Source organism: Zeus faber (assembly GCF_960531495.2).
Source record: "Zeus faber genome assembly, chromosome: 6".
Classification (NCBI taxonomy): Eukaryota; Metazoa; Chordata; class Actinopteri; order Zeiformes; family Zeidae; genus Zeus; species Zeus faber.
The window spans coordinates 33,352,749-33,496,927 of NC_137201.1; the positions used below are offsets into that span (position 1 = coordinate 33,352,749).

A 144,179-nucleotide genomic window follows, 5' to 3' on the forward strand; every position below is an offset into this window, starting at 1 on the left:
ACCTGGCGCTGGTCGGACATCTTGGAGTTGCCCTTCTTCATCATGCGTGTCAGGTGGTTGCAAAGGGAGACGATTCTGAACGAAAGCTGTTGGAGGAAGTAAAACATAAAATTTCAACAAATACGATTTTAAATATTTTTTCAGAACCCTCCTGTGTGGAGGCACTTGTATCGTCCTATGGAAGACGTGTTTCACCGGGTGGTGGAGGAGGGTTCTTCACTGAGACGGAGCAGAATTTAACAGTGGAGCCGTAAATGCAACGATTACAGGAGACAAAATGCATGTGATATACTCACACATGCACAGGTTGGGAAGTAATGAAATACATAAGGCTACACAGGCCTAATTGAATTTATTTAAATGGTAACCATCATCCATGACAGTCACAGAGAAACCTATGATCAGATTATTGTGTATCAAAATTCCTCCCAGATCACAGTTAACTGTGACCCTGACTGAGCTCAGCGCTGCGTTCAATTGAAATCAGAACTATGGAAAATCCGACCTCCTTCTTGGAAAAATGCAAAGAACGGCTGGAATTTCGGCGTCAAGTTTTCCAAGATAACAGACCTGACGACCACACTGTTAACATGAACAAAGTTCCATTTTTGCATTGTTTTTTATGAGCAAAACACTTGTATCTAAGGAACTGTAGTTTTAGCTCCAGATGCTGTAGAATTCTTACTCTCGGCTATTTGTGTATATTTGGCAAATTATTTTTTAAATTTGACAATTTATTTTAAATTTTTTCCGACTGTTCAGCTTTTTTTTACCCTTACCTTACCCCAAAATTAAAGTAAACTTAACATAAAATAATGGCCACCGGTGGTCCTCAAAGTAGCCCCCTGGTCCCCACCTGCCCCCATCTCCTCCCTGCGTCCTCACCTTCCAGCGGCGTCGGGCGTACTGCCGCCTGAAGTTCTCCAGGTTGACGACGGAAAGACGCTTCACCATCGCCTGCCGAGGATTCAGAGGCTGCGGAGAAACAACCCGTTCATTTGAACAATGTTGTTAGATCTGTCGTAATATTCTGCGAATTTAGGGATAATTGAATTGCTGTGTGTTTTGGTGAATGTATGGATCTATTTCGAGCTTTGAAACATAAACAGTCAGATGTCAGACAAAACAACCAAATGCAAAAATGGACATAATTCTGATTGAATGGGGATGGAATAAAGAAATACAAATTTATTTTGGTGCATAAAAAAGACAATATTCAAAGGTTTGTGTCTTATTGTGTGAGTTGTGCATTTGCAATAAAATATTTGAAATGACCAAACTACATATTAAATCAGGGCCTAAATATTCATGAAAAGAAATACCGAAGAGTAAAATAAGATCTGACTTTAAATTCAGACTTTCAAGATTACAACCTCTGATTCTGAGAGTCTGATTGACCAGCTCATTCAGTCGAGAAATAAACAAACTGTCCTTCTTCAATCAAAACACATTTAAAAGTTAAAGTGCTCTTTCAACATCAGGTGCATCACAAAAATAATCACAAAGAAAACATTCATCATGAGCAAGCTCACAAATAAATTCAACGGTAAACAGGAAAAACATACAGAGAACATAAATAGAATGGAATGACAAAAATAAATAAATTAAAATAAAAAAATAATGAACTTCTGGGAAATTCCAAGAAAGAAAATTGCAGTAAAACAGAATGTCAATCATCCCGGTTTAAATGTAAGATCTGCTGAATTCTGCTCCTGTGGCTCTGAGCTTCAACACATTTGAATTTTTTTCGCCAAACAACTGTTCCTCTGTTATTCTGAAGCAAACGTGGAAAATCCAGGTTCAGAAAGTGAAACTCCACTCCAGGATTTGGAGTCAACCGCGTGGATTTGCTAATTAGCGTCAACCCAGAGCTCCAGCTGATCAGTGCACAGCTGCAGCAAAAACATGGAAAGGACTTTTACTTTCTGGACCTGGACTTATTCACCTCTGCTCTGAAAAACGATCCAAAAAAGGCAAGAGTAAAATCTCAACAACAAGCAATAAAATATTCCAGAGTTTCTAAATGTCAAATTAATAAAACACATTTTTGAAGATACCAGTCATTGTGTCCTCAGGGTAAAGTTGGAGATCTCGCCTGCTCCACCTCCTCCTTCACACCGTTGCTGTGGCGGGTGCAGCGCGCCCCTTCAGGCAGCACGGAGCTCACCACCTCCTGCAGCCAGCGCAGCTCAGCGCTCAGCTCCTTCCTGAGCGCGCTCAGCTGCCTCTGTCTCTGCCGCTGCTTCGCGCTGACGCCGTCCAGGCCGGCGTCCACGGCGCGCAGGTCCTCCAGCAGCAGCCGGCTGGTGGCCTCCACCTTGCGGACCTCGTAGCGGACCTGGGACAGACGCTTCCTGGCGCCATCGCTCTCCTCCTGGTACCAGGCCTCCTTCTGGTTGTAGACGGAGACCAGCGCCTCCACGTCTTCCCGGAGGGCGAGGTGGGACCCTGCCACGCCTGACAGCTCCACCTCCATCAGGCCAATGTCCTCCACCACGCGGGTGAAGCGCTCGAAGTTGAGGTAGGTGTTGTTGGGGAGCGTGCTGCACTGGGACTGGACCGTGTACTCCTTCAGACGCTTGGTCTTCAGCGGCCGGGGCTCCACCTGCTGCTCCGCTTCGGGGGGAGGGACGACCTCCTGGTGGTGGTCATGGGACTTCGTGGGACAAAGGGGGTGGAGGAACATGGTGTGAGAGCCTGGTTCATCCGTCCATCTTTGTCACGGGGGGAGGTTAGTGTGTGGAGGGGAACGGAGGCAGTCCAGCGCTGGGTTAGATGCTGCTTGTCTTCATGCCGGAACTTCTCCAAGCAGCGAGGACTCAGCACAGCAAAACACTCGTGTGCAGGTGAGAATCCAGAAGAACACTTCACTTCACACTTCTCCGTCCCAAACGGCCGTTAGATGTCAAACCTCATGCAGTTACCTGTCATCGGTGATCCCCAAAACTATCTATAGCCATATCCATGAGCCGGATTGAAAATGTGACGATAACCAGGGGGCATACCTGTCAACATTCTCCCGTATTTTACTCCCTCTCTCCCGTATTTTGAACGTTTCTAGTGTAAAATAAAAGACGCTTGTCTGTAAGGTTGACAGTAGGCTGTGCGATCAGAGCGATCTCAGCCCCCTGTTTCTCCAAACAAAACCAATAAAAACAGTGTTTTTATTGTAGATGAATAAACTAAAAAGCCCTGTGCGTGATGGGGGCTCTTTATCAGTCAACCCCCCCCCCCCCCCCCCACCCATTTCCCTTATTTTCAAATCCCAATGTTGACAGGAATGCCATTGGGCTACTGTCCCAGATGCCATGCAAAGTGTTTTGACCATTCCAGTCTCATGAGTTCATGGTCAAACTGGACGCTTATCTTAAAGAAGTTTTTCCTCGTCAAATCAATGGAGCTCATCGCTCCCATATTTCAAAGCTCAAAAAGTACGTCTGTGTTTATTCAAACCTTGAAGTAGCGCACAAAACAAAACCCCACACCCAGATCCAGACACCAAACTCAGACAATGTATAATAAATTAAGACAATTTGTCTCATGGTTTGTCAGAATGGTGATTACCACGTGAACTAATAAGGGAATCAACGATTTTCATCAATATCTTGATGAAAATATATGATTTAACTGGATTGGAAAGACGTAATATGATACGAAATGTCATCCATTATTTGACGTTTTATGGTTACAATGTCACGACTGTGGAACATTAAAGATGCCAAAATGATGTGTAGTTTGGTGTACGTTCAGGGAAGTCTCCAGCCGTAAGTTATTAAAAAAAAATATTAAAATTGCATTTTGTTTACACGTTGGCTCGCATCAATCCCAATGTGTGTTTGGTGAATGCTGTGGCGTGATGACAAACACTGCATCCAGAGGCTGAAACCACGTTGTACCTTGATCCATGGGTGTGCCAGGGCGTCCTTTATCGTCAACCGCTTCCTAAGGAAGAGTAGAGATGAAGGTTCAAAACAGTATTTTCATTTGCTTTTTCATCTGGGCTCAAGGTAAATGTAAGGGCTCCACACAGAGACAGGCTGTTTTTACAAAACACACTGCGCAAATAACTAATTTGTACATTCCTTGGCTGTGGCATACTGTCCTCTTTGTGCTCAGCACCAAACAACAGAGGGAAGAGACTTGGCCGACCTTCTGTTCTCCGGCTGACCCTGGGATTACAGTTTGGATCAGTAAAATTCTATAATACGCTCGTGGATTTACCGCGGCGGGAGAAATAATGCTGCTTTGGAGCTCCTTCGGAAACTCGGAACTGACGACTTTCAGACTAGGAGAGACGCACTGGAACTCAGAGATACAAGTTGGAATCTCAGGCATCGTTTGGGGAGACTGAGCTCTCCTGTTTTCTTCTACATATTTCTGCGCCATGAACTGGACACAAGCACTAGGGGGTGGGGGGGGGGACAGTTTAAATGAACAGTTTGAGGCCGAAATCTTCCACACTTGGTTCCTGGAACCAAGCAGGCAGGTGGAATGGTAATGAATAAAGAAATTTTCACTTCCAGATTTTCACTGACGAGACTTGTATGGAAGGCCCTCGGTCCTAGCCTGCCTCTGCTTAGACCCGGGCCCAGAACCAAGGCCCTGGACCCCAGGACACCAGGAGCCTCCTACCTGGTGTCCTTCTCCAGGAGCTGTCGGATGAAGTTCTTGGCCAGTTCACTGGTGCTGCTGAAAAACTCCTCGTCAAACTCATAGTTCATCCCCGAGATGTTTCCCAGAGTCTCCTGCTTCGTGTCGCCCAGGAAGGGCGAAGCACCGCTCAGACTGAAACACACACACACACACACACACACACACACACACACACACACACACACACACACACACACACACACACACACACACACACACACACACACACACACACACACACACACACACACACACACACACATCAGACACCTCCCTGGATGGTATTTCTTTCTTGGTTCCAGTTGAAGTTTCACCGTCTCTACTCACAGTATGTATGTGATGACACCGATGCTCCTGTGGAAGTGAACACACATTAATCCAGAAGAAATGCCTCCATCTTGTTGAGCAGCTGCTGTAATTGAGGTTCTTACCACATGTCCGCTTCCAATCCCAGCTGCTCGTAGTTGACAATCTCCGGAGCTGAAAATAGAAACCGCACACACTCAGCGCATCAAGCAACAAGTCCCCAACAGCACAAACACATGGAGCTGGACCTGGACCTGGACCTGGAGCGGCTACATTCTTTCCCCTTTCGGACACTCACCTACAAATTCCGGCGTCCCAAATATATTTTTGAAGTCGGCCCCAGCTTCTATTTTATGCGCCAGACCAAAGTCTATGAGTTTGATGCGCGGCAGATGAACGTTCTTATCCAGAAGCATTATGTTCTCAGGCTGCAAAAAAAACAAAACAAAGAAAGCAGAAACTGATGAAATGAGCCTGAGGGTTTCCATTCAACCAAATGTGACGACTTGAAAGGCAACGTGGGTCGATATGTTACCTGGATAAAATCGTCTTTTAGTGCAGGCAGTGAAGGAAAAAAAATGTAGTTGTTATGCAGGATATGCCACATCATAACATCATAACACAATATAAACGTATTACTTGTCATATCCAGTGCCTTGATATAACAGAGCCTACAATACCATGCAGGATAAACTTCTGATGTATCTAAATCCAAAAATGTTTTTTACATAGTAAAAAGGTAAAAACATTTGCTTTGAAATGTAATGGAGTAAAAGTCAAACATCGCAGAGACTGAATATACTAAGCACAGTACTATGTCCTTAAGTTTACACTACTGTGTTAAACACCATTTAAACACTATTAAGCGTCTTGGACCGACTCCTACCACGTTATCTCAGTAAAACCTGAACAAATAAGTCATTAAATTTCACAATTTCACCAAGAAGCAGAATAAACAAAGTTGTCTGACATGTCACAACAGTGTGAGTAGGAGACGCCGTACTGGAAAAACAGGATGGAGATTATCAGACGTCCCTCCAGAGGCGAAACGATAACCCCGTGGTGTGTCTAAGTGTCTGGAGCCGCAGAGCAGGAAGGATGTGCATGTGCACGGATGTGCACGTACAAGGATGTGCACGTATAAGGCAAGACTCGAGAAGTGCTGCTCTATTCATAGTCCACAGTGAGTCCTGGTGCATGTGCTGCTATCTGGACCAAGCAGGGTTTTAAAAGTCAAATGCGATTTTACAAATCAAACGGGGTTTCATAGGAAAGACACACGTACAAATCACACCGGAAATATTTCACACTCCAAAAGTCAACTAAAAGGTTTCCAACATCACGTGTGTCTGCCTGCGGCCTTCGTCAGGGGAGGGATGTGCAGTGGGGATTTGTAACGTATTAAGCCACATAAAATAAAGTATTTTAAATTCCCTTTTTTAGTGGCTCCTATTTTTCAAATTGAAAATGCTCATGGAACCTTCAACCAAAGAGAAAGAACTGAAATATTCCGGACACTGCAAAAGGCAGCTAAAAAGTCTTTCCATTTTTAGGCTAAAAAGCCTTTATTTCCGATGGCGTCACATGCGCGGTGCCCGGCGCCTCCGTCGGGGGAGGGATGCGCGTCGGGCATTTGTACCGTATGGTGAGGCCCCCTGCGGGGTCCCGGTGTTTCCTACCTTCAGGTCGAAGTGAGCGATCTGTTTGGAGTGGAGGTACTGGACGCCGTCTAGGATCTGCTTGATGAACTGTGTCGCCTCCTCCTCGCACAGAGACTCCTTCTGGGCCAGGAAGTCAAACAGCTCCCCCCCGGACACCCTGCCATCGCAAGAAACAGCTCAGATGCCTGGCGGTGGATTATCTCGGTACAGCCTTGTATCATGAAAGGCTTGGTTGTCTTTATTTGCAGGACGGAGGCACTTTTGTTTTCGATTAATTGGCCCTTGTAAAAAGCTTTAAGCACCCGGAGTAAAGAACAATGAAAAGATCTTAAACAACGTGAAACACTTTTTATGGATCTGGCTGCCTGCGACCTTGCAGTTTGAAGTTCATTTATGATGGGGGATGGTATCTCAGGAGGTAGAGCTGGTGGTCTAGTCATCTAAAGGTTGCTGGTTGGATCCCAGGCTCCTCCTGCTAGCATGCTGTAGTGTCCTTGAGCAAGACACTTAACCCCTAATTGCTCCTGATGGCTGCGTCCATCGCTGTTTATATAATTGTAAGTCGCTTTGGATAAAATCGTCTGATCAATGACTAAATGTAAATGTGTGATGTAAGTTGGACCCTTCCTCTATATTGGCTGAGAAAACAGACGTTTTAGGACGTGAAACAAAGCGTGCTTCCAGACTCTTTGTGAGATGCGGTGCGTGACTTGTGACCGCCTGGTTTAACGTACACACAATGGTTTCAGCTGCTCTGTTATTCTAGCGCCCGCTCTGGATTTAGATTCTCATTAACTCTAATTGGGGCGAACTTGAACTTGAGGCCGGTGTGTCCAGGCCCAGGATGAGCCCCGGACACATTTGGTGCCGGTCGGAAAGAAGCTTTTGTCAAACACAAAATGGACTAACAGCCTATGAACTAGTGAGCAAACGTCGCTCCACACTGGTCCTGTCAACACACACGTCACTCAGTGGTTACATGTAACCACGGTAACATGTAACCATGGTAACATGTCTGCCGCTATACTGAGAATGGTTTTCACGGTTCTAAATGGAGCTGCACGTCTAATAATTTTTTATTTTTTTGTTGTTTTTTTTACAGTATGATACTGTAATCCAGTATGTAATAGCACGATAGATTTAATTCTATTGGTCTGATAATGGTCAGATATATTATTATGATAATATTAAGATGATATCATAAATATTAAAGTTTCATCAAGTTACAACAACACTGATTTTGACAATCAAACTGCACTGCTGCGCCCTAAAGGGATATTCCCTTTGGGAAATGCTTGTCCAGTCCAGTAATGAGATAGCAACGTGCTGCATGCAACTGTGCTAGCGCGTTGCACCCTTCAAGGGAATCAACTACTTACAAGTTATTAAGCGGTTGTGGTGCGTGGGCGGTGTGATCTAAGCAGCCACACCTGTCTCGGGTGTTGTAAATTGGGCCCGGGATCAGGGGTGTCTGTACACATATTTCTCATCAGAGCAATCAACGAGCAATCAATCACCCATCCCCCCCCCCCCCCCACACCCCACACACACACGCACACACGAGAGGGGAGCCTTTGTCATGACAACGTTGCATCTGTTCCCGGCTTCTTACACCTTGCCACACTCTTGAATAAAAGGGTTTGGCTTCAACTTCAACGCACGTGTAGCTGTATTCAAAATAACTCGCCATAAAGATGCTATATATATATATATATATATATAGCATCTTTATGGCGAGTTATTTTGAATACAGCTACATTATCAGCTATTTTAGACGCACAACCATTCATCAAGTTTACTCCGGTGAGTTAGTGGTTTCCTGGTACGACTGAACCGGCAACCCTGGAGCAGCGAGGCGGCTGAGTGGACTCACAGCTCCAGGATGAGCACCACGTCGGTGCGGCTCTCGTACACGTCGTGCAGCGTCACCACGTTGGCGTGCTGGATCTGCTGCAGGATCTCCACTTCGCGCTCGATCTCCTCCCGCCTCACGCCGCGCCGACTCGCTCGGCTCTGCCGCTTCTTGATGAACTTGGCTGCGTACTCCACGCCGCTGCTCTTCTCCTTGCAGCGCTTCACGATGGCAAACTGCCCGCTGAAAGTAAATGCACATGATTGGAAATACTACATTACTGTCTTCACAAAAAGATTTTTAGACAAAATATAGACATGTAATAATTAAAAAATATAATAACAGTATTATTATCATTGTTGTTGTTGTTTTTGTTGTTAATATTATTATTATTATTATTATTATTATTATTATTATTATAATAGGAACAACATTATTTTTTGTTGTAATTTTGAAATAATCTGAAATAATGAAAAAAGAGTCATCATCATACTCTGAAAAATAATTGTCTAAAGATCATGAGATGTCCCTAAAATATACAGGTACTAGTTTATTAAGGTCTTGACATTTAAGACAGTCACTGTTCCTTCACAAGAATAATTATAAATGATTTTAGGTATGTGATCTCTGTCTTTCAGTGAATTTACTGAAAATACAGTTTATTTTTTATTTATTATTTTTTTGGAATGAATAATATTTCAGTTTTGAGCTGAGATTTTTCCCATGCAGTTGCGGGAGGCAGCGGAGGTCTTCGGTGGAGCAGAATGGCCACGACTTCCCGTTTCCCAGCCGAACGAACAAAGGCACAAGTCTCAAACTGTCCTCCCACCCACTGATGCTGCTGCCAACAATCTGATCCATCCTCAGGAGCTCAGCCCCCTGAAGAATCCCAAACATTTCACAAAGGAAGTGTAGGCCCACTTACTGTATTGTATATTCCTATTCCTCGTCCTTTACTGTATTGCTTTTTTTTTTTTAGTTGTATTCGATGTTTTCTCATATCACAGTCGCTGGAACTATGGGGCTTTATGTCTCATCATTTGCAGAGTGAAAATAGAGCACTACGGCATGTTTACCAAAACAGGATGCATCTGCATTTTAACTTACCAACCAATGTACTTCCTTGAAGTCCACAACACGTGATTTTTACCCTGTCCTTCTAAATGTAGGATAGAACAATATTAGAGCTTCACTGTTCACGTTTGGTTTGTTAAATCCACACAACTAGACTAGACACAGTTAATGGGTCATGTGCAGCTGAGTGGCGTGGTACACCAGAGATAAGACCTGAATGTTGTCCGAGCATCAAAAGAGCTTCTGGAGACGTTCTCACTGGCTCTAAGGGCTTTAAAGCGCATAATGTGTATCCTGATCTAGAAAGAGTGCTATATCAGGTTTAGCCTATTTACCATTCATATGAGAGTCAGGTGAAATGCAAAAACATTCTTAAGTTCCTCCCCACGCCACTTTCCTTCATGCATCACACAGAAAGCGCCAAAGATCACAGACCTCAAGTCTATCACTGCTGACCTCTGATTTGCCCTACCTCTCACACCCCACATGTTGCTTTGTGCCGTGGGCCTGGGGTGCGTTTCACTCAGCAGGCTACAGAAAAACAATCCTCAGACCCCAAAGTTTAAGTGTGTGGGTGTATTGTCACGATGAGGAAAGGATCACTGAGTGGAAAATATGGAAGCACAGGAAGACTCCATGGAGGCTCTGATGTGCCGGCCGTGCACGCGATATCAGGGTTACGCCAGGCCAAAAATAGTCCCTGAGGCTCATCCTCCACCTGCCCTCTCTGTGCTGCCGGGTGGGGGGTGACTGGGATGGAGGAGTGAGGAGGGGGTAGGATTAAGCCTTCATGTCTTCTGATGGCAGAACCACAGACAGATACCAGAGTGTTACGCTGCTCCCACTGGGTTCAATTCACGCCACACAGCCATGCACACAGTTCACACTTTCAAATTGGTTTCAAAGTGCCAGATGCTCCAGTATGCGGCTCTAACGTGAAGCTCTTGCATGCCACTTGTAACATGCAGCTCTATCGTGTAGTTCCATTACGCAGCTCTAACGTGCACCTCTATTATGCAGCTTTAATACACAGCTCTAGTACAAAGCTCCATCACCGACTCTAAAGTGCAGCTTTTATTATGCAGCCCTGTTATGCAGCTTTAGTACACAGCTCTAACGTGTAGCTTTAATACACAGCTCTAATGTGCAGCTTTAATACACAGCTCTAATGTGCAGCTTTAATACACAGCTCTAATGTGCAGCTTTAATACACAGCTCTAACGTGCAGCTTTAATACACAGCTCTAATGTGCAGCTTTAATACACAGCTCTAATGTGCAGCTTTAATACACAGCTCTAATGTGCAGCTTTAATACACAGCTCTAATGTGCAGCTTTAATACACAGCTCTAATGTGCAGCTTTAATACACAGCTCTAATGTGCAGCTTTAATACACAGCTCTAATGTGCAGCTTTAATACACAGCTCTAACGTGCAGCTCTCACATGCAGCTTTAATACACAGCTCTAATGTGTAGCTTTAGTACACAGCTCTAATGTGCAGCTTTAATACACAGCTCTAATGTGCAGCTTTAATACACAGCTCTAACATGCAGCTCTCACATGCAGCTTTAATACACAGCTCTAACGTGTAGCTTTATTTCACAGCTCTAACGTGCAGCTCCCACATCCAGCTTTAATACACAGCTCTAACGTGCAGCTCTCACATGCAGCTTTAATACACAGCTCTAATGTGTAGCTTTAGTACACAGCTCTAATGTGCAGCTTTAATACACAGCTCTAACATGCAGCTCTCACATGCAGCTTTAATACACAGCTCTAATGTGTAGCTTTAGTACACAGCTCTAATGTGCAGCTTTAATACACAGCTCTAACGTGTAGCTTTATTTCACAGCTCTAACGTGCAGCTCTCACATGCAGCTTTAGTACACAGCTCTAATGTGTAGCTTTAGTACACAGCTCTAATGTGCAGCTTTAATACACAGCTCTAATGTGCATCTTTAGTACACAGCTCTAATGTGCAGCTCTCACATGCAGCTTTAATACACAGCTCTAATGTGCAGCTTTAGTACACAGCTCTAATGTGCAACTCTATAAAGAAAGCTCAAATATCCAGCACTAATACCTCTGCGATGAACATATTGTAATAACTTCACTTCACCCTGCAGGTACAACATTTGGGAGGTGTGTCCTGCTCTATTTACCCTGAGAACATTGTTCACTGTGACTTTGCTGTTTTATGTAAAAAAACAACAAAAACCACAACGGTGAACGGCCGGAGCTGCCTCATTGTCTGGGGCAAGTGACTGATAAAGGCACCCGACCCATCGAGGTGCGATGCCCACACCCTACTCTTCCTCGCCTTTCTAAACATGGGTTAGTCAACGTCTCCTTCTTATTTAAATGTGAGCAAAAATAAGTGCATTAACCTTTATACTGTATATATATTTTTTTTAAATATATATACTCCACTAGTATTACCTACTGAATCTGTGACAGGCACCTGGTGAGAGTACACACTGAAAGCACCATAACCCAAAGTTGCATCATGATCATTTACTTTAGAAAGACAAATAAACCACAATGTACTTTCCCCTTTAAAACTGATCTTATCACAACAGAGAGAGAGAGAGAGAGAGAGATGGGGGGGCAAGAGCAATGAGCGATAGTGATGGAAAGAGAAAGACAGGCAGAGGCTCTGTATAAACTAAGGGAGAAAAAATAACCAAGACCGTGACACACACACACACACACACACACACACACACACACACACACACACACACACACACACACACACACACACACACACACACACACACACACACACACACACACACACACACACACACACACACACACGGCGACATCAATGCTCTGAGTAAACTCCCCAGTGACAGACTGTGTGTTTGAAGAAAGGGACAACAAACTAGTTCAGCTTTCAAAAGGCTTCCAGGGGCCTCCTGGGAGTTAGAGCCACACGAACGGTCACAGTCCTGGAGACTCTGTGGCTGAAGATCTGACCTTCAAATCCCCTCTGTGATGGAATCACCTCCACGTTGCTGGTCAGAACCTGAACGCGAGAAACTCCTCCAATGTCACCCGTCACAAAAAAAGGTTCAAAGAGAAATAACCGTAAAAAAAATAACTCCCCCACGTCGGTGATGGTTCTCCGTGGAACCTGTGACACTGAATGAAATGAATTGCAATGTAATCGTCACAATCAGGAGCGATGTAAAGGCGTTGAGTTTTGTGCAGAGTCGGACCTCGGTCCACACGTTTGTTTTTACGCGCACGCTGGAGTCCGCTGGACGAGGGGAGGGTCGTGGTCGGTGTTCGGCGTGATGGAGCGCCGCGCTGCAGAGAGTGATGCTCCGGGGGGGGGGGGGGGGACTGGAATCCCGCGGCGGGCCTGACATGCCTGAGCGCTGAGCCGCCGCGGGGCTGACGTCTCTCTGCAGAGATTCCTGGTCTGACAGCTGTGGGTCATTATGCGGAGCCGGAGGGAACTCTGGGACCGGTGGCGCCGGCCCAGTTTCTGAAGACATTTTTCACCCGAACGACCGACGGGACCCTGCGACCAGGCAACAGGACGGACCAAACCCTGTGAAGCAGCTCCTAATGCAGTGATACACATCTGCAAACACTTAACACACACACCAAGGACAGTGAAGACATAGCTCGGCCTCTAGTATCTGAGTCAGTTCATGTAATTCCTGGCGTCATGCTATCCACCAACAGTACTTCTGAAATATGAATTCTCCAAAACACTGGATATACTGTACTGGGTAACACTACATATAATAGGTTTTCTGTAAGTAATCACTTGGTGTGAGGGTGTGGGAGTTTTCTGTCAGTACCAGGGTGACCCCGTCAGGAGGAGAACTTGTGGAATGTTCCCGGGGAGTTCCCTCTGAACAAACATATTTCTCATCCACTCGACAGCAGCGATGGGATCGCCACACGTATTACATCCCAGTTCGGCGCAAACTCGCCTCGTACCGTCTGAAGCTCATTAAAACTTTCAGAGATGTTCCAACACCTGTGGCCATGCGTCCTGCAACTTTTAGGTCACTTTTGGTGACTTTTGCTGACTTTTGTTGCCAACACAGTAAAGTTAGATTCACATCTCTGTGCAATCTGCATTCTGTTTCAGGAAATCTAACTTTGGCAAACTAACAACATTTCACTTCCTTTTTGTTTCTTGATTCTGGCATGTGGCATAACACCTGTGGTTGCATTGCTTTGCTTGAAAACTGTACAATACATCTGTTATAGAGACTCTCACCTTTAAACTTTGTTAATCTATACAACGCCGCAGGATTTCCTTTCATGCCATAAAACATCTATGGTACAGCGCCTACAAACCGTTTCTGTAAGATAATGGCACCTACTGACCAAAAGAACACCTCTTCTCTCAATACTTCACTTTGAGTAAGTTTGTTTTTTTTGATAGGTGGTGTGGAACAGCCTCCACAGTTCAGGCCACAGACTTCTGTCACGGAGTTCAGATCCAACGTGGCGGCAAACATGATCATTTTCTGGTCTTAGACGATCTGCTTTAAGACGGTTGTTGAGATGGCGGCTCAGCTCAGCCTCGACACCGAGTGAGTTTACAAGGAATATTGCATTGTTATCAATACTTAATACTTGGGATGCACCGATTGTGAAATTCTAGGGCTCATACCGATGTTTAAAATAACAATTTGGCAGTCAGCCAATGCTGATACTGATTTTTTTTTTCCGAGTTGCCTTGAACGCCGCATCACTTCCTGCTTGGAGCGTCGCAGAGAGCTGTGTCCCTGTCTTCTACAATCGGTGGCGGATGGGGTCGTTCTCTCGGACGGATGAAAATAATTCAAATAAAATATGCTGAAATGGGTTACAAAGTATACTTTGACGGCTGTTAATATACCTGGTGTCCCGCCCAAGTTAAGTCTATGTGTGGGAAACACTGGATAGACATCGGCCACTGCCATCGGTGAATGACATCATAGTTGCCGATTGGCCGACGGCAGTCAACGAAGCGAGTATCGGCCGATACCGATGTACGGCCGATAAATCGGTGCATCCCTACTTATTACACCATACAACTCACAGAGCGACAGAGATTCCACCGAGAACATCTCACACGTCTGTGTACAACCTCACCAAACAAGTTTCTGAACTTGAGTGACCTTCGTTGATCTGGGCACGATGGCAGCTTTCCTTCACTGGTATTTTGATCATGACGTACGTCAAGCCGGGGCCTGAAACCCGTCTGTTCCAACCCACGCAGAACACAGGCAATTGGCGGAACCTCCACCCCCAGCAGAGAGGCTGCAGCTGATAAAGCGTCGATGAAAATTCACAGACGTTTGTGTGCGACCGCAGAGCGTTCTTCTCCTTTTCGGTGACACGTCTGTGGCTTTGCACCACACGCACTTGTTCACTCGTGTTACTCATCACGGCAGCGTTTCAAACCATCAAACATTTACTTCAGCTGAAGCCCGGTCCACTTTCAGGCTTTCTCATCCGCCACAGAAAAGTGATATCAGCTGTGTGAGCTTTCAAGTTGTTGTTTTGTTCATTTATAGACCAAAATTAATATTTATAAGGAATAAGAATATAATTGACATTTAAATTACGGGGAGAAAACGCCCATTAGTGTAATGACACAGAGGTCTGGATGCGAGAGAGACATGATCCTTTCCCTGTTAATACACATGTAAACAGAGGTGGAGCGACGAGCTAAGTGTTTCACAGGGAAACACTCCGTCACACCCGTCATCACCGGGGTGGAGTGGACAGTAAGTAGGGTGGAGCACACTGCACTGGGACGTGGTGCAGGTCTGGACTCGTATTTTTACACCTTGCTGCTCTGTCAGCGAGCGCCTTGCGAAAACTATGACTTCCCCATTCGAGCTCTGGACTTCCTCCATCTCATTTCCTATTGAGGGCGGATTTCCTTCTGGTCTGGTCTGCAAGGGCTCTACACGGCACCGTCCACCCAGATGCCTTTTTATTATTATTATTACCAAGGTTCAGGGTACAACACGCTGAACTAATCTGTCAACGGGTACTTGTACTTTGGCGTCTCTGTCCATCTGGGCTCAGCATCCTGAGCACTTGGTCTCTGCCTCGACTGGTCTGCCCGCTAAAAAAGCCTCTGACCTCATGTGTGCTGTGCTGAAGAAGTTAATCAATTTTGTTTCCTGCGTTTGGAAGCAGCCCAGTGCATCTTTCAGGACTCGGTGAAGAAGGTGTAAGTCAGTCAGACAGTATCTCTGCATGGTCGGCAGATACGCCTGACGACCTTCACTCCTACTGTGGGAAACACCTTCTAACTCGATGTTTCCCGTCCCTGAAGTTTATCTGCTGCGTCAAACTTGAACCCACTTTACACAGAGACACTCCCAAAGTCAAACTTTAACTTGACAGGCCAGCAGCTGGCCACGTTTTACTCCCACAGAGGACTCATGATAATGGTCGATGAAGGTCTTTAGAGAACTTTAAACGACAAACCAAACTCAAACACCTCGAAAACACTCACCTTCCCAGGGCTTCACCGACTTCATAGAAATCCTCCACTTTCTGCTGCTTGAACACGGCCATGCCCGGTGTCCTCATTGGTGTGGGTGGTCTCCAAAACCCGAGACGCTCAAATCAGTCCGTCCTCCTGCAGAGACGCCTCAGTCGCTCTGATCTTCAAGCCCGGTCCTGTGAGGACAGATGAAGAATATCGCTGGTAAAGTTTGACGCAGGAGCGATGAACACCCTCCTTACATGTCGAGGCGTGCAGTGAATTCCATGTTGGAGCCCAAGCCAGATCCACTGTGTTCTGAAACCAACCCCCAGGATATGATCTAACTGGCACAAAGAAATGGGCCAGAGCCGCTCAGAAGAACACAAGTAGGGCACTTTGTCTGCCTTTCACAAGTTTAAATGCTGATTAGGGTCAAATTAAGCCAAAATACCCATGACACTGCTATTACACTGGGCTTCATTATTCACTAAGTACAAGTGAGAGAACTCAGCCAAACTGGGCGGTTTGGGAGTGCTTCGTTCTTGTGATTATAACTGGATTACTAACAAAAAAAAGAGAGAATTTGGGTCAATACAAGCTATCTGTACTGACAAATTAGATTAGTCCCTCTTTGAATGTTTCCTATCTGACAAAGAACAAAAGTCACAAACATTGTGAAACATTGATTTCTATATTATACAAAAGTAAATTCTATGTAATAAATATAGACATGTTATATATATATATATATATATATATATATATATATATATATATATATATATATATATATATATATATATATATATATATAAGTAAATAACATATTTTTCCCAAATAATTCATCACAATCATTACTTTTCTGACTCAGATGATTTGAATAATACACAGTACATACATATCCTCAAAGTTATACATCATACATATAGTTAAAAGTAAAAGTTCCTAAGTTCTTGTCTGTGTTTGAACTCATATCAAACAAAGTAAAAAAGTAAAGTGGATCCAGTAGTAAAAGTCTGTGTCTCACCTTGAGTCAGCCGCAGGTTTGACAGTGAACCAGCATGCTGTTTCCACACAGTCCAGTCTGGTCTGAACTGCAGCCTCCTCCTCCTCCTCCTCCTCCTCCTCCTCCTCTCTGCTGATTTCCTTATTTTGCAGCAGCTCATCACTCTGGGAGTGACGCCCCCTGGTGGCTGCATCTGGAAGCAGCACCATGATACAATATCAAGACAGATGAAGAGCTTCTATGGAAGTTCAAGCTCACTTCTGTTTGTTCTTCAACACCCACTATTTCACTGTATATGTATGAAGGTATATGCTTATATTGTATATATAGTATATACTGTATATGTGTATACAGATGTTTATATGTATGTGGTGTGGGGATGGTGTGGTTTGAGCAGCCACACCTAACCTGGATCTAGGTGATTGGGGACCCAGGATCAGAGTGGCTGTACACCTGGTGCTCGTTGGTTGGTCTAACAAGCAACAGGTAAAGCCCCCATCACCACACTCACTCAAGAGAGGATCCCTGTCATGACACGTGTCCATCTGCTCCGGGGCTTATTCTATCAAGCCCCCTCTCCACAACAAACTTGTATTTTCTACAACCCCATCTTTTGTGTCTCTGTGCCTGATGTCCCCGACACAGCACTTGGGTGGTGCGTGGTAAGCGAAATAGCCACACTGTCTCCTGAACAGGGACTCTCCGGCACGGGGAAGGGACACAGGAGGGCTGTCCGAAGACGCCCTGGAGCCACCATCAGGTCAACGGGCGGCCCCAGCACCAACCCTCTCCTGACTGGCAGCAGCAGCACACAGGAGGTCCGCCGGAGGACCAGGGAAGAAGCGGCCGCAGCAACCACCACAGGTAACCGCTGGCAGCTAACTTCTCCGCCCAGCAGCCACCGCCGGGAACATCCAGCAGCCCAGCAGCCAGGCCACCTCTCCAAGCAGCCCCCGCAACAGCCAAGCCCGGCCACGCCTCCATCAGCCAACACAGCAGCTCGAGGCCCCATGCTCCGTAAGAGAGGACGGGAGTCTGCATCGTCGCCCTGGGGGAAGGAAGTCGGTGGGCCGTGCTGTTCTAGGGAACCAGGTCCCCTGGAAGGGGATCAGTTAGTTTCTTTTTTTTTTTTTTTAACATTTGTTGGTTAAAGGTATAGTAACCCTGGGTCAAAGTCTGTATTTCTAGGTATACTAACCTAATATGATAAAACATCTAAGGGCTGGCTCCACATTATTCCGCTTGGTACACGGCCTCTTAGAAAATAAAATTATATATTGAGATGAAATATGGGTTTCAAATGATGAACTCGTATAAGTAGTAGTTTAAACAGTTTTTCGACTGCGACACTTCTCAGTTTAAACGCTTCGGCTGAGAGAATGTCCACAACAAGGTGGCAAACTATTTGGCCTATAACATAAAATGAGCCCTACACATCGCCAACATATTTATTGTTAATAATGTGAAATTGGATGTGTCGGCATTCATCTCAAGTTTTCCGCTGTAGTTTCTATGTCCCGCCAGAAGATGTTGCCGCGAGCTAGTGTAAGGCAGAGAAGCGGTTGCCCGCGGCAACGTCATTATCAGAAATAACTGACCGCTGATTACGTAATAACAGCTTGTAAACGAGTCACAAGTTTGCTTGGACATAAAAGGGTTTATTGAATTATTTCATGCAACTGATATGAAAATGAAATAATATGCATCATACTGGCAACATGTAATGAACTCCACAGCATGTCATTTGTGTCATTTCTAACAATGGAAAACAACAATACAAGATTTAGAATGATATAAAAAGTGCCCAATAGCTTTTGTAAGGTCGTCATTGTACTACGTAATGTGCAAGACAGCGCTGTGAAGAGAAAAAGGATGGTTTTCTTTTTTTAACTAGCTTATTTAAAACAAATAGCAAATCAGTAAGCAAGAAAAAAACAAATACGACAATTTCAGCACACGCTTGAAAATACATGTACACATCAGAACAGGAAGAAAACTTCTGAAATGCAATATGAGCGTTTGTGAGGAAAGGCACCCATACAGAGTAAAGTAAGAATAACAGCACTATTACAGCATGTCAGGGGAAGAAGTGTAGATCTGTGAAGAGAGACCTGCTCTCAAATGGAGAAAAATAAAAAATACAAGGTTGTTACGTCAACCACACATCATTGTTATGTCACATTTCGGCCAATTTAAAAAAATTATATGACCAACACCAGAGAAACAGAAACTACGTTTGACTATTGTAACAGATACCAAAGCCTGTAAACAGCCACTTTGCAGAGAACATTGTCACCACAGGGAAGGACGAGCAGCGGATTACTGTTTAGTTTACAGTTAGAATCTGAAGAGCTCGTGTGAAACTCCGTCTGTGTTCTTTGGCAGAGATCACACCATGTTCTAGTGTAAACTGTTACAAGTATAAGTACCCAGAATGCATCTGTGGAAGGAGTTCATTCCCTCGTTCTTCACTAAAAAATTACTAAATATATTGTCTATGCTTAGAGAGACATTTCTTTTATGGGGAAAATATTTCAAATGAGATGTTTTGGTATTTTATCTAAAGCCTAATCACAGTATAATCCACATTCAAACCAGTTTTGGATGTGAGCAATCATTTGACACTTGGTCCTAGCGCCACCTTGTGGAGGGAAACTGGAAACAGCAAACACATATTCAAGCAAAACTTTTTGCTCGGCATGGCTTCAACGTCTGAAACAACACAGGAAAAAAAAAAAAGTAACGTTTTTGTTCGGTGAGATTGAATCCTTCAAACGATGCTTAATACCTTCAACTTGCAGTGCAGACCTTATTATTTTTATTTTTTATTTTTAACAGCTATTGTAAGAGCTGCAGTTGGAAGGTTTCATGATTCAAGGCACAGGAGACACGTTCAGACGGAGAGACGCCTTTCTCCGACACTAAGTCCACTTCATTTTAAAAACATCCTCTTGGAAATATGGCACGGAACTACTACGAACGTCATTAAGTACCGTTCCATTCAAACAGGAATCTTAACACGTGTAACGTCAACCAAATAGGTAATGTGACCCCGAGTCCTGAGATTAAGAAACACATGCAGAGAGTTATGTGTGAAGATGTATTATTATTACGTATTATTCCAATATGTTAGATTTGCTGTCAATACAATATTAATAATCACAACTTCTTCTTCTACTCGCCCTTCCCAACACTCCCAAGAGCCTGAAAATACTTATTTATTGTGGAATGTGGCAGGGATTAGGAACTCTTCCAAAGACGAACATGTCTGCGGAAAGTGATTCAAGTGCATCAGACGGAGGCGGCGTGGGAAGGCAGACAGGGAACTCCCAAAATGATTTATAGACAAAAGCAGAACAAACGAAAACATATCCCAGACTGTCTTTAAATCACTTGGCATTATAAGAAAAAGAGACATAAAACAAGCAATGTGCCCCAAAAAAAAAAAAAAAGAATACTGATTTGGATTTTTAAAAAAGGCTTAAGACTGTCATGGAGCATTCTGGTGCTTCCTGTTTCCCCTTTAAACTCACCTGATTACAGCGATCAAATCTTTGACAAAAGATGGCAGGAATACTGATATGCAGCCTGTTCGGCTTCTGTTTTGGTCTCTAGAATTTACACAGGAACTGACGAAGCCGCGTCTGGTCCAGCAAACACACCGAGCGCAGGTCAGTTATCCTCCTCATCGTCATCGCTGACGAAGGCCCTGCTGTCCTGGCTGCTCTCGCGCTCGCGGAGGAAGGTCTGCCGGATGGCCTCCAGCTCCGTCAGCTCCAGCCGAACCTTCTCCAGGTGGAAGGAGCGCCGGCTCTGGATCTGCCGCAGCGGGAAGGGGTTCATGCCCACGAAGGCGATGCTCATCAGCTTCCTGCAGGAGAGAGACGGAGACGAGCTGAACCTCCGCCCTGAAGGACACCAGCACGTCCACAGCCTCCTCTGGTTGTCACAGCATGAATGAGGTGGTTCAAGATGACGCCTCATCACAACATGACCGGCTGAGTCGTCACATTTTAAGACAGTTGCGAGGGGAGTTGATTAGAGCGGCAACGATTAGTCGATTGATCGATTAGTTGCCAACTACAAAATGAATCGCAAACTATTTTGACGATCGATTCATCGTTTTAAGTCGTTTTGAGGGAATATCTTTGGGTTGTGGACAAAACAAGACATTTGAGGACGTTGCCTTGGGCTTTGGGAAACAGTGATCTACATTTTCAGCAATTTCCGCCATTTTATGGGCAGAACAACTAATTGACTAATCGAGAAAACAAGTTGAATTAAGAGAGGTGAGGAAGACCTCAAATGATTAAAAAAACAACAACAACATGGTTTCACCTTGAGTCCAGAATCGTGCGTGTGAAATATCTCAGGTACTTGAAGATGGCGGTGGAATCCTGCAACTTCAGAAACTCCTCCTCTTTGTACTTGAAGAGGGCGAGGGCGAAGCGGAAGATGATCTGCAGGGGAACGTGGTGAAAAGCCTGTTAACCTCTACAGTCACATCACAATAAAAGCACACGCTACGAAATTAAAAACCTCCCCACTGAAATACGCCACCTCAGCGGAACAATCGCATAATCCTCCACCCGTGACAGCAGCTTTCAACCAGTTTAGCACCACAAGCACCGCCTGCTGCCTGCCTTGAGTCCAGGCGCTAAACTGTTGGCTGTCAAAGCCATCCTTCACTCTGGTGCTTCTAGTTGTGTCCCTATTTTTGATATTTAACACAAATAGTTACGATCATTTGAATAGTTTGAATTGAAATGTAAAAATACAAAAGCCATTTGGGATTGGGATTTACTGGGCGATACAGTTAGGAAATAAATAAATGAATGAAAAAGCCCCAGTGCAGGACTCCACCTTGGGTCCCTCGTACAGGAAGGCGTCCCAGATCTTGAAGAGGATCTCGCTGACCACGCTGTCCACGAACACCACCAGGAACCAGTTGAAGGTGATGAGAGAGAAGTCCACCTTGTGCTGCTCAAAGTGGGCGTGGAGCCGCGGCAGCTTCTCGCTCATCAGGTCCCTGAAGACCCGCTGGTCCACCTGGGGAGGCAGAGGAATGGAGAACACACTGAGGCACATTGTGACCGGGGCAGGTCCTGACCAGCAGACTACATCATTTAACATATCTAACATTTACATGCAATGTGAAGTAGTCACCAACGTGCTGCCATTCAATATTATCAACGAGCCAAGTTAACTCAAGTCAGTAAACACATGAGGAGGGCTGGCCCACGCGCTATGAGCTCCATGACTTTCAAACTGTAAACTCATTGACCAGGGTGGGGCCGATAGCACAGAGAGTCACTTTTACAAACTCTTTAACACCTGATAATCATACAATTTACACAATGGTTTGAGAGCGTTTTAAATGTCTCGGCAGGCTTTGATCTCCTGGTTGTGGTTTACATTTGGCAACGTTTGTTTCTTCTCTTTTCGGAAATACTCTGTAAGGCCAGTTGAAAAGGTGCTGTATAATTCAACATTCACCTAAAATGATGCACACCGGTAAACCCCGTGGGACAGACTCCCAGTGCACTTCCTGTTTACCTGGGATCCCAGCAGAGTCTTGGTGTAATATTCTCTCGGCATGAGGACCTCCACGATGGTGACCAGGCACCAGAAGGCGTCTTCTTGGTCCAGGTAAAGCAGAGCGATGGCGGCCAGCCTGGAGCAAACAGGAGCGAGAGCCTCGCGTCACCCTTGGTCAGCCAAAACCAAGTTGTTTGGGGTTTTATTTTATTCTTATTAGATATTTTGGCTGTCAAGTCAACACCTCTAAAGTGATCATAATTGTGACATAATAACCTTATTGCAATTATTTTAGCAGATTGCAAAAAATATTTTGAAAAATCGTTAAGATTCCACAGCCACAAATCCAAATTTAAGGGAAATTTGGAAGCCAATGTTAGAATTGCGGCAATAAATAAAAATTTGAATTAGGGGCCTTTCCATAGATATCTGTTCTGCAATAAGTAGACAAAAATAATATAAGAATAAGAATATACAAGCATAGTCGCATAAAATGAACAAAAGAGACAATCAAATTGAGTTATATAATTTTGGACTTTTTGACCTTAATCACTGAAATGAATCGTTACTAAAATGTACTAAACTCACTTCAATGCGCCTCACCGCTGAAACTCCAGCACATCAACAGTGGCTTTGTTTGACCGGTAATCTCTCTGACTCCGCTGCCACCCCCACCCTCCCCTAGTACGGTGCGGTGCGGTACCTGTTGAGTCCCTGGCAGTATCCGATGTCGGGGTTCCTCCAGGAGAAGGCCACCAGCACGTTCCTGAGCTTCTGCACGCCCTCAGCGCTGGGTGAGGCGTAGTGCTTGTTGTTGGGCAGCGTACGGAGCAGGTCCAGCTCGATCTGCTTGGAGGCGGGGTTGGGCTTCTCATGGGCCACGCCCAGCAGGGTCTCGTAGTAGTCAGGCGGCAGGCGCTCACGGAACTTCCTGACGTGGAAGTGGACGCACCAGTGCCACACCTTGGGCCGGTGCACGTGCGGCACGCCACAGCGCATCAGCATCTTCAGCTCCGGAGAGCGCACAAGGTCGCGGTTCATGGTGCCGGCCAGGAAGTTCTCCCACTTCACGCCCACAGAGACCTGGTGGTCCGTCATGGAGAGCGTCCTCAGCTCCAGAGCTCTCACTTTGGCGTCCAGCTTCTCCTCCTCCTCCTCTTCCTCGGGAACGGTCTTGAAGCCGTACACGTCGAACTCGCTGACAACAGAGCAGCAGAGAGAAAACATAAAATCATAAAATGTACGACATTAAAGATCGACTGTTCTGGAGGATAAACATGTCAGTGGAGCTGTGTGCATCCCTCACCTGACAGTGTGGGGTTTGAAGATGGGATGCTCCGGCTGGTCGCTGCTCTCCACCTGCAGAGCATCCTCCAGTAACCTGGAAATGACCTCGTGGCCCAGACTTTGGTCCGAGGAGGAGCACACTGGGGTCTTCACCTCCTGCAGCAGGACCAAATACTTGCTTTCCACCTGGCACAGCTTGGCCTCCAGGGCCGTACACTGAAAGAAAGAAAAGTCAAAGAGAAAGAGAAAACTCAGAGTCGTTGTATAAGCAATTCAAAGTGCTTTACCTAATACATGCATTTAAAGAATATGTATATTATACTCAATTTTAGTGTAGGTCACCAATTCAGGAGATATAGTACTGGCTTAGAATATTAGTTTTGCTTGACTGCAAATAATTCTAAGAATAATCCTTAACATATCAACAGATTCTCTATTTAACACAATGCAAAATAATAGGATGGTTGGTAATTCAATTAATGTTTTTACGTACAGTAAAAATAATATAAAGGGCACCAGGGTTCAACAAAGATGGACTTCCCCTAAAAGTTGCCTTCCCTTTTCTATTCACAGCGCTCTGTGCAACTGAGTTCAGTACCTTCGCCTCCATAGTTCTCTCTCTGCTTTCTGCATGTCTGCGCAACACCGTCAACTCGAGGATCTCCTTGTTCAGGAACTTGTTCTGAGATTTGTAGCCCTCGAGGCTGTCCTGAAAAAAGAGAAAAAAGAGAAGGAAAAATATGTTAAGATATACTGAAACAAAGATGGCCACTCAAGGATAGTCTTCTTCCTTTTGGAGTAAACTTGTTATTTTCCAGTTCAGGGATTTAATGTCAGTCTGCGGCATAATCGGATCCAACGATCAGTTGATATGATCAGTTGATAATGTGAAAAAAATCAATTAATCAACTTTCTTCGCAAAAGCCAGGCCCGGCGGTCTCATCAGACTGGACAGCTGGAGTGAAGTTTGTGATGAATGATGCAAATCAACCAATGGTCGCCATATTTGTGACCGTTTGCAATTTTGTTGAATTGACTCCCTGAGAAGACATAGGCCTGTGACGATAAACCGTGTTATGTCACCACGGTGACTATTGAGCTCATCACCGCAAATAATGTATATTTTTTTGTGTACAAACATTGTGTAAACATGTTTTGTGTGTGTAACTCTCTTCCACGCTATGTTCAAGGACTTCTGGAGAAACTTTTCAGTTGCTCCGCTTCCACTCATCACTTGAGCTTTGCGTGCAGAGCGCGAGGGGGAGCGAAAGTCCATTAAACATATGGAGGATTTATTTTGTGTGTGTCTGTTGAGCATTAATTATTTCTAGGGCTGTACCCAACTCAGAGTTTAGTCAGTCTGATCGGATTTGGCTGTTAAATGCAAATATGAACAGGGCATAGCTCTCTGCGATCGGGGCAAAGGAGAGCTGTGTTCGCGTCCCCTGTCCCGACGCGGATGACTCATACATAAAGAAATATATTTATGATTCCCCATTCTTCATTGAAATGTTATTCCTGTGAATTTTTGTAAGCTTCTATCTGTTTTATCCTGTTATTGTTATGCACACTGACAGACGTTGCTTTTCACCACGGTAAGAAAAGTAATTCATACCGTCACAGCCCTATATAGGACAGATTTTATTTCAAGATTCAAGAGGTTTATTCGTCACATGCATATACATACTTTCATAAATATATGCAGTGAATGTAATGGAACTTATGTTGAACGGGAAGTTTATCTTATAGATTCATAAATATATTTACATTATAAGAAGTGGTTCCATGTGACTCTTCATTGGTAGTAGTTAAAATGTGTTTTTTTTTATTTGCAATTTTGCTAAAAAAAAACAAACATCAAAGTTTGCAGATCTCATTGCAAAGCCATGCATTTTTGGTTGCAACAATGACAAAAAACGTGTTATTCAACTTGCATTGTGTCCTACTGCACCTTAACGTTGTCCAGCTCCTGGTCCCTGTTGGAGGGTGGAGAGCCACAGTCTCCGGACTGAAAGCCCTCAGAGCTCTGCTGCGACAGCTTGATGATCACCTCGTCCTTGGCCTGAATCGTCTCCATCAGCATCCCCAGCTGCTCGTTTATCTCGCCCACCTTCACCTTCAGCACCTTCAGTTCCTGCTGCAGGCTCTCCTTCTCCAGGGCCAGGCGCTCCATGTGGCCACAGAGGTCCTGGACCTGCTTCTCCCTCTCCTGGAACAGAGTCTCCGTCTGGGGAAGTTCCTCCCTGGCTACTTCCGGGGCTCGGCTCTGGCCCGGAGCCGGGACAGAGTCTGGAGCCGAGCCGTTCCCTGGGCGTCTCTCGCACTGAGACGTCCTGAGAGTCTGCTGCAGGAGTCGAACCAGCTCCTGAAAGAGCCCAAAGCTGGGTTGTTGTTTTGTTTTCCAACATCTATCACAACGCAAGCTGAAACCTCATATTCTGTTTACTTGTGACTTTTTTGTTATTCGTTTTGTTTATTTCTTATGGGTCAGAATAGAACTAACATAATCAGAACTCTTAATTGCACTTTATGTCAAGACACACAGGACCTTGGGTCAAGGTCTCAAACCAGCCACATCCCATCCTAGCGGGATGATCACCATATAAACAGGCCTGGGAATACTGGGACAGAACATTGGGATACCTCCACAAACAAGCAAGAAATTAGAGCCGACGTTAACAGAAAATCCACACACACAGTTTCATGTTAAAGGTGCTGTGTGTAGAATGTAGTGGCATCTAGTGGTGAGGTTGCAGATCGCAACCAACTGAACACCCCTCCCCATGGTGGTGCAACATGGCGGCCTCCGTGGACGAGACGGTGGCTGCGAAACTCACGAAAACCCGAAAGGACCTCTCTTGAGCTAGAGTAAGCCCCTTCTGGGCTACTGTAGAAGAACCATGGTGGCGCAATATGGCGGGCTCCATGAAGCCTACACCCTCCCTATGTAGATAAAAATGCCTCATTCTAAGGTCACGAAAAACAATGATTCTTATTTTCACCAGATTACACAGTAATTGAAACATAATGATGAATATTATATTCCATTTCTGCCAAGTCCGTTCCGTGAATTCTACACACTGCACCTTTCATTTATAACGCATCTGATAGAAACCGTTTAGAAAAATGAGGGTTCATGATTTTAAAGCATTAAGTTGTTGTTACACTTCATGAAAAGGTGCATTCAGTCAGAAGCCGCGTTGCACTGAATCGAATCAACAAATACAACAAACCGGAAAGTAAGAGTATACTGTATGTGTGTGTTGTACCTTCTGAGTGGCGAGCTCCTCTCGCAGCACCTCATGCTCCTGCTGCAGGCGTTGCAGCGCCTCCTGCTGGCTCTGCAGGAGGTACTGCGTCTCCAGCGGTTTGCCATCGCCGCTCTCCACCGGGGAGCTTTCAGCGCTGCGGTTGTCAGCGCCACGCCCAAACCTCCCAGAAGCCATCATGTCGCGAAGGAACGGCCTCTTGGTGCGCAAAGAGCTCCGCCCAAAGTCGAAGGTAATCGCTGAACCGGTGGAATCTGAGATGGAATGGAACCACAGGACATTACAGAATTTGGGTTTCTAGGATTCTGGAGATCTATTACACATATTGCATATAATCATATATTTTGGTCAAGATACTGGTGAAAACAATGGATTCACTCATCAGTTCCCTACAGAGCAGAGAAGTAGAGTTATAGGGAGAAGCAGGGAGATAGAGAAGAGGTAGAGAACAGATAGAGAAGAGGTAGAAAACAGATAGAGAAGAGGTAGAGTAGACTCCCTTGTCCCTTCTCTTCTTCCTTTTGGAGTAAAATTGTTATTTTCCAGTTTAGAGATTTGATGTCAGTCTGTGACGTTATCGGATTCAACGATCAGTTCCCTTCGTGATGTCATCATATCAACGTGAAAATAATCAACTTTCATCGCAGAAGCGGCCGATGGTCTCATCAGACTGGACAGCTGGAGTGAAGCTTGCAGCGTTGACCTACGTCTGTGTGTGGCTGGGTGGGGTTTCTGGTCCACGGCGTCCTTGGGTGGATGCTCCAGCAGCTCCCAGTCCTCTGCTGCGCTGCTGGAGCTGCTGTTGGTGTAAAACATGCTGCGTCGGTTCTCTCCGCCCCTTCCAGGACGCAGATGAGACATCGAGTTCCTGTCGCAACAAATTGATTTAGGTACTTTTTTATATATATATATATATATATATATATATATATATATATATATATATATATATATATATATATATATATATATAAACAATCCAGTAAGTTAGTTATGATTTCATGCAACATTTTTTTTATCCATTAAATTTTTTTTGGCAACCGCAGAAAATCCCAGGCCTCGTCTGATCTTTGGCACCCCTGACTTTATTCCTAAAATATTTTTGTAATGCATGTCAGATGGTTGGATCAGATGGTCACCCTGTGGATCCACAGCATGCAGGGATAGGATTGGGGTCGGGTGCAATGTCAGCCGGGCGGAAGGAAAAGGCGGGGGCCTGGGCCTGCTGATCCTCGGCATCGTAGACTAGTTCTAGGGACGTGGAATGTCACCTCTCTGGCAGGGAAGGAGCGGTGCTGGTGTGGGAGATGGAGCGGTACCAACTAGATATAGTTGGGCTCACCTCTAGGCACAGCACTGGCTCTGGAACCAAACTCCTAGAGAGGGGCTGGACTCTCTCCTTTTCCGGAGTTGCCCAGGGTGAGAGGCCCAGGGTGAGAGGCCCCGGGCGGGTGTGGGGATACTCACGAGCCCCCAGCTGAGTGCCACTGAGTTGGAGTTCTCCCCAGTGAACGAGAGGGTCGCCTCTATGCGACTACAAGTTGCTAAGGGGAAAGCTCTGACTGTTGTGTGTGCTTATGCACCGAACACCAGTTCAGAGTATTCGGCCTTCTTGTAGACTCTGGCTGGCATTCTGGAAGGGGCTCCATCTAGGAACTCTATAGTTCTACTGGGAGACTTCAACGCTCATGTGGGCAACAATGGAGAAACCTGGAAGGGGGTGATTGGGAGGAATGGCCTGCCTGATCTGAATCCGAGTGGTGCTTTGTTATTGGACTTCTGTGCTATTCATGGATTGGCCATAACAAACACCATGTTTGAGCATAGGGTGGCTCATAAGTGTACGTGATACCAGACCACCTTAGGTCAAAGATCGACGATCGACTTTGTGGTCGTGTAATCAGATCTGCGGCTGTATGTCTTGGACACTCGGGTGAAGAGAGGAGCAGAGCTGTCAACTGATCACCATCTGGTGGTGAGTTGGATCAGATGGCGGGGGAGGCTGCCAGACAGACCTGGTAAACCCAAACGTGTAGTGAGGGTGAACTGGGAACACCTGGTGGATGCCCCTGTTCGCGAGGTCTTCAACTCCCACCTCTGGAAGAATTTTTGGCGTATCCCCAGGGAGGTTGGGGACATGGAATCTGAGTGGGTCATGTTCAAAACCTCCATTGCAGAGGCAGCTGCTAGGAGCTGTGGTCGGAAGGTAGTTGGTGCCTGTTGTGGCGGTAACCCAAGAACCCGTTGGTGAACAACAGCGGTGAAGGAAGCCGTCAAGCTGAAGAAGGAGGCCTTTCTGGCTTGGCTGGCCCAGGGGGTCTCCCGAGGCAGCAGACAGGTACCGGCAGGCTAGAAGGGCTGCGGCTTCGGTGGTCACTGAAGCAAAAACCCGGGTGTGGGAGGAGTTCGGGGAGGCTATGGAGAAGGACTTTCAGTTGGCCTCAAGGAAGTTCTGGCAAACTGTTCAGCGACTCAGAAAGGGAAAGCAGGGCTTGGCTCAGGCTGTGTTCAGCCGGGAAGGAGAACTGCTGACCCGGACTGGGGATATTGTCGGGTGGTGGAAAGAGCACTTTGAGGAACTCTTGAACCCCGTCAATAGGTCCTCAGGGGAAGAGGCAGAGTCTGAAGACTCGGGGGAAGTCTCGTCCATATGCCTGGCAGAGGTCGCTGAGGTAGTCAAAAAGCTCCTCCGTGGCAAGGCGCCAGGGGTGGATGAGATTTGCCCTGAGATGCTGAAGGCTCTGGACATTGTTGGGCTGTCTTGGCTGACACGCCTCTTCAGTGTCGCGTGGATGTCAGGTACAGTACCTCCAGAGTGGCAGACCCCGTTGGGGGTACTGAGGGAGTATGGGGTACTGGGGCCGTTGGTACAAGCCACCCGGGCCTTGTACAACCAAAGTGAAAGCTGTGTTCGCATTCTCGGCACAAAGTCAAACACGTTCTCAGTGGGTGTTGGACTCCGCCAAGGTTGCCCCTTGTCCCCGATTCTGTTTGTGATATTTATTGACAGGATCTCAAGGCGCAGCTGAGGTGAGCAGAGTGTCCGGTTTGGGAGCCTCAGAATTGCATCTCTGCTTTTTGCAGATGATGTTGTTTTGTTGGCTTCATCAGACTGTGACCTCCAGCACGCACCTGGGCGGTTTGCAGCCGAGTGTGAAGCGGTTGGGATGAGAGTCAGCACCTCCAAGTCTGAGGCCATGGTTCTCTGCCGGAAAACGGTGGATTGCTCCCTCCTGGTCGGGAGCGGGTTGATGCCCCAAGTGAAGGAGTTCAAGTATCTCGAGATCTTGTTCACGAGTGAGGGGAAAATAGAGCGTGCAATGGACAGGCGGATTGGTGCGGCGTCAGCAGTGATGCAAGCGTTGTACTGGACCATTGTAGTGAAGAGGGAGCTGAGCCGGAAGGCAAAGCTCTCAATTTACCAGTCCATCTACGTCCCAACCGTCACCTATGGTCCTGAGCTTTGGGTAGTGACCGTAAGAAAGAGATCGCGAGTAAGAGCAGCTGAAATTAGTTTCCTCCATAGGGTGGCTGGGCTCAGCCTTAGAGATAGGGTGAGGAGCTCAGACATCTGGAGGGAGCTCGGAGTACAGCCACTGCTCCTTCGCGTTGAAAGGAGCCAGTTGAGGTGGTTCGGGCATCTCATCAGGATGCCTCCTGGGCGCCTTCCCTTGGAGGTTTTCCAGGCACGTACTGGAGGGATTACATATCTCAGCTGGCCTGGGAACGCCTGGGGTCCGCCAGGAGCAACTGGAAGACATTGCCGGGGAGAAGGGGTCCTGGAGCTCCTTGCTCAGCCTGCTGCCACCGCGACCCAGCCCCGGATAAGCGGAGCAAAATGGATGGATGGATGTCAGACGGTACACTGAAAAGTTGGTAGCAATTCTCAATATAATATGTATAATATATAGATAGAATCGTATCAGGAGCCATCTCATCAATATTGGATTGAATCAATATCAAAGGAAATTTTTATCTCCCAATATCCAGCCTCAGCATGTCATTTAGATATTTGTTGGGCTATGCAGCTACTTCAAAACTGTGTCAGGTGGGAATTTATTAATAATGGTAAAAACAAAACAAGACGAACACAAAAAAAATGTTTTTGGTCAGTGTCAGTGAATTCAGGGCATTGAGTCTCTACAAGGCTTCAATGTCCATCAGATTAAATTTACAAGCCAAGACGCTCTCTGTGCAATTATATGAAAATAAAAAAGAAAACGAATGAACTAAAAAGTGAAAACTCAGGTGGTTACGGTAACGAAAACCAGTAAGCTTCTATGGTTTGGTTCCCAAAAGCACAGAAAATACCCTTATCTTCAGGTTGCATACCAGACATATCCTTTCCACCATGATCCAATCAGTAAAAAGGTCGTACGACCGAGATCTCTCTTGATTGACAACTTTTCCATTGTGTCACAGGCACAGACGCTAAACTGCACATATTTCTGTTCCTCCATAGGAACCAGAGAAGGAAGTCATTGTTGAGACAGCGAAGAGAGTTAAGTAACACACTAGACTGCAGCTGTTCACCTCAGGAGGGACAGGAAAGGTGATTTATTTTCCTCAATGTAAGTGCATGAATTAAATGATTTTGTTTTGCTGTTTTGTTCCACTGTTCAATGCCAATTATTGGCTATTCTGCAATAAGCAGACATGTATTAATACAAGTTACATTTTATGCCAATATTATAGTGGCATAAAAGAGGCTTCTTTCACTTGTTTACCTGAGTTCTGTGCCCCAGTTTTTGAGGGAGAAGTTCTGGGGGAAGTTGTTGGCCGGTCCCGAGGGTCCAGGCGGCCCCCTGGCTGGCAGCGGCCCCCCGGCACCCCCGATGTCGGATTCAGCCTCCATGGCGAAGTCGCTGCGGACTTGCTCCATGTTCTCATTCATCTTGTCAAAAGGGAAGGCGTCTGTAATGCAACACAGATTCTGGTGAAACATGACAAACTGAGACACAGTGCGTGACGAAACACCTCTCGACTCTGTGGTCATAAAACACCCCAAACTTCACCAGGAAATGGGGGTTCCGACCATAATGTGAACTCGAGAAATGCAGAAATATCTGATCCAGAATGTTCTGCCCAGAGGAGTCTATGTTGGAAGCTCCAGCCATCAGAGGGAACATGATGTCTATATGAATAAACATTCTGTTAGTATGAAGTGAGCGAGAACTAACATCAAGAGAATCGCATACGTAGATCTACACAGGAGGGCTTTGGACTACCAAATATGACAATATTTGTTGTCAAATACCTTGATATTGATAATTTGAAGATGTCTGGTGTTTTCATGTAATACTTACGCTCATTAAATATTTGCGAACCAAACATAAGTAAAGTGGATATTATGACCAATGATTAGAAATACTAACTTAGAATAGCTATGTCTATGAAGTTCAGAAAATGTAATTACTTTACTGTTATGCTCCTTCAAGACAACATTTAACTACATCACCATAATAAGACCAACATCCCAGACATTATCTCAGAGTCTCACATCATATCGACATTATATCAACATATCGCCCAGCCTGAGCACACACTGAATTCAAAAGGCATCAATAGGTCAGACTCACTACGAGATACGCCTTTAATCCAACATACATGTGAAAAGTTATCAGACAGACAGACTTCGGCTGAGAGACTCGAGCTAGTTACCTTGAAACAAGTTCAGGAATATAATGTAAATTACTCCTAGTTGGACGCAAACACACCAAAACTTAAAGCAGACTTGCAACAAATGACAATTTATTCGACCAACCAAACAAAAAAAGCTCACAGTTCATATCACTGCCCTAAATGTCACTCTGAGAAAATCAGTGTCCCGTCACTGTCCTTGTACAATAATCAAATTAAACAAAAATAAATAAAGGCCAGGCAACCGAATCAACCTTTAAAATGCAAAAATACAACAAAAAAGGCAATTCATTGCAGTTGCAAAATAAAAATAATAATAAAAAAAAAAAAAAAGATGTAAACTCCAAATAGCAAAACAAAAAAGGATCGGTATCACCGGCCTCCTGGACATTTAACCAGGCCTTCGTCTGGTATGACAAGGCTGCTCCGGCACTGTGGTCTCCAGTGGATGCCAATGATGCAGCTATTGGCAGCTGAACGTCCCCAGCAGAACCACAATAATATCATTATTATTGGGGTTCTAAGCGCAACACAGCAAAGGCCAAACTCTTCCACCTAAGTCCATCTGTCTCTCCCTCTATCATTTCCCCCCGGACACGAACCAAACACACTCCCTCTATCCACCCTGCTGCCTTTCCCTCAACCCTTTAAGGGGACAGTACAAAGTCAACAAGGAAGTGATGCGTTATGACCGTGATGTTAACCGGTTGTTATTTCACATGGTAAACCGGGATACTTAAGCACAATTGAAAAACATAGATAAAGATTAGCCCTTGCATGGGACTACTGTTCTAACCATATCATATCAGCATTAACCCACTCACGTTTGGGGCGGAGTCACAGACTCTTGTCAGTGTAAAACCACAAAAACTTTCCATTTTTTACAATGACAAAAAAAACAAAAAAACGCTGCACTGTCAGATCCGGAAAGGAATTAAATCTAAAACACATGTGTGTGTGTGTGTGTGTGTGTGTGGAACTGATAGAGGAGAAACAATTTGAAATAACCTTCACATTCAGACTGCGAGAACAAAGAAACTTTCCATTAGAATGATTCTCAATTAATTCACACAAACTTAAATGAATTTGGGAAAGAAGCTGATTAACCGAGGAAAATCAATTTATTAGAAGTGGCACAAAGCTGCCGCAGACATACGTCACACCTTTAAAGCTTTGCACGGTTGGTTTCGACTAAATAAATTCACAGTTAAGCTCTGCATATAAATAAGACTGGGGCAGATCTTGTGGAAAGAAATGGTAAAGAAATTAAATGACGCTCCTCTGGTGCATCAGTTTCAAGTGAGGTGATTCAAAAATCAGAGAAGAAATGATCCCCCCCATCACAAATAAATAAATAAACAATAAAATCACGAAAATAAATCACAAAAATAATTTCCCTTTCTGTGATCTTTATTCAAAAAAATATTTTATATATTTCAAAGAGAAAAGACACAGCTTAGAAAATTCATAAATATACATATAAATAGTCAAGTATATAAATATGCATAAATATTACAGACCCTTTCTCAAGACAAAGATCAAAGATGAAACCGCAATCAAGCAGACGTTGAATTCCTACTCACACATCATGACTCCTCTCTGTCAAGGGTCAACGGTAGATTACGTGTAAAATGCCACAATGACATAGAACTAAACCTGCGAGGCAAACGCACCATGTCCTAATCAGGAAGTTGAGTTAATCAAACAGAACCTGTCCTGATCGACCGAGCCCGAGTCTTGGGTGCACTTTTATTTGCAACACTTGTGTCAATAGAGGAGATAACTTTCAGCTGTGTGTAGATGTTTTAAATACACCAGAGAGACACTGGTGTGTGTGTGTGTGTGTGTGTGTGTGTGTGTGTGTGTGTGTGTGTGTGTGTGTGTGTGTGTGTGTGTGTGTACCATTATCCCTGGCCACCAGGCCGCTGTGGCCGTAGGGAGGTGTGGGGGAGTTCCAGCTGTCTCTGTGAGCCGATCCCCTCGTGTTGCTGAACTCCCAGCGTTTCTGTTGCAGCTGCTGCAGCCAGAACAGCATCGCCTGGCGGCTGGGAGCCTGAGGAAACACACACGCACACAAATATTTTAAATTCCAATGGTGTACTTTTAATATTAACTTTTAATTTTTATATACATTTAATATTAATATTTTAATATCAAGAGTTGTTACTTATTAGGACTGCTGATTCAGCCTGACCTTACACACCAGAACCAATTGGGCAAGCCCTGTACACTCACCGGTAGACACACAGTTGCATTCCTCTCCCTTTTCTCCCTCATTTACTGGCATAACTATGAGAGGAAGAGGCCACGTGACCAATTGTTGTTCCAGTTTTCCTGGACATAAATAACTCTGTTTTTTCGATACATGCTGAAGTACGATGTTTGTTTTTCCATGTACATGTTGTCGTTTGTTTCTATGTTTATGTTTTTCCATGTACATGTTGTTTGTTTCTATGTTTATTTGTCTCACCCATGGTGATTCTACCTTTTGGTAGAAAAAACTCATTTTCCATGGTGGAAGTTGCTTAACATACCACGTTTGTTTTTTGTTTTTTAAACATTAACAATGGTTGACAACCCAAGTCTGGTTGTCTGGGGCAATGGTGGATTGGTTATTGTCAGGCCCTGGTCAGAATCATGCTTTAGACTAAACTAACACTTGTTCATTCAGGTTACAACGATATACCAACAAGACAATGGGCTATATATTGTGATGCGAGACTAGATATCGTGTGGGATTTGGGTTATGGTAATATCGCAGTACAGTTAAATGTTCTGTAAAATGTTCGTTCAGTTTTCTCAACTTAGTAGACTGTTCCAATCAATGGTCATAATAGCCACATTACTAGTTCTCAAATATTTATTGCGTCAATACCTTGTGAAGCACCAATTGATATCCCAGATATTGTCAAATAATCAATATTGAGGTATCTGTCAAAAGAGGTGAGAAAATTGTGACATGTGAATTTGTCAATATCGCCCAGGCCTATAATATTGATTTCCATTTCCACCCATTACGTCTTAAGAGACATTGACATAATCCCGGAAATATCTAACCTATCAAAACGATACAGGAAGATATCAATTAAACCTAAATATCCAATTCTCTATAGATTCAACCGTGTTGCGGATGCTGCCGTTTGAATGTGTCATGTGATGCTAGTTTCAGTCTCTTTCAGTTCTACAAAAGCGGTCAGGTGCAAACCACTCACACTTGCCGATCAGATTGTAAAATAGTTGAAGGGTGAAAGTGGAAGTTCTGGTTCCTGAAGTGGCCCTGTGGTGGAGCCACCTGGCCCTCTATGAGAGGCACCAGGGTCACATAAAGGAGCAGAATTACTGATGGAGCAGAACAATGTGATCAAGCAGAACAATGTGATGGAGAATAACACTGCAATGAAGCAGAAGATGGAGCAGAAGAATGTGACGGAGCAGAACACTGTCACTGGGATGGAGCAGAACGCTGTGATGGAGCAGAACACTGTCACCGGGATGGAGCAGGATGCTGTGACGGAAAAGAATGCTGTGATGGAGCAAGGCTCTCAGAGGCGTCACATGAGGAGATAAATCTTCAGTTGTGTCATCATTTTTTAAAGAGGCCTCACACTCACTCACAGCTGTGTTACGCTTCATTTTGACTCAGAACAAAAACACAACAAGTGATCAGCTGTTGGACAGGAAGCAGATCCATCTCCAAAGCAATAATAGGAAACAAATCAGTTTGGAATAAGGTCAATTTGGAAAGTAAACGTAGTTACAAACTATAACCTATTAGATTATACATTAAATCATGTTCCTATAAGCAGTAGGGGGAAAGTACTTTGTTATTGTCCTTAAGTACATTTTACACGTTACATAAATATATTCTGTTTCAGAGACTCCCAAAGTCTCTAGCATAGCAATGCTTTTTACTCCACCTTTTTAAAAACAGTCACATTACTTTAGTTAGAAAAAGAAAAATCAATCCAGTACATTTAAGTATAAATACTTTTCCAGGGGTGTATAACAACGTACCTTGAGTATAAGTACTTTTACAGCTGGGTGTAAACCAGTACCTTGAGTATAAATGCTTGTCCAGCTGTGTATCATTAAGTACCTAGAGTATAAATACTTTTTCAGCCGTGTATAACCAGTACCTTGAGTATAAATACTTTTTCAGCCGTGTATAACCAGTACCTTGAGTATAAATACTTTTCCAGCTGTGTATTATTAAGTACCTAGAGTATAAATACTTTTTCAGCCGTGTATAACCAGTACCTTGAGTAGAAATACTTTTCCAGGGGTGTTTAACCTCGTACCTTGAGCAGGGTGACTTTCCCCGCGGTGTGGACCTGGAACTCGCCCTCCTCCGCCTCCACGTCGTAGCTGAAGCAGGCGTCCTCCAGCTCGATGTGGCCGAGGGGCAGCGCGTCCTGGGCGGACTTGAAGTAGTACATCAAGCCCTTCCTGGGCTCGTACACGAACCACCGCGGCTTGAAGCCCCGCAGCGGGCCTTTCCCCGCGAGTTTGTTCAGGTACCCGCACAGCTTGGCGGGCTGCTCCTTGGCGCCCTCCACCTCGGCCACGTCCACCGAGCGGGAGGCCGCACAGCGGGGAGCCGCGGACGACGCAGCGCCGCCGCCATCCTCTCGGTTCATCTTCCTGGAACCTTCTTCTCCGGCGGATCAACACCGCTCTGCAGCCGCATGACTGCCCCGCGGTCCACCGCTGCATCATGGGAGTTGGAGTTTTGACTCTTAGTTTTTTTTTTTTTTTTTTTTTTTTTTTTTTTTGACGTTTAGTCCCGTGGGGCCGAGGTGTTTTGGTTTTAAAGTTAGTTTATGACAGTTTTAATTCCATAATTCCCTCCAGGGATTAATAAAGTATTATCTTATTTGATTCTATTTCATCTTATCTCAAATCCCGCATGATTGCCCAGCGCGAACCACAGGTGCATCATGGGAGTTGAAGTTTTTCCAACTATGGGGCAAAAGTGATTTAAAAAACTTTAAATGTATTTTTGAAAAATCCTCTGAATATATGTATTATAGATATATGCTTTGTATTTATTTCCTTTATATTATTATTATTATTATTATTATTATTATTATTGTTGTTGTTGTTGTTGTTGTTGTTATTATTATTTTATAATATTATTATTATTATTGTTATTTTTTTTATTATTATATTATTATTATTATTGTTTTTATTATTATTATTATTATTATTATTATTATTATTTCGAAGCTCTGAAGCCAGCTTTGAAAGGAAAGCAAAAAATGCCGGTCCAAATTAAAAGTACATTTATTTATTAAAGTATATTTCAACTTGGTTTTAAACCAGTAAAAAAAAACATTTACAAACTACAAACCAACTATTAACATTGTAATAGTAGGGTTTGGTTTTCACAACCCTTTATTTATTGTTGAAGCTGATTTTCTACTCTGACAATCAATTATATGATAATTATGTGAAATAATATCATTCTGATTAATAAAAAAGTGGGAACAGGAGTTCTTCCTGTAGATGGCAATCTGTCACAACCCCTTTATAATATTCTGTAATATGTGTGTATTATATTATATTTATTATATTTAAAAGCTGCTCTTGCAGTCACATCTAGCCTCCACATTTAGTCATCCATAGAAAAAAAAAACTGTTAGAAATGTAATAATGTAATATTGATTAAATACAGATACTCATGTCTGATATGTATGATGGAGGCAAAAAGCATACGTAGGAAGGTATATATTTCATGTCTCCATTATGTGGTTTTCATTTGGTGGTCTCTAAATTGTCTGATGGATTTTGGAATAAACGTTTCATTTGAAGCCTCCAAATACATCATTGTTTTGATGAATTAGTTCATCATTATTGCATAAAATATATATCTATTTACAATATGCCATGGTTTGGGAATCACATATATACTGTATTAAGTCTAAGGTATTGTAATTGTTTTTTACAATATCCTACTTCTGACACAAGGCTTTAGTGGCACGGTGGTGCAGTGCATTACACTGCTGCCTCACAGCAAGAAGGTCCTGGGTGCGATTCCCGCCTGGGGCGCTGTTGGCACCGTGCTCCGGTGGGTTATCTCCCAAACAGGAGCCTTTCTGTGTGGAGTTTGCATGTTCTCCCCGTGCTCACATGGGGTTTCCTCCACCTCACGTCAGTAAGGACCCCCACCAAAAACATGCACCCATCATGGTCTGACCAGCGATGGACACTTATCACCTGGTCCCCGGGCGCGTCCACGTATGCTGCCCACTGCTCCTGGCTGTGCCCCCGGAGGAAGGACAAGCCAGGATGGGTCAAAAGCAGAGAATCCATTTCACCGGCAAGCATGTGTAAGTGTTGCGTGATGAATAAAGACTTTCTCTCTTTTCATTCTGTTATTTTATTGATGTTGCAATTATTACAATTATTATAATATAATTAAATTACAACGGTAACAAGTCCAGGAATGCTGAATGTTGCTCATCATTTTTCTCAACGTCCTGTTTCCTGTTGGCTCATATCTGCTGTGTAACAGTGTAGGGGCCGTTAGGAAACTGACGAGACGCAGCGTTTCTGGCCTTTGATTCGCGTGGAAAGGACGACAACATCTGACTCACAGAGAAAATTACAACAGAAACGCTCCAGGGAGCAGGGTGACACACTTTTTAAAGAAGTAAGATTTACTCAGACATTCTATGTAAAAAAAAAAAAAAAGCCTCTTCCACGTTGGAGGGCATCAATGCACCCCGAAGGCTGCGATGTGCTTTTTATACCTACAGGTTTCACACACACACACACACACACACACATGGTCTGCTCCAGCCAGAGCTTCACAACCTTTTTTGGCCCACGACACATTTTGAATTTATTTTTATTTTATTTTATGCCTTAAAATCTTCATATCGATTGAGGCTATATAACAGCCAAAGTGACATTACTCCTCAAAGTGTGAATATTCATACAAGATACCTGAATTACATACAGTATGACATGTGAGCCCTGAGGGGTCGCGACCCCAAGGTTGAGAATATCAATATCAATATCATCTTCCATAAAACACGTGACTTCCCACGACACATCTACTGAATCTTCAGCCTAAATATTTGATACACATGGTTGACGATGGCTCACACATTTCCACGCTGTTTTACTTTCCAACCTGGTACGAATACACCCCACATGCAGGGATCCATCGTGGGAGGAATGAGTTCATCACATGCTACTACGTCACGCCACCTGGCAGACCACTGACAGGAACATAGGAAGCATTCCAACACACTTTACCACTTTGTCAGAAAATACTTCAGTAAATTGACATCGGTCCAGCCACACTGTTTGTTTTAGTTATTTTTTAATTGATAATTATATCGACAATAATAATAATAATAATAATAATAATAATGCTTTTCTCAGAACTCAAAGTGCTGTACAATCAGGTAGAATTTAGGGTATATTAAATGTTCAATCAAGTTTTCAGGGTACAAAGCGATGAAGGTCCTGATGAGTTGGAGAGGTCAGAGGTCAAGGGGTCAGGGGGTCATTTCAGCTTCATCCTCATCACACAGGTCTCTTTATCAAAGAATATGTCATTCAAATTAACCGCTAATTTAAATTCGAATTTTATTATGAAAAAAACCTTTTGTTTTGTATCTATCTGTCTGTCTGTCTGTCTGCCTGTCTGTCTCTCTCTCTCTCTGTCTGTCCGTCTTCCTGTCTATCTGGTGTTTTCTAATACTGATAGATGACACAGTTTTAGTCTCATTTCTGATCAATGATTCTGATCAACGTTCAGAGAACAGCTGTTGCTGCAGAGTTGCTGAAGTTCAGTTTCCATCACGGAGGAGATCAGACGATATGTGATGAACCCTGTGCTGAGCAGCCAATGAGCATGTGCAGAGAAAACCACACAAGCTTTTTATTTTCCATCTTCTGCTCAGGAAACTGATCTCTCTCTCTCTCTCTCTCTCTCTCTCCCCTCTCTCTCTCTGTCTCTCTCTCTCTCTCTCTCTCTCTCTCTCTCTCTGTCTCTCTCTCTGTCTCTCTCTCTCTCTTGCTCTCTCACTCTCCCTCCCTCTCTCTCTCTCTCAGCTGTATATGATGAATGTACTTTTCCGTTACACACACTTATCACTTTCGAAGCCGGTGGAAAAAGGTGTGTGTTTCTAAATGTCATTGCACTGTTACATTCCGTCTCAAAGTATTTCCTCAGAAGTTTCAGGTCGGAGAACAGGTTTGATCTTCACGACAATGAGACGAGACTTGAGTCACACTTTGTTCGTCTCTCTGGCGGGTACGTACTGACCTGACCCGGCTCCGGGTCCTTATTACAACTTTAAAATGCAGTGAGTGCTTTATGTTTGGCGTCCGGTCTGTCTGCAGGGGTTTCCAGGGCCTGCAGAGCGCCGCTCCGGCCCTTAAAAGACAGATCTGAACGAGGGATGGACGGGACATATCCCAACATGTGCTGCTTCCACAGCTGTCTGTGTCTGATGGCTCGCCACAAGGTAAAGTGCACAACGGAAGGAAGAACTTTCATCTTCTCACATTTTGACAAATTGACAAAATAACACTTACCACAAAGTACCAGTATCCATTGATTCAGCGGGTTTTCAAGGTGAAGTTAAGATATTAATGTAGAGTTGAGATTAAATGCACTCAATCATCGAAAGTAAAAATAATAATGTTTTGGTTTTATATTTCAGTGTAAAGTCATAAACTCTGGTGGTAAAAATAAAGTTTGGGTTGGTTTTACGTTTCACTCTTATTGTCAACGGGCTTGAACATAAAGTTAAATGTTTTTTTAACAGTTTTCTTTTATGAAAAAAAAAACATATTTTTGCATAAAGAAACAGCAGCTGTGTCAGATACAGTACATTCGATATCGAAGTTTTCTCAAGTAAAGTGGAAATACCTCAAAATTGCTCTTAATTGCAGTACTTTAATAAGAGTTACTTTCCAACAAATCATCTCTTTGTATAGTAAAATAAAATCAGTATACAGTAGATATTTGGATATCATCCATAGTCTTCATGTTCCAGTCGATGGTTCTGTTGGGTGAATATAGTTCTATTGTGCAGTCAAATTGGGTTGACTGGGTCTTGGGTTTGGGTTTAAACTGAGAGCTTCAAGTTTTTTCTTGGGACTCCAGATTGAGACACTGAATTAAATATTCAAGCACCAAACTATTCAACCAACCACCTGCAGTTAGTTTCGGCAGTATCACTAGTAAACTGGAACAAAGGCCACATTGAGCAGACGTAGGCAGATGAAAGCCCAGACCATCCTCCTGCAGGGAAGTGAGCGCTGCTTCTCCCGATCCGCTCTGAGTTAGTCTGTCTCTGGGTCCCAACAGGAGTGGTTGGAGCGGATGGAGTGGGCGGAGCGGGTGGAGCGGATGGAGCGGATGGAGCGGGTGGAGCGGGTGGAGCGGCAGAACCAGTCGTCTGAGTCCCAGGTTGAGGGGGCGAGGAGGAGTCTGACCCTCAGGTGGTTCCTGGAGACTCAGGCTCCTCTCGTCCAGCACCACGGCCTCTTCCCCGGCTGGTTCCTGGGCCCCATCACCAGAAAGTAGGAGCCGCTGCATGTTCATAAACTGTCGAGTTAAGGGAAAAATGGCAAAAATACTTTGTGTTGGACGGAAGCATAAGAAGCATTTATCCCTTGGGATTAATTATAAGGTTAAATTAATTACAGTGTGTATTTAAATTGTATTTTAAACTGACATCATATGTTGTTAAACCAATACACTGGTGCTAATGAATGGACAAAACACAGAAGATGTGAGAACGGTCCTGATGACAACAGACAATCCAAAAACAGGACAACCATTATCAAAGAACAAAGAACAGAAAATAAACAGGAAATAGAAACTATTAATCCTAAACTTTAGTTCTGCGTTCGGATTTTGAGGAGACTAAATGTGTACGTACTAATATATTAATACATAAAGTACTGTTTGTTGTATACTTTGTGATTGTTTGAAACTGAAAATTGTGCCGTGCTTAAATTTTGGGAGTAATTTGTCTATAACCATCCAGTACACTGCTCTCTCTCTCTCTCTCTCTCTCTCTCTCTCCATCTCTCTCTCTCTCTATTTTGGTGTTTTTTTTGGTTCCTTTGTGACCAGGTTTCTGCTGCTGTGACATGTCTTACTGAAAATAAAGGAACTGTGTCTCTCTCTCTCTCTCTCTCTCTCTCTCTCTCTCTCTCTCTCTCTCTCTCGCTCTCTCTCTCTCTCTCTCTCTCTCTCTCTCTCTCTCTCCCTCCCCTCTCTCTCTCTCTCTCTCTCTCTCTCTCTTTCTCTCTCTCTCTCTCTCTCTCTCTCGCTCTCTCTCATCCATCCTGCTTTCCATGGAGGCTCTCACCCAGAATAGAAGCAGCAGACTAACACCTGATCCTGCCTATTGAAAAATGACAGCGTGACAGAAAGGGGCTTTTATCCAATTAGATTTTCTTTCTCCAGCAAAGTCATTCACTCAGATCACTCACCTGCCTTGACATTTCGCTGAGATGCGATGACACTTACCAATTCATTGTCCGAGGGGAGATTTGCGGCACCTGCGCTCTTTGTAACACACACGGTTTGCTTTTCAAAACAGATGATGTGTGATATTGAAGCTTTAAGGATCCTGCATGTGTGTCCACAGGAGAGCTGAGAGGATCCTCCAGGACAAGGAGCTGGGCTGCTTCCTGCTCCGTCTCAGTGATAAAGCCACTGGATTCATCCTCTCCTACAAGTGAGTACTGATGGACTTCTCACGAGCCGTTAAAAAACCATAAAGCCCGGTCAGGGAAACGCAGCTTCAACGTGCCGCACCACGTTCCCACAGAGGCATCCATCGATGTCGGCACTTCAAGATAAACCAAAGTGAGCCGGGACGCTTCGTCATCTCCGGAGCCGTCCAGCTGCACGACACGCTCTGCGACCTGCTGGAGTTCTACAAGTGCAACCCCATCCAGCCGTTTGGAGAGTACCTCACGTCTCCGTGTTTCCAGGTGAGAACAGCTGCGGAGTCGCTCACGTTCTGCGTCGCTGTCCTCGTTGTGCTGGTGTGACAGGAGCTTTGGTTCCCCAGGATTCTACCGAGGAGCTGTACGACAACATCCAGGTCAACCCCAACGAAAAGCCCCCGGTCGGGGTCAAAGCAGCGCAGAGCAGCCGAACTTCACCACAGGCTCCTCTGCCTCCAAAGAGCGGCAGCAAACCAGAGGCAAGAGCAGTTTTAACAGATATTTCATCTCAATCACCTTCTAAAATGCATCAAACGCCCACAACTGATTTGTATTGACCTGATGAAACAGGACGCTCCGCCGCTGCCTCTTCGTGACTCTGCGGGCGTCCAGAGCTCTGCCCACGCTGAGGAAACCTACGGCAAGCTGGAGAAGTGCAGAACCAAAGCGACAACGGGAGCCCAACACAGACATCATCAGGGGTCAGCTGAAGGTCAGCCAGCGAGAACGGACACGCAGAATCTGAACTTTTTAGCGGAGAATCACGGCGGGTGTGGCGACGCCCCCGGATCCTCCATCGTTTGCTCTGAGCTCAAGCAGCTTGAAGGCAGGAGTCGGTCGCTGCCTCTGTTGGACAACGGCCCGGATCAGGAGTCGTCATACAGGCTGAGCGCCAGTTACCCGCCCCCGCCAAGACGGTTCCCCGGGTCCCCCCGACATGCCCCCGGCAACGCTCCGCCCCCGGAGAGGGCGATGGCTCGGCCCGGCAGCCACAGCCTGGACTACCTGCGTCCCAGCCCGGTGTACTACCTGGCAGGGAGGTCCAGCTGCGGCCTCTGCGCTGACGACTCCACGTTATTCGGTGACTCCACGTGTGCTGACGTCGCGGGCGACTCCCCGGACGACCACACGTATGAGCATATCCCGGTGCACGGGCTCAAGGGAGAACCCAAACCCGACTGTCACACATACGAGGCCGTGGAGGAGCTCCGCCCCGGACCCACTCTCTCCTCTTTTGGTATAAAGGTGAGAAACATAAAAAAAAAAGGTGTTGTCAAAAAGCTTTTTTCTAGCTCTATTTTTCTCATTGTTGTAAATGACTGACTTGTTCACCTCTTTCAGAATGACAGGTGGAAATGGTTCCCTGAGTTCAAGAGGAAATGATGTTGACATTTAACCGACTGCCGCACTAAAATAAAAGATGGCACCACTGTTATTTAATATACAGTATACAGTACGAAGTTCTGGAGAGCTTTTATTTCATAGGAACTGACATGGAGGCATGCAGGAAAACTGAGAACAGTTGAGTTCTTTCAGGACACTGTACTGTAAATAAGCTGTATTTATGATCCAGAATTTTAATAATAAAATCACCCTTTTTTGGTCTCCTCTTCATAATAAAGCATTTACCAAGTGACTGGAGGAACCCAGCTCCTGACCTCATCACACCGACTGTGTAAATGTTTATTTAAGGTAATAGTCACAGTGAACACTCAACTAAATACTCAGCTCTGCCAGATGCCTGGCGGTTGTTCCTGGTGGCACTTTGCTTAATTTAGTGAAGATTTCTTTTTAAAAACCACAAGCCTCGGGGAAGCCACGGGAGGGGAAATGCTGCTGCTAGATTCATGAAAGTGCTTCTTTCATTTCTGTATTTTATTGCTCTTTCGCTGCACGATGTGTGTTTCACTATGAACGACCAAGCTCAAAACCCATATTATAATCAACACACCGACACAACACATTTCAAATTCGACAGTTGGAAACATGTCATGACAGGGCTCCTCTCCTGAGTGAGTGTGGGGATGTGGGTTTTACCTGTTGCCCGTTAGATCAACCAATGAGCAACAGGTGTACAGCCACTCTGATCCTGGGCCACAATTAGATCTCACAACCTAGATCCAGGATAGGTGTGGCTGCTCAAACCACACCATCCCCACACCACACTGTGTAAAGTCACTTTATGTATGAAATTAGTTCTCCAGTAGCGAGTCCCAAGTAGGGGATGGAAAAATGTCAAAATAAATACAATAAACCGAACAATTAACGGTAAATGTGGCAATAAACAATACATCTAATCATAAATAATAACTAAACTTACAAAGTAACAAGAAAACAAGAAGAAATGACCTAGGAAATAAGTGAGAAGAATTTGACAATTTTGGCAATATACATAAACCTAAAGTAAACTAGAAATGAATAAATATGCCATGTATACTAAACCTCGGGAGTTGATAACAAACTAATCATGCAGTGACTGCGTGACCATGCGTTACAACATGATGCATGTTAAATGAATGTGTTTTGGCATTCAGGGCGTCACCCTTTCACCCATAAGAGACTGGGAACTCTGGGAAATGATGGAAGGATAAGTTCCACCACAGCAGACCTGTGGTGTCTATTTCTTTTCTTTTCTTCTTTTACACTTTGTTTGTATTTAATTTTGGTATTGTTTAACTTAATACCATTTTTTAAATTGATCTGTTATCTTCTTATTCTCATGATATGATATGCTAAATTATTGTATTTCCAGATCCAATGTTAAAATAAAGAAATTTGAATATTGTGATAAATAGAAATACATATAGGCCTACGTAACAAAATGAACCAGAAAACACGTCAAATTGACCAGTGTAGTCCTGTGTAGTCCTGTGTCGGGGCGTGGCAGTGCTTCTCGCAGTATAAACCAGTAAAGGCGTCATTGACCTGTTCCTAAATTCTCCTCCGCAGACCTGTTATTCCGTCCCCGGCGGCTCCATCCTGGACCCCATCAGATTAAGGGGGTTTGGAGGATCTGCCTCCCAGGAGCTGGAGCGAAGTCATATCACATTCCTGCCGAAGCTTCCGACTGGAATCTGAAGCTCAGCGGATGTTCAGTGATTTATTTCACGCCGGCGTCATAAGCGCAGCTCGAATTAACATGACGAGGAACTATCTGCACATTAACGAAACCTAAAGGCCTCCGCCTCTGCACCTCCATGCACTAAATCACAGCTCAATGTGATTTTCATACCTTTCAATAGCATGTGATTCTCGTTGGTGTATGCCACTTTGTCTACGAAATAATTGTGCAAAGTGATTTGGATGCTGGGTTAAACCTGCACTAAAGCACCAGGACATCACATCATATCCACTTTACCTTCAACCGTTCTCCTGCCGGGTCGGTGATGGCTTGGTGTGTGTGCAGGGTGTGATTATTCCTGTTAATGCTGAGGCGGCTCACGCTTAACGACCTCCTGGTCATTACGTTATAGGACTGGCATGAAGAACACGTGATGTATTTCCCATTTTACGGTGCACGGATGAACGGCAGAAATATGCTTTGGGTCAGTTCATTTAATAGAACTGATGTGTACAGTATAACCAGAACCCTTCCATGGGATTTACTCTCCCAAAAAACACAAATAAATGAGATGTTACTTTACTGTATGCGTCAACACAGATGTCGCCTTTTATGTGAAGATTAGGAAGATCGGGGAATCATTTTACACAGAATTTCTCACTTGAGGTTTTTCGATGTGTCTGGTGGTCATTTGATACGGTGCTTGGCAAGGCCTGTATCGTCAAATCTGCAGTAAAACTAATGAGTTTATTCAAAGTTCAGACAAAGACAGCAGTTCACATGAAACACTGAAAAACCTGTATTTGAGGGGCATTCCGACAAAACCCCTTTTTAGATAACGTCGTGTGAAGAGGAATATTTACACGGCAGTGACTATTGGAGACGAGACGACAGAGCCCTTCCTTCGACTGGAGATCAATAAGAAGTGAATGTCACCGTGTTCCGGTTCCACCACACCCAAACCCGGTATGACAGCATCAACACACGGCAACAACACCACCACCACCGCATGCTTTGACAAAATGTTTCCATCGCTCATTTACAAAATACAAAATGATCTGTACGCCCTCAACGCGATGCTGTGCTTTCACTTGCTTTGCCCTTTCGCGGTGGAATATTGAGGTTTCATGGTTTGTTGGATATTCTTATGTTCTGTGAGAATATGAAAATAAAGTCACAGTCTGTTCTGTGAACCACAAATATATATAAAAAACACGTCCCTTTCCCACAAGTGACCCATCGAGGTCGAGCCCTAATACAGATGATGTGGTGATTCAAACATGGAGCCACAACAAAACAAAGTCATTCATAGAAATCCAGCATTCTGGGATGTCCGGTTCCATCCAGATCAGCAGTTTCCATCCGACCCGTGCCGAGGTCGGTCCAGGACCTTCTGCGCTTTGAGTCGTTTTCAACTGAAACGCTCTCAGATTCGTATGTGGAAGGTGCTGGAAGGAAAGAAAATAAAAGAATAAACACACGGTGAGAGAGAGGCGCTGAAACAACGACATTCAAGGTTTTGTTAGAAGGACACTGAAGCAGCGTCGTTGGTTTGACTGGGACACAGAGACGCAGTTTCTCAACAGTAAAGCCTTCAGTGAGGTGGTGCAATGAACATTTTAATAAGGAAAAATATCAAACTTATCCTTTAAGCTACTACTGGCATAAAGGTATTAAGGGTAAAGGCATTAGACCTTAAAGACATAATACCTTAAAAAGTCAGGAGCCCTCGTGATCATGTTCTCGAAGTCGGCGTAGGAGAGCTTGTTGTCCCCGTCCAGGTCGGCCTCCTCGATGGCCTTCTCGCAGACCAGCTCCACCTCCTCGGGGGTCAGCTCCTCCTTCGTCAGCTTGTTCAGCGTCTTCTCCAGGTCCTCCTTGCACAGGAAGTTATCCACGTTGAAATCTGCCCGCGGCACAGAAGCAGAGCCAGTCAGGGGGGATGTCGTGACGGAAGGACACGGTGTAAAGCGCTTTGCACGTGGTCTGGCGTGGGGGGAGGGGGCTGTTATACCGTATATTTTGAAGGCGTAAATGGCCTTCAGTTCTCTCGGGGCCATTTCACTGAGAACAGAAAACATATCCACAAAGTCATTGAAGCTGAGATTCCCCAGTCCGTCCTCTGAGAAGGACTCTACTATCCTGTTCCGAAAGGGGTTTTCCTGCACAGGGGGGAACGTTCAGAGGTTGGAACACGGTCTCAAAATGCTGATCAACACAGGAAGACACACAGAGAGGACACATCAAGGTGCATTAACAGCTTTAAAAGAGCACTGCGGGAGTCCCCCTGGGGCCGTGTTTAGCTGAATGAATGGTGTGTTACAGTTATTTTCCATTTTAACCAAGAGACTGAAATGCAAGAGGTGAAATGATAACTGACAAAACAAAATGATCATTTAAATGAATCGTTAGAAATAATAAGTTCTACGTTTCTCCTGAGCTGTTTGATAGAGGTTAGAATCACCCACTGCAGGGGTGGCACATTGATATCTCAATTGTAATTTCTTGTAAGTTCTTTACTCAGCGTGTTAACACTAGAGAATGAGATTCATTATTCCTGGGGGAGATTCAGGAAATTTTACACAGAGGAAAAAAAAATAATAATAATAAAATAAATCTTCCACAGTGCTCCTTTAAATCAAACGTGATGAATAGTGAAAAACAAGGTCACCAATACAGACATATTTTTGTACTAGAAACATTTTGATTGAAAAGATTTTTCCGCAATAATGACACTAATATTATTCAAATGTATTTGATAATTAATAGAATTACAATAATATTATAAGTATAATAATTAATTACATTTATATTATAATAATTTAACATTATAATTTATATTAAATAAATAATAAAATGCCTTAATTTTCTCTCATTTGTGAAACCAATATATTTTTATATTTCCACTATTTAGAGCTTACACCATATTTTCGTCACACACATGGTTAAGGTAACACTCAACCATGGTGACCTCTTCCTTGAACCTTGCATAACTGCTTCAACAGATTTTAGATTTATCTTATTTAAGAGACGGATGAAAAACCCTGTGAATGAATCGCAGTCTCTTCATATAAACCGCACGTTCTGCTGAGCTCAGTGTTTCTAGAAACCGGCTGGATGGTCGATAACCCTGCGTCTTTAATATCCTGCGATCAGCTGACCCAGCACATCCCATAATGAGCACAGAACACACATAAAACCAAGGAATGGCTTTCAAAGTAAATGAGAAAAACATTTTTTTACTAAATATTAATTTTTAATTTTTACTAGAATTGAGTAAAAGTAATTTTCAACACATTATGAATCATTTCCTGGAAACAGTAATTATTATTATTATTATTATTATTATTATTATTATTATTATTATTATTATTTTAACACCTCAGAGAGAGATTGGGATGCTAAAATGAAACATTCAGTGTTCAGTCCCGTCAAAAATAAAACACTTAAAATAATATATCTTGGAATAACTTTGAACTAAAACTAAAATAACTTGGAAATAAACAAGAGGCTTTTTGCTTTTTTGTTTTTTGAATTGTGGGTATAAGGTTACTCTGTTAAATTGAACAAAAAATGTCTTCAACTACAGTATCTCACTAACAAAATCCACAGCTTATTTTTTAGGGTTTCTTTTCCGTGAGATCTGTGTTTTTTAAAAGGGAACAGCAGACTTCTGATGCTGAAGATGCGTCAAGACACGTGGGCTCGGTGCTGATCCACACTGTAAGGACACGCAGGTTCTGCTGGTACCTTCAGCTCCGGCATGTTGACGATCAGCGCTAAGGGCACTTTGCACTCGGGCTCCTTGGTGTAATCCATGGGAACGAGGTGAGGAGCCAGCTCATGGTACCTGCCATGCAGCCTGGGAAACACACGCTGGGTTATATACTGTATGAATACAGTGGATATATACAGTGTATATACTGTATATACAGTATACACAGTATACTGTATATATACAGTGCATATACTGTATGCATTATATATACAGTATATGGTGTACATATACAATGTATATACTGTATATATAGTACTGTATACATACAGTATATAAACTGTATATACACATCAATCTATCTATCTATCTATGTAAATTTGGTGAAGATGCATTTAAGATGCATTTTAACGATGATCTCTGAATCACCATCAAACGTGGTCCTGATGCAGAACCATGGTCCTCCTCGTCACATGACCCTGGAACCTGATCTCCCAGCACCGCACCAAATCCTCCGCTATCTGCCTTTTCATTTCTCAAAGTAGTTGCCATTCAATCTTCCAACCTCAGGGGGCGTTGACGCTTCCACCGCGAAACCCGACGCCGAGGCGTCCATCCAATTAAAGAGGAAAGTGAGAAATGTGTTTTATTGATGTGGATTTGAGGAGGACGCGGCGGGAGGAGGTGATGCCTCCAGACGTCAAACCCAAATGTCAGCGTTTGTCAGAGGAAACACGAGACGGATGAGCTGCACCCGGTGAAAACAACACCAAGTCCGATGGTCAGAACGGGTTCAGGTGAATTAACCCCTGTAGAACCTTCAAGAAGCTTCAAGAAGCTTCAAGAAGCTTCAAGAACCTTCAAGAACCTTCAAGAACCTCCAAGAATCTTCAAGAACATTCAAGAACATTCAAAAATCTTAAGAACATTCCAGAACCTCCAAAAACTTTCTAGAACGTTCAAGAACCTTCAAGAACTTCCTAGAATCTCCAAGAACCTTCAACAAACTTCTAGAACACAACAGTACCTTCGAGCTCATTCAAGAACAGTATAAAAGCTTCAAGAACCTTCAAGCTCATTCAAGAACATTCAAGAACAATATAAAATCTTTAAGAACCTTCAAGAAACTTCAAGAACCTTCAAGAATCTTCAAGAACCTTCAACAACTTTCTAGAACATTCAACAACATTCAAGAACCACAGAGTGATGGAGTCGCTCCTTCATGTGGCTTCAATGACTGCATAGTAGTAGTAATGACAGTGATGACTGCATAGTAGTAGTAATGACAGTGATGACTGCATAGTAGTAGTAATGACTGTGATGACTGCTTAGTAGTATTAATGACAGTGATGACTGCATAGTAGTAGTAATGACTGTGATGACTGCATAGTTCAACCTGCTGTTCTGCTTCTACTCCGTTTGGGTGGGAATGAAGAAAAATCCACTCACCGAAGAATTTCTTTGCGTGTGAAAAACGTGCAGTCCTGTGACGAGAGGAAAGAAAACAAGCAAAGAATAAACTTGATATTACAACTTCTTACAAGGACACAGTCGTTAGTGCTTTGTAACTGTATGAAAATCATTTCCACTGACAGCACACAACACTAACACCAACTTTACAGTCGAGCATGAAACGGATTTATCTGAAATTCTAGATGAAAAGCAAAGATACAAGAGTCAGTGTTTTGCGAGAAAGAGGTTAAATAATATCCAGTACTTGCACACTTAACTATGTCGGACCGGTCCATGATGGAGGCTGCGTGGTGCTGTGGCATTACTACGCAATCCTAAATCCAGACTCTTGTCTTGGAATACTCTTTCTGATCAAAGTGTGACATTGATCTGCTCCAACCACCGTGTCTGGCTTTAAATGCACAGGTACGTTTCTAATAATCACTCAATTAACTTGACTTCCTTCCTTCCACCCCACATGCTCCTGCCATCACTCAGGTGTCTTCTCTAGTGTTGAATCCCATCAAACTTCAAATATCTGTTTTTTTAGGAATAAAGATAAGCATGCAGGTGTTTAATTCACCCCTGAGGGGTAAATGAAGTCCAAATTAAAGCTCGTTACACGGAGCTGCGTCTTAAGAGCCCCGTTGAACGAAGCAGTAACCAGAGAAGCTCCTGAGGCTGAACTGTCTCCTCGGGCTCCAGTTTCAAGGCTTCCTGTCGCTGGTTTGGCATCAATTATTAAGTCACGCCTGAGCGCACGCAAAAGCTGCTGATGAAGGAGAAGACGATGTTTTATGGTCAAGACTCGTAGGAGGTAACGACACGGGGGCCGGTTCATACAGAGACGGAGGCCATGGATCAGCCGGAGCAGGGGCCCTCAACGTGCGGTCCTGGGACCCGCCAGGGGGTCCTTCCAAAGGTTCCAGCGGGTCCCCGGCAAAATGATTAACAGTTTAAACGAACACAGTTATTTCATTTCCAAGACGTTCACACGTTTCACTGTTATCTCCCTAACTAGAGTAGCGACACTAAATCCGATCTAACAATAAAAATACTGATCTCAGATTGGATCGCACAGATTAATTCTGATCGAATGGGTTCGGTGGACTATTATGGATGATGTGAAAAAGTTTGAGAAAAACTGGTGAAATCAAAAGCGTCTGCAAAAAAATCTAATTGATCAGAAAGATTATGACCCAAATCTCAAAATGAGTATAATTCTTACCTATTTTTATTAAATGCGTGTAGCTTGTTTGCCTTTTTATTTCTTTTTAACTATTTGACGTCCTTCTATTAATGTAAAGCACTTTCAGTTGCCTGTTGTGTATGAAGGGTGCTGTACAAATAAAGGTTATTTTTTATTATGAATCGATAGTGACTGCGTGTAATAGTGCAACAACAGTCAAAGACGTTCAACCATCAATTTGTTTACTCCACAACACATCCAACTACAGCATTTGAAAAAGATAAATAATAGAAAACTAACCATGGCAACCTCAATAACATCATAGCATTGGTAAAGCAGCGCTGAGAAATTAAACCATAGTTTAAAAAAAAGATGAATTGTTACCTGGTATGCATCAAGCTGTTCGTCTGTAAAAATCGTCTGTTTATTCCCCATCCTAATCGAGTGATGCTGCTCTCGTACAAAACCATCGGATGGAAAGTCTGAAGCCTGTTCTCCGGTGCAGGCATTTAGTGCAGGGAAGTGGAGGAGCCTGGGAAGAGAAAGTCCAGGCAGATGCTCAGGTCATGGGTGTCCTGGGGAGGAAGCTCCACCATGAGCTCAGCTTCACACATGGAGGAACTGGAGAAGTGGCAGCATCAGAGAGGTGGAGGTGGAGTCTGGTGGAGGCAAGGGATGCTGCACTGCTCTTGAGAGACTCCCGCAAGCTGCTTTATACCACATTATCATTTATGATTATTATCATCGGTATTATTCTTATCATTGTAATTATTCTTATTATTAGTATTATATTTACTATTATTATTATATATGTATTTATTATTATTATTATTATTATTATTATTATTATTATGTATTCAGGGGTTATTCTTCAGTTACAGAGTACAGGATGTGCAGAATGTTCTAAATTGAAACATCTTGAAAAACCTCTTTTCTCTTTTAGCTTCATTATTTTCCACTATTTGTCTAGATATAATATGTATAATATATATTATGGCTGCATCGTTTTACTGTACAGGATTTAAATGTGTAATTTCCCTCATTAGGAAATCATAGTAAAATATCTTAAAAAACTTAAAACACGTCATTAAACGTCATTGAAAAACGTGTTGGGAATGAATAATGATCTTATAACATGTCTTGAGTTTTAATATAATAACATGTTATTAATAAGGACTTGGTCAGGTTGCCATTAATCAAGGCATTCAGGATAATTTATGGTTATTTGGGGCAGAATTCTGGTCTGAGATGTATTTAATCACATTTTAGTTTAAATATTAAAATAATAATACTAATAATAATAATAATACAATTAAATAATAATAAAATAATAGTAATAATAGTAATTAAATAACAATAATAATAAATAACAATAATAATAAATAAATAATAATAATAATAAAAATAATACAAATAATAAAATAATAATGATAATAATAAAATAATAATAATAAAATAATAATAATTATTATAATAATATAATAATAATAATAATAATAATTAAATAATAATAATAATTATAATAATATAATAATAATAATAATAATAATAATAAAAATAATAATAATATAATAATAATATTATAATAATATAATAATAATAATAATATAATAATATAATAATAATAATAATAATAATAAAAATAATAATAATATAATAATAATATTATAATAATATAATAATAATAATAATATAATAATAATAGTAATAACAATAATAATATAATAATAATAATATAATAATAATAATATAATAATAATAATAATAATATAATAATATAATAATATAATAATAATAATATAATAATAATAATAATAATAATATAATAATAATAATATAATAATATAATAATAATAATATAATAATAATAATAATAATAATAATAATAATAATATAATATAATAATAATAATAATATAATAATAATATAATAATAATAATAATAATAATAATAATAATAATAATGTAATATAATAATAATAATAATAATATAATAATAATATAATAATATAATAATATAACAATAATATAATAATAATATAATAATAATAATGTAATATAATAATAATAATAATAATATAATAATAATATAATAATATAATAATATAACAATAATATAATAATAATATAATAATAATAATGTAATATAATAATAATAATATAATAATATAATAATAATAATAATAATAATAATAATAATAATAATATAATAATAATAATATAATATAATAATAAAATAATAATTCATGTTGAACTGTTTTTCCACCGCGCGCTGCGTCTGCGCTGTTGCACGCGCTGCGGTCAGCGCTCCGTGCACGCGCCCAACTGACATTTAGCTTCTTTTCACCAAAAATCAAACACGCAACATAAAAACAGTGAAAAGTACCGAATGTGACTTGAATTATAGAAGCTTCGTGTTAAAAAGATGGATTCTAAACGAGACAGAGACCACGGTGAGTCGGGGCGGAGCGCTTGTTGCTCAGCTAGGCTAACAGCTAGCCGGCAACACACGGCTCCGGCTAGCATTAGCATTAGCATGAGCTCATGGAGCTCCGCAGCAAAGGAGCCAAGACAAACAACCTTCCGCATTTTATTCAGTGATCTGTCCGTCGCTGTTGGTCTTGTTTGACGGCAGCTAGCCGTTAGCACCAGCTAGCGCCAGCCGCTCCCCGCAGAGCGAGACCCGTTACGGTGCGTTCTAGTCTTATCGGAGAGCTGGGAAAATACGAGCGGCCCTGGTAGCCTCGCCTCACAAGCGCTGCGTTCTACTATGAAACGGGAGTTCGGTCTGTAGCTGTAAGAGCAACTATTTGGGATTGAGGAGGGTGTTAAGGTGCTTTAAAATCAAATCATAACATTGTATAAAGTGGACGGACTGCAACAGAAATGAGACGCTGATATGGGCGTTCAACACTATCATTTCCACAGGACTTGAACGCATGTTTTGTGTGGTGTTTCCTCCACCCATCAGCAGGATTTTAAGTTAGTAACAGTCCTGCTTGGTGAAGATGCCCAAATCGCCAGGGTGACGACAGAACCCTCGACTTGAGATCCCGGCGCAAGGTGCGAGACGCGTTGGCCGTGTCACACTGACGGCATTTTCAAACCCGCCCCCTCCCGTGAGGTCGACGCGTCCTGGCGCTGCGGTGTTTAGTTGTTGCTTTTTCAGGCGGAGCTGCGCGGGGAGGCGGGGAGCTCTGGAGCCGGAGGCGGCGGCGTCGTCCCCTCGGCTCGGCGCGCTCCGCCCCTTCCCGACCCCCGTTCGCGGCAGGGAACAGCCCTTCCCTCCGCCCGCCAGCGCCAACGAGTGGCTTGTGTGAATTTGTGCGTCGCTATTTATAGTGTGTGTGCGTGTGTTTCTGTGTGTGCGTGTGTTTCTGTGTGTGTGTGTGTGTGTGTGTGTGTGTGTCTGTGTGCGTGTGTGTCTGTGTGTGTGTGTGTGTGTGCGTGCGTGCGTGCGTGCGTGCGTGTGTGTGTGTGTAACGAGGCGGGGCGCCGCGTGGGACAGGAGGAACGGACGGGCTCTCGTTCCCCTTCCCTCAAGGCGTCTCCCCCAAAACCCTCCCGCTCCTCCTCCCCCTCCTCCTCCTCCTCCTCCTCCTCCTCCTCCTCCTCCTCCTTCCAGACGCCGACTGTGAGAGAGTCACCGCCGCGCTGCTCAAGTCCCGAACGGGGGAGTTCGATTTGGAGTCGATTTTGTTTCTCAAGCTGCGAGGTCTGGGTGAGCGCAGGTCGCTCTTCGGATTTCCAAAACAGCAAAACATAAACAAAACAAAACCAAAACAAAATAAAGGCGTTCCGCGGCGGCCGCGTCGTTAACGTGCGCGTCTGGTTCCCAGGGATACACGACCTGGGCTGCATCGGGGAGTGCAGCAGCCTGGAGCGGCTCGACCTCTCTGGAAATAAAATCCTCAGCCTGGCTCCTCTGTCGTCCCTGCGGCTCCTCGTCGCCCTCAACGTGTCCGCCAACAGGATTTCCAGTTTAGGTGAGAATCGCCGTTGAAATTAGTTTTTAACTGTGTTTGATTTGACTGTCTGTGAGGCGCTTTGAGCTGCGTCTTCTGTATCATCATATCATCTTGTCATTCCACCGTGATGGATTTTCCTCCTGTATAATTTCACTCTTTCTCTCTTCTCTCTCTAAATGTTGTTATTTTTGTCTTTGACTGGTTCCAGAACCGCTCTCCGGCTGTGACAGTTTACAGAGTTTAAACGTGGCTGGGAACATCATATCCAGGTATGAGTGAATATTTAATCAAAGAGATTTTACTCTATAAAATGTGTTTTTAATGCCGTCTTCCTGTTCTGTCTTTCAAAGTCTTGAGAACCTCCACTGCCTTCAGTCTTTAAGGAAGCTGGAGAACATCCGACTAAAAGATAACACTTATAATTACACCAATCCAGGTCAGATTTAAAGAAATAAATGTCTGGTGAAGCAGAAAATGTGTGTTTTTTTCAGTTCCCCATCGTGACACTTTCCTTTCTGTTGGTTCAGTTTGCAGGAACGGCTTGTATAGAAATATTCTTCTGGAGATGTTTCCTCACATCAAGATCCTGGACGGTAAGACGCTCCAGAGTGTGTTTAAGAGATCTGGACGGGAGACGCTTTTGTTCTGTTTTGTTTTAAACGGTTTTGTTTCAATTTTAGGGGAACGAGTGGTCGGGCGTGGAAGTGACCTGTACCAGTTATGCAAAGACATTGACGACACCATCAAAGGTTTGCGGTTCAGCTGCTCCTCAAGTCATTCTCTATTCGCACACCAGCCCGAAGGAGAGAAATTTAACTGAAATAAATAAAACTGAAAAATTCCTATTTATGTATTTGCATTCATTTGATAAATTATTGAACAAATTGAGCAATTTCATTTTTCATGTCGAGAAAAACAAAACAAAGATTTTTATCCTTCCAAATGATTATTCATCCAGTTGTTTTTTTCCATAATTACAAGCTCATTTTGACCGAAAAATTCAGCCCCTTCACGCAGAATCTCCCAATTCCTCACGGACATTAACTGCAATGTTGCCGTTGCTTTTTTTTTTTTTTTCTTTGTTTTTGTTTTTTTCTTCTGTTCATGGAACATTGTTTTGCTGTCGTCTGATTTTATTTTCTTCCTGCTCCTGTTCAGCCGGTTTATACAAGAACGGACAACTGTCCGAACATCCCGACTGCAAACCGTGGGTGGAGGACAATTATTGGGACATCAAGAGGTCAAACAACGCGATTATAGATGAAGCCTACAAGCAGTTCAATGGTACAAGGCCCTGTTTTTCTTTTTTCCACTATGATAATTATAATTATTGTTGTCGTTTGATCATTTTCCTCGTAATCTTTCGGGCTAAAACTATCTGGAACAGAACAACAGCCGAAGCTGTGAACACGGGTCACGTCTCGTTAGAACCGGGACGTGGCAAACATCTCGTGGTTCAACTTTCATCCAAATCGATCCACATACGGAGCAGAAAATAGTGAAAAACTGACGAAATTTGACCAAAGTAGCCGGACGGTCGCGCGTCACCGACTCGCCAACGTTCGAAAACAAATAGAACCAGATGAGAATTAGCGTAAGATGCTTTATGACCTCATCAGACCATTTACTATGAATGTGCAGATTATGGCTCAGAACGGCCATTTGAGTGGTGTCCGGGGTCACTCTGTCGTGGTTGAGATAGTGTGTGTTGATGTACTTTCTTACCTGGTAGATGTCTGCGGATCTGTTGTATTGATATTTTTTCTCCATGGTCCCCGTTACTCTGCCGAATTCATGAAAAATACAAAATAAGGTCATCCACAAAAACTCATCACCAAGTGAGTGATGCGTTCATGTTCCAGCGAGGCGTCGGAAAATTAGAAGCCGCGATATGGTAAATACTCAGAAATACCACAACGTTATTTGTATTTCATGGAAATGTGACTTATTGAAATGTAATTCAGGGGGGAAAAAAGTCACCACTTAAATTGGGAACGATCATAAGTCTTAAAACACCGTTCTTTGGGAATATTTCAACTAAATGGCAGAAGAGAAACATGCAGACAGAAGTCCATGTTGTAACTTGTGATGCATTTCACGAAAACCAAAAAGCTGTAATATGTACCTAAAAAGAATAAACTGGACCTCATGTATTGCTGGCTGCAGCTATATTTATTATAATTATTATTTTAGACACGGCTCTAAAATCAGAGAACATCCCCAGTACTGAAATCTGGTACAATGGAAGCATGAGAGAAGGTCTTAATTAATGCAAATGAATTGTCGTCCATTTTGTCCAAACTAACTGTTTAATTAGACTAACTCAATTAGAGTAGTTAGTGAAACTAGCTAACAACTGATAACTCAAGTTTGGGATCCTGGATCAATGACGGTAGAAACAAAGTGCTGTCGGTTGATCCCTGATTTCAATTTCTGAAAGCCTCAACACATGTTTCCTCCACCTTGCAAAATCCTAAAAATTCTTTCATTTCTCTCTGGCATCTTCTCCCTCCTCACAGATGTTCTTCACGAGTGCAGACTGCTGAACAACAGAGCGACGCACATGATTTCCCAAACAGAGCGCTCCATGAGCCTGAAGAAGCAGCCGAAGCAGTACGCCGTCTGAGAGGACGGGGAGATGTGTGACGCTCCATGTACTGTAGTTTGTTTTTTGTTTTTTTTACTACGACGCTACGTCCAAATGCTTGATCACCGTCATTGCCAGAACCCCAATACTTGACACTGCATCGTGAGGCGTTTGACCGGATCTCTCCTCCGTCCTATGCATCCGGTTTGAGAGGTGATGAGATGTTTTTAACCAGGCTCATAACCCTCAGGCTTCAGTAAAACGCTGTTTACTTCCTGGCAGAGCGTACGTGCTGAGCTGCTCGAACGCGTCGCAGGTTTCTCGTCATTTGAAAACGTTCCATTTTGCTCCGCTGCTTTGAAACGTGCGCTCGCTGTGGAAACCAGACTTTTGTGTGACGTTTGGCCGACGTTTCGTTGAAACCGTTTCTACTTGTTTTATACCATGAATCGTATTGTACGGACCTGCATCATCAGACCTGGCTTATAAAGATGTCATGTATTTTAAGTTGTACATCATGTGCGAAGTACAGATTAACTTACAAATGTATTCACCTCAAGTGAAGGGAAACAAATGTTTTTTCCAAGTTTTTCCATCATAGTGCAAACCATGTAACTCGTACTTTGCCTTTGCTGCTTTCTTCCTGAGTTTGATGTGTTTTCTATGAAGCTATGCATTTTATCACCCGACCGCTGTAATGTAACGCTCCCAGGAGTGACTGGGTGACTGGTTTTTAGCCTGTCGTGCAATTTAATTCAGTAGCTCCGCCTGATGTTTCTCTAAGTTAGTACAATGTGGAGTTTTCAACCTCTTTAATATTGAATGAACCTGCGGACAAACTCCACAAAGTAGTGAAACAGAAGCTTTCGGCTGCTTGAACACAGTTGCTTGTATTGTGTGGCCCCCAGTTACTGCACTGTAGAGTACAGTACGATGGAGGAAGATTTTAACCAATGTATTAATATCCTGACTTACAGAACAGTTGCTCTGTATTGAGGCTTAAATAAAAAATGTGTTTATGGAGCAAAATCTTTCAACCGGCTTTATTCGTTTAATTCATAAAGAAATCAATGTTATGGTTGTATTTTTATTTTCTTTGACGGCCCTACGCATGGTGCCCTACAACTGCGTAAAATGTCTGATATAACGTTTTTATCCGCATTAAATGCGCTTTTAATTCGTTCAACTAGTCAGTAAAGTTCACCCTTTCACAACCTGCCTGCGACGCGGCTGCGCGGCGCCCCCTGCTGGTCAGCCCCAGTGCCGCAGCTGAAGCGGTGCTCTGCGGTGCTGTGCGGTGCAGGCGCCGGAGCTGCCCGGGTGCGGAGCGCTCTCTGCGGGCTACGATGGCAGGACACGCGTGGAGGAACGCAGTGAGTGGTGCTTCATGGTTCCGTGGGGCGACGGGAGGCTGGACGGGGTCAGGGATGGAGTTCTTCAGGAACGCGGTGAAGGTCACGGCAGGGCCTCCGGTGTCCACCACGCGGGCCGCGGGCCGAGTGTTTGCTGTTGCCATAGCAATCTGGGCGGAAGTAGGAACCTGAACGTAAAACTCTAAAATAAACAGAAATAAATGCGTATTAACCGCCAGTTAACGTCTAACACTGTGATTTTATTTCATCTTGTGTCAATTTCATTGTATTTCATTGTATTTCATTGTATTTCATCGTAGCCTTCGATATAACGCTTGCGGTGGTTTATGCTGCGTTTCCCCTCCCGCACAAACTCGGAATTCCGAGGGTTCACCAGGAAGGCGCCGCAGTCTGATGTGGTCGTGGCTGTTTAGCTTGTGATGAAGTATAAACTGTGTAGAGGTGTCTGTAGTCGTGGATTAATTCATTTATTTACATATGCAATTCAATATTGATCTAATTAAAAAATATAATATTGAGATGAACCCACCGACTGGATGCAATCCTGCTTGAAATGCATTTTGGCAGCAGGGCAGACAGGCAGCAGCTCTGATCTAGTGTTATCAGTGTTGACGTATATTAAGGCATTTCCTCCGATGGAAAGACAATGAATTGTCAGTGGTGCTGGCTGATGTGGGCACCCATTCAAAAGGGTTTCACTTGATTTTACATTCATGCAGCCAACGCACCAAAGCCTATTAAAGGGATGTTCTGAAAAGCAGTACACATTCCGAGGCTCAGACGGTGGACGGAGAAGGTCTAAAACCTTAAAACAAGGCTGATGACCTCCATACAGTGTCTATAAGTAGCTCTGAAACGGTTGGTGCTCAGAAAGGACAAGACCTGGCTTCCACGTTGCTCCTGGTCGCTAGGCAACTAGTGGACCGCTCCATGTAAACAGTTCATTAAAGCAGCATTAGTCAACACTGGATCCAGACTTTGCACTATTCGTAATCCATAGATTTCTTTGCATGATTATTCATTTAATATCTGCAGATTCATAACCTGCTGAGAAGGTGGAGTTTATCCATCAGTGACAAGAAACATATCAACCCAGATGAAGTAAGCATTTTAATCAGTTCGCTGTTCTAGCTTTACTCCCATGGTAGTTATTTAAAAAGCCACATTTGGAATGGGTACATTCATTCGCTTTGCCGCTCGGCGCCTGCTATGACGGCCACGCAGCCGGATCGGCCGAGTCTGGTAACTACTTGGTTGACAAACGTAGTGTTTGCTATGAACCTGGCTGTGGCCCCTTATCAGTGTTTCCCTCCCTGCCCAGTCCTCTACAACATCCCGTCCTGCAAGTTTAAGCTCCCGTTTCAAACGGAGGGAACAAATACAACGTACAACAAATTAAATATGTTTGATAAAAAATGCATGCGATAACGCATGAGAGGCTGTGGTTATTAAAGGGGACCTATTATGCTCCTTTTTCAACAGGTTCATATAGGTCTCTGAGGTCCCCAAAACATGTTTTTGAAGTTTTTTGCTGAAAATACCACTCAGATTATACATTCTAGCCATTGTAACATGCCTCTAAACCATCCTGTTCCAGGATGCTGTTTCAGTGGGTGGTGCTTCCCTCCTGAGGCCCCTAGTTCTCTGATGTGGTTTGAGCTTTACTTCCAGATAAAATATATGCATCTACAATAAAAACACTGTTTTTATTGGTTTTGTTTGGAGAGACACAGTGGATCGCGAACACACCATAATATGTTTTTAAAGAAACAGGATGTAACTTTTTTACCTTAAAATAACAACTTCAGAATCATTTTGATTCTACACTGACTTGTAATATGTAGAACGGCACCTCCTTCATCTCCACCCACCCCACCCGAACATCCGTTCTTGCGCTCTGTAACTTCTGTGTTCGGGTGCGAAACCGCGGGAAACATATGTTAGGCTTTACGGCACTAAGTCACTTCCTCAATTTTTGTCTCCGGTTATTACTGTTTTTTGCCTAGTAAAATGAATCAAATAAACTGAAAAATATATTAAAATTAATTATAAACTTGCAGGTCAAAATGCTCAACGTAGCCGCTCCACCGCGCCGGCCCTCACTTTCATTGCACCACAGGGTTTGTTCCACCCTCTGACTCGCGCCTGCGAGCCGATCTGCCAGGCCGAGCACATCTAGTACCTACACCTGTAGCAGGGGCCTGGGGGCCGGGGACTGAGTGCTCGCTGCAGCGGCGAGGGCCGTGAAAGGGCCACTGTAACCTAGGTGTACTTTACATCTGCGTGTGTAACATAGACTGTTATTCAAACGTGACTGATAAGGTTCAAATTTGTTCGGTAAATTCAACTGAGGCCCCAAATGACATAGGAAGGGATCGACAATACGAACGGATTGTTTCAGGACATGTTTTCCGACAAAGGCTGCTCACAGTAAACTGACTGGGTTTGTCTTATTTCACAGTGTGTGTGTTAGTAACTTCAGAGAACCAAAATATATGCACAAGCACTGGAAAGGGGAGTTCTGCATAATAGCTTCCCTTTTAAGGAAACAGGTGTAGAGGAGAGCTGGAGCTAAAATTTGGCAGGACTGAGGACACGGAGGACTGGGTTGAGAAACACTGACTTTTACAACGCTTTCACATGTTTATCATTGTTGTAGTGTTTAAAGATGCTCCCACAAATTCACAAAAAGAGTGTTTTCCCCCTTGTGGCTGGAATTGTTATTGCACCTTGAATCCTGTCACACTTGACCCCGTCACAATAACAAATCTGGATATCAAATAAAAATGACATATTTCTCGTACGTCAATCTGGTCTAACGTTCTATATGAGAGCATGAAAGGCCAATCATCCGATTTAAAGAAAGTTGAAATCATCCAATTTAAAGAAAGTTCAAGTCAAAACCTTAACGGGCGTCAAGCATGGCAGCTCGCTGGAAAATGGAAATGTTGGATAAATTGGCAAATTAAAGAGCTGCAAAGAATGAGACGGTGTTCACCACTTTTCTTCCACAATCCCTCCATTTCCAGGTGTCCCACGTCGTTGGAGCTGTGAAACAAGCTCCACAGCCCCGGGTGTTTGTCCGTGGGGTAGGCCTCCCTGTTACGTTATAGCGCTAAGGTGGTGGATCTGATGGGAAGATATTTGGGCACATTTCCAATTTGTCGTGTTTTTTCCATGGCTGTATTTTCTGTGGATTGGTTTTGTCTCACAGATGCAGACCGTGACCATAATCCCTGGTGATGGAATCGGTCCTGAGATCTCTAGCGCCGTCATGAAGATATTTGAAGCAGCTAAAGTCAGTTCTAACAAACCAAGTAGATGTATGAATGCATATTTTTTGTGTTGTTGGTTGGAGTAGATCTTCTAAGGTGGTTGTCACTCCACGGTTATTCCCGTTTCGGTGATGTTGATTGTTTTGGGAGGAATATTCCGGTGAACTGGTTCATATTTAGTGTGCTGTGGATAATCTGCATCCAGGCTCCGATCTACTGGGAGGAGAGAAACGTCACGGCCATCCAGGGTCCAGGCGGAAAGTGGATGATTCCACCTGACGCTAAAGAATCCATGGACAGAAATAAAATTGGACTAAAAGGTTTGTTAAAAAAAAGGAAAATTCAATTTGTAATAATTGATTTGCACGGTGTTTGTTGTGGCTTCAGTAATGAATATAATAATTTATATATAATATATAATAATATACTATACTGTATATTTTATGTACAATCATTTGTACGTCTTTTCCTTTGAGCACCAGTGATCCCTGTGTATCCCCTAAGTTCCATTAGGCAGATTTTTCAAAATATATTTTTGTTTAATTTTGTGCATTTTGGGTGTCATGATAGTAAAATCCGGCCGGCCCTCACTTTCATTGCACCACAGGGTTTGTTTCACCCTCTGACTCGCGCCTGCGAGCCGATCTACCAGGCCGAGCACATCTAGTACCTACACCTGTAGCAGGGGCCCGGGGGCCGGGGACTGAGTGCTCGCTGCAGCGGCGAGGGCCGTGAAAGGGCCACTGTAACCTAGGTGTACTTTACATCTGCGTGTGTAACATAGACTGTAAGAAATGCTTTGCTTTGCTTTTATTTTTGCTTATTTTTGCTTTTACTATTTGACGCCTTCTTTTAATGTCAAGCACTTTGAGTTACATGTCATGTATGAAAGGTGCTTTACAAATAAAGGTCATTGCAGGGGGATGAGTTCAAGTACTTGGAGGCGACCATCCAAAGCACCGAAAGTGCGGGAGACAGGTGAAGAAGTGAGTACAGGCAGGGTGGAGCGGGTGGAGAGGAGTGTCCGGAGTGATCTGTGACAGAAGGGTTCCAGCAAGAGTGAAGGGGAAGGTGTACGGGACGGTAGTGAGAGCAGCCATGTTGTACGGTTTAGAGGCGGTGGCACTGACAAAAAGGCAGGTGGATGAGGTGGAGGTGGCAGAGTTGAGGATGTGGAGGTTTTCATTGGGAGGGACAAGGATGGACAGGATTAAGAACGAGGACATTAGAGGGACAGCTCAGGTTGGACAGTTTGGTGGAACAGGGAGAGAGGCCAGACTGAGATGGTTTGGACACGTGTGGAGAAGAGATGAGAGTTACATTGGGAGGAGGAGGCTGAGGTTGATGGAGGTGCTGAGGGAGGACATGCAGGCGGGTGGTGTCAGGGAGGAAGATACGCAGAACAGGTGTTCTTCTTCTTCTTCTTCTTCTTCTTGTTATTATCGTTATTATTATTATTGTTATTAATATTATTATTATTTCATTATTATTATTATTATTGTTATTAATATTATTATTATTTCATTATTATTATTATTATTGTTATTATTATTATTATTATTATTATTATTATTATTATTATTATTATTATTGTTATTGTTATCATCTTCATGACAGTTTTATTCCCTCTTTAAATGAAAAAGTCCAGTTTTTCCATTGAAACAAGCAGGGACGAACAGCTTTTCCTCCGCAGGTCCTCTGAAGACGCCGATCGCCGCCGGGCACCCGTCCATGAACCTGCTGCTGAGGAAAACGTTCGACCTGTACGCCAACGTGCGTCCCTGCGTGTCCATCGACGGCTACAAGACGCCGTACGCCGGCGTCAACCTGGTCACCATCCGGGAGAACACCGAGGGGGAATACAGCGGCATCGAACACGAGGTCAGAGAGCAGCACGGTTCTTTGGCCCTGCAGTAAAACCTGAAATATGTACTCTGCAGGGTCACGTACTCTCTGCAGTATTCTTATTCTTTTATTCTCATTATTATTTATTTATTTGTTTGTTTGTTAGGGTTTTTTATTTTTTTGTTTTGTTTGTTCATTTATTAATTATCATTATTGTTAGTATTATTAGTATTATTATTATTATGACAAGGATGATAATTACAACTATTACTGCCCTGTGTGTTTGGGGGCCTCTTATCTGTAGGTGTTAAGATGATTCGTATTTGTATTATAAATATAAAATTATAATATGTGATATTTTGTCAAAAATACAATACTAACAGTCTACTGACTCTACTAACTTATTAACAAATGTATTAAATTCAGGCAAGGCAGGTTTATTTATGAAGCACATTTCAACAACAAGGCAATGCAAAGTGCTCCTTTCATCCTGTCCAGCCCCTGTCCCCAGAGAACCGCTCTGGAGGTCTTTCAGTTCTCTGGAATCAGCTGAAGCCGTTGTAACACAGTGCACACCAAGCCACTAGTATTCACATTTCAAAAACAAGGCAATTCAAATTGCTTTACATAAAACATCAGAAGCATCCAGACAAAGTGCAAAAGAAACACATTGTAAAAGGAAATAACATATTATAGAGTTAAGAAATAGAATACATGGAATCAAGTCATAAAAGTGACAGTGCAGTGCAGGAAATGAATATTATGTTTAGTAAAAGGCAGCAAACAGAAAAGTCTTCACCCTTGATTTATAGGAGGTGAGAGTTGGAGCAGAGCTGCAGTTTCCTGGGACTTTGTTCCAGATATGTGGAGCATTAAGACCCAACGCTGCTTCTCCGTGTTTAGTTCTGACTCTGGTGACAGAAAGCAGAGCTGTCCCAGACGACCTGAGAGCCCTGGACGCTTCATCGCCAATGTATTTTCGCCCTAAATCCTTCAGTGCTTTACAAACCAACCGTCGTGTTTTGAAATCAGTTCTTTGACGTTCAGGAAGCCGGTGTCAAGATGTGAGAACTGGAGTGGTATGATCCACGTTGTTGGTCTTAGTGAGGACTGGAGCAGCAGCGTTCTCAATCAGCTGTCTGATCCATCTTGAGGGAGAGCTCTAAAGACAGCGTGACAGTCGTCTGGTCTACTGAAGATGAACGCATGGGCACCTTTTTACAAATTCTGTCTTTGTAGTTGTTTTAATGTGGCTGCTGAAATGCAGGTCAGAGAACCATGACGACTCCAAGGTTTCTGGATCGGTTTGTGCTTTTTAACATCACCGCTTGAAGCAGAGCGCTGACTTTTTAGTCCTTCTTCCTTGGCTCCAAAAACAACGACTTGTTTTTATTTTTTTGTGTAATTGGTGAAAATTCTCGCACATCCAGTCGATTCAATCCAGCCGTTGATGTGTTCAATGCACTTTCTCAGTGATTGTATTGGACCATAGTCCCCTGGTGATATGGTTGTGTGAAGTTTTGTGTCGTCTGCGTAAAGTGAAGGGAGGAATAAAGTTTAAAAAGTGCTCAGCAGCAAGGTCCAATTCGAGGGACTCTGCATGTTTCATGGCTTTTCTTAGGCTCTTTTCTCAAGAAAAGAAAACTAAACTTCCATGAACCAGGTCCACAAACCTCATATGGAGAAGAGTTGAGAAGCACACCTGGGCAGGTGTGAGACGGACAAACTGCTTGTGACTCTTCCTGGTCCTGTGTGGGAAACCAGACGGGATCCCTGCGCAGAGCGACTGACGCGCTCCTTCGTCATTGCAGATCGTGGACGGCGTCGTGCAGAGCATCAAGCTGATCACGGAGGAGGCGAGCCAGCGCATCGCAGAGTACGCCTTCGAGTACGCCCGCAACAACAAGAGGGCCAGCGTCACCGCCGTGCACAAGGCCAACATCATGTCGGTTTCTTTTCCAAACCTCACGTGCCTTCATGTCCCCAAACAACCCCCCCCCCCCCCCCGCCGCCTTTTAACCGCTGTTTGTGCCTGTCGCTAGGCGCATGTCGGACGGGCTGTTTCTACGCAAATGCCGAGAAGCCGCCGAGAAGTTCAGAGACATTCAGTTCACTGAAATGTACCTGGACACCGTGTGCCTCAAGGTGGGTGACCGTCGGTGAGCGCGATCAATGTCTTTGTCGATTCCTCTGGATATTGCCCGTGGAGGCGCAGTAATGACGCAGTGATCGTGTTGGTTTGACGGAGCTGCGTCCACTTCCTGTTTTGCACCCGTTTTCACTCGGCGGCAGCTTCATGTTTTATCAGATTTTCGTGTCAACGATGCAGTGAATACATTCCTTGATGTAAATAATAAAGCGCGAATCAGTGGTGTCATCATTTTTGTAACTTAAATATGTCAGCATTCTGTGTGGGTGTTGCTACCGCCCTCACACTCCCCCAGATGGTGCAGGACCCAACGCAGTTTGACGTGCTCGTGATGCCCAATCTGTACGGAGACATCCTGAGGTGAGTTGAGTTTTTAAAAACTGCTTTTTACACCTTCAATCCATCGTTAAGTGGATTCGTATCAAACTCCCGCTTGGACTCCCTGAAAAAAGGCGACTGCAGGGGAGAGTGAACCCCATGCGTGGTACTATTTTCAGCTGTAACAAATCCGTAATAAAGTGCTCACAAATTGAGCTGAGCTATTTTTTAAACGTTCACGGAAATATCCCGTCACCAAACGTAATGTTCATCTTACCCTTTAAGCCTCCCCAAAGGCTGTGGAGGCGAAGCAGAACTGGCATTTCGACCCATTATCCGTGATTAGTAAAAGCTAGAAATCAACACTCTGTCTTCTTCTTCTTTCGGCTCATCAACTGTCATTAATTGGACACATTTGTAATTTGACCAACCTTTAAACGTGCGTATGCGTACAGTGCCTGAGACCTGCGTGTTCTCTCCGTCAGCGATCTCTGTGCCGGACTGATCGGAGGCCTCGGTGTGACTCCAAGTGGAAACATCGGCGCTCATGGGGTCGCCATTTTTGAGTCGGTACGTCAAGTTTTGGGATTTTCTCCAACAATACTGCACGTATGTGAAATGTTCCTGTTGGGTTGTCCCCCGTGCAGTGGGAGTAGATGACTCCACATTGGAAGGCTTTTTTATATGATAAACCGGGATCTTCTTACCAGGATTCCAACAAAACTCACACCTCAAAGTACACCCTAGCATGTTTATTTTTAATTGGTCGTCTTAATGGGAACTAAACCGTGACGGCGGTTTGTCTGCCAGGTTCATGGGACGGCTCCGGACATCGCGGGTAAGGACCTGGCGAACCCCACGGCCCTGCTGCTCAGCGCCGTCATGATGCTGCGGCACATGGGGCTGCACGACCACGCCGGCAGGATCCAGACCGCCTGCTTCCACACCATCCGTGACAAAAAGGTGAAGAGGGCGGAGGCGGTTGAAATACTCGCACGTCTTGCTGTTTGACGTGGGCGATTCCTTCTGTGTTTGTTAGTTTTGTACGTGCTTTTACCGTCTTTGATGCCATCGATCGTAACATCGTAAACAGTCTGGAGCCGTGGGTCGGCATCCCTGGTTCAGATCTTGATTGGTTAATTTCCTGTCTTTCAAAAAGGAAGTTCTCCGCAAGCACAGAGGTGGAGTGCCTCAGGGTTCCATTCCTGGCCCTGTTTTGTTTTCATTTAATGTCCCAATTTTGGGTCACATCCCAACATCGGACTGCACAGCAACCCATTTCATTTTAATGCAGACGATTGGACCTACAGTATATCTCTCTTCAAGGGATTAATAAAGTGTTATCTTATCTTAATCCAAATTATTTTAGCAGGATCAAAGTTGCATGAGTGTGGTCTGGACATCAGGGGGTGGGTGGCCCAGAGAATTCTCCAGTTGAATGAGAAGACAGAATTTTTAATTGAGCCTGAGCCCAATATTCAAGCATTTCTCGACTCCCTGGTTTCCTCATCTAACCTTGTAATGTCAGCGTGTTGTAATCACCACATTACAAAGCCGGTCATGCTTCTTTTATCCAAGGAAATATTAGCCCCATCACCTAATTTCAGGGAGTTATTCATGCCTTTTATTTAAAAAAAAAACCCCAATAACTAATTTGAGTATTTTGAGCTGCGACTATATATCCTTTAAAAAAGTTGCTCCCTTTAGTTTTATAACTCTTGTGTTTCTGTTTCTTCCCTTTTGAAGGCTCTTACGAAAGACTTGGGAGGAAACTCCAAGTGCTCGGAATTCACCGAAGAAATATGTCGAAGAGTGCAAGACTTGGACTGAGAGGAAATCCATCCATCGTCCTTCATCCAAAGACAGAATATCAACTATAAACACATACTTGAAAGATTGAGCAGTGAATGTTGCACGTTTCTCTTCTGCAAAGAGAGAAGTGTCTTAAATCGTCTGTAACTGTGAAATGTTGTATTTATCCTTAAACTGTGGCATGTATTGTATTTATTTATTTATTGTCTGGCTCTCAAACCAGTGACACTATGTTTACGTGCTGTTAACGACCTGATTAGGGCCGAATCTCATTAAAGTTGCAGATGCTGTATCTTGCAGGAGCAGATCAGGGGAGCAGGGGAGCAGGGGAGCAGGGGAGCAGGGGTTCTGCTGCTTGTCGTGTTGCTGTACCATGAAAACCAAGTCCAAGCGCACGTCGCTTTGTTCTCTTAAAACTTTCACCTTTAACTGGGTTTCTGTGTTTGATTCTTCCAACGTCCTTCAAGATGACATTCAGATTGTTTCACATGATAGACTTCCGTTGCAAAAAAAGAAAGAAGCTACTTAGCTTTGGCTTCTTATTTTCATTTGGATTGGTGGCAGACACATGTAAAAAATGAAATAACAAGAGAACAGCAGCATTGTTAAAGTACATAAGATATATATTATTCAAACAGCTGGTTCGTTGCATTAAAGGATATAATATAATACAGCGTCATTACGTAACAATGATGCCCTATTTGCCCTGTAATAGCAGTATAGACATTTTAGGCATTTCATATTTGTGTTATTGTTGTTATTCATTTACTATTATTTTGTTGTTGTTTGCGTTATCTTTATTATTATTATTATTATTATTATTTGGAATGATTCAGTGAATAGTTTACTAAATATACTCACTGATTGTTCCAATATTTCGTCCAAGTTGTTTCCTTATGGGAGAATCGAGTGGGGCAGAGAAATCCAGCTGCCATGGAAACACTTGTAAACATATTAGGGGGCATGGTCACTTGATGTCTATGTGATGTCACAAGCTGCACGTAGATGCTACGTACACACACACACACACACAGGGCCAGCACACGTACTATTTCACCAGGAACTAGTCATAATAACCATATTACTATTAATTACGTACTTAGAACAAATTATTTAATTCTAAGTTGATATTATTAATAAGATTAACACTTTATTAATCCCCGTGGGGAATTCAAGCGGAAAAAACAGTGCACGTCAAGAAAGGGATAAGACGTAAAATAATAATAGTAATTATAACAAAAATAATAATAATAATTAAAATAATAACATAACGCTTTATTCAGTGGGGAAACTCAGGAATTATATTATTCTTGGTAGTAACAGTAGTAGTTATAGTAGTAGTAGTAGTAGTAGTAGTAGTAGTAGTAGTAGTAGTAACAGTAATTAAATTAAATTATATTTTATTGTCATCGACACAATGTGCAGCCACAGGTAAACAAAAAGAGGGTAGTAGGAGTAGTAGTTGTAGCAGTAGTACTAATAGTAGTAGTAGTAATAGTAGTAGTAGTAGTACTAATACTAATAGTAGTAGTAGTGGTAGTACTAATAGTAGTATTAGTAGTGGTAGTAATAGTAGTAGTAGAGGGGAGTAATAGTAGTAGTAGTAGTAGTAGTAGTAGTAGTAGAAGTTATATTTATTTACCTATTAATGACTTCACTCTGACGGGCTTTGTATCTCTTCCATCTCTTTGTATTGTAAGAATGTACAAACAATCATTCAAACCAGTAACACAAACAACGGAGCAGCCATCATGACAATGAAGACAGCGCATCACAGGATGATCAGATAAAAAGATGATTCAAAAATAAAAATAAAAATCGATCACAGTAAATAACATCAGTTGCAGATGAACGTGTATTACGTCACACGGCAGCCGCTGTCGTCACCTCACGTTCCTCGCTCCCGCCTCGGAGCTGGCTGGGCTCCGTGACGTCACTTCCGGTCCCGCCGCGGCGCTCCAGAAAGTTCTTCGTCGAGCGGAGCAGCGGACGCGCGGCCGCGGTGATCGGCTTTAGACGCCACGCACGGTACAGCATCACGTCGCCGGAGTCGCCGCGCACATGTGGATTTTTTATTCGTGTATTAATATTTTTTAATCCTATTATTTGCATTTTTTAATTGACTTTCTTTTGACCTTATTTATACGGGGTAGGTTGACACCTGGTTCCACGCTCACACACATGCAAAATCCATAGTATGATGTGGTTAAGTAGGTTATAGTTGTTATTCTGACTGTTTGGTGTCTCAAAGTATTTATATTCATAACATAAATATGTTTTTTCAACTGTTACTCAGCTGTTCTCATAGATTATAGCTCTGGAAGGTTTGTCTCAGACTGATATGCAGTTGGTTTGACAACTACTTCGACTAATACCACTTCGACTACTTCATATTATGTCTTGTCATGGAATATTTTGTCATGTCATGTAATATTATGTCATGTCATGTAGTATTATGTCTTGCATTGTAATATTATGTCATGTAATGTAGTATTATGTCTTGCATTGCATTGTAATATCTGCCAAATGACTAAATGTAAATGTAAATGTAAATTATGTCATGTAATGTAGTATTATGTCTTGCATTGTAATATCATGTCTTGTAATGGAATTCATATCTTCTAATGTCACATTATGTCATGTCACGTAATATTTGGTCTTGTAATGTGTTTTTCCTGCCCCCCAGGGTGATCTTTGGCCTTCAGGATGGTTCATGAGACGGGCTACTACGACATGCTGGGCGTCGGTCCCTCGGCCTCGGCGGAGGAGATCAAGAAGGCGTACAGAAAGCTGGCCCTGAAGTACCACCCCGACAAGAACCCCAGCGAGGGGGAGCGGGTGAGGGGCGGCGGGGACACACCTGCTATTTTCAGCTGCACCAAACTGACAGCGACAGGGAGCCTGGAAGCCTCTGGAGGGATATCCGACTCCCAGACACATGCACTTCGCACCCCAGTCTGTCAGAAAGCTCCCGGTCGGACTATGTATAAATACCCTGACCCGAAACAACTCTAGTAAAAGTGGAAGTACCACATTGACACTTAGACAGGCATAAAAGGATTGAAATACTTGCTCTTAAACGTGCTTAGAGTATTACAAGTAATAGTACTTCTCATATCCAGGGCCCTGATATAACAGACCCTGTAATACGGCTTTAAGTGCTACTTTGTTTATGCAGATAAGTAGTCATGCAGATCCTAATTACAACTTACAAAAAGTAGTAGGCCTAAATTATATACTTTTGAGATATATAAATAATTTTCTAATTTTTAACTAAATTTCCACACTTAAGTACAGTAACAAACGAATATTTTGTGGTAGAAAGTTTACAGTTAAGCATATTTCAATACCTTTGTTGTACTCTCTTTTCTTTGGTTGTAATTAAACACTTTCATATTGCAAAGAACAGACAAACTGACAAAAATGTGAATTAAAATGTGAATACTGACACTCCATAATGCTGGAGATAACATGTATTTCAGCTGAATTGTCCTGCTCCACTGTAAGAAAGTGGTGATGTGGGAGAATTCACAATCTGCATTTTACCACAAAATAACATTTATCTTAAAACAAATCTGATTTTGGGTGTACAATACTTCAAAACAAAATATTGTTACAACCCTTGCTGTTGGTGATTCAAAAGCAATTCACTGAATTAAACAGGAAAGCTAAAAGACAAATATTTTTGACTTTTGGTGATAGTAATATGTATTTCTTCCCCACAGTTCAAGCACATCTCCCAGGCGTACGAGGTTCTGTCCGACCCCAAGAAGAGGGACCTGTACGACCAGGGGGGCGAGCAGGCCATCAAAGATGGCGGCATGTCTGGGGGCGGCTCACCCATGGACATCTTCAACATGTTCTTTGGAGGAGGAGGACGGATGCAGAGAGAGAAAAGAGGTGAGGATTAACCCAGATTATTATTATTATTATTATTATTATTATTGATAAATTGGTATTCTTAATAAATCATTATGTGTTATTATTTTGTCATTCTTAATTATTGTTATTATTTCATTATTATAATTATTATTGGTCCGTTCAGGGAAGAACGTGGTCCACCAGCTCAGTGTCACTCTGGAGGAACTATACAACGGAGCCACCAGGAAGCTTGGCCTCCAGAAGAACGTCATCTGCGAAAAATGTGACGGTGGGTGACCTCAGTCAACTTTGTCATATCACCATGTGATATATGGATTTAATATTGATATCATGATATGAGATTAGATATCATCTGGGATTTTGGCTATCGCGATATCGCAATATGGTTTAATGTTGTTATTAATGTTGTTATTAAGGCTGCATTGCTTTTTTAGATGTTCTAATCAATGGTCATAATATCCACATTACTAATGATTGTTCCTCAGATATTTCTTGTGTGTAAATATATCATGAACTCAAAATATTGTGAAATAGTTTAGAGACTAAATCTGATTTGCGCATACAGGAATATTGATGACCTGTCTTTGTGGGATTTAAATATTTTAACTTTTTGCCGTCCTCCGCAATGGAATGAGTCGGATGTAACATAGCAAATCACGTCTGGTTCAGATATGGATGAGACGCTTATAAATTTACTAAACATGACTAAAATTATTATATGTAATAACAGACACAAAATAATTTAGTTTAATATATTTTATTGGCGTCACCTAAACAACATATCGCTTGATTGGTTTTGGCGTCGTACCTCTTCCTCGCTACAGGGTTTTTTTTCCTCCCCCCTGTGCCATTATCCCGTTCCCGTCTACCGTGTTGCATCAGAACGCAGCATTAGTCGTTGAGCAACAATAAACAAAGTTTCCTCCTGGGCATCAAGAGCCTCCCGTTTTCTACGCAGCCATCTTTGTTGTTTGTCTTTCTTCTGGAAGCCTCTGTCTGTTTCTACTACTACTTCCTACTGGGCATTTTTTTTCTTGAAACGCCCTGCGCCACAACCACTCACATTGATACAATAACAAGACTGCAGATTGTAAAATCTCAATTAGCAATTAATCAAGTTGGTTAATTGCTAATAAGAATAAGAACACCCCAACTATTTTGATAATTGATTAATCATTTAGAGTCATTCATTCAGGAATCTCCAAATTCTCAGATTCCAGCTTCTTAAATGTGAATATTTTCTTGTTTCTTTAGTCCTGTAAAATAGTAAACTGAATATATTTGGGTTGTAGACAAAACAAATACATTTGAGAAGGTTGCCTTGTGCTTTGGGAAACAGTGATCAACATTTTTCAGCATTTTCTGACATTTTATGGACAAAACAATTAATCAAGAAAAAAAATTGGCAGATTAATCGTTAATGAAAATAATCGTTAGTTGCAGCTCTTATGTATGTATGTATGTATGTATTAGGCAAAAGTAGAAGACAGCGCTAGGTTTATATAATCCAGACATTAAATTAATGACATTACATACAGTTTGGGTTGCTAAAATTCAACAGGTTATGCTGGACATGGTATTTTAAAATTTTTCTATCTGCCCTTTCTAACTGAGAGCACCTCCCCCTTCCTCAGGTCTCTGCAGGAGCCTGTTCCACTGTCATGTCAAAATATCTTTAACTAAATAAGTTATCTATTTAGAAAAATCCTCAAAACTTTTCTCTGGATGCTCGCTATGTTCACTCTCACTCTCCATTATTGACGCAAGCTGGAGGCATTGCTTTATTTGTAACCGGTTGCCTTGACATTTGAGTGACATTTTATTCCTAACCACATCCTTATTTTGTGTTTTGAGAAACCCGAGGCTGAAAACAGGAATTGAAAGAGCCTTGTTGTTGTTGTGGGCAGGTTACGGGGGTAAGAAAGGAGCGCTGGAGAAGTGTCCAAGCTGCAAGGGAAGAGGAATGCAGGTGAAGGTCCAGCAGATCGCCCCCGGGATGATCCAGCAGATCCAGAGCATGTGCGCTGACTGTCAAGGTCAGGGAGAAAAGTTCAGCTCCAAGGACCGATGCAAGGCCTGTAACGGACACAAAGTGGAGCGCAAGAAGAAGATCCTGGAGGTTCACATCGACAAAGGTTTTCCGCATCTCACTGTTTATAAAACCCCTTCTAACAGGCTTTATTTAGGATGCACAGATACCGCACCCAGTATGTACTGTATCTGCATCCAACAGTGGGATCCTCCCCCCGACTGGCCACTTGATGAACTGAGTTTCGCATCACAAAATATGTCAGGGAAAATGGGAGAGCTTGTTTTTCAAAGTGCGGAAATAAATTAAAGAGATTTATTGATTGTGAATGTGGTGATATCCAAGGCTAACATGAGTGATTTCATTATTTTTTACACGTGACTTTTTCACTTAGTTTTAAATCCAGTTATAATAACAGTAGTAGTAGTAGTAGTAGGGTCGGACCTAAACGTGTCGCCTGAGTTCGAAAATTTGAACTCATCCCAGAGCTCTCTACTCCTGGACTCTCCATAGGAATGAATGGAGTTCAGGTCGTATTCAGTGTGCTCAAGCTCAAGTGTAAGTACTGAGTACTCCTGGGTACTTCCTTCCAAGTCCTGGACGAACCTCACAATGTCTCTGTCTCTGTGTCTGTGCAGGTATGAAGGACGGCCAGAAGATCACATTCCACGGGGAGGGCGACCAGGAGCCGGGTCTGGGGCCCGGGGACGTGATCATTGTCCTGGACCAGAAGGAGCACGCGGCGTTCCAGCGGCAGGAGGACAACCTGCTGACCAAGATGGACATTAAACTGGTGGAGGCGCTGTGCGGCTTCAAGAAGATGCTGCAAACACTGGACAACAGGACGCTGCTGATCAGCACGCAGCCAGGTAGGAGCTGTTCTGGACTGGTTTGAACTGGTCTAAACTCGTTTGGACTGATCTGAACTGTTTTGGACTGGTCTTAAATAGTGTGGACTGGTTTGAACTTGTTTCAACTTGTCTGGACTGGTTTGAACTGCTCTGTGCTGGTTTGAACTGGTCTGGACTGGTTTGAACTGGTCTGGTCTGGTTTGAACTGGTCTGGTCTAGTTTGAACTGGCCTGGACTGGTTTGAGCTGGTTTGAACTTGTCTGGGCTGATCTGAACTGGTTTGGACTGGTCTGAAATGGTTTGAACTTGTTTCAACTTCTCTGGACTGGTCTGGGATGGTTCTAACTTGTTTGGACTAGTCTGAACCGATCTGAACTCTTCTGAACTGGTTTGTACCTGAGGAGGGTCCAGAGCGTCTCCTCTGTTGTGTTCCAGGGGAGGTGGTGAAGAACAGCGACCGGAGGGTGGTTCAAAACGAGGGCATGCCGCTGCACAGACAGCCCTACGAGAGGGGACAACTCTTCATCCAGTTCCAGGTGAGAGGAGCCGCCCGACACCAGCGCTGGCAAATCTAATGTCATGACATGTTTTTAGCAAATACAGATGTTGTGGGGATGATGTTTGGTGCTTACATTAGATATCTCATCTTTCATCCAAGCGTTTCTGACTCAACTGGTCACTTCTCAGTCAACTTGTAAATGTTTTTCCATCCTCATCCTCATCCTCATCCTTTTATTGTAAGGATCAAAGAAGCCACACAACGTTCAGTTCTGTTTATCACAGTGGTGATGCATTTTCAAAGTTTTTTCTTCAAGATTTTAAGAAAAATAAAATGAAATGAGACTTTTAACATAGAAAAAAAATAGAATGAAATTAGAAAAAAAAATTGATGAATTATTATCTTTGTTTTGCCGTTGGTTTGGAACCCACGGGTTGAACAGCTTTGAAATCATACTGGACCAATTTCCAAAAATGCAACATGAAACAGGAAGGTAATGAGTTATTTCCTGGTTTTTTATCATTGAACGTGATGTTTTACATGAACACAGTACTGCACCTGCTGGTGGTTTTAATGCACCAATACATTACAGCATGGAGCAAACCAGGGTGTCTGCAGGTCCTTAAAAAGTCCTTACATCTCCTATATTCACTTTTATTCATATTAAACCACAAAATCATTCAATAATTTTAAATTATTATCTTTCCCAGTATTCTTGGATTATAATCTGTTCATTTCATACACTAATGGTCGTTTCTCAATACCAAATACGCAAAGTCCGGACTTGCGGACTTGGTAGTTCAGACTTGGCAAGTTCGACTCGGGAGTAAAGACTCCTCTCTGCCATTACCATGACCACCGCTTGGTGCCAAATGCATTGTGGGATACTTGGCTGTCCCAAGTCATCACAAGTCACCACCGATGCATCCTCGATAAAATGGGCGGAGCAAGACCACATCCGGGCATTTGGACTGGACTTGGCTTGATGCGTACTTTGAATTGGAACCGTACTTGGGCTGCGACTGACGTTTCAGAACACAAGTACAGACAAGTACGCAGATTGAGAAAGGCCTTTTGTCTTTTTGTCCAAATGAGTCGTTGTTCTGCATCAGAGCTGATGTCTGAACCTGATGTTTAACCTTAATATTTACCTGGAGAGAGGAATCCAAGAAGGTCCTTGTACTCACCTTACCCTGTACCAAATATACATGACTGACCTGCAGTACTTTATTGAGTAGCAGCCCAAAGTTCTGTCTTAAAAAGTATTAGATTGAACTTTAGTCATACCTTCATACTGTAGTTTGAATTGATGACCACATCTGAAAATAAGTAGATTTACCTGTTTTGCAGGGTTGCTTTTTATTATTTTAATGCAGGTTTGTATATTTTCTAATTCTTATTCTGTTTTAATGCATTTCATTATTTTAATATATGATCTTTTATATGATCTAATATATTTATCTTTTGTTGGACTCCATTTTGATGGCCTTTTAATGTAAAGCACTTTGAGTTGTTTATGAAAGTTACTGTACAAATATAGATGATTATTGTTATTATCATTGTTGTTATTATTATTATTCCTGGGAAACATCTTCTTCAATTGTTATATTTTGGGATGCGTTTCCAGGTGGAGTTCCCAGAGAAGCACTGGCTCCCGGAGCACCTGATGTTCCAGCTGGAGCGTCTGCTTCCGCCGCGGGCGGAGGTGGTGGTGCCGGACGAGGCTGAGGAGGTGGACCTGAGCGAGGTGGACGGCCCCTCGCAGCAGCGGCGGAGCTTCACCCGGGACGAGGCGGAGGAGGAGGAGGGTCCGAGGGGCGGCGTGCAGTGCCAGACGCAGTGAGGCCTCCAAACCCAAGGAGCAGCGGCAGGAGGTGAAGCCTTGCGCTGGTTTTATGTGACTGTCGTTCAGCTTGCTCCGTCCTCTTCTTTTTGTTGTTTTCTGTTTTTATAAATGTGAGAAATGTTCGGGCACAGTTGTTTCTGCCGTTGAAAGGAGAACGTGTATGCTTTCTATGAAGGTCATAAAAATAAATAAATGTCTTCTTTCCTTGAGTTGTTTTGCAATTTATTTATTGTTTGGAGTAAAACCCAGAATTCACATTTTTGCCGTCATGGTTTATTCTTTGCATAGAAGGTTTATTTAGGTAAGATTCATCTTTTCCATCTGTGATCATTCAGCATTTCGGTTTTCTTATCAGAAAAGACGACAACAGTGTGGAAGGGAGTGTTGTTCTTTCAGACTGAACCCGTCAGAGCCTCAAACGTGCAACTCCATTCGTTTTAAATGTAAACATCAAATGAAGGCCGTCTCCTGCTCTCCAACGTTTTCCACCGCGGTCTTGACTTTTCCCTCGGTGGGCGGGCACAGCACCGTGGAGCAGCCCACGCACGGCACCACCGCCTGCGCGGGGCTGAACATGGTGGTGATCTGGTAGCAGCCTGGAAACAGTGTTTCAGGAAGAGGCTCCATCATCATCAAGCCTCCGCAGGCGTTGAAGAGGGTTGGACCAGCGGCTGTTTGAGGAGGATTCTATTCAATGTCGGCTTTATGCTTCATCGCCATTTCTATCGTAAGTTCTCCTTTCTGCTTCACTGCTTATATTTTATATAAGACCGGACGTTTATTTTTATTTTTTTATTGTTTTTCAGTTCTATATGTTATTTGTTTATCTATACAGTTAACTGTTTATTGTATTTTTTCCATATTGCCATTTCCTTTTTTATATTTTTATTGTAATACTACTGTTTTGATGTGAGCTGTTGAGACGCTGCAATTTTCCTCCGAGGATGATAAAAAGTATCTGTTATTTATATATCCACCATCCACCTTCCTACGTTCTGAGTGCTAACAGAATTTAACGTCTACCATCCTGCCTCCAGCACATTTCTCTGTTTTGACAAACTAAGATAAAAAAAACTTCATCCATCAAAGTGTGAACATCCAGGAGGGTGGAGCTGTACCTGGACACTTGACGTCCATGAAGTAGGAGTTGGGCTCTGGACGAGTCTCTTCGTGTGCTGGTTCCTCCCTTGATCCAGCGAAGGACGGAGAAAGTCTCTGGTCAACTAGAAGACAAAACAAAAACCCAAGTTAGAGGCTTTTATCACCTGAAACTGATACGGTGGAATCGAACAGCTTAGTAAGTACATAGCGATCATTTATACTTCATATTCCCATCAATTCTGTTCATTTCATTATTTCTTTTTTGTATTTTTTGGCAATTTAAATTTTTCTTATTTTTGTTTATTATTATTTTATATTTTTCAGTCTTAAGCTTTTTTTAAGGCTGATTGTACAGTATCTGGAATTAAAAGATTTTGATTGGTTTCAATTTCTCTTCTATTTATTTTGCCCAATCAATCTGTCTATTCTGTATTTTAATGTGAAATAAATAAATATATCTAATTACTGTCTCTTCTGTATTTGAATATGCAATAAATAAATATATCTACGACTGTCTATCCTGTAATTTAATATGCAATAAATGAATATACAGACGTTGACAAATTTGTTGGTACCCTTACAGCTCATTGAAACAATGCTTAATTTCTCCTGAAAAGTTAAAAGTATACCTGCATTCCTTGTATGTCAGAGTAAAGCAAAGAAACTGAAAACAAATTATTGCTAAAGAGATAAATTATATTCTTAAAAGACCTGGACAGATTAAAAAAGATGATCAATTATGGGATTATAGTGATATTTTAAAACGAACTGTTTTCTTAAATTGGTATCACACATGTCTTCAATCTTATAATCAGTCATTCAGCCAATTTAAATGGAGAAAAGTAGTCACTCCGCTGTTTGGTGTCATCGTGTGCACCACACTGAACATGGATCAGAGAAAGCGAAGGAGGGAGTTGTCTGAGGAGATCACAAAGAAAATGATAGACAAACACGTTAAAGGTAAAGGCTATAAGAGCATCTCCAAGCAGCTTGATGTTCCTGGGACTACAGCTGCAAATATTATTAAGAAGTTTAAGGGACTGTAGCCAACCTCCCACGGGAGGACACGGCCACAAGAGGAAAATTGACCCGAGTTGAACAGAAGGATAGTGCGAATGGTAGAAAAAGAGCCAAGGACAACTTCCTAAGAGGTACAAGCTGAACTCCAAGGTCAAGGTACGTCAGTGTCTGATCGCACCATCCATCGCTTTTTGAGTGACAGTGGGCTCCATGGAAGAAGACCCAGGAGGACTCCACTTTTGAAAGAAAAACATAAAAAAGCCAGAATGGAATTTACTAAAATGCATATCGACAAGCCACAATGATTCTGGGAGACTGTCCTTTCGACAGATGAGTCAAAACTGGAGCTTTTTGGCAAGTCACATCAGCTCTATGTTCACGGGTGGGGGGGGTGGAAATGAAGCTTTCAAAGAAAAGAACAGCTTTGTTGCGTCTGGCACGCGGTGCCTTGAATCTGTGCAGAGCACAATGAAGTCTCAAGACTATCAAGGCATCCTGGAGCGAAACGTACCGCACAGTGTCAGAAAGCTGTCTCAGTCGCAGGTCATGGGCCCTCCAACAGGATGATGACCCAAAACACTCAGCTAAAAGCACCAAGAACGGATAAGAACAAAACACTGGACTATTCTGAAGTGGCCTTCTATGAGCCCTGATCCGAATCCTATGGTAAGAGCTGAAACATGCAGCCTGGAGAAGGCGCCCCTCAAACCTGAGACTGCTGGAGCAGTTTGCTCAGGAAGAGTGGGCCAAACTACCTGTTGACAGGTGCACAAATCACCTGATTGCAGCGGTTGCCTCTAAAGGTTGTGCAACAACATATTTGGTTAAGGGTCCCATCATTTTTGTCCATGCCATTTTCATTTGTTTTATTATGCAAAGTATTCTGTTGAATCAAAAGCAAAATCTGATTCCTATTAAATATGGAATAAACAATGATGGACGCCAATTACTTTTGAGAGTTTCAAGTTTCGGAGAAAATTGTGGCTTTCTTTTCTACCAACAAATTTGTCCAAGTCTATCGACTGTGTATCCTGTATTTTAATATGCAATAAATATCTAACTACTGTGTATCCTGTATTTTAATATGCAATAAATAAATATCAAACTACTGTGTATCCTTTATTTTAATATGCAAATATAGGCACACATATCTACTGTCTATCCTGTGCATATTAATGTGCAATAAATAAATCTATCCTGTATTATGAAATAAATTAAAATATTTTACCTACTTTCTATCCTGTACTTTATTATGCAATAAATAAATCTACTAGATATTTATATCTGCAACGACTGTCTTTCCAAATCAGTCTGCACAGCAGCCAGAGACCAGAGCTGAGTCACAGTAACAATCACAGCCGCAGCTTAACTTTTAGGTTCTAATATGATGACGTCATGTTGTCATTGATCGTGTTATCAATACACAGATGGAAACAGATGATTCACCTCCTTCAAACATTTAAACTGTTGACCTGACAATCCAGCCGGAGGGACACCGTTCAAACACATTGACGCCTGAAATCGACGCACACAAGCAGCTGATCAGACGTTCGATCGATCGATCGATCACTGCGGCGAGCAGGCCCCGCGTGAGGCTTCCTGCGCTCATGTGATTGGTCCGTGCGGCGGTCATGTGATTGGTCCGTGCGGCGGAAAGCAGGAAGTGCTGCTGCAGAAGCGAACAGCTCCGTTTTTATTTGTTGTTCTTTGAAGATGACGCTGCTGCAGAGGTGGATGATATTGAAACGTCATTTTTAATAAAGCGGATTGTTTTTCCTTTTGGTTTAGCGCGAGGTTCGGAGGTGAACTAACCTCTTTGCTGCCAGGAAAGTGTTTTCTGAAAGTAATAACTTGGTTTAAAAAAACATAGATATGTTTCACTTGGTGTGAATTACAATCAAAAAAACACTTATTTCCAAAATAAATTGGAATTATTCAAACATCCTGGTTTTTGGTACAACTACACCCTCTAAGAGTGACGTCATTCCTCTGCTCGGCTCCTCTGGTCATGCTGCGTTCAAGCTAAATGGGAATTGTGAATGTTCTACCTTCTTGCTCGTGTTCAACGTTTGTTTATGGCGTTATCGCCTAATTGATGTGTTACAACTTTTTTATACATTATATTAAATACAACAGACAGAAGGTAAACTAATCACCACATAATCTCAAGTTAATACACAGCTGGTGTATCGTGTTATGTAGTGCATTTCACGATATAGTGTAAAACGGTGTCTCTTTATTTATATCCAAGTCCATGAATTAAATTAAAAGGTCACTCAAATGACAATGTGTGTTGTTCTATCTGCATTCATTAACGTCATGTGGGAAAAATGTTGTGTCCAAAGCAAGTAGACCTGGGAGCTGACGGTAACGGCATTTCAGAGCGTTAAAGCTCATAGTTCCCATCTCGACCAGAGGACTTTGAGGCAGCACCAGACAGCTGGTGGGGGGGGGGGGGTCCCCGTGCGTCAAGGCGTTATTAACGTCTGACACGTTGTGTTTATAAATGGCGAAAACGTACGATTACCTTTTTAAACTGCTGCTGATCGGCGACAGCGGAGTGGGGAAGACATGTCTGCTGTTCCGGTTCAGCGAAGACGCGTTCAACACCACGTTCATTTCAACAATAGGTGGGTCCGCCACGCTTAGAATAAACTCTTTATTATAGGACGCACGGGCGGATGAGTCATGCTCTGTCTGTTTGCATATTGTACTGCATCCCAATGTCTCAGGTGTGTGTGTGTTTTAATCACAGGCATAGACTTCAAAATCAGAACAATAGAGCTCAATGGAAAGAGGGTTAAACTCCAAATCTGGTGAGTGTCAAATCATAATATCAGCTTTTATTTTAGATTCATAAACACGTCCTTCCCATGATCAGGATAAGTGGTCTGTTCCGTTTGTCCTTGTATGCCCTTCCAGGGACACAGCGGGCCAGGAGAGGTTCAGGACCATCACCACAGCTTATTACAGGGGGGCCATGGTGAGACACTGCACCCCATCTCATTGGTTTCACTTGGCTTTCGTTTTATTTTACCTCTTTGAGACCTAATCCCCATTGTGAAGAGGGCCTTGCAAGTCCAAGAGAAGCAGCGCGCGCACACATCATCGGTATAGACCGATGTTTCTTTGCTGCTTGTGGGAACCACCGCTCCTCTCTTTAATAATTACAGGGAATAATGTTGGTTTACGACATCTGCAACGAGAAGTCCTTCGAAAACATCAAAAACTGGATCAGAAATATTGAAGAGGTGAGATGTCATTACTTTGCGAGCCGACATTATCTTGTGCATATAGATCACATTCTGTAGATTTGGGGTTTTTGGATTGTTAAGTTTTTCATCGGTCTGATTGTGCAACGGTCAAATAACCTGATTCTGATTCTCTCTTCTCTAAAACCCACGAGGGAGTTGTGAATCCATTCCTCTGTGAGTGTGGGTGATCTGACGGCCGTCCGCTCGTTCTCTCCGCAGCATGCGTCGTCGGACGTGGAGAAGATGATCTTGGGCAACAAATGCGACATGACAGACAGGAGGCAGGTGTCCAAGGACAGAGGAGAGAAGGTGAGTCGGCGCCAAGTGGGGACCGACAACCAGGTTAGAAACCATTTGTACCAACTGGGCATTTCTTCTCCCTTCTCCCCCTGACGCAGCTGGCGATTGATTATGGAGTAAAGTTTTTGGAAACCAGTGCAAAGTCGAGTTTAAATGTAGAGGAGGTAAATTTAAACGTTGTTTTCTTCGTCATTACTAGATTTACAAAATTATATACGACCAATATATATTTTTTTAAATTATTTCTATCCCCTGTAGGCTTTCTACACCATGGGCAGAGACATCATGCGTAACCTCAGCACTAAAACAGTAAGGGCTGTTTTAGGGAAAGTAACTACATGACAATCAGAGTTTTACTTTAAATACCATGCTTACTATGGTATTTCCTCTCTTTATACTTGTTTTCCTCTTACAGACTGAGGGCACCGCGACAGGAGTTGGCGGAGCGCTGAAAATCACAGAGAAGAAGTCAAAGAGGATTAAATTCTTTAAATGCAGTCTCCTCTAGAGGGCCCGGGGCCCCGCAGCAGGAGAATCCACAGCGACCTGGGGACCGCAGGGTTTGGGTGAAGATGGAGATTAAGATCCCGTTTTGAAACAAACCGTTGAAAGGATCTTGGACCGGATGAGGCTGGAAATCTCCTCTCAGTGAAGAGCTGGTCCTGCACTGGGACCGTGTCTCCATGGAGACCCGCTGGAGGGATGGCGGTGAGGTGGAAATCTAAAACCATCTGTTTGGGATCTGATTTTCTGGCTGTTTTCAGTGGCCAGGAGATTGTACGAGTCATGAAAGTTTCCTCATACGTGTCTAGGTGTATTACTATTTAACCTTCAGTTTCACTGGAAATGTGTCTGTGGATGTGTCATGCATGGAAAACAGGGAGAGGAAGCTCTCCCAATACCAGGAAGTGTATTATACAGGATTAATGTCAATGTGATGGTGAAAAAGGGAAGGGACAGCTCCATGTTTGTGATTAGAAAGTAGTTGATCGTGTATTTTGGAATCGAAAAATATTTGTTCACATATTGAACTCTTTGGTCTTTTTTCATTTTTATTTGAACTTTAGGTTGTATACATCTGTTCCGTTTTACATCTCCAACGTTCACACAAAGGGATGTTCTGCACAGATGTAACGGTTGGATTTTTATGTTACACGAAGAAACGTGGCGGTGAAAGTAGGGAAATCGTAAAATGCGTTAATATTCAAATGTTTCTATTCTGACATCAAGTGATAACACTGAACTGTACGGTTGATAATGTTAAATAAAAGTTTTTGTTGTTATGTTTTCTGACTCTGTTGATCAGCACTCCCTGTTTCACCTTGGATTTTGTTACTGCTGCCATTTTGTCTTTCTTATTTCCTCTTATAGTTCTTCCTCCTCTTTTCTCCGGCTCTGCTCATCTACTCGCTTCCATCCTTCACTTCTTGCAGGACTCCATCCTTCTCTCGCTGCTCATCTTTCCTCCTCTCTGCCTCCGTTTCCTTTTCCTCGCTGCTCGCTCTGCAGGGGCCCACGTCCACCTCGCTGCTGGAGCTTCTGGGCGGCTCCATGCCGGCCGCTGGGCACCTTGACTTCCTGTCGCCAGAGTTCCAGCTGTGCGAGCGCTGAGACGGCAGGAAGGTCTCGTCGGCCACGGTCAGATACTCGGTCCTGTCCTGGGACGCGTCCTCTGCTGGTACGCCGTCCTCTGGAGGGTTTGGTGCTGAAGGTCCGTCCACGTGGCCGGGTCCCGGCAGTGCGTTGGGAACGTGCAGGTTCTGGGAGATGCTTTGGACCGTTGAATCAAGGACGTCGACGTTCCCGTCACACGCTGAGTCGTCCGGTGGCTCGTCTGGGTTCCTGGTGACCTGCGGCGGCTGCGACACGGACCCTGCGGCTCCCAGATCCCGGGGGCCTTTGGCCGCCGGGTCGAAGATGATGGCGCTCATGGCTCTTCGCTTGGTGATGGGGGAGGTGTTCTGCCCCTCTGTGGGACAGTGTCTCAGGGACTTGGTCCTCTTGGGGGAATGGGAGGCTGCGTAGGGGGTTTCGGTCTTCTCTGGGGGCTTGCCTGGTTTCTCGGGCTCCAGGATCTGGGACCCGCTGGGGCTGATGTTCAACGTGCTCATGGCTCTCCTCTTGGTGATTGGGGAGGTCTTCTGGCCTTCGGCAGGACAGTATCTCAGTGACTTTGCCCTCTTCGGAGAGGCCGATGAGATCTTCAGTTTGTCCATCGCCGCGAACGGACGCAGTTTGGCCACAGGACCCTTCTCGTAGGTGGCCAAACCGGTGGCCATACTGGTTCCCAGGCTCCCGGGCTCAGATGCAGGAGAGATCAGAATGTCCACGCAGGAGCCTGGTCGCACCCGTTCGGCTCCGCCCACGTCCAGCGTCTGACCGTACTCCTTGGTGCTCAGGGCGGAGACGCTGGACGCCTGTCGCAGGCTCCTCTGCACCTCCAGGCCGGAGCGCCCCCCGTCCTCGGCCTCCCGCTGCCGATTGGCGTGCTCCTCCATGTCCATGTGGAAGCGGTAGAGGCTGTAGCCGTCGACGCTGTTGATGCTGCCCTGCCGCAGCAGGGAAGACGGGTCGCACACGGACGAGTTCCGAGAGTACGTGCGGGTCAGCTCCGAGCGGTCGACGCCGGCGAGCTTCTCCAGGGCGACCGCCATGCGGCCGTGGAGCTCCTCCAGCTGAGCCAGGCGCAGGTCCACCGTCTGCAGGGACGCCTTCATGGTGTTCTCCCTCTCGTTCACCTCCTCCAGACGCATGGACATGTTCTCCACTCTGCCAAGGAGGAACACCAGGTCAGGTTCTACATGACTACCACGCATGAAGGTTCTGGTGCGATCATGTTAAACTGGACCGACCGTTCGGAGGTGACCTTGATGCGCTCGTCACTGGAGGACTGCTGCTCGTCGTCCTTCTCACGGAAATACTCCTCCACGCACTGTTCTTCAAACTCGTAGAGATTCTTCAGCTCCTCCGGGTTCAGCCTCAGCTCTGTGGAACACAAACCCAGCCGACGTGTTCGTTTAACAGCAACCAAACCCGGGAAGACGACAAGTGACATCACTGTAGTCGGCGATTTGAGACAATCAGATTGAGCAACTGTGTTCAACCAGTAGACGCAGCAGTCCCTACGGTTTGATTTTGGGGTTCCGTTACTCTTTAGGCAAAAAATCGTTCGGAGCAATAAATTCCCACCAAGTGTTTATTTGAAAAAAATATTTAAAACTACTGACATCCCAGAGCGAATCTTATTCTAATCAGACAATTTGTTTTTAATGACTCGTTTAAAGCGTGTGGGAAGCAGTGGAGGGTTGTGTTTGAGTGTTTCCCGCTCACTGAGGCCGCGGTCCTTCTCGTCCAGCTCGCCCTCCAGCTTCTTCTTGGCGCAGCGTTTGAACGTCCGGCTGAAGAGGATGTAGAGGTGGCTGAAGATGATGAGCGGAGGAGGAAGGATGGGGCGGTCGTGGAAGGTCATGATCAGCTGGTAGCGCTGGAACTTCCACACCTGGTTGGAGATGGACTTCACCTCGAAGAAGGTGTTGCTGGCAGAGAAACCAAAGCGGGTTTGTTAGCAGGCGTGAAAACTGATGGAGACACTTCCTGGCACCACTGTCATGGCCAACATTAAAAAAAGATAAAAGTGTAATGAAAACATGGAGATGACCTGAGAAAAGGTTGTATGTCATATATTCATGCAGCTTCAGTGTTATTTATTTTAAATATATATTATCTTCTATTTCTCTTTGGATACCTTTTAATTTTGTAATGTTTTTGTGTATTCTGACCCTACGTCTGTGAGTGTGGAACACAATTGTCAAGAAAAAATCTCAGATGATCATTTATTGCAGGGGATCTTTTCTGTCTTTCTGTGATGTGTAGCACAGAAAGTGCTGCCTCTTCTGGTTATTTTACCAACTCGGTAAAAAATGTGAATAATAATTTAAAAAATAATTTTTGTTACAGTGACACTATAAATAAAGTCATCGGAAGTACATATTTAATGTCATCGTTTTCATCGGTAAAATGTATCGTCCCACCCCAACTTGAAGGTGCACTGTGTAGAATTTAGGGGACGGACTTGGCAGGAATGGAATATAATATTGATGAGTATGTTTTAATTAGTGTATATTCCCATGAAAATAAGAACTGTGGTGTTGGCGTGACCTTAGAATGAGCTGTTTTTATTTACATAGGGAGGGGTACGCCTCACGGAGGCTGCCATTTTGCATCGCCATGTTTCTACGGTGGCCCAGAACGGACAAACCAAGCACAGGCTCTAGAGAGGGACTTTCATGTTTTTTGCGACTTTTGCAGCCACCGTCTCTTCCACGGGAGGCCGCCATGTTGCACCACCATGGTCAGGGGTGTTCAGTTGGTTGTGATCTGCAACCTCACCACTAGACGCCACACTGCACCTTTAAACGTTTTAGTTTTATTTTTCATTTTACCAATCATGTCACGGCGGAAAAATTGTTATTTACAAGATGTTTAGATAAATACTCACTTGAAGACAGCGATGAGCAAATTGACCAGGAGGATGTTGGCGACCAGGAGGTAACAGGCCATGATGGCGGGAGTGAGCCAGGCTCCGGGGATGCACGGAGGCAGCTTCTTCCCGTCCTCGTCGTAGAGATGCTCTCCACAAGGAGCTGGGGGGAAACGGGGAAGTGGGGCATTATTCATGTTCAGATACTGGGTCAGGTGCTGGGAACACCGTAGTGGATGGGTCGGTACTCACGGTTGATTTCCATCGCATATACTTGAAGACATTCCAGAAAAGAGCAGCAACAGAAAAAACACAAGGACGCCGTTAATATGCAGTTGAGCAAAAATTTTTAATTATGCTTCTGTCAAGAATGAAATTTTTTTTTTCTTTTTTTACGTAGTCTGTTAATTCTAAAACATTTTCGTTGATTGTAGAAGTTATATCAGAAAAACCCGCATGTTGACATGTTTCTGTTTCTGAGTTTTGTGTTTGGAGTTTATTCACAGACAGAACACGTGAATCGAACTGAGGCCACGTCCACACCGATGCAGGTAAATGACGGGGGAGAAACTGAACTTGAATCATTTATATTTGAGTTTCGATTGCTCAACTTGAATTACAGCATTGAAAAACTGAATCCGAATCACATCATTTAAAATTGAGTTTATTAGTTTGGAACTTAATTCCCATAAACCGGAAACTGGATGTGATATTATGAAATTTAATTCATTTGCTTTGAAACTGTATTTGATCCACACTGAAAATTCATTCAGTTCTCACAATCCAAATTCAGTTGCATAGACGGCCCTCTGTTCTGAAACCCTGAAAGTCCGAAATATGTCAGGTTAGAGGTGGTTAAGTTTAGGTACGGGTGATAGATGGTCAGGGTCCGGGTTAGAGTCTCGTCCAGGTCCAAAGGGACATTTCTCGGACTATTGGAGTTTAGGAATAATGGGCCGTCGTAACAATGGCACGGCACCACATGAAGCATAGTTGGTTCCACACAGGGTCTGGATCTACGACACAAATCAGATCCTACAGAGGTCAAGGCCGTCTGGTAAATCAGTGAGGATTGAGATGAGAGCGAGACTCAAAATTCGGTGAAGAACAAAATACGTCTGTAGGGGGAGTGAAAACGAGGAGCTTGGAGAAGCTGGAAAGGAGGAGAAGCAGGTCATTCATTATCCAACCATCGCCACTAAACTTGCGCCCTGACACACAGTGGCTCTCTGTAGGATTTTTCTTATTTTATGAAATCCTATACTGGCTTATTTCCTAATAAATACAAACAACCTCTCATAAAACATGTTTCAAAAGTCTTTCAGGTTCCTTACTTTCACCATGACAAAAAAGAATCACAGCTGATTAGTTAAAACTAAGTGGCAGATGATCATTATCAGTATGTGATAATTATACACATCTTTCTAATCTTTAAGAACAAAAAAGTCATTTGGCAGAAAAAAAGAAGAAGCCGCGCGAAGAGTTTAAACGTATCGAGTCAAACGGTCGGTTAAAAGTCATCAGCAGCTGTGAAGCACGGCACCGGACACACAGTCGGACTGATCATCTGCCCAGATGAGGAAACAGAATCTTACTATGAATTCTAGTCTTACGGTCTATCGAGTCCGCAAAAACCTCCCCATAGATCATCCAGTAGGGCATGTAGAAGATGTTCCGGGCCAGCCGCCATGTGGGCTCCTCGTCGGGGTGCAGGATGGCCTGGCGTGCCACCCCGAAACTCATCAGCACCACCAGCATGATCACCACAAAGTACATCATGTCGATCATCTGGAGGGAAACACAACACATGCGCGGGGTTTGGGCTTCAGGGTTTGGGCTTCAGGGTTTGGGCTTCAGGGTTTGGGCTTCAGGGTTTGGGCTTCAGGGTTTAGGCTGCAGGGTTTGGGCTGCAGGGTTTAGGCTGCAGGGTTTGGGCTGCAGGGTTTCGCTCATTCTCTTGCGTATCATCGTGTGTCTGATGCCTCTCATTCGCTTTTCACTACGTCAGGCTACTTTAACGCATTTCAAAACTGGTTTTCAGGAGGGCGACTGCATGAGGATGAGCATGTAACGATCCACTTGTCCACCAGGGGGAGCTGTGTAAAAACCTATCTGGACCCGGAGGCAATTCTGTTGGAATACTTAAAGCTGCTGAGCTGAAATATCCGTCTATGTGCCGCACTCACACCAGCTTGTGAATATGATTGAATTCCTTGACTGTCCTCAAATGACCCTGGAAATATTATCTGCCGTTCATATGTGAACTCTGCAAACCGAGGGAAGCTTTCCCCACGGCACAAAAGAAGGTTGTCCTCCTTTACCGACGGCAAGTTCTCAATTAGTCTTCTGGTGGAAATGATGTCTGTAAGGTCGATTGTCCAGTACATTTCTGTCTTTATTCATTCATGCACCACAATGTAATTGGGCCACGCTGAATCAAAAAATGCATTGAAGGTCGAGGCGCAATGGTGCTGTTTTGGCTCTGTTTAAATGTCTTCACTGTGTGAGGAAGACACCGTGTGAGTGGGAGTTTTGTCAGAGAAGTGATGGAATTGAAACGATCAACGAACAATTTTGCGGGGAAAGAGAAGATCCTCTCACCATCTTCCCGATCATCATGACGTAGGGTCCAAGGTACTTGTTGACCCCGAAGATGTCCAGCACCCGGATGTACCAGAAGATGATGTCGATGCAGTAGATGACGCGGCCATAGCCCATGTAGGGCTCGTGCTGCAGCCGCAGCATCAGGCCCAGGAGGAAGGTGGAGATGGCCACCAGGTCGGTGATGTTCCAGTACTCCTCCAGCCACACGTTGACCTTCTGCTTCAGCTTCCCGGGCTCCGACATCAGAATCTGGAGGGAGCGGAGGAAAGTCAACGCCTCTGAGGTAGGGAGGAAAGCGATGGCTGTGCCGGCGCGCGGCCCGTACCTGTCTCACTTTCTCCGAGCCGAGTGTGAGGATGTAGGCGATGACGATCCACTCCTGGAAGGACGGCCATCGCTCCATCTTCACCAGGATGATGTAGTTGTACAACATCAAGTATCCCAGATAGGAAATCTACCAGCGGGAAGAAAGACCAGCACATCAACTAACCAGTAAAGTCAGTTATTACTGTTCCACTCATTAAACCAGAACCTTACGGTGTTGAACCAGAACTTGGTGAACGGGGCGTCGTAGAACTCAAAGAACCTCTTCCCGATCGGGATCTTTCGGACCTTGGCGCTGCCCTCCTCTTCATCGCCCCGTCGAGAGTTTGCGTCCGTGTTGGGCTCCTGGAAACAGGAGAAAGGGTCATCCTATTCTTCTAGTTCACAGAACCAGATCGACCAGACCAACCAGATGGAACCCGACGGAACCAGACGGAACCAGATGGAACCAGAGGGAACCGGATTAAACCAGACTGAACCAGACAGAACCAGACAGAACAGACAGTACACCCGGTTCAAATGAATGTCACGGGGCAGACGGACCTTGCTGGATTTGTTGTCGTCATCTTTGTCTTTTCCTTCTTCTTTTTTCGGTGGCTGATAAGACGCGTCGTCTCCAAGACGGAAATCCAACAGAAGAATGAAAGGAGGAAAAATAATTCCCAGAATGACCTGGAAGAGAAAGAATTCAAATCAGTCCCATTAGTCCTCCATCTTTAAACAGCGAACACATCCTGTGTGTAGTAGTGTGTGTTGCATCTTACAGGACACAGTGGATTCAGGATTCAGACCCCTCCACTCTTTGCACACTTTGTGTTGTAGATGTCATTTTAAATGGAAAAAATTGTTATTTTTGCCCATTAATCTGCATTCAAAGACCCATCACGACAAAGTAAAAACATGGTTTTAGACATTTTTGCAAATTTATTAAAAATCAAAAACATCTCCATGAGTATTAAAACCCTCTGCGCTCCCTTACACTCCAAATTGCAATTTCTAAAAAACCTTCAGTGTTCCCAGGACAGCGGCCTCAATAATTGAGAAATGGAAGAAGTTTGGAACCACCAGGAATCTTCCTAGAGTCGGTCGTCCGGCCAAACTGAGCGACCGGACCAGAAGAGCCTCGGTGACCGAGGACCCAGCGGTCACTGAGGTCACTAAGGTCACTAAGGTCACTCGGGTCACTCAGGTCACTCAGGTCACTAAGGTCACTCGGGTCACTCAGGTCACTCAGGTCACTAAGGTCACTCAGGTCACTAAGGTCACTAAGGTCACTCGGGTCACTCGGGTCACTCAGGTCACTAAGGTCACTAAGGTCACTTGGGTCACTCAGGTCACTAAGGTCACTAAGGTCACTCAGGTCACTCGGGTCACTCGGGTCACTAGGGTCACTAAGGTCACTTGGGTCACTAGGGTCACTAAGGTCACTTGGGTTACTAGGGTCACTTGGGTCACTCAGGTCACTTGGGTCACTTGGGTCACTAAGGTCACTAAACTAAGGTCACTCAGGGAGCCAGGCAGTCCTCTGCATCTCAGCAGCACTCCATCAATCAGGCCTTTATGGTAGAGTGGCTCAACGTTAGCCACCCTTGAGTAGAAGTACTCCATTTTAGTAATTGAATAATCAGTTAAGTGATGTATTCTGAAAAAAAGTACTACAAACAACTTACAAATGAAATTGAACTATTGAGCATTTTCCAGATGTCTTTTTGTGTTCATTTCATTTCTGATGAGAATTTACCATGATTGTGTAACTTAGTCAATTATTTTATGACACAGTTATTCGCAGAGATGCATCATTGAAAAAAATAAATGACAGAAATCAGGACGGGAAGTACGGCCGTTAGTTGCAGCTTAAATCAATGTGTTAAGCTGAGCGCCACCTTGAGGCCGGGGTTCTTCCCGATCCGCAGGCAGCCCATCCACATGTCGGTCAGCAGCATCTGGCTGCAGGTGTGGGCGATGAAGTCCCGCTGCTTGGCCGCCACGGCCAGTTTGAGGCAGGTGGAGTTGCTCCAGTTCACCAGCTCGTACGTCAGCAGCTTCATGGCGACCTGCTCGTCGTGCTTGTACGACTGGTCCAGCAGCTCGTACGCCAGCTGGCCGAACTCTCTGGAAGATACGATTAATACATATATACACACAGCGTACTTTTATTATCACCGCATGTTTAAAGCTCCAACTTTCTTCCCTCGCAAAATACTTAAAACGCCGATGGCTTTAGGAAGGAGCTGCTGCCACTTCAGATGCAGATTGCTTTAGAAAATGCAGAATTTAAAACCAAGAGGACACAATCAGCATCGTTCATAACAAGATATTATTCAAACAGTGTTGCACTAATGGCAAGTACACAAGTATATTAGAAAATAAGAAGTATCATAGATTATAAAGGTATATAATAGTATATAATAATATCATTCTTTTCACACAACCTTATAAAGAGGGTTGAGAAGTAACACTGGAATTTTTAGTAGTTTTACGCTTGAACATTTTAAAATATTCTTTGATTGAATCAGGCTCCAGGCGCCTCCAGGGTCATCGACACCCACTTGGAGTTGTTCTCCAGGTCCTGGGAGATGTCGTCCACCAGCTCGCTCTCCGACGACTCGTGGGCCATGGCCTTGTACAGCTTGCAGGCCACCAGCGCCTTGGCCATGGCCTCCTCACCGCGCTGCCACAGGAACAGCGCCATCTTCTGCCGCTTCATCAGCACCGCCCACACCATCAGCTCGTGGAAGGGGAACTTGAAGCGGCACACCTCGGGGTCGTCGGCGTCGATCTCCACCTCCTCCTCCTTCTTCTTCTTGGCCTTCTTCTTGCCTTTCTGCCGCGGTTCGTCGTCCTAATCGGGCGGAGGAATAATATGTAAAGACGGAGTCGGAGGAAGGAGAAGAATGTCCGATCAGAGACATTGACGGAGACAGAGCCGTGTTTCCAGTGAAAACCTGCACGAGCGTTTGGTTGAAGAGGTCCTGCGTTTCCTGCTTCATAAGAGCAGCACAGAACTTGTTGTACATGTGTTCCTCTGCGCGGCGCTCCCCTTGTCGGTGGCGGGGTCCACCTTCCCCGACAAGGATGAAAGGTGAAAGGATCGGGTGAAAGAAGGTGGATTTGCTAAAGCGGCGTAAATAGTTGTGGACGGTGACCTGCCAACACGGACGAACGTTCCCAAAAAAGAACAAGAAATGTCCACATCGGCTCAACAAATACATCACGGATCAGAGGAAGAAAAACTTTGGAGAAAAGAAGAACGAAGAAAATACCTGTTGCAGTTTCTGACGGAATTCTGAGATTTTAGAGACTTGAACCTATTTAATTGAGTGCTTTGCTTGAATGCAATGAAGATGATGAAGACGACGAAGATGACGAAGATGATGAAGACGATGGGGACGACAAAGACAATGAAGAAGATGGAGATGACAAAGAAGACGACAAAGACGGCGAAGATGATGAAGACGATGAAGCTGACGAAGACTATGATGAAGATGACGAAGACGACGATGGAGATGATGAGGACGACAAAGACGATGAAGACGATGAAGAGGATGAAGATGACGAAGACAATGAAGATGATGAAGATGACGAAGACAATGAAGATGATGAAGACGATGAAGAAGATGAAGACGACGAAGACGACGAACACAACGAAGACGACGAACACAACGAAGAAGATGAAGATGACAAAGAAGATGACAAAGACCGCGAAGATGATGAAGACGATGAAGACGACAAAGACGATGATGAAGATGATGAAGATGATGAAGACGACGAAGGGGATGAAGATGACGAAGACAATGAAGATGATGAAGACGATGAAGAAGATGAAGACGACGAAGACGACGATGGAGATGATGAGGACGGCAAAGACGATGAAGACGACGAAGAGGATGAAGATGACGAAGACAATGAAGATGATGAAGATGACGAAGACAATGAAGAGGATGAAGAGGATGAAGATGACGAAGACAATGAAGATGACGAAGACGACGAAGATGACGAAGACGACGAAGATGATGAAGAAGATGAAGATGACAAAGAAGACGACAAAGACGGTGAAGATGATGAAGACGACAAAGACGATGATGAAGATGATGAAGACAACGAAGACGATGATGAAGATGATGAGGACGAGAAAGACGATGAAGACGATGAAGATGATGAAGGCGATGAAGAAGATGAAGAAGATGAAGAAGATGAAGACGACGAAGACGACGAAGACGATGAAGAAGATGAAGATGACAGAGAAGACGACAAAGACGGCGAAGATGATGAAGACGATGAAGCTGACGAAGACGATGATGAAGATGATGAGGATGATGAAGACGATGAAGATGACGAAGACGACGATGGAAATGATGAGGACGACAAAGACGATGAAGACGATGAAGAGGATGAAGATAACGAAGACAATGAAGATTATGAAGATGATGAAGACGATGAAGACGACGAAGGCGACGAAGAAGATGAAGAAGATGAAGACGACGAACATGACGATGACGAAGACGACAAAGAAGATGAAGAAGATGAGGACGACGAAGACGACGAACATGACGACGACGAAGACGACAAAGAAGGTGAAGAAGATGAAGACGACGAAGACGACCAAGACGACGAACATGACCACGACGAAGACGACGAAGACGATGAAGAAGATGAAGAAGATGAAGACGACGAAGACGACGAACATGACGACGAAGAAGACGATGAAGACGATGAAGAAGATGAAGAAGATGAAGACGACGAAGACGACGAACATGACGACGACGAAGACGATGAAGCCGATGACGAGGTCTCACCTCCATGCCCAGGAGCTTCAGAGCCTTTGGCCTCTTCAGGCCGTACAGGTTGTTGTACAGGTTGCGGAAGGCCTTGCGGGTGTAGTTGCTCCGGTAAGCTCCGCCCATCAGGTACTCCAGCACCAACCCGATGTCGATCAGAGTGATCTGGTAATCTGGAGGAAGGTTTCCCTGCAGCAGGACCAGCACACGGCGCCACATCACCCCTCAGAGCCCTGACGCCTCCCCTCCCGAGCCATTTCACTTCCCGTTTTCCCTCGTGTGGTAATTCGACGTAGCGTCGCCGTGGTAACCGGTCATACACGAAGCCGCTTCTCACCGATGCTACTAGCTCGAGTCGGTGATGGATTCTTTCTTTTTCCAGGTATACGTTTGATAGAAAGATAAGTCACATGTCACTCAGTAGACTTGTCACACACTTGCAAAGAGGTGGACGAGTGAACAAATGGTTCTATCACACGCTGAGCGGGCGTGGCAGCTTGGCAGCACAGTCCTGTACGTGTCGTACTTAGTCCGTAGCGTTTTAACGAGCGCTGGAAATATGACGCCTCTGGAGCTGAAGTCAGATATTGGTGAAGTCACTGTACAAACATCGTCAACATTACGAGATAAATTTTACCTTTTTGACGTCCCTCACCACAACATGAAGCGTATTAGCAGGGCCCAGTTTCTGTCAAGTACAACAGAAGGTATCGGTCAAAACGGGGACGTTTTTACAACTTTGTCTGTTTTTACCTCTTAAAGATCCACAATCAGTCAGTTATTTAATCTTATTTAATCGTATTTAATCTTTTCTTCTCTGTGGGACGGGGGCAGGTGAACCTCACCGTGTTGTACAACTCCTCCAGTCGAGGGATGGTGAGGAAGTGGTGAATGTTGACGCCGTTCTCCAGCAGAAGCTTCACAAAGTCCACCCTGTCCAGCACCAGAGCGTCCATCATGGCCTGCTCCAGGGAGTTCACCTGCGAGACGGGTCCACTTTGGTCAGTGGTTCTCAGCGTGTGGGGTCCTTCACGAGGCTCCGGGGGGTCCCCAGCAGAAAAGGTTAACAGTTTGACTTCACCATTATTTAATTTTTCCAATCGCGGGTCCTTGATGTGAGACAGGTTGAGAGTCACACCCCAGACCCCCCACCCCCCCCCCCCCTTACCCAGCAGATCAGCTCCAGCTTGCGCGGGTCCGTCTCCTCCGGGGGCTCTGGCTTGGCCTTGCCCTTCCCTTTGCCCTTCTTCCCCCGGGTCTTATTGCGTTGCGCGCTGACCGGACTCCTCTGGCGCTCCGGCATCACGGCGCTGGCGGCGATGGCGCCGGCCGGCTGAGCAGAGACAGGAAGTGGAAGACGGTTTGTCCAGATTTAAGGTTTCCAGTGAATAGCCTGATGGGTTAAGGGGGTGGGCTTCGGTTCGTCACTACAGACTAATAATTCCTGTCTGAACCCAGGTTTTTTTTTCTTGTTAATCTCTGTGTTGTAGCACTCTGGGTTCCCAAAGTATGGTCCGGGGCCACTTAGGGGTCCCTGAAGCCAATGCAAAATTATTATATCTTTGGCATCTTTAGTTTGGCATTTTTCTTCTCACAATATATATACAGGTACAGTATAAAGCCAACCTCACTACTAATGGTGTTTTTTTTATTGTGAAATTTGCACTGTTTGTCGATTTTAAGTTCAATTCAAGATTAAATTAAATGTTAAACCACAGGCTGAAGGTGTGAAGGCTGAACTCTTTTTTTTGGGGGGGTGCCATTGTCATTGTAAACAATAATAACCACCTAACAGAACTGAATTGCAACTGAGTCTTAAACACATTGATTTAAATGCAGTTTCCATCAGACTCCACTCACTGGTAAATGGTGTCCGTAAACAAAGATTTGATTGCGAGCAATGTCCACTCTGTTCCAGGCCAGAGCCAAACTCAGCTGGTCCGGGGCCGAGGCGTTCGTCCCTGATAGAGCGACGGAGAGAGGACGGTGTCGTCTATTCTGCATTCAATATTGTTCCAAACACAGGAATATTTGTGAGATTTCAGACTCTTCAGCGGTCAAACGTCAGATTGGCCGTTCTTACCTTTCAACAGAGCGGTGAGAATGGCCATTTCTATGTCCTGCTGTCCTTCCGAACCCATACGGAAGACTGTAATCTGTGTCAAAGTAAACCGCTTTAATCTATAATCTGGGGAAGAAATAGAGTAACCGGGACTTGCTTGGGGGGAAAATGTGGACGAATGAATGAAAAGGTGTTTCAAATGAGGTTGCATTGTGAGGGGGTGAATAACTGGGGAACTGTGGACGCATGGAACCGTTAAATGTTGGAGCTGCCATCTTCCCCGCGGCCACACCCGCTGAAGGATCCCACAGACTGCTCATTTCCTGCCGGGATGCGGCAGTAGTACTTGCATTTGTGCAGAGCGGACTGTAGAAAGTGGATTTACATCGACCGTCACATGTGCAGCCGTGCCAAATGGGATTAGCTCGGTATGAATGTGTGGCCTGGTGCCAGAGATCCGGAGCTGGTTCTGGGATGCGTTAATAATGAGCGGCCTGTGCATTAGTGCACAAGTGATAAAGACTGCGAGCGGCTGGGACTTTTTTTTCAGACAGTAGCAGGGTGAGCAGGTCCTCAGACGACCGCTGCGGTAAATGTGAGATAGTAATTCAGTTAAATGCATCGCAGTGTTGGTAAATCGCTGCAAATGCCAGGGCTTTTATTCCCCTGCACCAGCTGTTCACAGGGAACACACTTAGGACGGAGGGATTAGGTGGAGGCCAGACACTGGATCACCTGGAGGTGTAGCACCAGTGAAACCAGTAGTAGAAGTAGTGGCAGTAGTACTTGTCTAGTCTGGTCCTTTTTGAGCAGAGCTGCTTACAGACACTGCGATGGGGAAACCACTGCAAAGGGCTTCGAGTGGCTGCATGTAAGACAGGAAGGTCATATCTATAAAGGTAGCTCCTCTATGCTCAGCAGGGTGGTTAACCCTAACCCTAACATTTAGGGTGGTTATGTATTCTAGTGTGGTAGACTTTGGGTTAATCTGACTCATAATGAGCTGTCTCAGTAAACATGTAACATCCCAACCTTATCCTTCTCTCTTCTATCTTAACCCTCATGGACCAAATATATATTGAAATATATAACATCAAAAATACATTTAAAAATATGCATGACTTTAAATACATTTTGCAATGCATGGATATATATTCTCAATTTCCTACAATAATATTGAGCAAATTATTTTTATATGACATTGCCTATGAATATGGCAAATATTGCCATATTTCTATATACTTATGAAGATGATATTCTTTTACAACATATGCCTGTGTCATCTCTTGATATTAGATTTATGTTTGTTTGTGCGCTGAAAATATTGTGGGAGCAGTTTTTGAGCTCTGAAAACTAGATCTCCATATGGAAAATACATTTCTGTTGCACGACTCACGAGTGACAACCAAGTGGAATACTGACTGCAGGTTCAATTGTTTGGATAACAATAAGTACTGTACCGCACTAACTCAGATTTGTATTATTGAATACAGCTGTCTTGAATGACGTCACTTTCCTCCTCTGCAACTGAAATCTGCGACACTGATTCTGACTCGTCATTAGTCAACGGGCCCCTCCGGTCTCTCTCCCGGTGCGAAGGCCGTAATTCCCAGTTTCCGAGGTATCTGGAAGACGGCATTAGTCACGGCACTTTAGTCCGACAGCAGGCAATAAAACGCCCTCTTGGTCGACTCCTAAGAGCTGCAACACTTGGCTGCCTGAATCCGCTCTGAACGGCACAAAAGGCTTAGAGCAGCGTGACCGCTTGGAAAAAGCAGTCAAAGTTGTTTATCCGAGTCCGTCGGACCATTAGGCCGTCTAATACAGCGGGGATGGAGAACACGGACACTTTGGGCAAATTATACCACTCCGGGGACGGCAAAAAGCCCGTGGTGAATAAACGCGAAGCAGAGGAGGACTTGTCTGGGGATTAGGGAGATGGATCCGCGGCTCCATCTGTGCGCCGCAGTCTGCTGAGCTCCGATGCTGTGCTCAGCAGGTGGCTGTGCACTGATCTGTCCACCCAGATGTATGGAGTCGAAAGATTATATCTGCGGGTATTACAAACTACTAATCACATCACTTACCATGAGAGAAACCCCCTATATATATGCACAAATGGTGCTGCTGTTTATGCATAAGGCTCTCCAGCAAACACTTCGGGTAATCTGACAACTGTGAAGACACTTACCGGGTCAGTGTTTCATCCCCAAATCCATGAATTATAGAGTTAAACAGTTCGACATCGAAGGAGGATTTTCATCTGCCTTTTTACAGGCTTATTTAAAAAAAAACAACATACATTATGGAAGATGGTGGCAGCCCTGTCTAAGCCCTGTCTACTCTGCTGGACGTCCTGTGTCAAGAGCTACCTCGGGCTGGAAATCATCAGTATCGGTACCAAACCAGTACGGTTTCCACCAGCTTTATTTTATTGAAAATAAAATAATATTGAAAATAATATTAATATTGAAAATAAAAACGTCTGTCAACCGATTTTCACAGAAGGAAAGCGACATGACCCTTTCACTTGCGCTGAAAAAACCCTGTTTGACGCTGGAGAGAGTTTAGCCACTTTGGTACAAAAATTTGGCATCAAATTCACACTTTCAAAATCCAAACATTTTGATGTCAGTCGAGTCGAAGCAGAGAAATGAGAGGAACAACGGACAACACAGTGTTTATTTCACAGGGTTGATGGCGTCAGACAGATGAGTGGAACCAGGGAATGACGATGGAGAACAAAAGTTTTACTGCTTCACGACATTTATTGATTGAAACACACACATATCATTTGAAATGCAGGTTATATTGAAATAACATGATATATACTGTATTCATATACTATATACTGTATATATATATATGTATATATATATATATATATAGACGTTGGAACCCCATCCATCCAAACCCCACTTTTTCCTTACCTACCAGCTTGTCAGATGTTGTGAATAATTTAATGTTTATAACTCGCATTGTTATTTAATAACGTTTGATATTCATATATTTGTTTGAAGTGGAGTATAAATAAACCACATTAATTAATCTAGGAACGGTTTCATGTGTATTTAATGACATTTCCTTCAAACTGACAGTGGGGTTCGGATAAAGGAGATTGTACCGTCCGTCCATGATGGTGCCGTGGTGCGGGGATGGTGTGGTTCTAGCAGCCACACCTGTCCTGGCTCTAGGTAATTGCGTCCCAGGATCAGTGTGGCTGCACACCTGTTGCTCGGCAGACCAACCGACGAGCAACAGGTGTACAGCCACACTGATCCTGGGACGCAATGACCCAGGACAGGTGTGGCTGCTAGAACCACACCATCCCTGCGCCACGGCTGCGTTCCTTTACTCACCAGCTCTCTCTTCTTCATGCACTCCATCACCATGAGCAGGATCTGCTGCGACTGGCTCTTGCTGTAGTTGAAGGTCTTCTGGATCGTCACCAGGAGTTGGTCTCTGACGTCGTCGCTGACCAGGCTGAAAGCAGCGTTTCGTACTTGAAGCTCGGGGGGGTCACCGCAGTCAACAAAACCGACAAGACGACCGAGACCGAGACGCAGGAGCAGGGGGAGCCTCACCCTTCGTCCTCTGAGAACTTGTGTGCGAAGGAGATGATGTCGGAGGCCCGGCCGCTGCCGTCGCACACCACCACCGGGATGGGGGGCTCGTCCCTCAGGCTCTCCAGGGCGATGGAGATGACGTTGGGACCTCCTTCCACGATGAGGCACACCACAGGGACCCCTTGACCCAGACCTGGAACACAGGAGGGGACGTCGGTCTCTTCCAACCACCTGACTGTCCGTCATCCACTAACGCTTAAACAAGCTTTTAAAGATGGTCTGAAATCATAAATCAGCCTCCATTTTCTTTGGCTACAAACCTTGAACAGAGCATTTCTAAAACCTCCTAACGACTGATATTAAAAGGTTGAAGGTTGATTGAATAGGGAAACAGATTATTTTCTTGCAAAACCTGTAATTCTTTGCACACATGCCTTTTTCAACATTCCATTTCCCATTTCCCTGTTGACGGGGCAGGTGAGGCTGGGTTTTCAGAGGCCCCGCCCACAGATGGCTGAAGAACGGCGGTGGCGGTGGGTGAAGTGAGGTCTGTGGTGACAGCTGAGCATCCCTTTGCTTTCCCTGCCTTACCAACTAGCTCCAGGCATAGGATGACAAAGGGAAGCCCACAGGTCACAGAGGCCCCCTCCGTCCACACGGCGCCAGGGTGGATGAAACCCGCGAAGGCGCCGAAGTCCCTGAGACTTACGGGTGTTGATCTTCTGGAGCGAGATGTGTTTCTCCAGCTGCCGCCGCAGTTTGACCTCGGAGCCGTACTTCCCGCAGGTCCCGTTGTCGGCCAGGATGAAGTGAGAGTGGCTGTTGTTCAGAACCGCCAGCTTGCTCAGCGGGTTGGACATCGTCTGGTACGGTCGGTTCACCTGGGGTTAAACAAGCGGCCCGGCCTGGAATTACTTCAAGAATCGTAAGGAGCTCGTCCCTAACTAAATAACTACATAAAACACACGCAGGGAACTACAGGTTGTTCCACCCTGCGCTACCATACGATTTTGCACATTTGCCTTTAAAAATGTTCATTTTCACTCTGAATAAAGGCCAAATGACACACAAGGCTCTCACTTCTTTTCCAATGAGGTCCACTTTGTTTTCCAGGATCCCCCAGGGAGCGATTCCGATAGCGCACACTTTCCCTCTGGACTTGGAGGAGTGATCCTTCAATGCATCCCCAACGTGGCGAATCACCCCTGCCACCAAAAGAGAGTAATCACCGTTTAAAACAGCCTGATGCCGCCGCTCTAATTATAACACATAAACCTGTGACAATGGCTCGATCAAATCTAATTTCAGGAAATTGCAGACCGGGTGTTATGTAATGAGAATTGAGGGATGGAAAAAAACGGTAATCTCCCCATAATATCAGAAATTGTGATTTATTAAGTGGACACTGGGAGGTGAGGGCCGCACCCGTGTTGACTCCGCCCGTGAAGATCCAGGCCCCCGTGGTGACGGCGGCTTTGATCAGGCCTTTACCGAACAGCTGCTTCAGCTTGGGCTGCAGATCGAAATTCTGGAGCCCTCCGTGCACGGAGATGAGCAAGGTGGGCAGCTCCAACTGCCAGTCCTTCACCATCAGGTGGAGCAGGTTGTCCGCCTTGGTGTCATGGGAGACCCTGATGTACTGGAGAACGGGAGGAGCAGAGGGACGCAGCCCTGTTTAGAATGTATTTGTTACTCAATTAAAGGGAGGCTCCAGTTTTGGGGTGAACTGCCTTTTTGTCTATCTTCAGATTCAGATAAGGTCAACAGCAATGTCACCCCTGTGCATCCAGTGCCAAGATAGCGAGGGCTGCGTGACAGCTGCGTTAGATCAGTAGAAACGATGGGTACAAGTAGCTTGTGTGAAATCTCCCCGAAAAACCGGTCTCGAGGGCTGTGACGATAACCTCATTACCAGGAATACTGTGATCAAGTGACGTCACCGTGGGGTTGAGCTCATTACTGTCATCACCTCAAATAATAAATTATGTGTATTTTTTTATTTTACAGTTAAAGGAGTGCATATGGTGTGTGATGTGAAATATAAACATGATATTTTGTTTAGTTATCATCATTGACTGTCTCCCATCCCATGATCAAGAGCTTCTGGAGAAACTAAACTCCAGCAGCTGCTCCGCTGCACGATCAATTATTTCTAGGAGCGTTCAATGCAAATATTTGACTAATAATTCTAATCTTATAATATTCAACGGATTTGACCTGTCCCTCCAAATATAAACAACTAAATACAAACTGTTTTTCAATCTGTTTTATCGTGTTATTCAATGCACACTGACTGAGAAAGAAAAAAAAAAGAACGAAAAAAACTACTCTTCAACTTAAGAATCTCAGTCAACTGACCGGTCTCCGACTGATGATTCGACTTTTACGGAGCAGCCCTGATCATTTCTAGGCTTGAGTACTTGTGATATCCACAGATACCATTAAATTGAACATATACACACACAATACACAGACTAAAAGAGATGTTGCGTTTACAACAAACACACTTCTCTGAAGGGGTGATGCCCATGCAGTTGACGCTGTTTGTACATGTTTATCAACAGCATAAACAAACTGTAAAGTCCAATAAAATAAGACGGTAATTAATTATATTTTTTTGGGGACGGTGCCAGTCTCATTTAAATTGTTGGGTCAACGGAGAGGGACTTGGCACGCGATTAAATCATGAACTGATTCAGTCATCCGTCCATTCATTCCATCTGCGTGGGAAGCAGGTGACCGGTGAAGCTCACCATGGCCTTGTTGATGAAGCCTCCGCCCTGGAACTCGATGGTGCCGAAGGCGTCGGTGGGGAAGGTCCTGGTGTGTTTGGGGACCGACCACTTCTCCTGCGGGATCTCGATCTGGACCAGTTGCATTTCCTCGGGCCTGGCGATGGCCCCGGGGGGGATGGCCACGTGCTGCACCGTCAGCTGACCGCACGCGCATCTACACCGGAGCACATGACAAGGCCTAGTTGTATGGGGGAAAGCGCTTGTTGGCAGGGTTTGGGTCAGAAACATGGAGCCTGACCTCCCAGGCTGATGAGTGTTCGAAGCGCAGCTCTACCCAAGCCCTGTGTTTGTGGCCTTGTGGAGCCTCCGTGCAGACGCCTGTGGGAGTAGGTGCCTCCGTGCAGACGGGGCTGTTCTCCCTGAAACCCTTCTCAGAGGACGGTTCTGAGAAGGGTTACTCTGTCTCCGATTCACAACCGCAAATGAATTTAAGGCTGGAGGTGTCCACGAAAGACTGTTTGGAAATTTTGGCGTAATACTTTGATGCAGCTGCGTTGGGAACTGAAGCCTTTCTGTGTTTCACTCCCAAACTTCTGTACAGCGACTGGAGAGTGAACGGGGGTCCATGGAAACCTCCTGAACTGCTTTTAAATTTGTGTTTTTCTTCACAATCAAACCTTTGCTATAAGAAATACACCAAGGGGTTGTGCATATTTACAGGCATTTGTAGAAGTAATTGCAAAATGTAAGAAAATAGAAATACATTGTTTTTTAAAGCTGGGAGATAAACAAGAACATCACAGCTGTACCAGACAGTCTCCAATGTATTCCCATTATATTCACCGTTCAAATCAGATCTACATCTGTTCCTAAGAGATTTTCACAGGAAATTGTTGGTTTTTAATCGTCATTACCATTTTAATGTACAGTAAAACAATCCACACTCCAGTTTAAATGAGTAAAAGGCTACGGAATGGGTTTTTATAGTGTTAATATTTATGTTAGAGGAGGTTAGAATGTTATTCTATTTGTCAGGAATGCAAGATATAGAATGAAAAACAAATGTGGCAGAAATGGTGAGGAGGTGCGGAGGAGGCTTTACTTGGCCGGGTCTTTGCTGGGGAAGATGTGGACGCATTCTCTTTTCAGGAAGGTTCTCTCGATCCAAACTTTCTGCGCCTGAAAGAGGAGAGAGTTTTTCCCCACATCACGTTTGCATTCATAACTTTCTGTGAATTATTGCACTTCTCCCCATCAGTTCATCCCTGCAGACATGGCAGACGGGGCGGATGTTAGCTGTGTATGTCGCTCCAAGTTACTCTGTATTAAAGTATCACTCTCCCAAATCCTCTCTCGGCAGTAATCCTATCTGAAATGTAGCTGCGTTTTGAAATAGAAAAACCGGGACAAATGAGAAACAGAAAGGAAGAGGCTCAACCGGTGACCAGAAGTTGAACCAGAGAGATGAGCCATCTTTTTTTTACCACTTTTTCCGGCACGATTTTAAGTTCCAAAGCGCGAGGAGACGCCTAAAAGCTGAACGGTGCCAGATCGCCGTCTGCTCTGGTGTTTAGCCAAAACAGCCGTTGCAGTCTGCGGAGCACTGCTGCTGCAGGGAGCGCAACGCAACCGAAGCTTTGGAAGAAGGACTTTCAACAGACTAATGCAGCCAGTCCAGTGCAGTACATGAAGCTGCAAACTCAGTGTGCTCCACGTACCAAGACACATGTAAACGCAATACGGTGTCGAAACGACTCCCCTGTTGAATCTACTGGATAAATAGAATTATATTGTGTTGTGGAAAAAAATACATTTCAAATGAAAAACAAACAGATGGAAACGTTTCAAGAAAAGTCCACAAATAGAATTATAAATAGTTAAAAAAAACAACTTCTATCCTTCCGGTCAAAAGGGCGAAACTGTTTTTCGACGTCATGGAATTCGGGGGCTTCGACTCCCTTCACCGACGAGGAGAAATCCCGGCTTTGGTGTGGCTCCGAACTCACGGCGTATAGATCTACAGTCCATCACATTACATCACGGCTCATATATATCATACAGTAGGTCGACACGTAGGGCTGATACAGGGATGCGGTCCATCTGCAAGGAAAGCCTTTTAAGAGCATGATGTGTGGAGTTGGGAGCCGCTCACACACCGCCTCCCTACCTTGTGCCGCGGACGGAGCTGCTTCCCCCCGAGCTCAGAGCTCTCCACCGCTGCACCGTGAGCCAAGAGGGTCTCCAGCCATCTCACCCAACATGAAACTTCTTCACTTTATGAGGGCCAGTTAATATGACGAGCATGTGAGCCGGTCCCATGACTCCAGTTCAAGGTAATCCTTTGGGGAGTCTCATGACCCGTCTCTCTGCCCGCAGGGTTTTTTTTTTTTTTTTTTTCTTCTTCTCCTTTTTTTTTTTTTTTTTATCCTTCGCTCGAACAAGGCACAATAAATCTACTTTTGTAAGCAGCCCCTAATCTCCCAATTTGTTCAAACCTCTTTTCTTTATGTTCGCTTCGACACTGGGGACGATGTGCGGAGAACGCTGGGTCAGAGAGGAGCCGCCCGGCTCAGAAAACAAGGGAATCTGGTTCGGCCGGAGACAGAAAAGAGTTGGAGAGAGGCTCCCCAACTTTTGGGTTTGAAAATGTCCACCCCCTCCGACTACTTTGATTTCAAACTCATTTGCATAATTGAGAGAATTGGACGCCGGCATTCTTTTGGAAAGCGCTTTGCTAAGACCAACCTGGCCTCCAGTTGGGGGGAAAAGGTCAGTCAGCGGTAATTGGAATTAATCTCCATTTCCAACAACCCGGTTTTTCTGTCAAACAAAGAGAAACACAGAACGCATCTTATTTTTAAACCTTGGTCCCGCGTTTTTAATTTCATTAATTGACTGATGTGTGGAGGGAAAACACCAGCGTTGGTTTCTGAAGCAGGATGCGGTGACGTCGACCGGAAATTCAGCTCTGTGTAAACTTTGCTCATTAGGAGATTTCCTTTCGTCGTTAAAACGGGAAGAAGCAGGATCAGACTTCTGAATTATGAATTAACTTCTTCATTGCACGTGCACTTCTTAATGGCACATGATTTAGAACACACGTGGATTTGTTCAGAAGTTAAAAACCCAAGTAGAAGTAGGAGAATGGAGGAGATGGGAGAACAGCACGACGCTAGGACGATCCGCTGGAAGCACGAGGAGCAGGGAGCGGCCGGACTCCTTTTATGGCTCAAGGGGAGAGTTCCACCAGGACCCTCTGACCATGGCACTGTAAGCTGGGGAGGGAAAGACAGGGGTGGCTGGGGGTTGGTAACCCAGAGAGAGGGAGAGAGAGAGAGAGAGAGAGGGAGAGAGAGAGAGAGAGAGAGGCACAAAGAGAGAGAGAGAGAGACGGATCCTCTTCCCCCTTTGGACCAGCCTCAGTTTAAAAACCCACGTGGCTCGCTGTTAATTATAGCCCCGAAAAAACAAAGAGCATTTCCAGAAGCTCCGGCCACTATGACGCAGTTATTTCAGCTTTCTTAAACTCATTATCAGCAGCAATTAAAACTGAAATCCAGTGTGCAATCGTCCGCCTCATTAGAGAGGCCTTTGAGCAAAAACCTTGCAGAACCTCTGCTTGGATCAGAGTGGAGCAGACCACGCAGGGGGAAAAAAAACAGATTTTATGGCAAACTTCCGAAAAGGCTTTGAGAGAAAAGCATCGCTGCAAACAAAAGCCACTTGTCCAAAGGAAAGATGTAGAAAGTGTGACGGCGGCGTTAGAATGTGGGCTCAGCGTCCAAAACAGCCAGGGAAGAACGCAGCAGTGGACGAGGTCTCCAGCCGCACTCTGACTTTTTTGGGGGGAGAGATTGTTGTTAATTCTGCAGAAAGACCATAATAAGCTGCAACGTGAGGCCGAGAACGACCTCGACGCCGAACACACCCGGGGGGGGTCGGCGCGTTCTTCTTCAGCTGTTTTGCTCCTAACTCCCACGTAGGCCACATTTTGTCTGAATGAACGGGGGGTCGGCGGCCTCCTCTTAATGGAAGCACAACCAGGTCTTTTTCAAAGGCCTCCGCCGCCGAGCGCCGCTCGTTCCGAGCCACGTCTGCTCGGCCAGCTGCGGCTCGCTCCTTCCTGGAGACGCTCCCGGCTCAGACCGGGGACGATCCATTTTCACTCTCCGGTCGAGCGCCTCGCGGCGACATGTGATGTGCTTTTCACTTCAATCGGCTTCATCTCGCCGGGTTTTAAAAATACAACGCGGCGCTTCAAACCGCGCCCCGCCGATCAGCGGGCAGCCCGCCGCGCCGGCCCTCCCAGTGTGACTGTCACGTTGTTGCGCACAAAGAGGGAAAGCCCTTGTTTTCAAAAACGCTAAAAATATCCCAAAGCCACTTTTGCCGGCGCTCTGACCTCGAGCCGCCTTCTCCCGCCGAGGAATTTCCACCCGAGGATAAGATAATAAAACCCATTTGACCGAATCTAACTAGTGCCGGGGTCACTGCCGGCCCCTTACGCCAGCTGTTATATGGAGAGCGGCATTTGGGTTTTTCATCTTTACGACGCAGTACTTTTACTTTTACTTTTCGTGTCATCTTCAAGTACTCCGCCTGTCCTCTGAGTAGCAGTAACAACAACAGGTTTGTGAATCTCATTTGCAGACGTGAGTCAAACGTCTCAGGAAAAGCGTCATTCATTGCGACTATTAGAGCCACGAGGCCCTGGACACAAAAGGCGGTGACGGCTGTGAAGTGGATCAGAAGGGATTTGGGGACCTGTGTGGAATGCCATGGGGGGGGGATAAAAGACACTAATTGCTCGGCTTCGGCGTTGAATGGAGTTGCAGGAGCTGGGATTTAATGCAGAGTGACGGGAAGGAAACTCACGTCGTATGTACCATCCGGAGGAACCCTTCAAACCCGCCCGCTAACAGTCGGGCCGAGCAACGACTCGACGGCCGCCACCGACACGTTCCCACTTCCTGGAAGAGACGCCGAGAGAAGCGACGCCCGACGGGAGACGCGGGCGTCGCCGGTGGCTCGTGGCTCGGCCCGGATCGGGCTGATTCCAGCCGAGGCCCTTTGTAAAAGCGCTCATTGTTCTCCTGGAGTTTGAAAATCCAGTTAGTTGTCACATGAGCACAACATGTCGCTAATTACCCCGAAGAGACGAGGGAGTCATGAGACCAGCTGAACAGGGCTGCTTGTCTGCTGCTTGTTTTGCCGGAGGAGCAGCGTCCTCGCACTGAGAGCTCTCTGACATGCAGGACCTGGATGAGGAGCAGCAACAGGTTCATAAAATCTCATTATACTGATAGATTTAGTGCTAATGTGGAGTGTAGGGTGTGTTTTCTGGCATGGAATGAAAGTAATCATCCCTAAAAGGGTTGGGTAAAATCTAATCAGGTCTAACTAAATAATTCTGAGTTATGAACTTCCTACCGTGATCATTTTTATCTCCTGGTGACAGAAATAAGTCATAATTCCCGCGTGCTGCCCCTCATACACTCTGCAGGCCTTTCTCTGAAAAAGAACCGAAACTAACGAGTATTTATGAGCGAACAATGCCACTCCACCGCCTCACAGCCACGGAGGAGGATCACTCAGCGGCTCAGAAACCTCCCTCGCCAGCGCAACGCGTGACACATCATTCATAGAATACACTTTAATTACGGCCTTTGTCTTGACAGAAGCCATGAACAATATTTACCAAACACCTCCACAGCGTCGGTAACATCTTCAGCTTCATGTGGATTATAAGAACGGGCAAAACCTAAATTCATTTAGTCCATTTTTTTTTTTTTTTAATCTGCCTGCCGTCCAAAAAAAAAAAAGACGCATTTCTCAAATTCTTGTCTCTGAATAACGATTTAAAATGTGTTTTCTCCAGTGTGTGCCTTGAACTGAGGTGCTGTAAGATGTGACTGAATTTGATTAACACACTTGTCACTACGAACTATGCATCACCAAGCAACCATGACAACATGAAAACCCATCATATCAATCAAATATGAATCATGAAGGATTTCACAGGCTCATGTTGTAAATAAAGAGGCTTGGATAACAACCAGTCAGGGAAGAGAGTCCCGTCACACACACACACACACACACACACACACACACACACACAATCTCATTAAAAGTGCAGCGCTTTCCGTCACATTTGTGAGCTGCGTTAAACCTTGTCCAGAAAGTTGTGAGTCACGGGTTAAATATGAGCAGAGTCCTCGTCTCGACGGCAGTGACTCCAGCAGCACGTTTCCAGCTGTGATGTCCAGAAGCTCGTCGCCTTGGATTCAACGAGGCCTGGCGTCACATAAAGCGCCCTTTGTTTGGACGGATCAATATTACCTTCCTAATATTCAGTGGAGATGGTATTTACTCATGATGTTAGTTGTTTATTTAAAACCTTATGCTGTCTATTTATGACGTCAGACTGGGAAGCTCAACATCCTAAATCATTTGAATATTTGACCTCTTGTCTTTTACACCCTTCTCTGTACACTCTTATTCTCTGTGTTTTTGTCTTGTTTTTCTTGACTTTCCTTGGTGGGCATCATACTTTTCATTATTTTATACCGTTTCGCTCTGTATCTCTGTTTTGAAAGTCAGGCACTTTGTAATGCCGCTTGTATAATTGTTATATAAATACAGTGTTATCCTTATTATTAGTTTAACTATTTAACATTTGATCAAGATGTGAAATATTAACCTCACTGTTCCGCTCAGTTTAAACAGGTTGTAGTTGGGGTTTTAAAAACAGCCTCTTGGCCTCAAAGGACGTATGAAGAGGAATGTGTTAATCACATGAAAGCAACCTTCGAAAGACTAATCTGGCGCGGCCGCCGATGCCGACCATTACCAAGGATTAGAGAAGCTCCTGAAAGCAGCACCGCCGGCACTTTGGAGGGAGCGGCGCCGCCCTCGGATCAGCCCCAACCCGCGCTGCTCCCTCACGCGGCGCACACCGACCCCGGCCCCGACCACCCGCCCTCAGTCAAATCATGTGGTCACAGCTCTGAGTTCGGAGGTCGGGGCAGAGGCGGGGACAGCAGCTAACCTCATGGTGGTCGTGAGTGGGAGAGTCCTTTAAAGACCGTCGATCGATCCTATACTGACTAGAAAGTCGAAACTCAGTTCAATTCCACTGTGTTAACTTTAATAACTCGGTTTGGAAGTTATGCATCCACTTCCCGCTTCAATTCAATATCCATCCATATATCCATATCCATAGTCTCAAACTAGTTGAAATATTTATTTCTGTATTGGACTGAATTTGTCCCGTGAAATATTTTTGTCAGGCACGGCATGGCAAACTGAAAAGTTGTCGGCAATTCTCGTGACGTATAAAATGTCAATGTGTGGATAAAGAATGGTATCGTGAGCCATCTCATAGATATTGTATTTAATCGATATTGAATCGGATCGCGAGATCCTGCCCAAAACGCAGCCACCTGACTTCAATGATCAATTCACACCCATTGAATCTCTGCTGTTTAAAGGAGATTTGCTAATCATTTTCGTGCCCATAAAGCAGCCGAAACGAATGTCTTGACATCAAAATGTAACGATCAACAAGTGCAATTTATGAATCAGGAGTTTCTATAAAACCTTCCGGACAAGCTGCGTCGGAGACGGATCAGTTGATCTATCGATTCACATGTCGAACATCCCGACGCCGCCGGACCGGCCACTCACCTTCTGGGAGCCCGACGTGGTGCGTTTCAGGGACGAGCGCTTGAACGTTCCGGTTTCCATGGCGACGACTCGGACGAAGCGAGCGGAGCGAGCGATCCACCTCTCGCGCGTCCTCGCTCAGCGGCACCGGAGCCCGTCCACGGGCCACAGGACGCCAGGCGTCGTGGCGGCGGCGGCGTCCGCCATCCCACGTCGGTGAGCTCAGCGGGAGTTTGAGCGGCGTGAGGGATCCGTGCGCTGGCGTCAGGGGATATCAAATCACTCCATGACACACTTGACACATAGACCCCTTTCCTCTGCCGGCTGCCTCCTAATCGGGCTTAATGCAGCCAGCTCTTGGAAAGCCTCGGAGTCTAATGGATAGAGATTTAATAAATTGTTATTGGAGGTAAATCTACTTTGGCACACCAAACCAAAAAAAAAAGAAGTGGCTTAGGGAGGCCACGCCAGCCGTGAGGTTAAAGTCAGACACCCGAGGGCCTCAGGTGGGGCCCACGGGGTGAGGTCACAAAGAGATGGAAAGGCAGATTAGGCGACATAAAGTCAGAATAAATCAATTAGGAGGACCAGCGCACGCCGCCGTCCACAACATATGCAAGCCTGTGTGTGAGGACAGAACTTGTTTGTCAGGTTCCAAGCAAAGGGAACAGCGTTTTAAAGAATTAATCTCCACTTTGTAAAGGAAAGGCTGTTACTTCTAATTACGTTTTATGCAGCATTACCAACATAACTATCTTTCTACCCATTTGGAGCGATTTGATGTGTAACGTTGCTGGATGTTGCAACAGTTACATAATCCTTTGTGAAATAATGGAAAATTAAACTCTTAAGTCCTAATACCACATCACAGTTGGTCTCAGATGATAAATAATAGCAAATATACCCTCATTTAATGTCAGAAGGTCTTGGAACTTAAAAATCCAGCTCCGTAAAACCATCAGTAAGTGATTCATTGTGCTGCTGCGTGGCAGGCTTCACCCCTTGAGAGCGCTTTGAATGCATTCATCCTTCGTGCTGTTTTTGAACACAGCGTGGCCTTACTGCATTCCTCCAACTTGAGATACTCTCGGATCGCTGCGGTTACCTGCTGTGTAGTAAATCCACAAAGTGCTGACTGACTGCTGACCTGTACCCACAAAACCCACAAGTCAACTCCTTCCACGGTTGTTTTTCCCTTGTGTCATTAAACAGTTTCAGTCCCAACAGCAGCTGCTTACATCCCAGACGGCGGAAATCAAGCGTGTCGTTGACAGGGAGGGCACCCAGACAGAGTCCTGCTGTGCACGAGGTGGAATAAATGTGATCGGCATCATGTCCGCCTACTGGGCGGTGAGCGGAACGGAAAGGAAAATAATTCATGTTCCTGCTATTGCACGATCCAGATCCTTCGAAATATAATGACCACAAAATGAGATGATTAGATCAACAAAATCTTCCTTTGCGACGACAAGCGAGTGCGTGTTCCGGGCAGATGATGTCTAGACAACCTGCAGCGCACACGGAAGGTGGATAATATGATGTATTCTCATAATAATATTATAATAACAATAATATTACTTAAGGACTAGGCGTCAGTGAGATAAAGCTTTACCTGCCTTGCTGAACAGCTGAACGAGTCCTTTCGAAAAAGCCATGAAGACGTCAAAACAACAGCGGGTTCACTCCACCAGGCCGTCAGTACGGCGCCTGTGTAATACTCATTTTCACCTGGTAAGCACAAACAAATGAGCTTTATCAACGCTGGTGGCTTTGCAGTTGGAGATTACTTCCCTGATGAGAAGCTGGATCTCAGGGTGTGGACAGGAGGGACGGAGCCAACTGGAGCTCAACACTGGATTTTGCTTTAAAGGGGTCCTATTACGAAAAAAACCTCACTTTTTCAGTGCTAGTGCATATACATTTGGGTCTCTGATGGAACTACCGAACACATAAACTGTGAAATCAGCTGCTGTCTATTTAATAAAACATGCGGTGAAACGAGCCGTTCAGATTTGCCATCCCTTGCTACGTCACTTGATGCCTCCATAGAATTAGAACCGCCCTCCATCATCACTAGGAACTGCTCTGTTGGCTTCTTGACCAGCACAAATCTTTTAAAAGTAAGCAGAATTTTTTCCATACCAACCCATGCCAATTCCATACCAATACCCACAAGTATTCAAATTCAAAATCAATTCAAATTCAATTCAAGCTAACTAAGGTAAGTAACAAATTACCATATTAGGTAACCAACAAACTACCAAATTACTCAACTAACGAACCGCCATATTAGTGAACAAACAACTACTGTATTTGTTAGCTAACTAACGACTATATCAACTAAGGTAACTAACAAACTACCACATAAGTCAACTAACAAACTACCATATTAGTTAACCTACCAACGACCATATAAGTTAACTAACAAACTACCATATTAGTTAACCTACAAACGACCATATTAGTTAACCTACAAACTACCATATTAGTTAACCTACAAACTACCATATTAGTTAACCTACCAACGACCATATTAGTTAACCTACAAACGACCATATTAGTTAACTAACAAACGACCATATTAGTTAACTAACAAACGACCATATTAGTTAACTAACAAACGACCATATTAGTTAACTAACAAACGACCATATTAGTTAACTAACAAACGACCATATTAGTTAACTAACAAACGACCATATTAGTTAACTAACAAACTACCATATTAGTTAACCTACAAACTACCATATGCGTTAACCTACAAACTACCATATTAGTTAATTAACAAACGACCATATTAGTTAACCTACAAACGACCATATTAGTTAACTAACAAACGACCATATTAGTTAACCTACAAACGACCATATTAGTTAACTAACAAACTACCATATTAGTTAACCTACAAACGACCATATTAGTTAACTAACAAACGACCATATTAGTTAACCTACAAACGACCATATTAGTTAACTAACAAACGACCATATTAGTTAACCTACAAACGACCATATTAGTTAACTAACAAACGACCATATTATTAACCTACAAACTACCATATTAGTTAACTAACAAACGACCATATTAGTTAACTAACAAACTACCATATTAGTTAACCTACAAACGACCATATTAGTTAACTAACAAACTACCATATTAGTTAACCTACAAACTACCATATTAGTTAACCTACAAACGACCATATTAGTTAACCTACAAACGACCATATTAGTTAACTAACAAACGACCATATTAGTTAACTAACAAACGACCATATTAGTTAACCTACAAACGATCATATTAGTTAACCTACAAACGACCATATTAGTTAATTAACAAACGACCATATTAGTTAACTAACAAACGAACATATTAGTTAACTAACAAACTACCATATTAGTTAACCTACAAACGACCATATTAGTTAACCTACAAACGACCATATTAGTTAACTAACAAACTACCATATTAGTTAACTAACAAACGACCATATTAGTTAACTAACAAACGACCATATTAGTTAACCTACAAACAACCATATTAGTTAACTAACAAACGACCATATTAGTTAACCTACAAACTACCATATTAGTTAACTAACAAACGACCATATTAGTTAATTAACAAACTACCATATTAGTTAACCTACAAACGACCATATTAGTTAACCTACAAACGACCATATTAGTTAACTAACAAACGACCATATTAGTTAACTAACAAACGACCATATTAGTTAACCTACAAACTACCATATTAGTTAACCTACAAACTACCATATTAGTTAACCTACAAACTACCATATTAGTTAACTAACAAACTACCATATTAGTTAACTAACAAACGACCATATTAGTTAACCTACAAACTACCATATTAGTTAACCTACAAACGACCATATTAGTTAACTAACAAACTACCATATTAGTTAACCTACAAACGACCATATTAGTTAACTAACAAACGACCAAATTAGTTAACTGACAAACTACCATATTAGTTAACCTACAAACGACAATATTAGTTAACCTAAAAACCACCATATTAGTTAACTAACAAACGACCATATTAGTTAACTAACAAACGACCATATTAGTTAACCTACATACGACCATATTAGTTAACCTACAAACTACCATATTAGTTAACCAACAAACTACCATATTAGTTAACCTACAAACGACCATATTAGTTAACTAACAAACGACCATATTAGTTAACTAACAAACGACCATATTAGTTAACTAACAAACGACCATATTAGTTAACCTACAAACGACCATATAAGTTAACCTACAAACTGCCATATTAGTTAACCTACAACCGACCATATTAGTTAACTAACAAACTACCATATTAGTTAACGAACAAACTACCATATTAGTTATCTAACAAACGACCATATTAGTTAACTAACAAACTACCAAATTAGTTAACCTACAAACGACCATATTAGTTAACCTACAAACGACCATATTAGTTAACCTACAAACGACCATATTAGTTAACTAACAAACGACCATATTAGTTAACCTACAAACGACCATATAAGTTAACCTACAAACGACCATATTAGTTAACCTACAAACGACCATATAAGTTAACTAACAAACGACCATATTAGTTAACTAACAAACGACCATATTAGTTAACTAACAAACTACCATATTAGTTAACCTACAAACGACCATATAAGTTAACCTACAAACGACCATATTAGTTAACCTACAAACGACCATATTAGTTAACTAACAAACGACCATATTAGTTAACTAACAAACTACCATATTAGTTAACTAACAAACTACCATATTAGTTAACCTACAAACGACCATATTAGTTAACCTACAAACGACCATATTAGTTAACCTACAAACGACCATATTAGTTAACTAACAAACTACCATATTAGTTAACTAACAAACGACCATATTAGTTAACTAACAAACTACCATATTAGTTAACTAACAAACTACCATATTAGTTAACCTACAAACGACCATATTAGTTAACCTACAAACGACCATATTAGTTAACCTACAAACGACCATATTAGTTAACCTACAAACGACCATATTAGTTAACTAACAAACTACCATATTAGTTAACTAACAAACGACCATATTAGTTAACTAACAAACTACCATATTAGTTAACCTACAAACGACCATATTAGTTAACCTACAAACGACCATATCAGTTAACCTACAACCGACCATATTAGTTAACTAACAAACGACCATATTAGTTAACTAACAAACAACCATATTAGTTAACATACAAACTACCATATTAGTTAACCTACCAACGACCATATTAGTTAACAAACAAACGACCATATTAGTTAACCTACAAACTACCATATTAGTTAACTAACAAACGACCATATTAGTTAACTAACAAACGACCATATTAGTTAACTAACAAACGACCATATTAGTTAACTTACAAACGACCATATTAGTTAACCTACAAATGACCATATAAGTTAACTAACAAACGACCATATTAGTTTACCTACAAACTACCATATTAGTTAACTAACAAACTACCATTTTAGTTAACCTACAAACGACCATATAAGTTAACCTACAAACGACCATATTAGTTAACCTACAAACGACCATATTAGTTAACCAACAAACTACCGTAATAGTTAACTAACAAACGACCGTATTAGTTAACTAACAAACTACCATTTTAGTTAACTAACAAACTACCATATTAGTTAACCTACAAACGACCATATTAGTTAACTAACAAACGACCATATTAGTTAACTAACAAACTACCATATTAGTTAACTAACAAACTACCATATTAGTTAACTAACAAACTACCATATTAGTTAACCTACAAACAACCATATTAGTTAACTAACAAACTACCATATTAGTTAACCAACAAACTACCATATTAGTTAACCTACAAACGACCATATTAGTTAACTAACAAACGACCATATAAGTTAACTAACAAACTACCATATTAGTTACCCAACAAAACGACCATATTAGTTAACTAACAAACGACCATATTAGTTAACCTACAAACGACCATATTAGTTAACTAACAAACTACCATATTAGTTAACCTTCAAACGACCATATTAGTTAATTAACAAACGACCATATTAGTTAACCTACAGACGACCATATTAGTTAACCTACAAACTACCATATTAGTTAACTAACAAACGACCATATTAGTTAACTAACAAACTACCATATTTGTTAACTAATAAACGACCATATTAGTTAACTAACAAACGACCATATTAGTTAACTAACAAACGACCATATTAGTTAACTAACAAACGACCATATTAAATAACCTACAAACGGCCATATTAGTTAACCTACAAACTGCCATATTAGTTAACCAACAAACGTCCATATTAGTTAACCTACAAACGACCATATTAGTTAACCTACAAACGACCATATTAGTTAACCTACAAACGACCATATTAGTTAACCTACAAACAACCATATTAGTTAACCTACAAACGACCATATTAGTTAACTAACAAACGACCATATTAGTAAACCTACAAACTACCATATTAGTTAACCTACAAACTACCATATTAGTTAACCTACAAACGACCATATTAGTTAACTAAGAAACGACCATATTAGTTAACCAACAAACGACCATATTAGTTAACCTACAACCGACCATATTAGTTAACTAACAAACGACCATATTAGTTAACCTACAAACTACCATATTAGTTAACCTACAAACGACCATATTAGTTAACCTACAAACGACCTTATTAGTTAACTAACAAACGACCATATTAGTTAACTAACAAACTACCATATTTGTTAACTAACAAACGACCATACTAGTTAACTAACAAACAACCATATTGTTAACTAACAAACGACCATATTAGTTAACCTACAAACGACCATATTAGTTAACTAACAAACGACCATATTAGTTAACTAACAAACGACCATATTAGTTAACCTACAAACTACCATATTAGTTAACCTACAAACTACCATATTAGTTAACCTACAAACGACCATATTAGTTAACCTACAAACTACCATATTAGTTAACCAACAAACGACCATATTAGTTAACTAACAAACGACCATATTAGTTAACTAACAAACGACCATATAAGTTAACCTACAAACAACCATATTAGTTAACTAACAAACGACCATATTAGTTTACGTACAAACTACCATATTAGTTAACCTACAAACGACCATATTAGTTAACTAACAAATGACCATACTAGTTAACTAACAAACTACCACATTTGTTAACTAACAAATGACCATATTAGTTAACCTACAAACGACCATATTAGTTAACTAACAAACGACCATATTAGTTAACTAACAAACGACCATATCAGGTAACCTACAAACGACCATATCAGGTAACCTACAAACGACCATATTAGTTAACCTACAAACTACCATATTAGTTAACTAACAAACTACCATATTAGTTAATCTACAAACGACCATATTAGTTAACTAACAAACGACCATATTAGTTAACTAACAAACGACCATATTAGTTAACCTACAAACTACCATATTAGTTAACTAACAAACGACCATATTAGTTAACTAACAAACGACCATATTAGTTAACTAACAAACGACCATATTAGTTAACCTACAAACTACCATATTAGTTAACAAACAAACGACCATATTAGTTAACCTACAAACTACCATATTAGTTAACCTACAAACGACCATATTAGTTAACTAACAAACGACCATATTAGTTAACTAACAAACGACCATATTAGTTAACCTACAAACGACCATATTAGTTAACTAACAACCGACCATATTAGTTAACTCACAAACGACCATATTAGTTAACTAACAAACGACCATATTAGTTAACCTACAAACTACCATATGCGTTAACCTACAAACTACCATATTAGTTAACTAACAAACTACCATATCAGTTAACCTACAAACGACCATATTAATTAACTAACAAACGACCATATTAGTTAACTAACAAACTACCATTTTAGTTAACTAACAAACGACCATATTAGTTAACCTACAAACGACCATATTAGTTAACTAACAAACTACCATATTAGTTAACTAACAAACTACCATATTAGTTAACCTACAAACAACCATATTAGTTAACTAACAAACTACCATATTAGTTTACCAACAAACTACCATATTAGTTAACCTACAAACGACCATATTAGTTAACTAACAAACGACCATATAAGTTAACTAACAAACTACCATATTAGTTAACCAACAAAACGACCATATTAGTTAACTAACAAACGACCATATTAGTTAACCTACAAACTACCATATTAGTTAACTAACAAACTACCATATTAGTTAACCTACAAACGACCATATTAGTTAATTAACAAACGACCATATTAGTTAACCTACAGACGACCATATTAGTTAACCTACAAACGACCATATTAGTTAACTAACAAACGACCATATTAGTTAACCTACAAACTACCATATTAGTTAACTAACAAACGACCATATTAGTTAACTAACAAACTACCATATTTGTTAACTAATAAACGACCATAATAGTTAACTAACAAACGACCATATTAGTTAACCTACAAACTACCATATTAGTTAACTAACAAACGACCATATTAAATAACCTACAAACGGCCATATTAGTTAACCTACTAACTGCCATATTAGTTAACCAACAAACGTCCATATTAGTTAACCTACAAACGACCATATTAGTTAACCTACAAACGACCATATTAGTTAACCTACAAACGACCATATTAGTTAACCTACAAACGACCATATTAGTTAACCTACAAACGACCATATTAGTTAACTAACAAACGACCATATTCGTAAACCTACAGACTACCATATTAGTTAACCTACAAACTACCATATTAGTTAACCTACAAACGACCATATTAGTTAACTAACAAACGACCATATTAGTTAACCAACAAACGACCATATTAGTTAACCTACAACCGACCATATTAGTTAACTAACAAACGACCATATTAGTTAACCTACAAACTACCATATTAGTTAACCTACAAACGACCATATTAGTTAACCTACAAACGACCATATTAGTTAACTAACAAACGACCATATTAGTTAACTAACAAACTACCATATTTGTTAACTAACAAACGACCATACTAGTTAACTAACAAACTACCATATTGTTAACTAACAAACGACCATATTAGTTAACCTACAAACGACCATATTAGTTAACCAACAAACGACCATATTAGTTAACTAACAAACGACCATATTAGTTAACCTACAAACTACCATATTAGTTAACCTACAAACTACCATATTAGTTAACTAACAAACGACCATATTAGTTTACGTACAAACTACCATATTAGTTAACCTACAAACGACCATATTAGTTAACTAACAAATGACCATACTAGTTAACTAACAAACTACCATATTTGTTAACTAACAAATGACCATATTAGTTAACCTACAAACGACGTAATTAGTTAACTAACAAACGACCATATTAGTTAACTAACAAACGACCATATCAGGTAACCTACAAACGACCATATCAGGTAACCTACAAACGACCATATTAGTTAACCTACAAACTACCATATTAGTTAACTAACAAACTACCATATTAGTTAATCTACAAACGACCATATTAGTTAACTAACAAACGACCATATTAGTTAACTAAAAAACGACCATATTAGTTAACCTACAAACTACCATATTAGTTAACTAACAAACGACCATATTAGTTAACTAACAAACGACCATATTAGTTTACTAACAAACGACCATATTAGTTAACCTACAAACTACCATATTAGTTAACAAACAAACGACCATATTAGTTAACCTACAAACTACCATATTAGTTAACCTACAAACGACCATATTAGTTAACTAACAAACGACCATATTAGTTAACTAACAAACGACCATATTAGTTAACCTACAAACGACCATATTAGTTAACTAACAACCGACCATATTAGTTAACTAACAAACGACCATATTAGTTAACTAACAAACGACCATATTAGTTAACCTACAAACTACCATATGCGTTAACCTACAAACTACCATATTAGTTAACTAACAAACTACCATATCAGTTAACCTACAAACGACCATATTAATTAACTAACAAACGACCATATTAGTTAACTAACAAACGACCATATTAGTTAACCTACAAACGACCATATTAGTTAACCTACAAACGACCATATTAGTTAACTAACAAACGACCATATTAGTTAACTAACAAACGACCATATTAGTTAACCTGCAAACTACCATATTAGTTAACTAACAAACTACCATATTAGTTAACCTACAAACTACCATATTAGTTAACTAACAAACTACCATATTAGTTAACCTACAAACTACCATATTAGTTAACTAACAAACAACCATATTAGTTAACCTACAAACGACCATATTAGTTAACTAACAAACGACCATATTAGTTTACTAACAAACGACCATATTAGTTAACTAACAAACGACCATATTAGTTAACCTACAAACTACCATATTAGTTAACTAACAAACGACCATATTAGTTAACTAACAAACTACCATATTAGTTAACCTACAAACGACCATATTAGTTAACTAACAAACGACCATATTAGTTAACAAGCAAACGACCATATTAGTTAACCTACAAACTACCATATTAGTTAACCTACAAACGACCATATTAGTTAACTAACAAACTACCATATTAGTTAACCTACAAACAACCATATTAGTTAAACTACAAACTACCATATTAGTTAACTAACAAACTACCATATTAGTTAACCTACAAACTACCATATTAGTTAACTAACAAACTACCATATTAGTTAACTAACAAACTACCATATTAGTTAACCTACAAACTACCATATTAGTTAACTAACAAACTACCATATTAGTTAACCTACAAACTACCATATTAGTTAACCTACAAACTACCATATTAGTTAACTAACAAACGACCATATTAGTTAACCTACAAACTACTATATTAGTTAACTAACAAACGACCATATTAGTTAACTAACAAACGACCATATTAGTTAACTAACAAACTACCATATTAGTTAACCTACAAACTACCATATTAGTTAACCTACAAACTACCATATTAGTTAACCTACAAACGACCATATTAGTTAACTAACAAACGACCATATTAGTTAACCTACAAACGACCATATTAGTTAACTAACAAACGACCATATTAGTTAACCTACAAACGACCATATTAGTTAACTAACAAACGACCATATTAGTTAACTAACAAACGACCATATTAGTTAACTAACAAACGACCATATTAGTTAACTAACAAACGACCATATTAGTTAACCTACAAACGACCATATTAGTTAACTAACAAACGACCATATTAGTTAACCTACAAACTACCATATTAGTTAACCTACAAACTACCATATTAGTTAACCTACAAACGACCATATTAGTTAACTAACAAACGACCATATTAGTTAACTAACAAACGACCATATTAGTTAACTAACAAACGACCATATTAGTTAACTAACAAACGACCATATTAGTTAACCTACAAACGACCATATTAGTTAACTAACAAACTACCATATTAGTTAACCTACAAACGACCATATTAGTTAACCAACAAACTACCATATTAGTTAACTAACAAACGACCATATTAGTTAACCTACAAACTACCATATTAGTTAACTAACAAACTACCATATTAGTTAACCTACAAACGACCATATTAGTTAACCTACAAACGACCATATTAGTTAACTAACAAACGACCATATTAGTTAACTAACAAACGACCATATTAGTTAACCTACAAACTACCATATTAGTTAACTAACAAACGACCATATTAGTTACCTAACAAACGACCATATTAGTTAACCTACAAACTACCATATTAGTTAACTAACAAACGACCATATTAGTTAACTAACAAACGACCATATTAGTTAACCTACAAACTACCATATTAGTTAACCTACAAACTACCATATTAGTTAACCTACAAACGACCATATTAGTTAACTAACAAACGACCATATTAGTTAACCTACAAACTACCATATTAGTTAACTAACAAACTACCATATTAGTTAACTAACAAACGACCATATTAGTTAACCTACAAACGACCATATTAGTTAACTAACAAACGACCATATTAGTTAACCTACAAACTACCATATTAGTTAACTAACAAACGACCATATAAGTTAACTAACAAACGACCATATTAGTTAACCTACAAACTACCATATTAGTTAACTAACAAACGACCATATTAGTTAACCTACAAACTACCATATTAGTTAACTAACAAACGACCATATTAGTTAACCTACAAACTACCATATTAGTTAACTAACAAACGACCATATTAGTTAACTAACAAACGACCATATTAGTTAACCTACAAACTACCATATTAGTTAACTAACAAACGACCATATTAGTTAACCTACAAACGACCATATTAGTTAACTAACAAACGACCATATTAGTTAACCTACAAACTACCATATTAGTTAACCTACAAACTACCATATTAGTTAACTAATAAACGACCATATTAGTTAACTAACAAACGACCATATTAGTTAACCTACAAACTACCATATTAGTTAACTAACAAACGACCATATTAGTTAACAAACAAACTACCATATTAGTTAACTAACAAACTACCATATTAGGTTTGTTAGGGTTGTGGTAGGACACGTTGGCCACACCAGCGCCTCCCACTAGAGTTGTATTCAAACTACACTGAAGCTACGTTGTCAACAAATAATAATAGTTTTGTACTTGTTATGTACTCGTTAAATGATGATGTTCATGTCATATAAATATATGATGCAATGTTTTTACTTCTGGGGCTGGATACATATAACCTCCATATATATTTAATAATATCCTTAATTATTTAAAAGCTGCTTAATTATCAGAACAGTTAAAATACCACACTCTCCTGGATGTTGTAGTACATGGATGTTGTAGTACATGGATGTTGTAGTACATGGATGTTGTAGTACATGGATGTTGTTGTACATGGATGTTGTAGTACATGGATGTTGTAGTACATGGATGTTGTTGTACATGGATGTTGTAGTACATGGATGTTGTTGTACATGGATGTTGTAGTACATGGATGTTGTTGTACATGGATGTTGTAGTACATGGATGTTGTTGTACATGGATGTTGTTGTACATGGATGTTGTAGTACATGGATGTTGTAGTACATGGATGTTGTAGTACATGGATGTTGTAGTACATGGATGTTGTTGTACATGGATGTTGTAGTACATGGATGTTGTTGTACATGGATGTTGTAGTACATGGATGTTGTTGTACATGGATGTTGTAGTACATGGATGTTGTTGTACATGGATGTTGTAGTACATGGATGTTGTAGTACATGGATGTTGTTGTACATGGATGTTGTAGTACATGGATGTTGTTGTACATGGATGTTGTTGTACATGGATGTTGTAGTACATGGATGTTGTTGTACATGGATGTTGTAGTACATGGATGTTGTTGTACATGGATGTTGTTGTACATGGATGTTGTAGTACATGGATGTTGTTGTACATGGATGTTGTAGTACATGGATGTAGTAGTACATGGATGTTGTAGTACATGGATGTTGTTGTACATGGATGTTGTAGTACATGGATGTTGTTGTACATGGATGTTGTAGTACATGGATGTTGTAGTACATGGATGTTGTAGTACATGGATGTTGTAGTACATGGATGTATTCATGCTCCCACACTGGGTTCTGCCGCCCCCTAGGGGCCCGTGGAGGGACCGCATGGGGTCCGCTGCAAATGATTATATATTATTTATAATACATTTAAATTGTATTTAATTGTATTTGAATAATAAGTAAATGAAATGATGTTGAGCCACAGACTACTCTGTTACGGGGCTTCTGTTATAAAACGTTGGGGACATGTTAAAAGAGTTACTCTTGCGTTACAACAGTTTACAGAGATAACTGTTGTCATGGTAACAGGCTCCTGCTCGGAGTGGGATGTTGAACTGCTGCAGTTTAATCGAACAGCAATTCAATCATTTTGTCAACACAGTAATAACAATTTAAAACGTCACTTTTAATACACTTTGATATTTGCGTAATTGGAATTTATTGTTTTACTTTAATTTTGTAAGTGAATATTTGGAAGTGATTTTATTTGAAAATGTTGCTTGAACAACTTGGCTCTTTGACACCTGTGATGAACTCGATCGAGTGGTTCTGACGTTCGTAGGTCTGACGTCAGGTCGATGGATCGAGATACGTCACGAAAAAATCACAACTTTTTCAAGTTATAGTTTATTGGACGCTACTCGTCAAAAGCACGGTCACCGCTAGATGTCGCTGCTACTGCATCCTTATGTTCAACGCTGCTCTAAAGTATTATTTCAAAAATAAATTACACAATAAATCAAATATTCTTTTATATTACCATGGGAACATTTTTTTTTATGAGATTCTGAGACTGATGTCAGAATTGTGACTTTTTTTTTTTTTCTCAAATTGAGGAATAACAGCAACAAAACAAAAGTTTGCTGGAAAGAGTGAGGATTCAGGCTTTTTTTCCCCTCAGAAGTCTGAGAGCAATCTGTGCATCATGTGGAGTCATGCATTACAAAGAAACCTGCTCCGCTGTGCATCTGCTCCACATCATGATACCAACATAGATAGGCTGTCGTTTGGCCTCAGGCCGCTCAACCACATTGCGGTTTCCATGTCTTTGTTAATTGCCACACCTGTGTGACCAATGACTTATCTCCCGCGGGTCCGGACGGGACGGCAGCCGGGGAGCAGGTTCGGTGAATGACTTCCACGTGTGAGACGGGGACACAGGGTCACCCGGTGAACCTTGTCCGTTTGCTTTGCACCCGACGCGTCCAGGAAATCAAGGCTTCCTGGGCCCGCATTCGCCACGAGCCGGTCACGGATCGGCACGATGCCGACGGGTGGAACCTGTTCCCGTTTGTCCTGTTTGCGCTTGATTTGGCCTCCGATAAAAACCTGTCGGCGGCGACCGCGAGACGTCGGCAGGCGGACTTTAAACAACTCACGACGCCTGATGTGCGAGGAAACGCTTTTGGTCTCCGGTCTCTCGGGGGTTTCACACCTTGGGTCGGACGGACGCGGTTGAGTTTTACCGACGCGGCACGATGGTGATAATTGACACTCCCCCTCCTCAACTCCACGTTAGCGCCGTCTTTGTTGAGCGTCGGTCCGGAGGCCTCCAGACGTCTGCGGCGTGCACGGTGCCGGGACACCCTGGACGCCTACTTGCCTCCATCTTGACTCCGATCCCTCGGGACGACGTGAGCGACACAGTCACAAGCCGACGCCTTTTTACAAGACGCGTGTTTTGAAGCCGCCGTTGGGCCGCGGGTGAATGTGGGAATAAAAACAAACGAACCGGTTAAACGAACCCTTCCTGAGTGGAACCACGTTGGCGGCACGTTGACTTGTTGCGTCTCCCGTTGAATCACGGAGACCTTTCAGATTCACTCTCAAAGTATTTGGGTGGAAACTGTTTCCTGCTTCTTCTGACTTCCTTCTGGTATAAACGCAGAAGCTCACGTTTCCTGACACTTGGGTGGGATACGATGAAGAGGACAGTTTTTTTGGAATTCGCAATTTACACTTAATGATTTTTCGACTGTCACTTGTTGATGTGGTCTGTGGACGTGGCTTTTCGGTCGCTGCAGCAGAACGTGGGGAAGTGAGCGTCGTCGATCGAGAAGCAGAAGGAGTCCAGCGACGTGCTGATGTCGGTCACGTCTGACACCTCTCTTGGTCATTGTCACAGTTTCAAGCAGGAAACTCGAGAGAATAAAGTTCAACAGGGCAGAGACAGATAGAGAGAGTGAGACAGACAGAGAGAGTGAGACAGACAGAGAGAGAGAGAGACAGTAAGAAGAACCCACTGTTAGGAGACACACAGGACGTTCTGTTGGTTCTGTAGTCACCTCCGTAAATTCAATGTACATCACCACAACTACATGTACACATCAGCGGCACTGCTTCACTTTATATTTACATCCATGTCTTGTGCAGTACACTGCAAACATGAGGAGAACCCACTGTAAGAAGAACCCAATGTGAGGAGAACCAAATATGAGGAGAAGCCAATGTTAGTAGAACCCAATGTTAGGAGAACCATACGCGAGGAGAACCCACTGTTCGAAGAACCCAATTTTAGGAGAACCAAACGTGAGGAGAGTCCAATGTTAGAAGAACCAAACGTGAGGAGAACCCAATGTTAGAAGAACCTACTGTTGGAAGAACCCAATGTTAGGAGAATTAAACGTGAGGAGAACCCAATGTTAGGAGAACCCAACTTCATTCCACGCAGCGGCTGCAGGAGTCCCAGCTCAGAACCGCTGCCAGAAAATATCAAAGACGTAAAGTACGTCTGGAGCTCCAGGGCGACCAGGGTGAAGGTCAAAGGGACCGGGGCTCCTGAGTTCAATCGTATCTCCTCTGGGTCGTCACGAGGTTGTTATCAGGATATTTTCAACAGTCCCACATTCCTTCCCAAAATATCAGTGGGAGAGGGATTAAAAGTGGCCGCTCATGAGAATGGTGTTCCCGATAGACTCAGGCCGCGCCCGCAGCTCCCTGCACCAGAGTGCACCGGCGCAGGCGTGTGCACATACAACCGTACGCCCTGGAAGCGGACGTCACGGGGGCAGAGGCTTCCTGTAAATCTTTCCCGTGAGAGGTTTTCGACCAAGCTCCCGCCCGGCAGAGCCGAGCGGCTCGGGAGGCCAAGTGCACACATCCTCATTCCTGCCTCCGGGGAAAAGCACGCCGGCGCGAGGCATTTCCAGGAACCACCCCCACCCCTGGTTAACAGGGAATCCATACTCCGCCCTCAGCGCTGCACAACCACAGCACCCTTGACCCGGCAGGAGGTTGGCCCAGCCGTACCCCACAGACACCGACTTTTCCTGTTGGTGATTCGAGCTCCGTCACGAGCCCCTTCGTGTCATCGCAGGGTCCCTGTCCCCTCCCCAGGGTGCAGTTGGGGAGCTGCGGCGCACTTGAGAGGCCTGGGTGGGGGTTCAAGTCCTCTGCTCAGCCGTGTAAACTCCCACTATCGCATCAGTCCGCTGCGCCAAATGTGAGATTCAAATTCTGTAGTTATTTTTATTGCCTTTCGAGTGTCATGACATGAAGGACGATCTGATCCACCATCTAAAACATTTCACGGGAGTCGGATGGTTCTTTATTTGAAAAACAAACTGCAAAATGGCTGGAATTCACGAAGGTGATATCCGAGCACAGCGATCCAGCGTGTTTCCACTGGACATTGACAGGACGCAACCATAGTTAAATAAACGTAAAGGAATGTCAACGTAGAATGTAATCACACAAAATCAATGGCCATCGCAGTCCCTATTTGATTAGCTGAGCAGCCAAAGTGCAGCGTGGAAGAGATTATCGAGCATTACCAGCCGAGGCCAGTCGATATTTGGAAGGATTCCTCTGTCAGTCCCCAGCTAACTGTAAATCCAACGAGACTTTCTATCAGTGAGTCCTACATGAAGGCATGTATCATGTGCACGATGAAGCTCTACATACTGAGGATCCCATGTCACCCCCAATGAACCCAAACAGCAGGCCAGGGCAAGACATTTATAGATTATAGAGATTATCGCAACTCATATACAGTATATATACACTGTATATATATATGTGAGTGTGCCGAAAAGTGTTATGTACCGTGTACCGTGAAAAACACATTACACTGTGGTTCTCATTTGAGTAAACAACTGAAAATACCACAATGAATCAAAACTACAAACTGTTTCGTGTAAATAGTGACTCAATATAGTGGTACAGTAGAAAGAGTTTTTCTTGAGGCCATAGTTTAAAAGCACAACATCTCTCCCTCATCATATCACCGGCAGCATATCTTATTATTTCAACTCCAAAAGTGAATGATCTCAATCTTGCATTTCCTGTCTATTTCAACTATTACAATCTCACAAATAAAGCTATAAGGCATGATTATCCAGTGACATTTTGTTGGTTAATTTCCTTCATGCTGCAAAATCAGAAGAAAAGGGTTTGATTGACTGTTTATATTGCTTCTATATTGACCATCGCTGTGAAGGTTATCGTGCCTGATGCTACGTCCAGTTTTGGGAAATCATCTTGCATGTCAGCAATGGCTGTGAAACCTTTGGTTTGTCTGCACACAGTAAATCAGTTGGTCGGAATGCTTTTGCAATTCCTTGCACCTCTGTCACGTTAGAAGAAAAGGTCTCTTCGTTGAGAGGAAACGTCTTTGTTTCATATCAGGACGGACACTGGGGCTCTCATCTCATCAGTGATTGGTCAGGAGGCGTTACAGACCGTAAAAGCCCAAGTCTGCAGGCACCTGTCTAATCCATCTGATTGTCCTTATCTGCAGGCTCTGGAGTGGGGCCGTTAATTACGACTTCCTCAGATGATCTGGAACGCAGATGGCGGAGGTGAGATAATTAGCTGCCGCCCAGGGAGCAGACAAATCTCCAAAAGCGCAAAGTTGACGAAGACTCTTGTCAAGGAAAAAGCTCTTGGTTTCTATTGAGCCATTTATGAGAAAGGCAATAGAGCAGCAGAGTGTTTCATGGAACTTAATTCTACTTTGAAATCTGTGTTGAGGTTACTCAAACTGTAGATTATATTGTGCGCCCATATACTGTATTTGGGGAAACGTGTATTCAAATGGTATTCAGCAGTACAGCATAGGGGAGTTCCTACACATCTTTTTCTCTGAATTTTTACAATATTGCACCCTAGAATGGCAAATATACTGTATCTAAATATTATAAATGATTACATTTCAAAATTCTACTTATGTATGCAGAAGTCATTGATTTAAGTCAAACAACAGGCGTCCAGCACTTATTCAACGCCCGCAACCTGTGCTGTGTGTAGCCTGTAGAGTGTTCGCCCGATGTGTATTTTAGCACCTTACTGTATGTCACTCACCCTGAAAATATTCTGGATTCGATATAGACATTGCACGGAATAATTTACCAAGATCAAAAAGCGTTTTTTCCGGGACAGACCTTGCGGTTCAAGCGGCGTGTTGACCTATATAGTACGCTGATGTGGACCAGCCCCTGCACCCAGTCCGTCCAAACACCCAGAGACCCAGTGACTCTCTGCGCACTCCTCCCCCTCTGGAGCCATGCAGGCCAAGCTGGAGCTCCAACCCCCCATGAAGCTCTGGTGTTGGGGGATGGTTCAGGGTTAACGTAAGGCTTATTGTGCATTCTGTGGCTTTCCTCTGTTGAACATACATTTGCAAGTTCTCTCGAGGTTTGGCATGAAACTCAGATGCTGGCACTTTAATTTAGACGCGGCTTGGGCAACTCTGAGAGTTAAGACTTAGAGCTGATATCAAGTGTTCTAAAAATACCTTATGCAAAGAAATCCTTTATATTCAGTGACTATCGAGGCATTTCCGATTTGAGAGCTTTGCAATGTCCTTATTCAGCCTCAAAAAGGGCATCGCTTTGTCTGCACAATCACACTAGTCTGAATCTAAAAATACAAGTGAGATTTTTAAAGTAATAATGTCTGCAGTTTATTAATGACTACCTTTCATAACTCTGCGGAACAGGACCTGTTGCTGACACATGGCAACATGGCAACCCAGCAGCAACAGGGTGATACCGTAACATGGCAAACCGGCAACATGGCAGCAACATGGCAACATGGCAACCCAGCAGCAACAGGGTGATACCGTAACATGGCAAACCGGCAACATGGCAGCAACATGGCAACATGGCAACCCAGCAGCAACAGGGTGATACCGTAACATGGCAAACCGGCAACATGGCAGCAACATGGCAACATGGCAACACACATGGCAACATGATAACAAAGAAACATGGCAAACCGGCAACATGGCAGCAACATGGCAACACACATGGCAACATGATAACAAAGAAACATTGCAAACCGGCAACATGGCAGCAACATGGCAACACACATGGCAACATGATAACAAAGAAACATGACATAGTAACAAGACAACCAGACAACATGGCAAACCGGCAACGTGGCAGCAACATGGCAACAAGGCAACATGATAACAAAGAAACATGACATAGCAACAAGACAAATGGCAATATGGCAACATGACATGGCAACAAGGCAACATGGCAAACCACCAACATGGCAGCAACATGGCTACAAGCTAACATGGCAACACACATGGCAACATGGCAGCAACATGGCAACAAGACAACATGACAACACACATGGCAACATGATAACAAAGAAACATGACATAGTAACAAGACAAATGGCAACATGGCAAACCGGCAACTTGGTAGCAACATGGCAACACACATGGCAACATGATAACAAAGAAACATGACATAGCAACAAGACAAATGGCAACATGGCAAACCGGCAACTTGGCAGCAACATGGCAACAATGCAACATGGCAACACACATGGCAACATGATAAAGAAACATGGCATAGCAACAAGACAAATGGCAACATGACAAGGCAACATGGCAAACTGGCAACATGGCAGCAACAAAACAAGCAACACAATAACAAAGAAACATGACATAGCAACAAGACAAATGGCAACATGGCAGCATGGCATGGCAACAAGACAAATGGGAAACCGCCAACATGGCAGCAACATGGATACAAGGCAACATGACAACAACATGGCAACAGGATAACATGGCAACACACATGGCAACATGATAACAAAGAAAAATGTCATAGCAACAAGACAAATGGCAACATGACATGGCAAAATGGCAAACCAGCAACATGGCAGCAACACGGCAACAAAGCAACAGGGCAACATGATAACAAAGAAACATGACATACTGTAGCAACAAGACATGGCAACACACATGGCAACATGAGATAGCAACAAGACATATGGCGACATGGCAACATGACAAGGCAACATGGCAAACCAGCAACATGGCAGAAACATGGCAACACGGAAAACATGACATAGCAACATGGCAGCATGGCAACATAGCAACATGACATGGCAACATGGCAGCATGGTAGCATGGCAACATAGCAACATGACATGGCAACATGGCAGCATGGCAACATAGCAAAATGACATGGCAACATAGCAACATGACATGGCAGCATGGTAGCATGGCAACATGGCAGCATGGTAGCATGGCAACATAGCAACATGACATGGCAACATAGCAACAAAACATGGTAATATGGCAGCATGGTAGCATGGCAACATGGCAGCATGGTAGCATGGCAACATAGCAGCATGGTAGCATGGCAACATGGCAACATAGCAGCATGGCAACATAGCAACATAACATGGCAGCATGGTAGCATGGCAACATGGCAGCATGGTAGCATGGCAACATAGCAACATGACATGGTAATATGGCAGCATGGTAGCATGGCAACATGGCAGCATGGTAGCATGGCAACATGGCAGCATGGCAACATAGCAACATAACATGGCAGCATGGTAGCATGGCAACATGGCAGCATGGTAGCATGGCAACATGGCAGCATGGTAGCATGGCAACATGGCAGCATGGCAGCATGGCAACATGGCAGCATGGCAACATAGCAACATAACATGGCAGCATGGTAGCATGGCAACATGGCAACATGGCAGCATGGCAACATGGCAGCATGGTAGCATGGCAACATGGCAGCATGGCAACATAGCAGCATGGCAGCATAGTAACACAGCAGCATGTCGTGTCTAGTCAGACTCCACGCTGACGCAGGGATCTATTATTATCTGGTACTGGATGTTCTCTCTCAGGGTCACTGCAGGATAAACACTTTGCATCCTTCACAACTCTCCTTATTGAAGCATCAAGGAGAAAAAACTGATAGTTTGCATGGATTCAATCTGAGAAGTACAACCACAGAAGCAGAAACTTCTATTCTTCCACTTTGAGCAGGGCCCGCTCCTGCGCTGCCGGTGCCGCTCCGTGCACCGGGCTCCTTGCACCGGGCTCCGTGCACCGTGCCCGCCCGGTGAACCTCCATGTCTTTCTTCTCAGAAATACTGTTTAGAATGTTAAGAATCTGGATCCTCATCCGACACGGCTGCAGTATAACTGAAGTGCACTAATTAAATGCAATAAAATGTTAAAAAAGACAATACTGTAATAGTATTTACTTCAAATACCCCCAGCTAAAAATAGTAATCGGTAATATGTAAAAGCAATAAACCACTAGTTTGTTGCACTCGTCCTAGAAGTTCATTTGCAACCATTCCAGTGGAGACAGGTCGTAGATGCTGCTTTTCCTGCTTCACAGGTTTGAACGTGATGTTAATTCATTATTATCAAGTGGTGTTGTTCTGGTGTTCTGGCTGTAGTGTGTTACGTGTAAAAGAGAGAGAAGAGGCCAGGCGCAGAGTGTATGGGTAGAGTGTTTTGGAATCCCCCCCCCACACACACACACACATACACACACACGCAGGCCTGGAGGCCTCCCCCACCCCACACTACACTGATCAATAATCTCTAATGTTATGGCGTTAGAAGTGGAGATAATCATCTCCATATCACAGTGTGGTAAACAGTGGAGCTGGAAAGTGGCCAAGCTGCTCTAATAACCACTGGTTTGGACGCATCGACTCGTCCTGCCGGGACTCGCTCACATACCGTGACCGCCAAAACAAACAAGCGGCAGACACAGCGTGTCTTCAAACCCGCGACGTGAGAGGGGGCGCGGCGCCGGCGACCTCATTGCGTCACGCAATGTCACTTTGTGTTGAGTGCTGAGGTTTGACTTACTTTCCACTTTAACTTCCACTTGTTTGCGTGGACGGTGACGCCGCGTCCGTACACGGTCGCCCGTTCGACCGGATCCTTGCGTTCTCCATCGCGTGCAGGTGACGCTCCACCCGGATCCATCTCCCCATGAGTCACCGTGAGTCACAGCACCTTGGCATGTCATTTGGACGAAGTGGGAAAAACAACAGCCACCTTTTGTGCTTCCAGCATTGACATTTTTCCAAACCGCAAATTGTTATCGGAGCAACAACAAACAACATGCGTGGAGCACTGAGGCAAGCCCTCACCCGGTGTTTCAAACCCCACCCCATTGAAAATACCTCGACCTAAAGTCCCTGAGTGGTTCTGAGGAGAAGTTGTTGGTTCTCCTTCCGTGGTGTTTTGGTGTCAAAACAGAAACTGGGCGGGGCGGACCCAACCAGAGAACTTCCAATTCGATTTTCACACAAAGTGATGCCACAAGGTTGGACTCTGGAAGTACGGCTTCGGGAACTTAACCCCGACAGGATCCCCGGGAAGTTGGATTTCTGTTTATTCAACCCATGAGAAGCAGGTGGCCGTGGTGGTCCGGGCGTCCTGCCCCCAAACAGACTTCATCCACTGATGACTGTCTGGATCCTAGTTCCACTATTATCGCCCTGACCAGAGTAGAAACACTGAATCTAATAATAAAAACCGGCTCAGAGACCAGAGCTGATCAAACTGAGGCTCCTTGATGTGGAAAAAGGTGGAGAATCAATGACATAGAATACAGTCATTTAGAGGGAACCATTAGGAAATACCACACGGTGTGTCCATCCACGCTGCATTTTTCCTCAAGGGACGGCACCTTTCCCACGCTCAGCTCAAAAAGTTTCAAGACATCAAGTTCAAGTTGATCAACACTTCCTCCGAAGCTCATGGAGGAACCGGAGAAAGAGGAACTCCGCCCGTCACGCTGCCGGGGACAGCGGAGCCCGAGCGTGGAACACCAGCACACAGAGTTGCTGCCATGAAAGAATATGTAAAGTAAAACAGGCAGACGGCCGCCTGAAGGGCCCAGGGCCGCGCTCACGCTGAAGGCTGGGAGCTCTGCAGCCCGGGCCTTTGTGCGCGCGGCGCTGAACGTCTGCATTCATCTGCGGGGAGAAGGTCAGGCGGGGCGCAGGCCTCCGCGGGACCAGCGACCAATCAGACGGTTGGGACCAAGCGCCGGTCTGTTTCGGTAAATATTGACACCAACACGATGTACAGGTAGTACAACTTCATGGCTTTACTAACGTGAGCAACACCCAAATGTTACGGCTTTAAACATCATCGGCAGGTTCTCGCCAAGGTCGGTCACCGCGACCGAGCTTTTGTTATACATATAGGTACATGTGTAACATACATGTACGTATGGAGGACGTACGTGAGGATCTAACCTCCTACAACTCTGGGATCATGGTCATTTTTCTTCCCTATAAGAGGTGACACCATTTTAAATGTTAAATATTCTCCTAATATTTAAAATTGCAACGTAACTGGATCCCAATCAGCTCAGATTAGGGATTTCTGAGGTAATTAACTAGCTTACTGAACCGTACAATAATACACAGGATGATGTTCCCCTGGTGAGTCACATTGCATTCACGATTCTGTCTTCCTCCCCCCGAATCCTCCACGATAATAAAAACATGAATTACTATAAATACTAATTACACTATTTAGGCTGTAGAGGGGTCGGATGTGTAAAGTAAGCGCTCGGCTTTGTGTCCCAGCGCGTGGCTCATGCTGCAAGACGCTGTACTTCTACAAACACAGGGCGTCAGTCCTCCTTGCACCCAGGAAGGAGGTGCACAGGAGCAGGGTCTGAACGCCCGTCGCCCGGGAGGTGATGCTGGAGACGTGACGTGAGAGGAGAAACAGCATGGCCACCGTGTCATCGGTGAACCAAAGGCCTCGCGAAATACACATTTAATAAGAAAGAAAGATGCATTCAATTTCCATCATGTTGCAACAAACATTATATATAATTATTAATTATTTTTCTTATTAAATACACATTTAATAAGAAAGAAAGATGCATTCAATTTCCATCATGTTGCAACAAACATTATATATAATTATTAATTATTTACTTTTAATAATACTTTTAACTCTTAACTAATTTTAAATTAAATGTGCTTATTTTTGTTAAATTGATGTATTTTTTTTTGCCTTTTTCTCGATTATTATTCTAATCATTATTATAATTAGTAGTAGAAGTAGCATAATGACTACTACTATTACAATTATTACTATTTGTTTGCCTTGTATTTCACTGAGGTGTATGTTGTTTTTGAAAGATGCTACACAAATAAAAGGTTATGATGATGATGATGATGATGATGATGATGATGATATTTTGGACTGTTATTGTTATTATTATTATTATCATTGTTGTTGTTGTTGTTGTTGTTGTTGTTGTTGTTGTGCTGCAGGTACAACCCGTGGTGAAACTTTGTGGTGACTCTTCTCTGGTTCATTTGGGGACAAGCAGCGTCCAATGAGCAGCCTCCCCCTCCCTCACCCTCCCTCACCCTCCTCACCCGGCGTGCAGGAGCCTCCCTGCAGGAGGATCCACGCATCGTGGATCATCATGACACACAAAGACACTCACCACCGCTGCTGAACACACAGCCTGTGTGTGTGTGTGTGTGTGTGTGTGTGTGTGTGTGTGTGTATGTGTGCGTGTGCGTATGTGTGTGTGTGTGTGTGTGTGTGTTTTAATTCAGATCGTCCCTTATTATTCTAAGCGGGGGGGCTGTGCGGCGGGATGGCGGTGGTCCTGGGGATCCGGGTGGGACCCTGACCTCAGAGCAGAAGCCCCTCCACTCACACAAAGGACCCGAGGAACCGGGACTTTTCTTCGGGCTGTGGATCTCTCCGGGTGCCGCCGAGGACCCGAGCGGCTCCAGAGCCGATCATGGATCACTTTGCGGCGGAGTGCCTGGTCTCCATGTCCAGCCGGGCGGTGGTGCACGCTCCCGCCGGGACCAAGGAGGCGAGGGCGGAGGTGCCGTCCCCGCCGGAGGACGCCAAGGAGCCGCTGGTCAGGGACAGCCCTTCCTCCTCCTCCCTGTTCGTCGTGGCCCGGATCCTGGCGGATTTTAACCAGCAGTCGCCGAACTGCGGCGCCGCTGACCCGGCGAAGCGCACGCCGAGCCTGACGGCGGGTCCCGCCACACCTTCCAGCCCCGGCGAGCCTCCGCCCAGACAAAGAGGCAGGCGGTTCAGGGCTCGGGCTGAGACGGAGTCTCCCCAGAAAAAGCACAAATGCAACTATTCAGGTTGCGAAAAAGTTTATGGGAAATCGTCCCATCTGAAAGCCCACCTGAGGACGCACACAGGTCAGTACGTGGCTCACGGGGCGGAACGCGCGCTGCTTCCATCCCAATTCCCACATCAACCAACCGGGTTCTTTATGCACTTTTCCCCGACAGTCGAGGTGGTATTCGGGGCCCAGATTTGCTTCACTTGTTTACTTTGACTCTTCAACTAGGGCTTGTGGGCGTGTATCCCTGTCTAGAAACCATCGAAGTAAACTCACGAATGATCATCCCTGGTCCATACATGTGATTATTAGTTCATAGTTAGTGAAAGTTATTATTGGTTCTAGTAGTTGTGGTTATATAGTAGTTGCAGTCAGAAAGAGTGCCACTCCTTCATTACACAGTGTCTGCAACTCCACTGAAGCGCGACCTGCAAAGTGTGCAGAGTGTGCAGAGTGTGCAGAGTGTGCAGAGTGTGCAAAGTGTGCAAAGTGTGCAGAGTGTGCAGAGTGTGCAGAGTGTGCAAAGTGTGCAGAGTGTGCAAAGTGTGCAGGCCGCGGTGCAGATGTGCAAAAGTGTATAAAAGGATGGAATAATCACGATTGTCGTTGTTCTTTATTTAGGGTTAAACTGTGAGAAACTGCTGCAACAGGAAAGCGCTGCAGACGGGTTGTTGTGCACTAAGTGTATGCAGCTGGAATATAAAAAAACATAAAAGGAAAGAAAGGTTTTGCATGTAGTTATGATCTGCATGCAAAACGCTTCTTTTTTAATCAATCCTTGATTTTAATGGATCCGCAGAGAGGAAGGTCGGTCCCAGTCACATTCGACCTTGTTGAAGGACAAAAGTTCCGCACTTTGCAAAGCGCACAAAGCTGCATTCCGCAGCGCGCAAGCGGTTCCGATGAAAAGACGCAGATGGGGTGAAATTGGGGGTTTGATGATGATGATGATGGTTCCGTGCAACAAAAAAAAGCCCTTTGTTGTGATGCACCACCCCCCCAGCCTGGCTGCCAGCTGATCTGGCCAGCAACAGACAGAAGCAGCGGAGCGCAGAGCAGCGGAGCGGGATGAGCAGAGGTTCAAGTGATCACACTGACACAGGGATTCCATCACGTTAGGGGCATGTAGGTAACCCTGCAAAACGACATGGCATTGTATGTATTATTATTTTTTAGAATAGTATTTTCTTTATTCGTGGAGGTAAAGTCACATTGAGATCAGGAAAGGGACACCTGTAATAGAATATATGAAATACAATACTATTACTATAATATTCTACAGAAATAATATATTCCATCTACAGTACAACACTAATATAATATTACATACAATATATAATATTACTACAATAATATGCTTCTATTATAATTTAAAATGCTTATAATATAAATGTATTCTAATGTTAAAATATAAAAATAAGTATTCATAGCTGATATTATAATATAAAAAGCATAATAGTGATGTAACATTGGGAAACCAATTCAAATGAATAAGCTATGATAACCTGATGTAAAATATATCTACACACCTCAATGTTATTTATTGCACTATTTTTCTTATTGCGGTGCGATGATCCCTGTCGGTAAATGGTGATAATCGGTCTGTTGCTGCCGTGTGATTGGTCAATCAGAGATGTGGGTCATCTGAGAGCCTCCTTCCAGACCTCGCTAGCCGAGCCACGACCGAAGGGATCCATGTCTGGGCCCAGCCAGCTGCAGCAAAACCACAGTGTCCTCATTTGACCTCTTTATGTATAAAGTAGAGAAAGCCATCTCTAAATAAATTACTAGAATTACAAACATAACCCTATTTTAGTGTGAGTCACATTTTGATCAGGACCATGATCCTATATATATATATATATATATATATATATATATATCCTTTTTCCCCCCAATATTAATTTATTGATTGGTTCCAGAATATCAGCAACATTAGTGTATCTGACTTTTAGATGGTTTGAATTATAATGCGTGTCACTCATTAAACAGACTAAACAGGAGTGAAACTAGGAAATTGTGAACTGATATTTATGGGCCCAAACACATATACTGTACATTTATTTTTAGTTGAGTTTCTGACATGGTGACAGTCTTGTGTTTTATTTCACACACAAGTCAAATATTTTCAATACCGATCATTTGTGAGAGATTTTCGCATACTTTCGCAATACTGCATTGTGTCATTTGTGACGGTCGCTGACTGTGTGGAGGTTCCTCAGTTTTATGTTGTTCTCTTAGATGTAGAAATGTTGTGGGGATGTTATTTGAAGAGCTTCCTGTTTGATGACGTTAATGTTCTTGGTTACACCACAGGAGACTTTGAACAATACAAAGGGATCATGGGTAGTCTATCCTTCCATTAAGTAAACTACTTTATTAAGTGTTTGTTTTACTTCTACTAAAGTAAAGGTTTAACACCCGATAGAGCTTGCATTCCATGGGCTCTAATGCGTTTTATTGTAGGTGCCTCCGAATTGCCAAGGAACAATTTGAGAACAATATTAGGACAAGGACCTGCACTTTGAATATAAATTGCTCATTATCCTCTGTTTAGCTTGATGGCTTGGAATATATAGCACTTGAGGGTCGAAGGTTACCAGACAGCTTTGTCTGAACTTCACGAATGGTGAGGAGGGGAGGGGGCTTTGGAATTGGATCTTTGCTTCATACGTTGGTGAAGCTCAGTTTTTGAGACAATTGCAAGAGAAATAGAACAAAGTAATAATATATAAATGAAAGGCACAATGCCACCTCCAGACATCCCAGAGCCTCATACAGTAGGGTGGTCAGAGCTGGAGGTGGTCGTGGAACAGACGGAAAGAACCTCTCCAGACGGAAGGAACTTCTCCAGACTGAGGGAAACTCTCAAGACTGGAAGGAACCTCGCCAGACTGAAGGAGCCTCTCCAGACTGAAGGAATCTCTCCCAAGTGGAAGGAACCTCTCCAGACTGAAGGAACCTCTCCAGACTGAAGGAACATCTCCAGACTGAAGTAGCCCCTCTCCAGACTGGAAGGAACCTCTCCAGACTGATGTAACCCCTCTCCAGACTGGAAGGAACCTCTCCAGACTGAAGTAACCCCTCTCCAGACTGGAAAGAACCTCTACAGATTGAAGGAACCTCTCCAGATTAGAATGGAACCTCTCCAGACTGGAAGAAACCTCTCCAGACTGGAAGGAACCTCTCCAGACTGAAGGAACCTCTCCAGACTATAAGGAACCTTTCCAAACTGAAGGAGCCTCTCCAGACTGAAGGAATCTCTCCCAAGTGGAAGGAACCTCTCCAGACTGAAGGAACTTCTCCAGACTGAAGGAACCTCTCCAGACTGAAGGAACTTCTCCAGACTGAAGGAACCTCTCCAGACTGGAATGAACCTCTCCAGACTGGAAGGAACCTCTCTAGACTGAAGGAACCTCTCCAGATTTGAAGGAACCTCTCCAGACTGAAGGAACCTCTCCAGACTGAAGGAACCTCTCTAGACTAGAAAGAACCTCTCCAGACTGAAAGAACCTCTCCATACTGGAAAGAACCTCTCCAGACTGAAGGAATGTCTCCAGACTGTAGGAACTTCTCCAGAGTCAGGGAAACTCTCCAGACTGAAGGAACCTCTCCAGACTGAAGGAACGTCTCCAGAGTGGAAGGAACCTCTGCAGACTGGAAGAAACCTCTCCAGATTGAAGGAACCTCTCCAGACTGAAGTAACCCCTCTCCAGTCTGAAGCGACCCCTCTCCAGACTTGAAAGATCCCTCCAGCCTCACCTTGTCCTGCCGCAGAGACAGGACTACTGAAAGCTCATTATGAGTCAAGTCTTCATGAGAATGAGCTCCATGTGCTCCCCACAACAATGCCAAAAGGCCATCCTGTCACTGTACAACTACCTGCATGGCCACCATGAACGGGGAGAAAGACAAGAGTCTCACTAAATATTTTGTTGTTGACTTCGGGTTTTTGCTCTTGATTCAATCCTTTGGACTCCAGACTGAGCTTAAAGGTGGAAGGCACAATTTGACAGCTTTCACACGGCTCTTAAACTCTATTGTTTGCAGAGGAGAATTTCAAGATTTGGTGGCGATATACCCCAAATTCAAATAAATAAATGAGGCCTGTGTTTTTACTTTTTAATGTCCCTACAAAGGAGTTCATTTTTGGTCAGCTCCAGAACACAGAATGCTGCATTCCCTTTTGGAGGCAGGAGGGTAGAGCTCTGGTTGTCATACCCCCCCTTCAGCTGACTTGGCTCAGTGATGGGTACCAGCCATACTGGAGCTCAGGGGGTCAGACTGCTGTAAGGCCCCGCCATAAAGCAGGGGTTCTACACCCTCCATTAGCTTCATCCACCTCCCATCTTAGGTCTAAATACATGAATAAAGATACAGTAAACAGCAACAGCATACTTCACTAACCCATTTCCATCCGACATTCTGGTGATATGTTGGATTCATGGATTATTTTCCTGCCATCAGATTACTGAACTATGTTGGGTTGGCTCGTGAAGGTCATATGCGACAGTACGTAGTGTTTCCAGTGGAAATAAGGTATTAGTTAAATCTGTTTGATCCTTAGGATGTAATTAAACCAAACTGGAGCTTGTCCATCTCAGCTAAGTATCTTATCCTATACCTTATTAGATGTTTAGGATGTTAGGGGGAGAGCCTTCAGGATAGAGGCTGATGGAATAGACGACATGCCTTTAATGTGACAACCAGGGCTTAATTATTACCGGATCCTGCTGGAAAATGATCCGAGACCTCCCAGATTGGGACCAGCACCTATTTGATTGGATCCAGCACCTCCCCAGCTGTCCTCCCCTTTCAATATTTTTCCGTAAATCTCCC

The 144,179-nt window shown here is 43.4% G+C and overlaps 11 protein-coding genes across 14 annotated transcripts in view; 5 read left to right on the top strand and 6 right to left on the bottom strand.

Annotated features, from left to right (window-relative positions):
• dapk2b (death-associated protein kinase 2b) overlaps nt 1-16,195 on the bottom strand; it is an 18,903-nt gene extending 2,708 nt beyond the window's left edge. The window contains exons 1-10 of the mRNA XM_080002461.1: nt 16,037-16,195; nt 8,494-8,715; nt 6,639-6,777; nt 5,258-5,387; nt 5,085-5,133; nt 4,981-5,007; nt 4,633-4,785; nt 3,897-3,942; nt 886-975; nt 3-86 (exon numbers count right to left, since the gene is read on the bottom strand). Of these exons, the coding sequence (XP_079858587.1) occupies nt 3-86; nt 886-975; nt 3,897-3,942; nt 4,633-4,785; nt 4,981-5,007; nt 5,085-5,133; nt 5,258-5,387; nt 6,639-6,777; nt 8,494-8,715; nt 16,037-16,113 (1,017 nt within the window). The 5' untranslated portion in view covers nt 16,114-16,195. The remainder of the gene's footprint in view (nt 1-2; nt 87-885; nt 976-3,896; nt 3,943-4,632; nt 4,786-4,980; nt 5,008-5,084; nt 5,134-5,257; nt 5,388-6,638; nt 6,778-8,493; nt 8,716-16,036) is intronic.
• On the bottom strand, nt 1,174-2,896 carry LOC307231679 (death-associated protein kinase 3-like). The gene has a single exon (XM_080002462.1). It carries the CDS (start codon nt 2,684-2,686, stop codon nt 2,072-2,074), a length of 615 nt encoding a protein of 204 aa, XP_079858588.1. The 5' UTR covers nt 2,687-2,896; the 3' UTR covers nt 1,174-2,071.
• A 2,467-nt stretch (nt 16,196-18,662) lies between the features above and the next one.
• On the bottom strand, nt 18,663-37,285 carry tbc1d2b (TBC1 domain family, member 2B). The gene is made up of 13 exons (XM_080001712.1): nt 37,048-37,285; nt 34,652-34,802; nt 31,837-32,023; nt 27,817-27,977; nt 27,110-27,363; nt 25,792-26,205; nt 24,439-24,549; nt 23,860-24,056; nt 23,257-23,751; nt 22,572-22,689; nt 21,879-22,064; nt 21,354-21,475; nt 18,663-20,886 (listed from the first exon to the last, which is right to left on the bottom strand). Exons 1-13 carry the CDS (start codon nt 37,183-37,185, stop codon nt 20,688-20,690), a joined length of 2,733 nt encoding a protein of 910 aa, XP_079857838.1. The 5' UTR covers nt 37,186-37,285; the 3' UTR covers nt 18,663-20,687.
• A 10,757-nt stretch (nt 37,286-48,042) lies between these two features.
• Nucleotides 48,043-53,517, bottom strand: cib2 (calcium and integrin binding family member 2; the record flags this gene model as incomplete). The annotated part of the gene is made up of 6 exons (XM_080002962.1): nt 53,261-53,517; nt 51,685-51,719; nt 50,271-50,382; nt 48,535-48,682; nt 48,231-48,426; nt 48,043-48,076 (listed from the first exon to the last, which is right to left on the bottom strand). Exons 1-6 carry the CDS (start codon nt 53,309-53,311, stop codon nt 48,043-48,045), a joined length of 576 nt encoding a protein of 191 aa, XP_079859088.1. The 5' UTR covers nt 53,312-53,517.
• A 1,659-nt stretch (nt 53,518-55,176) lies between these two features.
• On the top strand, nt 55,177-60,448 carry lrrc61 (leucine rich repeat containing 61). Of its 2 annotated transcripts, none has more exons than XM_080002210.1 (9): nt 55,177-55,328; nt 56,501-56,596; nt 56,715-56,861; nt 57,052-57,112; nt 57,194-57,279; nt 57,371-57,436; nt 57,524-57,592; nt 58,002-58,127; nt 59,363-60,448. In XM_080002210.1, exons 1-9 carry the CDS (start codon nt 55,301-55,303, stop codon nt 59,467-59,469), a joined length of 786 nt encoding a protein of 261 aa, XP_079858336.1. In that variant the 5' UTR covers nt 55,177-55,300; the 3' UTR covers nt 59,470-60,448. The 2 variants fall into 2 exon arrangements, with proteins under 2 accessions (XP_079858336.1, XP_079858337.1); XM_080002211.1 differs by having other exon boundaries at nt 56,501-56,590.
• Nucleotides 60,449-60,722: 274 nt separating this feature from the next.
• idh3a (isocitrate dehydrogenase (NAD(+)) 3 catalytic subunit alpha) lies at nt 60,723-70,497 on the top strand. The gene is made up of 11 exons (XM_080002208.1): nt 60,723-60,803; nt 63,833-63,892; nt 64,018-64,101; nt 64,284-64,398; nt 65,772-65,959; nt 67,735-67,868; nt 67,966-68,068; nt 68,368-68,432; nt 68,876-68,960; nt 69,201-69,353; nt 70,137-70,497. Exons 1-11 carry the CDS (start codon nt 60,777-60,779, stop codon nt 70,218-70,220), a joined length of 1,098 nt encoding a protein of 365 aa, XP_079858334.1. The 5' UTR covers nt 60,723-60,776; the 3' UTR covers nt 70,221-70,497.
• Nucleotides 70,498-72,176: 1,679 nt separating this feature from the next.
• dnaja (DnaJ heat shock protein family (Hsp40) member A) lies at nt 72,177-79,518 on the top strand. 2 transcript variants are annotated; one of them, XM_080002207.1, is made up of 8 exons: nt 72,177-72,230; nt 72,889-73,040; nt 73,928-74,102; nt 74,248-74,352; nt 75,992-76,219; nt 76,752-76,982; nt 77,400-77,500; nt 79,091-79,518. In XM_080002207.1, the coding sequence occupies exons 2-8, from the start codon at nt 72,909-72,911 to the stop codon at nt 79,304-79,306; spliced, it is 1,188 nt and encodes a 395-aa protein (XP_079858333.1). In that variant the 5' UTR covers nt 72,177-72,230; nt 72,889-72,908; the 3' UTR covers nt 79,307-79,518. The 2 variants fall into 2 exon arrangements, with proteins under 2 accessions (XP_079858333.1, XP_079858332.1); XM_080002206.1 differs by having other exon boundaries at nt 72,182-72,351.
• A 4,379-nt stretch (nt 79,519-83,897) lies between these two features.
• Nucleotides 83,898-86,270, top strand: LOC307231487 (ras-related protein Rab-8B-like). Of its 2 annotated transcripts, XM_080002213.1 has the most exons (8): nt 83,898-84,060; nt 84,186-84,246; nt 84,353-84,413; nt 84,604-84,681; nt 84,904-84,993; nt 85,083-85,148; nt 85,243-85,293; nt 85,400-86,270. In XM_080002213.1, the coding sequence occupies exons 1-8, from the start codon at nt 83,937-83,939 to the stop codon at nt 85,490-85,492; spliced, it is 624 nt and encodes a 207-aa protein (XP_079858339.1). In that variant the 5' UTR covers nt 83,898-83,936; the 3' UTR covers nt 85,493-86,270. The 2 variants fall into 2 exon arrangements, with proteins under 2 accessions (XP_079858339.1, XP_079858340.1); XM_080002214.1 differs by lacking the exon at nt 84,604-84,681.
• Nucleotides 86,271-86,387: 117 nt separating this feature from the next.
• LOC307232082 (transient receptor potential cation channel subfamily M member 1-like) lies at nt 86,388-95,409 on the bottom strand (the record flags this gene model as incomplete). The annotated part of the gene is given in 12 exon segments (XM_080002963.1): nt 86,388-87,753; nt 87,837-87,969; nt 88,315-88,520; nt 89,483-89,627; nt 89,717-89,737; nt 91,060-91,252; nt 92,066-92,320; nt 92,322-92,522; nt 92,606-92,737; nt 94,276-94,504; nt 94,942-95,234; nt 95,338-95,409. Coding segments are annotated over 12 exon segments (3,246 nt in total).
• Nucleotides 95,410-102,586: 7,177 nt separating this feature from the next.
• Nucleotides 102,587-106,703, bottom strand: LOC307231484 (transient receptor potential cation channel subfamily M member 1-like). Its single transcript, XM_080002209.1, has 6 exons — nt 106,636-106,703; nt 105,552-105,747; nt 104,224-104,437; nt 103,879-104,003; nt 103,508-103,679; nt 102,587-102,991 (listed from the first exon to the last, which is right to left on the bottom strand). Exons 2-6 carry the CDS (start codon nt 105,675-105,677, stop codon nt 102,813-102,815), a joined length of 816 nt encoding a protein of 271 aa, XP_079858335.1. The 5' UTR covers nt 105,678-105,747; nt 106,636-106,703; the 3' UTR covers nt 102,587-102,812.
• A 31,989-nt stretch (nt 106,704-138,692) lies between these two features.
• The window catches only part of klf13 (Kruppel like factor 13), a 12,652-nt gene continuing 7,165 nt past the window's right edge, over nt 138,693-144,179 (top strand). The window contains exon 1 of the mRNA XM_080002404.1: nt 138,693-139,416. Coding sequence (XP_079858530.1) covers nt 138,993-139,416 — 424 coding nt within the window. The 5' untranslated portion in view covers nt 138,693-138,992. The remainder of the gene's footprint in view (nt 139,417-144,179) is intronic.

Bases quoted from the DNA above. Each gene is read 5' to 3' on its own strand.
- LOC307231679 (XM_080002462.1), bottom strand. From the start codon at position 2,686: ATGTTCCTCCACCCCCTTTGTCCCACGAAGTCCCATGACCACCACCAG.
- dnaja (XM_080002207.1), top strand. From the start codon at position 72,909: ATGGTTCATGAGACGGGCTACTACGACATGCTGGGCGTCGGTCCCTCG. The intron at 73,041-73,927 runs GTGAGGGGCGGC...TCTTCCCCACAG, and splicing joins ACCCCAGCGAGGGGGAGCGG to TTCAAGCACATCTCCCAGGC. The intron at 74,353-75,991 runs GTGGGTGACCTC...TGTTGTGGGCAG, and splicing joins CATCTGCGAAAAATGTGACG to GTTACGGGGGTAAGAAAGGA.
- idh3a (XM_080002208.1), top strand. From the start codon at position 60,777: ATGGCAGGACACGCGTGGAGGAACGCA. The intron at 60,804-63,832 runs GTGAGTGGTGCT...CTCCATTTCCAG, and splicing joins GACACGCGTGGAGGAACGCA to GTGTCCCACGTCGTTGGAGC. The intron at 68,069-68,367 runs GTGGGTGACCGT...ACACTCCCCCAG, and splicing joins TGGACACCGTGTGCCTCAAG to ATGGTGCAGGACCCAACGCA.
- LOC307231487 (XM_080002213.1), top strand. From the start codon at position 83,937: ATGGCGAAAACGTACGATTACCTTTTTAAACTGCTGCTGATCGGCGAC. The intron at 84,061-84,185 runs GTGGGTCCGCCA...TTTTAATCACAG, and splicing joins CACGTTCATTTCAACAATAG to GCATAGACTTCAAAATCAGA. The intron at 85,294-85,399 runs GTAAGGGCTGTT...TTCCTCTTACAG, and splicing joins GTAACCTCAGCACTAAAACA to ACTGAGGGCACCGCGACAGG.
- tbc1d2b (XM_080001712.1), bottom strand. From the start codon at position 37,185: ATGTACTACTTCAAGTCCGCCCAGGACGCGCTGCCCCTCGGCCACATC. The intron at 27,978-31,836 runs GTAAACAAGTGA...TTGTTGCGACAG, and splicing joins AACTGGGGCACAGAACTCAG to GAACTCGATGTCTCATCTGC. The intron at 24,057-24,438 runs GTACTGAACTCA...TCTTTCTTTCAG, and splicing joins AGAGAACTATGGAGGCGAAG to TGTACGGCCCTGGAGGCCAA.
- lrrc61 (XM_080002210.1), top strand. From the start codon at position 55,301: ATGGATTCTAAACGAGACAGAGACCACG. The intron at 56,597-56,714 runs GTGAGCGCAGGT...TCTGGTTCCCAG, and splicing joins TCTCAAGCTGCGAGGTCTGG to GGATACACGACCTGGGCTGC. The intron at 57,280-57,370 runs GTCAGATTTAAA...CTGTTGGTTCAG, and splicing joins TTATAATTACACCAATCCAG to TTTGCAGGAACGGCTTGTAT.
- LOC307231484 (XM_080002209.1), bottom strand. From the start codon at position 105,677: ATGCAACTGGTCCAGATCGAGATCCCGCAGGAGAAGTGGTCGGTCCCC. The intron at 104,004-104,223 runs GTGCGGCCCTCA...TTTTGGTGGCAG, and splicing joins CACGGGCGGAGTCAACACGG to GGGTGATTCGCCACGTTGGG. The intron at 102,992-103,507 runs GTAAGTCTCAGG...CCTGTGTTCCAG, and splicing joins GCTCCAGAAGATCAACACCC to GTCTGGGTCAAGGGGTCCCT.